At 45.4% G+C, this 117,316-nt stretch overlaps 1 protein-coding gene and 1 long non-coding RNA gene across 5 annotated transcripts; one reads left to right on the forward strand and one right to left on the reverse strand.

Annotated features, from left to right (window-relative positions):
* Nucleotides 1-23,187: 23,187 nt before the first annotated feature.
* Nucleotides 23,188-50,879, forward strand: LOC126528367 (PC-esterase domain-containing protein 1A-like). The gene is made up of 7 exons (XM_050176263.3): nucleotides 23,188-23,372; nucleotides 23,441-23,520; nucleotides 25,004-25,227; nucleotides 28,582-28,795; nucleotides 31,272-31,441; nucleotides 39,554-39,713; nucleotides 50,561-50,879. The coding sequence occupies exons 1-7, from the start codon at nucleotides 23,297-23,299 to the stop codon at nucleotides 50,777-50,779; spliced, it is 1,143 nt and encodes a 380-aa protein (XP_050032220.1). The 5' UTR covers nucleotides 23,188-23,296; the 3' UTR covers nucleotides 50,780-50,879.
* A 6,339-nt stretch (nucleotides 50,880-57,218) lies between these two features.
* Nucleotides 57,219-109,165, reverse strand: LOC126528369 (uncharacterized). Of its 4 annotated transcripts, none has more exons than XR_008611920.1 (4): nucleotides 108,980-109,165; nucleotides 106,273-106,504; nucleotides 103,134-103,346; nucleotides 57,219-61,946 (listed from the first exon to the last, which is right to left on the reverse strand). It is a non-coding gene; the product is annotated as an uncharacterized lncRNA (long non-coding RNA). The 4 variants fall into 4 exon arrangements; XR_008611918.1 differs by having other exon boundaries at nucleotides 108,954-109,165; XR_008611919.1 differs by lacking the exon at nucleotides 106,273-106,504.
* Between the last annotated feature and the right edge of the window lie 8,151 nt (nucleotides 109,166-117,316).

Raw genomic sequence — 117,316 nt, forward strand, 5'->3', positions numbered from 1 at the left:
TGTTTGGTGGCTTCTTATGATATTTATGTTTTGTCGGGATTTCTTGGTCACCTCTGAGGATCAGAATTCATTGCAGTTTGGCCCCTTTTTGTTCTTGGAAACCATCAAGCAATTCCTCATCGCTCAGACCATGAAAATCCTCCTCTGATATCACACCCCTGCTTGTATTTAGTGTTCTGTTTGGTGAAATTGTCAATGTCGCGTCGCCAATACTGTAAAGTTCCGAGAGCATTTGCGCTTGATTTTTGTAATTTTGTTCTAGGAGGAGGTCCTCGCTCGACATTTTTGAGGCTTTTTATGTAGGTCCGATTTTGCCTTTAGGCATTTCGCCACCAGGAACGGTGAGAGCTTTCTTACTGGTATGTTGTTTACTCTGTGGATTACATAGTATTTGGGAAATGATGGAGTCTTGCTCCGAAAGCAGAATTGTAACGGTGCTTCGGTGCGGCCTCTTTTCAGACGCCAATCATAAACAACAGAAGTTCGCGCTATCGTGAGAAAAATGTGCATGTTCGGCAACAGCGCCGACCGCCCACCACGGAGCCTTACGAGGGGACACGGCAGAGCTTGCCTGGAATTCTGCACAACGCCAGTCGTACGCCGTCACTGTAACCAAATATGGTGTATCCAACATAGGATAGCCACACAGGCTTAACCCTTGCCGCCCGGGAGAAATGACGTAAATGGAAGATAGGAGAAGATAGGGAAGATGCAAAGTGAGAGAAAAACGAAGGTTGGAGGGAGAGAGAGACACGAAAAGGCAACTACCGATTTCCCCCGGGTGGGTCAGTCCTGGGGTGCCGTCTACGTGAAGCCGAGGCCAACGAGGTGTGTTGCTTCCACTCAGGGGCCTTAATGGTCCAAACACTCGGCATCGGCTCAACCCCCCGGATACCTTTTCCCCGGTCACGGCTAAGCCGCGCACGGTTACACGCTTGGGGGTCCAACCCTCGTGTACTCGGGTACGCGGTGTCGCAACACACCAAACGCCTGCTGACGCAGACGCCCCTGTCGGGGCTTTCATTGGCTCCGTGTACGATTACAGAAGCAAAAAATACATCATAGATGCTATGTAGTAGTAGAGAATTTCTAAAGCTATTGATGTGCTACAATATTGCTATTTGAATTCAGCGGAAGAGAGTTCGGGAGCGGGAAACACGTCATAGACGTTTGGTTCTTGGACACCACTTATTCCCAAAACAAGTAGTTATTCCACTGCTTAATTTTATATGTAATAATTTTTTTCAACAAAGCTATTTATATTTGCGTTGATGTGTCAGAAACCTTGGCAACGCATGTTGTTCGTCGACAGTGTCTTTGAGCGATCTAATCAAATCCAAGTTATAGCCATCGTTCCATTATTGGCGCGGCAGTGTCGATTCGTTTGCCATCTTCAAAGCCGTCCCGAATTCACCTGCTCCGTTACTGAGGTATGACAGCTACATCTATCTCTATATGAGCCATTGGAATAACGGAACCTGTTTTGTTCACAGGCGACAACAAGCCCTAAAGTGAGGGAAAAGCTGTAAACGCGAAAGGGTGCGTCACTGCAAATTAAGGTTATATTTGAGGGCTTCAGATCTTTCGTCAGCGGCAAGCAGTCAATGGCCGGGAGAATGCCAAATGCAGAATGGTGTAGCGGTGCATGTAAGCCGGACACGTGCGGCAACGCGTGTTGTCGTCCTTTCCGTGCGAACGTTTGTGCGCCTTGCGATGTTTGCCGCTGTGCAGGGGCAACATCAGAAGTTCATGCTGCCGTTGCTTGTAGCACGCTACCTCGGGCTCAGCAGCAATTTACTGTGGCCACTCACCAGCGCAGCAGGTATTAAAGATCATTACAGCATTGAATTGAATTTATTTATGTTTAAAGAGCTAGAAATTATTCGGTATTATGCGGTCGCCAAGTGCAAGTACTGGCTATACCGTTATCAAAATTCATTTGTGGTAGAAATTTCCGCATCTAATTATGGATATGTACAATGACTGCCTCCATAAATCGTTCTTGTTGCCAAATCACTAAGTGTTCGCAGTTCCAAGTGCCATGCACTTAATTTTTCCTTCTTACTAAGCTTCTGAGTGGAAAAGATGCTCATTGTATGCATAATAATAAACTTTAATTATCCCTAAATAATACCTAAATTCGTTGAACCAGCAGAAATGGCACTGCTTTTTTGTGTTAAAAATTTTCATCCCAATGAGTTTGCAGGTGCATCGCATTTTATGGTTTTCAATTCTAAAAATGCATTGGAATTCTGTCATGTTGCACATAATTGTGGTTGAATGATATTGTGACGCGCTGACGAAGATGTTTTAATCATCATCGGAAGAAGACGATGTTCTGGTCTTCGCGCGCTGTCTACCATCTTGGCAGCTGCTATAATTATTGTAAATATTCTGTAAATACACATCTGACTGTTTTAAACCCGTAATATTTTTGGTGGTGGTTGCGGGATCATTCTCAAGACGGATTTACGTAGTGGGCGCTCTTTGGCTGCATCTACAATGCCAGCTCAAGGCGAGGATGCTACGGGCCCATCGGCACCCACGCCCACCGTCATTCTAGCACAACCCCGCGATCCAGGAACCTTCTCTGGCACCGACAACACTGATGTTGAAGACTGGCTTCAACTATATGAGCGGGTGAGCGCCAGCTACCACTGGGACCAGACCATCATGCTCGCTAATCTGATATTTTGCCTCGTGGGCACGGCACGCGTCTGGTTTCAGACTCACGAGCAGGAACTTACCAGCTGGGGAATTTGTAAACAGACACTCAAAGATTTGTTTGGCAAGCCTGTTGGACGTCAGCGCGCCGCCCAAAAAGACCTCGCTTCGCGTGTCCAGACGTGCACTGAATCCTATCTCACGTACATCCAGGACGTGCTCGCTCTGTGCCGCAAAGTGGATCCGAAGATGTCCGAACCTGATAAGGTTGCACATGTCATTGAGGGCATAGCAGATAATGCCTTCCATCTCCTTGTCTTCAAGAATTCTTCCACTGTACAAGCCATCATTACCGAATGCCGGCGGTTTGAAGAAGCCAAGAGTCGCCGCGTTGCCCAACAATTTCCCCGCCTTCCCAACACGGCTGCTACGTCCACCTGCGAAGACCTCCGCAGTCCGCCCACACCCAATCGGTCTGATGACATCCTCCATGTCATCAGACGTGAAATAGAAGCTACACCTCCTGTCCCGACCCCAACCCATGGCCCCGAAATTGCCAGGCGACCGTCTCGTTGATTCAGTCCGTCGTGCGCAATGAATTGGCCAACGTTGGCTTAATAATGTGCCTTTATTTCCATAAACGTACAATTTATGGGGGATTTACGGAAAAAGTTGCTCGCAGCAACTTGACGGGCCTTAAACCCAGTCTGAGGGCAGCAGCAGAAGGCACAGGCACTGATTTAGAACCTACAAAACAATACATAAGCAAAAAAACAATGACAAGTTGGCTTAGACAGTATGTCAGCAAACAGAAATGCAATGAAAAAAAACATTACAAGCCATAAAAAACTACGCAATCCACAGTGTACACTAGAACAACAAAAGCAGCGATAGAATCATTAACAAAGTAATCATTGTAGGAAAGAATAAGACATGATTGAGCCGTTGACAGAGGCTAATATCAAACGGAGATGTGTGACGACAGTCTACTTCAGAAAACAGTAACAAACAACAAATTAATTCCTCTTCAAATATCAATGAAGTGCTCATATATATGCAATACAGGACAAGAAGTGACATCTATGTTATTACATTTAAGCGTGTTTAATAGGCGTGGTAAGTGATGGCACAACATTTGAAGAGCATAGTTAGTGCGAGGGTGCGGCACATGCCCGTGTTCAGGTGACCGTGTACTGTATTCTGTTCTGTTTCTAATTAATTGTGCTAACGACGTGATGTATGACTGGCTTTGTTTTGCTTCTTTACGATAGGCTAGTAACAGCCTCAACTCCAACAGAGAATGCAGTGTGAGTAAATTCAACTGTTTGAATAGAGGTGCAGTGTGAGCGTCTACTGGAGCATTACAGATGCTACGTATTGCTTTTTTTTTAAGCAAGAATAACCAGTTTATGCTTGTAGCAGACGTCGTACTCTACACGAGGCAGCAGTAGTATACGCGACTCAGGAAGAGAGCGTTGTACAAAACAAGTTTGACCTTGCGTGGCAACGGCCTTAAACTGAAGAGCCTATGGTGTTGGGCTGCTGAGGACGAGGTCGCGGGATCGAATCCCGGCCACGGCGGCCGCATTTCGATGGAGGCGAAATGCGAAAACACCAGTGTACTTAGATTTAGGTGCACGTTAAAGATCCCCAGGTGGTCCAAATTTCCGGAGTCCCCCACTACGGCGTGCCTCATAATCAGAAAGTGGTTTTGGCACGTAAAACCCCATAATTTAATTTTTAAACTGAAGAGCACCCCAGCGACTTGCGCAAGTTTGCCTCCAAGGAAGTCGATGTGATCAGTCCATAACATATGGCTGTCGAAAAAGACACCTAGCGTCTTCGCTGACTGAACAAGCTCAATTCTTGAAGAACCTATTATAATGTCGGTCATTAAGTTCACACCTTTATTTTTTGGTTGAAATAAAATAGCTTTTGTTTTGTCAGTGTTAATTTTTAAGCCCTTATCCTGTGACCATCTGTGTATTTTTCAAGAACAGGGTTTGCAGTTGAAACCAGCCTTTCAATGTTGTTCGATGAAAAAAGCACCGTAGTATCATCTGCATAGATGATGTATTTAGGTTCACTATCGACAAGAACAAGGTCAATTACGTATATATTGAAAAGCAGGGGGCTCAATATGCTTCCTTGGGGAACACCAACTGTTAGCTGCTTGATCGGGGAGCAGATGCCATAAATTTCAACAAGCTGATATCGCTGATTTAAATAGGATTTCACTATATCCAAAGCCATACCACGAATACCGTAGTACTCTAGCTTCTTTAACAAAAGTTCATGGTTAATAGAGTCAAACGCTTTACTGAAGTCGATAAGAATCCCGAGCGTGAGCAGCTTGTTTTCAAAATTTCGCAATATTAGTTCCTTTTGTGTTAGTAACGCGAGCTGGGTTGACCGTCCCTTTCGGAAAGCATATTGACAGTCAGTGAACAGGTTATGTTTTTTAAGGAAATCTGAAATACGCCGAAATATTATTTTTTCAAGTCCTTCTGACCAACGTCTGCTCAGTTAATCGGCCTGACTACACTCCGTCCAGCAGTGTCATACGCACCCGCAACCTGAATGCCCCAACGCGGTATCGCAACCCGGCCGAATGGCGCACTCCAGACGACAGGCCTATATGCTTCACTTGTGGCCATATCGGCCATATTTGACGTCACTGGCGGTCTTCGCGGAATTCGACCTCCTGGTCCTACCACCCATCCCACGGCCCTCATGCTGCTCCTCGGTTCGCCACGCAAACGCAGCCGGCAAATTCTGGCGACACTTCTCTTCCTACTCGCTCTAGCCGCTCTCCTTCGCCACGTCGCCGCTTCTCCCGATCGCCCCCATCTCACCGATCACCGTCCCCTAGCTCCTTCTGGTGCACCCTTCCGGAAATCTAACGGGTGCAGCACCTGGAGGCGATGCTACGAAACCGACCTGACGCAAAAATCCTGTTTTGACCTTGCCCACACATCGGAACCTCATTAACGTAAACGTGGATGGTGTACCTGTTACGGCTCTGATTGACACTGGCGCGCACGTATCTGTGATGAATGCTCAGCTTCAGAATCGTCTCAAGAAAGTCCTCACTCCTGCCCCTTCGCCTGTGGTCCAAGTCGCCGACGGTGGAACGCCAGCCGTTATTGGCATGTGTCCGGCTCGCGTGAGTGTCGCCGGACATCATATTTTTGTTTTATTTTATGTACTAGAGCACTGCCCTCACGACCTCATCCTAAGCCTTGACTTTCTGTCTAGACATTCCGTTTTCATAGACTGTTCTGCTGGTGTTGTGCAACTCGCTCTACCTGCTGCTATTGACCCTCCCGATAGTGCTCCGATACGGATATGTTCCACACAGCATATTCGCCTCCCTCACCGTGCCGTTACCTACATAGGTGTCTCCCCCGTTCCACCTGTACCAGACGGTGACTACATCGTATCTCCTAATCCGGAAGTCCTGCTCTCGCATAACGTCGCTTTTCCTCACACCGTCGTTACCATTTCGGACAACACGTCCTGCCTTCCGCTTGTGAACTTTGGACTCTGTACACAAGTACTCCCGCGCGGAATATTCCTGGCGCAAATAACGCCAGCCAGAGAGTACCACATTTCGGCTTTAACTTGTGACAGCTCTTCGTGTTCAACTCTTGCTTCGCCTCCTGCCCCTTCAGACTTGAATGCCCTAACAAAAATGATTGCTACCGACCTTCCTCCCCAGCGTGCTCAAGAACAACGTTGCCTTCTTGCCTCATACCGGGACATATTCGACCTTGGAGAACGCCCTCTAGAACAAACATCTGTCGTAAAACATCGAATAAACACCGGTGATGCGAGCCCGATCCATCGGCGACCGTACCGCGTCTCGCCTACTGAGCGACATATCATCCAACACGAAGTTGACAAGATGCTTTCTGGAGACATCATCGACCCTTCTTGCAGCGCATGGGCATCCCCTGTTGTACTAGTTGAAAAGAAGGACAACAGTTGGCGATTTTGCGTCGATTATCGACACCTCAACAAGGTAGCAAAGAAAGACGTCTATTCGCTACCACGCATTGACGATGCCCTGGATTGCCAGCATGGAGCACAATATTTTTCGTCCATCGACCTCCGCTCCCGCTACTGTCAAATCGCCGTCGTTGACACGGACCGCGAGAAGGCAGCTTTTATTACTCCCTATGGCCTATATCAGTTCAAAGTGATGTTTTTCGGTTTATGTAATGCCCCGGCCACATTTGAACGAGTGATGGACGCCCGCCTACACGGTTTCAAGTGGTCCATCTGCCTCTATTACCTGGACGACGTGATCATTTTTTCTCCGACTTTTGCGACACACCTCGAATGCCTGTCGACGATCCTAACTGTTTTCCGTCAGGCGGGGCTACAACTAAATTCGTCCAAGTGCCACTTCGGTCGTCGTGAAACTTCTGTGCTCGGGCATCTCGTCAATCCTTCTGCTGTACGTCCTGATCACGATAAAATACGGGCAGTCAAAGACTTTCCCGTGCCAACATGTGCCAAGGATGTTCGCAGCTTCTTGGGCCTTTGCTCTTACTTCCATCGGTTTGTCCGAAATTTTGCGAACGTTGCGCGCCCTCTCAATCAGCTCCTCAAGAAAGACGCTGCATTGATTTGGGGCCCTGAGCAAGCTGGTGCTTTCACCGAGCTGATTGGGCTGCTTACGTCCCCACCCATTCTCGTTCACTTTGATGCGTCAGCTCCAACAGAAGTCCGTACCGATGCCAGTGGCCACGGTATTGGAGCAATCTTGGCACAGGAACAACAATGTCGAGAACGTACTATTGCCTACGCCAGCCGCCTTCTTTCCTCTGCAGAGAGCAATTATTCTATCACCGAACGTGAGTGTCTGGCTCTCGTTTGGGCAGTGGGTAAATTCCGCCCCTATTTGCACGGCCGCCGATTCACAGTCATCACTGATCACCACGCTCTGTGTTGGCTTTCGTCCCTCAAAGGTCATTCAGGGCGCCTTGGTCGCTGGGCTCTGCGCCTTCAAGAATACAACTATTCAGTTGTGTACAAGACCGGCCGCTTACATCAAGATGCGGACTGCTTGTCACGCCATCCTGTCGACCCTCCTGACGTTTCTGCGGCCGGCATACCTGTCACCGTTCTCTCTCTGGCTGCTTTTCGCGTCATTGGAGTCGAACAACGTCGGGACGCCTCCTTGCGACACCTTATTCAACGGCTTACTTCCACGACGCCCGATCCTTCCCTTCGCATGTTAGAACTTCAAGATGGTGTATTGTACCGCTCTAACATGAGCCCGGATGGCCCTGCCCGACTCTTCGTTGTGCCTGAGCATCTGCGTCAGACTGTTCTCGCCCGGCTTCATGATGTACCGACTGCAGGTCACCTTGGCGTGTCATGGACTTATGACCGCGTTCGCCGGCGCTTCTTTTGACCTGGTCTATACCATGACGTCTGCCGTTATGTCGCTGCGTGTGATCTTTGTCAACGACACAAAAAGCCGACCACACTTCCTGCCGGTCGCCTTCAACCCCTTGACATACTATCAGAACCATTCTTCCGTGTAGGTGTTGATCTTTTAGGCCCTTTTCCTACGTCTGCTTCGGGAAACAAGTGGATCAAGTGGTCTGCTTCGGGAAACAAGGCATCGCCCGGGAGTGTAGAATAAGTGGGAGGTTCCGGGGTACGGCCTCGTTCTGGCAGGGTCCTCGTGGCCGCCAGTGAAATACCACTACTCTCATCGTTTCTTCACTTACTCGGTGGAGGGGGAAGCGGACCATTGAGTTGTCCACGCTTCTAGCGCCAAGCGATGGGCCCCTGGTCTCCCTTCGGGGCGGTGCCGGTCGGGCCTGCGTGACCTGTTCCGAGGACAGTGTCAGGCGTGGACAGTGTAAGCCCCCCAGAAATCTTACGAGGGGGCTCGGGCCCCGGAGCCCCCCCCCCCCCTTCCCCCGTAGTCGGCACCTGCGAGTAACCATATTAAGGTAGCTATGCCAGCCACCAACCACCGAGGTCCACAAGGGGACGCTATGAAGCCCAAAGGCCACGAAGACGCCAACTGTACCTACCTACTGTAACCTAATATAAAAGACCCAGAGTACGGTGAACTATATCATGTTAACACCAGCTGCTGGAAGGTTGGAAGTAAAATGAAGAGAAGAAAGGAGAGATGTAAAGCGAGGGAGAAAGACGAAGGTTGGAAGGAGAGAGAAACAGGAATAGACAACTACTGATTTCCCCCGGGTAGATCAGTCCGGGTGTGCCGTCTACTTGAAGCCGATGCCAGAGGGGTGTGTTGGCACCGCCGAGGGGCATTAAAGATCCAAACACTCCGCATCGATTGAACCCCCAGGATCCCCTTTACCACGGACATGGCCAAGCCGCCCACGATAAAACGCGGGATGGTAGGATCCTCATGTGCTTGGGTACGAGGTTGCAGCACCTAGAATGAACAAGCCACCATCTCAGACATAGTAAACAAGGGATCTTTAATCGTCAAGCCACACGACTGCGTCGCATTCGCATTTTCGTTGAAAACCATGAATACACAGATATATCTGATCACTTTAAAGGATCACCTGAGGATCAGAAGGGCCCCCAATGTCAGCATGGAAACTCCAAAAAACTATGACAGAAAAGTGATAGAATTGCAAAAATACTGAAATGGGAGACAAAAAGCCTCAGTCTGTATAGTAGGAAATTTAACCAGAACCGCCAAGCCAACAAAGTACAGTCGGGGCTGAGGATCAGAAGCGCAGCCAATGTCATCGTAGAAACTCCTACAAAACGATGACAAATTAAACATACTACTGCAAAAACACTGAAATGGGGGACAAAAAGTCACCTTCTGTATAGCAGGAAATGTCAGGAAAATAACCAAATCAGCACCCTACAATTGGGGCTGAGGACCAGAAGGGCAGTATAGCAGGAAATGTGAGGAAAATAACCAAACCAGCAACCTAAAATTAGGGCTGAGGACCAGAAGGGCAGCTAATGTCAGTGTCGAAACTCCAACAAAACGATGACAGACTATTGATAACGTTGATAAAATACTCAAATGGGGGACAAAAAAGTGACGTTCTGGATTGGACGAAATGTCAGCAAAGTCAAGCCAGCAACCAACAGTCGGGGCTTAAGATCAGAAAGGCAGCCAATGTGAGTGTAGAAACTCCAAAAAACGACGACAGAATAATGATATTATTGCAAAAATACTGAAAAGGGGGCCAAAAGCCACCTTCTGTATAGGTCGAAATGTCAGAAAAACCACCATGTCACCACACTACAGTCGGGGTAAGGATCAGAAGGCCAGCCAATTAGTGTGGAAACTCTAACAAAACTATGACAAATTAATAACATTATTGAAAAAATACTGAAAGAGTGGACAAAAGTTACCTTCTGGATAAGGCAAAATGTCACCAAAACCACCAAGCCAGCACACTACATTCGGGGTAGAGGATGAGAAAGGCAGTCACTTTAGGTGTGGAAAGTCCTACACAAGCATGACATAATGATATTTTTTGCAAAAATACTGAAGTGAGAGAGAAAAAGCCACCTTCAGTACAGCAGGAAATGTCAGCAACATCACCAAGGCAGCAAGTTACAGTTGGGGCTGAGGATAAGAAGGGCAGCCAATGTCAGCAAAAAAACTGCAACAAAGATACGACAAATTAATGATATTGCAAAAATACTGAAAACGGGCACATAACACTACCTTCTGCATAGGAGGAAATGTCAGCAAAATCACCAAGCCAGCAAGTTACAGTTGCGGCTGAGGATAAGAAGGGCAGCCAATGTCAGCAAAAAAACTGCAAAAAATACGACAAAAAATGATATTGCAAAAATACTGAAACGGGGGACACAATGTTACCTTCAGCATCGGAGGAAATGTCAGCAAAATCACCAAGCCAGCAAGTTAAAGTCGGGGCTGACGATAAGAAGGCTAGCCAATGTCAGCAAAAAAACTGCAACAAAAATACGAAAAATTAATGATATTGTAAATATACTGAAACGGGGGACACAATGCTACCTTCTGTATATGAGAAAATGTGAGCAACATCACTAAGCCAGCAAGTTACAGTTGGGGTTAAGGATCAGAAGGGCCGCCAATGTCAGTGTGGAAACTCCAAAAACTATGACAGAAAAGTGATAGATTTGCAAAAATACTGAAATGGGAGACAACAAGCCACAGTCTGTATAGTAGGAAATTTAGCCAGAACCACCAAGCCAACAAAGTACAGCCGGGGCTGAGGATCAGAAGCGCAGCCAATGTCACCGTAGAAACTCCCACAAAACGATGACAGATTAAACATATTACTGCAAGGACACTGAAATGGGGGACAAAAAGTCACCTTCTGTATAGCAGGAAATGTCAGGAAAATAACCAAACCAGCAACCTACAATTAGGGCTGAGGACCAGAAGGGCAGCTAATATCAGTGTCGAAACTCCAACAACACGATGACAGACTATTGATAACGTTGATAAAATACGCAAATGGGGGACAAAAAAGTGACGTTCTGGATTGGACGAAATGTCAGCAAAATAAAGCCAGCAACCAACAGTCGGGGCTGAAGATCAGAAAGGCAGCCAATGTGAGTGTAGAAACTCCAACAAAACGACGACAGATAATTGATAATATTGCAAAAATACTGAAAAGGGGGTCAAAATCCACCTTCTGTATAGGTCGAAATGTCAGAAAAACCACCAAGTCACCATGCTACAGTCGGAATTGAGGATCAGAGGGCCAGCCAATGTCAGTGTGGAAACTCTAACAAAACTATGTCAAATTAATGACAGTGTTGAAAAAATGATGAAAAAGTGGAAAAGAGCTACCTTCTGGATAAGGCAAAATGTCACCAAAACCACCAAGCCAGCACACTACATTCGGGGTAGAGGATGAGAAAGGCAGTCACTTTAGGTGTGGAAAGTCCTACACAAGCATGACATAATGATATTTTTTGCAAAAATACTGAAGTGAGAGAGAAAAAGCCACCTTCAGTACAGCAGGAAATGTCAGCAACATCACCAAGGCAGCAAGTTACAGTTGGGGCTGAGGATAAGAAGGGCAGCCAATGTCAGCAAAAAAACTGCAACAAAGATACGACAAATTAATGATATTGCAAAAATACTGAAAACGGGCATATAACACTACCTTCTGCATAGGAGGAAATGTCAGCAAAATCACAAAGACAGCAAGTTAAAGTTGGGGCTGAGGATAAGAAGGGCAGCCAATGTCAGCAAAAAAACCGCAACAAAAATACGACAAATTATTGATATTGCAAAAATACTGAAAAGGGGGACACCATGCTACCTTCTGTATAGCAGGAAATATCAACAAAATCGCCAAGCCACCACACTACAATCAGGGCTGAGGATCAGAAGGGCAGCCAATGTCAGCAACAAAACTGCAACAAAAATACGACAAATTAGTGATATTGCAAAAATACTGACATTGGGGACACCATGTCACCTTCTGGATAGCAGGAAATGTGAGCAACATCGCCAGGCCAGCAAAATATAGTTAGGCTGAGGATCAGAAGGGCAGGCAATGTCAGTAGAGAAACTGCAACAAAAATACGACAAATTAAGGATATTGCAAAAACACTGAAAAGGGGGACACAATGCCACCTTCTGCATAGGAGGAAGTGTCAGCAATATCGCCAAATCATCACACTACAATAGGGGCTGAGGATAAGAAGGGCAGCCAATGTCAGCAAAAAAAATTGCAACATAAATACGACAAATTAATGATATTGCAAAAATGCTGAAAAGGGGGACACAATGCTACCTTCTGCATAGGAGGAAATGTCAGCAAAATTACCAAGCGAGCAAGTTACAGTTGGGGCTAAGAATCAGAAGGGCAGCCAATGTCAGTAAAGAAACTGCAACAAAAATGCGACAAATTAACGATATTGCAAAAATACTGAAAAGGGGGACACAATGCTACCTTCTGCATAGGAGGAAGTGTCAGCAAAATCCCCAAATCAGCACACTACAATCGGGGCTGAGGATCAGAAGGGCAGCCTATGTCATAAAGAAACTGCAACAAAAGTATGACAAATTAACGATATTGCAAAAATACTGAAAAGGGGGACACATTGCAACCTTATTCATAGGAGGAAGTATCAGCAAAATCCCCAAATCACCACACTACAATCGGGGCTGAGGATCAGAAGGGCAGCCAATGTAAGTGTGGGAACTCTAACAAAACTATGACATATTAATATTGTTAGGCGAACAAAGGATTGAGACGAGTCTATTTAATAAGTATATTTACAAGGGGTAACTGCAGTGCTGGCCAGTTCAGCCGACAGCTCGAGAGCGACAGAGCGTTCATCGTCTTCGTCGGGGCGCCTTCGTATATCGGCTGCAAGAAACACGCGATATGCATGTATCACTACCCCCGGGGACAGAAGCACCGTCCAGGGGCGTCTAAATATCGGTGATGACAGGACAGTAATATGGCATGAGGCGTGCCATATGCACAACGTCAGTGAAAATTGGGACAAATGAGGCACTGGTACTGACTGGGGCGATTTCGTAGGTAACTGGAGTCACGGCCCGCAGCACTCGATATGGGCCTGTGTACCGAGACAGGAGTTATTTTGACTGGCTAACGTGACGAGTCGGGGACCACAGGAGTACGAGAGATCCAGTCGAAAAGTGCACGTCTCTGTTTGGTGAACGTACAAGCGCCGTTGCTTCTCTTGAGAGGTCAGGAGGCGAGCGCAGTCGATTTCGCATGCTTGAGCTGCCCTGGTGATGGCGTCAAATGCATACTCGCTGGTCTCTGCTGCGGCGGATGTAAGGGTTTCATTTCATTTATTATACCCTCAAGACCACAAGGTATTACAGAGGAGAGTGGGACAAAAATGTTACAAACAAAGAAAACATAAAAGGCAGAAGTGACGTAGTCATAGACATGTGAAGCCCGAAGCGATGGTGTCGATTATGGCCGTACGAAATTGAGCGTGGTCTTCAATAGCAATCAACACACCGGGAAGGTGGTTTAATCCTTGACACATCCTAGGAAAAAAATACTAATGACAAGCTCTAGTGCGACACTGCAAAACTCCAACTTTGTGATGATGATCAATGCGAGGAGATATGTAGGTTGGGGATGAAATAAGATTATCGCGCAGATATGAATTATGGAAATATATCTTATGAAACAGAGCCAGGCGAGAACATTTGGGACGAGCAGAAAGAGATGGAAGTTGGAGGATGTTTTTCATAGAAGTTACGCTAACCGTGCGGTTATAATTGCTTAAGATGAAACGCGAGGCATTATATTGAACACGTTCGAGAGACTGTGTTAGTGTCTCAGCATATGGGTCCCAAATTGATGAAGCGTATTGCATTTTACTCCTAATTAGCGTCTTGTACAAAATTAACTTTAATGATGACGGAGCGAAAGAGAAGTTTCGACGGATATTACCTAATATGCGATTGCTTTTATTGATAACGCTGTCGATGTGTAAAGAACAGGAAAGAGTAGAGGTTAAATTGACACCTAGGTATTTGTAATATGTAACTGCTTCCATGGCAGTATTATTACGGTAATAGGTCGGAAGAGGACGTTCACGGCGGGTTACATGCATGGTTTTGCAGTTAGATGGGTTTAGTTTCATTAACCACAACTCGCACCAGTTACAGACAGCGTTAATGTCGTTTTGCAGAATGTTATTATCAGGGGTGTCAGGAGTTTCACGAAGAATAACGCAATCGTCGTCAAAGAGATAAATGTTAGAAGAAATTTTATTGGGTAAGTCGTTAATATAAATTAAAAAAGGAGAGGACCTAACACTGATCCTTGAAGAACGCCAGATTCAACAGGGCTAAATGTAGAGAAGCGGTTATTAAATGCAATGAACTGGGATCGATTAGGAAGAAAGTTACCTAGCCATGCAAACAGGTTAGGGTCAAGATTTAGTTTACTATCAAAACTGAGTAGTTTGTGACATACCTTGTCGAAAGCCTTTGCAAAGTCAATGAAAACACAGTCTGCGCATGAACATTTATCAAGAATGAGATGAAGATCGTGAGTGAACGAAAGCAGTTGTGTTTCACAGGACAAACTTTTGCGGAAACCGTGCTATGTGCACGGTTCCCAATTTTCCAGTCTGCAGGGAGCTGATGGGTGTCCAAGGATTGCTGGAATATTTTTTGAAAGTAATAAAGATGAGTAAACAGAAGTGTAACTAGGTCTGGGTCAGGGCTTGACGACACCTTTAGATATTTAATTACATTTTCTGCCCCAAGTGGCTCGATCATAATAAAATCCATAGCCGGGTAATTGCAGCTATCTAGGGTGGGAAACACGGGATCAGGACATAGAACGAAATAACTGCAGAATACGAAGTTATGGATTCGGGGACATTCAGCGTCGGGTATTTTTAATCCACTAGAATCAGCTAAGGTTATTGTATCATCTTTGGAAGGGTTTATGATGCGTGAAAACATTTTTGGGCCTTCTGTAAGGATTGTAGGCAAAGTGTGCTCTTGAAACATACTTTTCGCGAGTTTTTTAGCTGCTATGTTTCGTTGGCGTCCTTGTAAGCGTCCCACTTAGATGCCAAGCGACTTCTTTTTTGAGATGCGGTACAGGCGCTTTTTCCGATTGCAAAGCCTCTTTAGGTGGGAATTTACCAAGGCGCCTTAGAATTCGATTATATTATACGCGACGGAATAAACTGATCAGTTAGTTCATGTACTTTGTTTCTGAATATGATCGAGTTATTGTCTACCGTGCGGTCTTCGAAGTTACTTAAAAAGAGGTCGAGGAAGTTTGATAATGCCAAGTTTATATCGTTAAAGTTTGCCTTGTCGTAGTCATATATTAACCTTTTTTTTAACAGCCGGCTTTGACAGAGGAGACGTAACGTTAAATTAAAGAACTAGATGGTCGCTTACACCAGGTATACATGAAACATTCGTAATAAGGTCAGGATGAGAGCATAATATCAAGTCTAACGTATTGGCAGTACCCTTTGAAATTCTTGTTGGTTCAGATACTAGTTGAGTTAAAGAAAATAAAGAACAAAGATCAAGAAATTCATCACACTTTGAAGAATATGGATAACAAGCAGGTGGATCAGCATTCCAATATATATTCGGGAAGTTGAAGTCCCCCATTAACATAACAGGTGCTTTTGGATGCAGCACAAGAAGTGTGTGTAGGTCATCATGAAGTTCGGCAGTGAAAGAAGACGGGTAAGAGGGAGGGGCGGTAACAAACAGCGAAAATAAATTTTCGATGGCCTCGGTCAACGCAGGTGCACACTATTTCGAGGTTGCTGTGAAAGGTAACGTGATGACAAGGCGAAGATTTCGATATGGCAAACAGTGCACCTCCACCGTGGCCAACCATGCGATCACAACGGAAGATATGAAAGCGGGATACGTCAAAAATTTGACAGTCGTACACCTGAGGATGCAACCACGTTTCAGTTAGAGCGATTATACCGGCACCGTAGTTGTCGACGAGAGAGTTAATTGCTTCGCGCTTGTTTATCACACTTCTTACATTAACAAGAAGCACTGGGACATGTGCTGATGAAACAACGCCACTACCCCTCGCGTGTTCCTACGTAGCAAAGGGACTGCCTGAACTGACAGCTGTGGCCGCGCCATCAGGCAGTGCATGCGTGATTTGCTTGACGCAGTCACTCGTTGGGTCGTACAGGAAGGATTGCCTACCAATAAAAAGCTTATTAAACCTTATCTGAAACGGGGGAGAATTGGGCTGGCGCTTACCAAATTCGGTAAGCTTTTTCCTTGCGTGCCTTGTAGCGGGCGAGAAGTCCTCAGAAACAAACACGTTGTTAGCTTTCAGCTTGCTCCGCGAAGAAAGTATGGTTTCCTTCACCACAAGGTTGATTAATTTCATTATGACGGGGCGGCACTTCCCGTCTGAAAAGGCTCCGATACGATGCGCGCGTTCAACCGAGTTCGGTGGCAGATCACGTTCCATCGCAGACGACAAGGCAGCGATTGTTTTCTTTTCGGTCTGCAATCATGATTCACGGGAGTCAGGTAATGCGTACATTTTTTTCATATCGCCAGACGTCTATAGCTCGCAAGACCGCCCAAGCAGAAAAAAGCAAATAGAAGGCAGCGATAAAGGTGATCTTTTTAAAAAAAACACGCAATAACTCGGCAGCGGCTGGTGCCTGCGGTTGATGAGAACAGTTCAGTTGGCTGGCCTTATAAGGCATCTTTTATTTCCATAAAAGGCGGTAAAAGCAGCCGATTGGAGCTCACGACCCAATTGGCGAAGTTCGTTATGAACTTCTTTCAGCATGACTTTGGCAGCGGTAATGCATTGAGACATCGCAATTGTTTAGTGCTGCTGCGGAGCGCGCGCGTCCGAGCAGCCCAGTTGCATTTTCGCAATTGCTAGTAGGTACAGCGCGGCGTGGCGCTTTTCACGGTGCTAGACGTTTTTGCGCAGGCGTGAGTAAGAGCGGGTGCGAGAGAGAAAATCTGGGGGCCTTTGTCAACACCCGCTAGAGAACTTAAGGCCTTCTAGCTGACCCTCTCCCCTTGAGCTACGTCACGCAAAAGAGGCCTACATATAAGTTCTGTGCCACGTGCTACGAAGCTACGAGCGGCGCACCTGTGTTGAAAAGGAAGCGCGGAAGATATACAATGGTTAACGCCGGCTATTCGGAGAAGACCGAGGGGCCGACGGCGGCGACAACAATTCGATTAGTTCCAGGAGCCCTGCCGCTCCTTGAATAGCTTCGGAGTTAAACAAGGCCCGGCATGCTCGGTCATGCTGTTGCCTGCTTGCGAACGCACATTTTTTATTTACGTGACGAGTGCATGTAGTCTCAACACTTGTGCTGTGCTTCCGATTGTGTGTACAGCCTGCATTGTCCCGGAATGTGGAGTGCCATGCCAAGATATGGCTAATAAGTGCTGCATGCCCAATTGCCGGAGCAATTACATGTGCAAATCGGGGCAGAAAAATCATGTCTTCAAGTTTCCACAAGACGAAGAAGCCCAGAGCGCCTGGATTATGGCGCTACCACGTGCAGACTTCATTGTATTACCAACTTGTCTAAATAGTTAGTTTTGAAAAATACGGAAAGGATAACTGCTCAGTTACAGGAAGTTGCTTTACAGAAAGTGATGATTCCTCAAAGTTCGACGCCTGCGAAGATGGACACAAATGTGAATTTCTGCTAAGGTACCTTTTGTGGTGTATCCCTAATATTTCATTCAAGAACTACTGCTTCAAGATGAATGACAATATATTGGGTGTCAATGCTAAGGCAAGGTAGAGAAAAGCTGGAACTCTGCGCAATAAGGCAGCTGTTTCCTTGTAAATAGGCGCACGAATGATTTATATCCCGTTTCTAAACTTATTTGAGTTGTTGTAAGCTAGTGGACTGCGGTAATAAAATTGTTCATACGCAACTGTGAAGCTAATCGAGTACGTTACATTCATCATTGCCGCGCCATAAAAACCATAAGTACAAAAATACAGAAGGAAAAGTTTTTATGGATTCAATTTATTTGAAGTAATGTGTATGAAAGTAGGGGTGTAATAATAATAATTCACAAGAAACGTACATTACGAAGGCGACAAAGCGCGACGCTATAAAAAGCTGCTGGCATCAATACCTGCACAAGCTTTACAAAGCTGTTTTGTATCTGTGCCTGTAAATAAATGCTTTGTAAGGTGTCTGCTGCTCCTTCCGCTGTTTCGACTGAAGAAAAAGTGTGGAGTTGTCAATGAAAGCATACTGCTGCTAGGTGAACCAAGCCGCGATCCCTTCATTCAACCCGTACCCCCAAGCGCGCCGCCGGCTTCTTCTCCGTGACGTCACTCGCCGAGCACTCAGGCCTTCTTGTCTAGGAGGTGTTTCCTTTGCTCCTTGAATATGTGAGTCTGCCTAGGCACAACGGAGGAGTTTTTTTAGCGCGTGTTGTATGCGTTTGTCCCCTAGGCATGCCGGCATTGCGGAGTGTTGCCCCGTTTGTTTTACGCTCCGCCGCTGGCTGCACGCGCCGTGAGGCCGTGGGCATGGACACCCCATTTGGTGACCGCTGTGTCTGAAGGGGCAAGGTTCTGACTGGTGTTGTATAGGTCGCGGGTCGCTTTTTTTTTTTAAGCGACGATAGATTGGATTTTTTACACGTACTGCTCCAGGATATGCCACATGTAACCGGCAAACGGAGGCCTCAGGAGAGCACCTGAGGCTATAATAAAGCAGGCAGCGCAGGATCTCCGGGGCACCCAAGCGTAGCGGGAGCATCAAGGCTGGAAGCAGGGCGGCCCGTGGGTTGGGGCCGCGGAGGCTGAAGGGTGCCAGGGGGTGTTCGCATAAAAAATTGGCTGTCCGCTGTTGCGGACAGCCGATCTTATATTCCCCGGATATGCTCATGCCTCGGCGAGCCCCAACCCACATACCAGTACTGGTTCTAGCTTTGATGTCTCCGTTGCCGCTTTCGCGTCTTCGAGGCACTGCCAATAATGCGAAATAATGACATGTTGTTTTAATTAGTAAAACACGACTGAGTAAATTTAATTGCGTGGATCCGCCAACTTGCAATGCTAAGTTCAGCACTACTGCGCCCCGCGACTTCTGCCGGCACGCCTAGGGACAAGCGCTTACAACACGCGCTAAGAAACACCTCCGTATACTGCCTAGGCAGAGTCGTATATTTAAGGAGCAAAAGTCCCCACATTTCCTCTCTCGCACCCGCTCTTAGTCGCGCATGCACGCAAACGTCCGTCATCTCCGCAAGTGCCACGCCCCGCTGTACCTACTAGCAATTGTAAATACGCCGTCCGGTTGCGCGCAGCGTGGCGTGGTTTCGCGAGAAATGTAAACAAGAGAGAAGAGCTGGCCCGATAGACGGAGCAACGCCAACTTCCGGCTTCACTTAACTTCACAAAGAGTGAGGTCAGGGCCGCTCCTGAGTTTCCTTCCTCCATGCTTATAACACTGACGCGCCGTACTGCCACCATCGAAACACGTCATGTATGAGACGTGTGTGCAGCCAGGGTCCTATCGCGGATTGCGCCGGGCATGCTGTTCCACATAGCGGCGCTTCGCGAAGTTCATGCATCGTGTATGCGTGAATATATATATATTCACTATTCAGAAAAGATTGTCTGAATATGTAAAGTCACATGAAGCCACACGTTATTTCGGCTAGACCAGCGTTTGCACCCGCTGCAGATTACCACCAACATAGGACGCGCGGGCTGCGTATGCGCTCAGGCGCGCAGACAGCGATGCGCAGTCGCGGCCGGGCTAGACGAAACGACGCAATCGCACTTGCCCCCTTCAAAGGCGCGTTTCACCACGTGACCTTCATTATTGGGCATGCAGGACCACGACACGCATCCACCATCATCGGCACTCTCGCACGCTTTCCCCAACACCCACGGAATACAGGGCACGGGGCATAATCTTACGGCACTTGGACATTATAGTCATATAATAAGAAGTCAACAAAGACACCAAGCACAGCGAAGAGGAAATTACTGGTGCTTGTTAAGTGAATTAAAGAATTGGTAAATTAATGGAAATGGATGAAAGAACAACTGGGCACAGGTGAGACACGGACCCACGACATTATGGGGAAAATAATGCTGACGCCGACGCCAAAAATTGGACTGATTACATATTTGCTTTCGCAATAAAAAATTATGCATGACGCTGCCATCGCAAACACCAGAGACCAGCGGAGCTGGGGGAAGGCCAGTATGCCAAACCGCATACAATACACACGAGCGCCAGCAACGAATCCCTATACGGCGTCCGCCAAAGGCGTCTACTACGGCGATTCGTATGGCTAACGCCGCAGTAGAGACGCAGCGATTGTCTTCACTCTGTATGGAGCGGCGGTACCCCAGCAGCAGCCGAAGAACGCCCCTCCTCCTTCGCTTGACCATCCTGCCTCGCAAGCCACAGGAGAGGGCATGCAAACAGGCCGCGTTCCTCGCTCGCGTGCGCGCCCCTCCTTCTCCCCGCTAGGCTCCACCCATCATCGCCGCGTCGCGATGCTGCGCGATGCTATTTTTATACTGTTTTCACTCTCTCAGCTCTCTCTCCCCCAGCTTGGCGAATCTGCGCGCATCAAGAGAAACCAAGTGGAGTCTATTAGGCCACATCCTCCCTCTTTCTCTATCATCTTTCACTTCCCACTCCCTCTCCCCTGACGACGCTTCGCCGTGCTCCCTCACGGGTTGCTGAATCAAGCGTCCTTCCTTTATTTAGATCACTATCAAGAGAAACCAAGCGAGCTTCTAACAGCTCCACTGTAAAAAACCTAGCAGCGTTATACCCTTCAAAGTGGACTTACAAGCGAAGCTGGTGGGGACGTAAAACGACGTCACACAAGCACCACCACCACGAGCGACGTATATGTCACGCGCGCAGGCACGTGTGCGGAAGTGCCGCACACATACTCATTCTTCTAGGCCGTCAGCTAAGCGCAAGTGATTTATTGAACTGAATTAATGTTTAAAAGTAAATTGCTCCAGAAAATGCGTAATGTACGACTTACACACAAGCTGCAGATATGATATCATCGGATTCGAACATACGAGAAAACATAGACACGAAGCCGTATTTGAGCGAGCCGTGTTCTGCGTAAGCACGCCACGAAAAATCCCGACCAACTAGCGGCTAACAGCTTCGCTCTGTAAAATTACTCCGGCGTAGTGCTCCTGGGAGTCTATACACGAATACTGGCTCTTGCTCATCGCAGACTGCTGGTGTGGTCGAGCGGAAGGGAATCACTAAAGCTTCTCCATCAGCTTGCGCTTAGTATGGAGGGGCTTTAGGATCCACCACGGGGACATCGGAGAGCCCTTGGCGCAACCTATAGTATATGCTACACTCTAGGTCTCATCAACTTGCCCATACTTCTATGTACCGGTTTCCGACATGTGCTGTGCGCGGTGTTGCAAAATTTCATGGATTTCGCACCATGCTACGCAGCGTGGCACTTGCGTGCCACGTGGCATTTGCTAGCCAACGAAAAATTACAGCGACGTGCGAGCTGTGTCGTCCGCTGCAAGAGATTTAACATTTTTCACGAATGCACACGTGAAATAGAAGCACATATGACCTGTGTCTTCACTGTACTTAACCCAAGGGCATACGGTGGCAACGAAGTCGACGAAGTGTTCGGCTAAGCAACTTGCTCGTGTAGAGAATATTTTATCAACATTCTTAACAATATTTTCATTGCAAGTCTAAATTACAGTTCTATCATCCCACGCTCCACTATTCAAATCTAGTTTCTCTATACTTCTAACCTTACGGAAAACCGCCTGCTTCTTGGCCAACCCCCTATAGTGGTTACGCGCCACTGTCTGGGACACAAGACAAGACAAGGATACCCATATGCACACGACAAAAGTGGCTGGAGTCCGCTTGTGGGGCGGAGAGTTTGTTATTGCGCTCATGCAGTCGCTAGCCAGTCGAGTCGATCCAGCCCAACCTTTTTAAAGCGCATATTTTATAGCTAGCATCCAGTAGCGATTAACCGGATCCCATTGTCTCGTCTCTGGCCTCAACGCAGGCTGTCGCAATAATCTCGACCCGTCAGTGACGAGTTCCTGCACACAGTGTAACGTAGGGCTGCCTAAGCCCGACTTTGACTCGACTCGCCCCTTTTGTGTTCATGTAAATGTAGCTGCAACCGACAGGAAATAAGTCAACACCGCCTCAACCCCTTCTTTCCGTCCACAAGACCGAACGCTTTGTGAAAGTACGAAGCACTGCCGTCTCCACGCTGCTAATCATCAAGCGCAGCGTCGAGTCATCCGCTAGAAGCATGGCTACAAAGAACTCCTACGGCGCAACTGCCTTCCCCACCATCCTCACAGTAATGAAAGTCAGTTTCGAAGGCTATGCGTTTGCTGTACTAAAGGGGACGTTGACGTCATGGACATCATTTTAGAGCTGCAGCAGCTTCAAAGAGCGAGAGAAGGGAGGTAGGAAAGGCAGAGAGGTTAACCAGACTGAGTCCCAACACAGAACAACTTTAATGTTTGTCAGTGGCAAAGGTATCTAGAGCTCAATTTTATTTCACAGTGTGAAATTGAAGAGCAAGGACTAGAAAGCACGCGTTCCACGGCGGAGAACTATCGAACTGAAGAGAACAAAGGCTGCGTATTTCCTAAACTATACTATAAGCTATATAAACTATAGATTATGAAAATGCTAGCTTAAGGATATTTACGCTTTAATATCGGAGGGCTACGTCAATATTTTCTTGCAACGGATAGAACCTTTGATGCAGCTTATACGTGAAATCGAAACTGGTGAGACTCGGTAAACCGCAACTGGTAAATAACATGTAACGGTTTCTAATTGTAAGTTTTTTTTTAAGGTAAGTTGAGTTGCTACCTTACAACAACGCTGCGTCTGCCTGGGGCCCTGAGAAATGTTTGCGAGTTTACGTGACGGTATGTTACGTCACCGAACAGGTGCTGATCGCGGCAGAACGCGGTGACGCCCGGATGTTCATCATCGCCATGATCGCCAATCACCTGACAGCGCGTGCCGTGTGCGTCCGTGCTTCGCGTTCCTTTGACAAGAAGCACCAACGCTCGAAGTCGGAGCGCGTTTCCAAGCTGTTGGTCCCTTCAGTGCTTTCCTGTCATTGAAGATGCCGGCAGTATTTAAGAGCGAAGACGTGCGCTCCTTGCTCAAAGGCAAGCGCATTGTTTTGATGGGCTGTTCAAGTAAGTACTCGGACCATTTCGTTTTCTTCATGTGCTTACTATAATAAGTGTTGCTCTGCCCCTGTCAGATGTAAGAGCCATGTACAAAGACCTGGTTTGCCTCTACCAGCACAACCAGTTCGTCTCAAACCAGAAGTTAAAACTGAAGGTAAGCGATCTTTCAACGATTGAGTACGTGCCGTTCCATATTTTTCATATCTCTTTCATAGGGCTTGTGCTGCTGCTCTCTTGGCCGTGTACAGTAGTGAAGTTGGCTGTGCATTTATCGCGTTCTAAGGCTCACATGAGTTTTAAGAACTCAAACACGTTCCGAGTGGTTTCCTTTTTTGGCAATTGCAAGCACTGGTAAACGGGTCAACGAGGAAGGGGGTCGCGGTGACGGGGAGGGGGGAATATGGTATACCTCCCCCCTCACTTTTTCCTGATATTTCTATGTACCAAGATAACGGGCATAAAACGGCGTGCAATGGCACCCGCCTGCCCACTATGAAACAAACAAACTAAAGGATTACGCGGAAAAGCTTGACTGACGCAACTAGTAGGCATGCCAACTTGGAGATCTGCCTGGCCCGGCTGTGTAGGCGGTGCAGCGGCCGCGTTCGATTCCTACAGCCGCGTTTAGATCGAACGCGGTGGGAATCGCAAGAACGCGCGTGTGTCGAAGGTTGTTTCCACGTATTCACTGTGCAACAGTTCGCCGAGGGTGCTCGAGCGCGCGCTCGGATCGTGGTACGCGTCCCAATTTCTTCCAGGAGAAAGCAAACTTCCGCGTGCTAGTTCGTCGCGGAGCGATATGCGTTCGGGAAACCAGAGAAATTTGCGTCGCGTTTTCGGTCTTCGCTTGTTTATTAAATGACACCCATCGGCACAAGGTACCAGCTGCGTTGCACGCAATTATGAAAGCATGAAAAAAAAAAGCTAGAAAAAGTTTCTTTGTTCCTTTTTTCTTTTTCTTGTGTGTCAATCCATAAAGCTAACATAAAAATGGATCCAAACTCGCCCTCACGAAAGCAACGTGCACCCTTTAAGGTGGCGCAAATAAAAAACGAAAAAATATAAACAAGAGTCGAGGGTGCGGGGGGGGGGGGATGGCACCGCGAAACGATCAGCGCGAAACCAGTCGAAATTGAAGAGTGAAATGTGATTTTTTTTTGTTTATCTGGAGCAAAGTAAGGCAATATAAAACATCAAGATAAAAACGTGTTGCATATTGATCAGCTGGTGCGCGCCATTAGATTTAAGTCCCCTTTAAAAAAAGTGGCCAATACTATTTCCAGAGCCCTGCTTTGCTTCGTCTTTGTTAGTCCAGCTGTTGCTCTCGGATGTTAAATCTGACCACTTATTATTCTCGCGCAACTTCATGTGCTTCACGCACTCTTACTAATTGTACTGTAGCAGCTAACTCCTTTTATGTTCAGAGACGCTTACTCTCACTGTGGTTAATGTGTTATCAGCCAGATTTCGGCAATAATCTGGAAGTTTAGCGTGCAATGGGAATAAAATTTTTGATGAGCTGAGTTTTAAAAAAATATATTTTTTTTTGGTGGAAGAGAGTGCAGATTAGTTGACGGTCGTTTTGTACGAGCCCAACTGTCTCTTTGGTGCATATCTGACTGAAAAAAAAATTTCAGATGGAAGAGAGTTCCTTCGGAGACATCCTCGTTTGTCACGGAAAGAAGCACAATGGTCGTGATTACAAAGAGGAACGGCTGTTCAAGATGGACAAGACAACCATCGCGTTCTACTTCCTTACCAGAGTCTACAATGATTACGTAAAAGCGATCCTGGGAGGCATGGTCGACGAATTCGTGCCAGACGTAATCATCGTCGGATCTTGCCTCTGGGACATCACACGGTCAGTGGTGCTATGCCATGTATCTCTATCGCAAAAGAAACTTGCAGCTTGTTTCATTGATGCAGCAAGCACCCCAGCCAAATCTCGTTGCTTCTGTCAGGGGGCATTGGTCAAGTGGTGTATTAGACCTAATATAGAAGTTCGCTATTCAATGGGTTTTCAATCCTACTAGAAGAGATCGAATACTGAAACTTTGCCTCGTGGCTCCGCAAGAGTCCAGCTCCTTTCCCATGATTTTGGCCCAACGGCTTTGTGGCGGCAGTCGAGAGGAAAACATGGTGCCCTTGCAGCGTGTCTAAAAGTAAACTTGTAGCTTAAAATTCTGGGCTATCACTTAATCTTGCATTGCGTGAGATTCAGATGATGATCCTACAGGTGCTGTTCTTGCTTCTGAATTTTTTTATTCAGAATTAAATGCTTAAGTATAAAAAATTGGAAAAAGCAGTATTATCAAAACCAAGTGACCATGATGGAAGGAGGAATGTGCAAAAGTTGGTATATCATGCCAAGCTGATGGAGGCGAAATGCGAATACACCTATGTACTCTTATTTAGGTGTACACTAAAGAACCCCAAGTAGTCAAAATTATTCCAGGGTCTCCCACTACGGCGTTCCACATAATCAGAAGGCGGTTTCGCCACGTAAAACCCCATAGTTCAATCATGCCATATTAATGATCGCAGGAACTTATGAGGTGTTGATTGCACTTCCTTTGTTGACAGAGCTATTAATGCCGGGCTGTTGTGTCAGCTTTTTAATCTCTTAAATGTGGTCGGCCTCTACACTTATTAGATGGTTACAGTGTCACGGCAAAATGGGAAGGTCAGTTATTATGCGGTTCACCTACATGTGCTACAGTGCGTTTATATACCTTTTTATATAATGTCTGGGGATTGTAAGCCATAGCAATCTTGTGTTATCTAGAACATGAGTTCAGTATGTTGTCGACAGCTCTTGACAGAAAAGACCAGCCTCTGTCACGGCGCGGCTTGAAAACTACAATGCCTACAAATGTAACAGACTTTGCTTGATACTTCAAGAAGTTATAAATGCATCATCCCTGTTATTCCGCTTACCAGTATTCGGCAATTAGACAGGGAGTAATGGCCGCCTGTTCTGAATTGTTTTTTATTGTCTACAACAATGTGCAAAGTCTGGCTACTCATTGAAGATTCTGCTACACCGAAATTGAAATCAAAGGCAAATGAACAAAAACTAAATGAGAGAACAATATAGATAGGGGAAAAAATCAAGAAATTAGAACTTTTTACAACCGCTTAGATAGAGTTAAAAGAACATCTCTCTAAGTTACTTTTAAAAAATTGATTGCATCCGAGCTACAGTGTACTGGGCATCACTCATGGCTGTTGGAGGTCTCATTATCTCTAGGAAGAGCCAAGGGGATCTCAGCTTTGGTGCTGTCTGCAGCATTTTAAATGCATTTCTTAAACATGCGTTGCAAACCATGGCAGCCTAGCAAATTTGCAGCACAGGCACAAAGCTACCATAGCTTCCACAGTGGCAGCGACTTGTTGATCAGAATTGGATTGCAGAGAGTCTTAAAACCAATGACATTACCTCGCCACTATATACATTTTGATTTCACACTTGTATCTCAGTCACATCTGCTTTTTAGTACATATTTGCTTGAAAAAGTTTGCATGAAATTTGCTTTTTCGATTGCCCGATAATTCGGAAAATTCTGCGGTGCCTTTCCGTGTAAGAAAAATCGAACGTTGGCTGTACTTATTTGTATAAAAGGACAAACTTCAACAGAACAAAATTTCTATATAACAAAGCAAATTGAATATTTTACCAACTTCGTTATACCGAGGTCTAAGTGTATCCTTTTTCCTGTTTACATTTGACTCGCACCTCGAGCATTATCAGGCTTTTTGTCATACCAAAGTTGCATGTCATTACTGTTAACGGAATTGTTTATTGTTACTTAATAATTGAAACGATGTTAAGTAGTTCGGTGTGAAATTCAAACAAAATATTGCCTAGGATTGTCTTAGTCCTGACAAAAAACAAATCCCCTCATTGAAATGTTGGCTTCAGCGATATTCCTTATTTTAGCACCTTTAATCACAGTCAACCTTGTAGTATGGCTTGTTTCGTGGAACTTGCGTTTTATAATTTCTTATCCAATGCACAAGCTAACCTCATGCATGCTTGTTTACAGCATGTTTAGATATGCAATCAGTTTGTTCCGTAACTGTCCTGCCCCCCTGCACAATAAAATTTTTTCTCGAAACTATACTTTTAATTGGTGCACAACCCGTCGTGGTGGCTTAGCAGCTACTATGTTGCACTGCTAAGAACGAAGTCGTGGGATGAAATGCAAAAAATGCCCGTATGCTGTGTGTTGGGTGCACGTTAAAGAACCCCGAGTAGTCAAGATTTGTTCGGAGTCTCCCCCACTACAGCATGCTTCATAAACAGATTGTCGTTTTGGAATGTACACCCCAGAATTGAATCAATTTAAATGTTGCCCGTACTCCGCGCCCTTCGCAGAGCTCGTAGCTGTTTTTTAACTTTCACTTGCCATCATCTAACAATGCGGTGTCCATTTCAAACAGTTGATTTGCAGTCTTTTTTTTTTTGGAATACTGCCTCTTTAATTCCACAAGTGCCTGTTTGACTGTTTTGGTCCAATCACAGATTTTGCGTTCAGAGACTTTACACAGGGTATGACTATTTCGTAAATATTTACTGTATTCCGAGAACCTCTTACTGCCTGACACGATATTTTCTTTGTTGAGTGCCAAATAGCGTTGCGAAAATTCGCTGCTTTGGCCTAATCTGTCTGTGTGTGCGAATTTGTATATACGTTTTGTATAGTTATGCTTCTTTTGGGAAGCTGCAATAGTGTGTTTAATCGCCGACTGATGTGTACAGTCTGGAATGACCCCATTTTGACTTTGGCTGACCCACTAAACCATTTGTGTACTTCAAGTCTGATAAAAAACATTCATATTATATAACGCCCCCTCCTACACAGGGCCTGTTGGTCAAGCTGACAGTAATTATCAAATAAATAACATTCGAGCCTCGTTATTCGAGCCAAAAACACCTTTGGTATACCCATTTTCATTGCAAGCACGTATTCGTTACATGCTGATGCAAGGAGCACTTGAGATTTACATCTTTGTCCAATAATTTGTTACTACTTGGGCTCATTACATCAAAGTTAGGTCAACAAGGGCATAATAATTAGGTGCTTGATCGTCACTTTCTTCTTGCGTTAGCACTGCCTCCATTGCCATTTCCTCCACGATTGTTTTCTGCACAGGGTTGCCTGTTTTTCCATTTTGAAATGTACCCTCACAAGGCCACATTTGTCATCTGCAGCTGGGGGCCTAATGGCGTCGAAGAATACAAGACAAACCTGGCCGTGTTCTTCGCCGAACTGAAACGAATACTCCCACCAACTTCTCTAGTGATTTGGCTCACGGCGGCCCCTCTGGCTCAGGACGTGCGAGGAGGATTCCTCATACCACAGCTCGAGTTCCTCAAGTACTCGCTGAGATTTCACGTCCTTGAGGCAAACTCCTTCTGCAGAGAGGTGAGCAGTGCTCATGTAGCCTCTCGGTAACAAATGCACTTGGGATACGGAGGAGAAGGACGAGTTGAACTATACTGGTTAATTGCTCTTTCAGGACGAGACATGTCAATGCAAGGGTTATCTCTATATGCCATATACACAGGTAATTCGCACATTTAACACGAAGAAAAATATACTTTGTGGAAATGTTTTCAACACTAGGGGAGCAACACTATGTCAAACACTGCAAGGTATCTTTACCGCAAGCCACCCATGGCTTCGTTTGGAACTAACAGTTCTGCAGCCGAGCATCTTGCATAGGTCTGTCTCCTCTGATCATCCTCTCACAAGAAAACAACTCACCTGCAGAACTTCTTCCTCGTCCGATGTCCCTGCTCTAATCTAATGAATGGCGCTTGCTACTTGTCATTCAGTGTTGGCCGAAGGCATTTAGCCTGAAACTGATCTCAATACCGAAACTCAAAAAGGAAAAAAAATGTTTGTCTGGTGGGTTGCCTGTAGGCAGCACTTGTCCATAAAGGGCTAATTACCTTCTTACAGTACCATAAAAACCACTCTTATCCTAAGATAAGCCATGCCATGCTAGAAAAGATGCAAAAACTAAATACTAGGCGGCAGTCCAGTATTGCGATTCCCCCACCACTTCACCTTCTCATCATGAAATGGCATATGCTCAGGCCAAGGCAATTATTACTTAAGATGGGCTACAATGTATTTTTAGAGAGCCAAGGCCGAACTTTGAGAGTTTCCAACTAATTTTACGGCAGCAAACTGCCCCAATTATGGGAAAGCATTTCAAAATGCTTGGCGTGGCACTGACTTACTGGTGATGTTGGCTAGATGCAAAATGTTAAAAATTCAATTTTAGTCTGTTTTCTGTTCTAAACGTCTTGCACGAGATTTACGGAAACACTTTTTTATATTACTCGTTAATACAAGTTTGTTTAGTTTCTTTAGTGTAAGATAAACGTTAGGTTAGTCTAGGCATGCTGTTCGAGAATTGAATATTTGACTGGTAAAGATGTAATAATGAATGTAGAGAAAAGAGCAGGGATCTTCACTTTCTTCACTTTTGGGACTAAACTGCCAAGCCCAATATGTCTGCATAACATCACAGATTTTATCCTATTTTCATATATTTCCACGCACTGATACATTGAAAAACTCCCAAAATATGCTGTATTGAGTCGCATGTAAACTTTCTAATTCAGTATAACCTTCTATATTACAAATGATTGCTTTTGCAAATGGACCATTGCAACAACACCGTATGGTAAAAATTCTCCGATGATTGCGATACACCCTAACGCAAAATTTGAGCACAGCTCTATACGCGTTTTCATTTCGCATGTTAATATTTTGTATTATGATTATATAGATGCACAGAAGAGAATGCTGCGAGTAGCGTGCTTTATTTCCGTACAGACGACGTGTGCCACTCTGGCACCATGTCGTAGCCATCGTTGCCTGTCTTGCAGAGCACTACGCTCTTCTTCTCAAGCTTTCGTTCCGCCAGTGACGAGAGTGGCCCTTTGTCGTGGGGAAATCGTGCCACCAGTGTTCCCAGTGACAACACCCAAGGGAGCGTCACATTGAGTCTTACTCATAGCCGCTCGCAATCGCCCCTTGAAGAAGCAGTGCCCCGCCCCCCCCCCCCCCCCCCTTCAGAAGTGCAGATAACATCGCCCATATGACTGCAGCGGCCATGGCCTGCCGGAAACTCCGTGCAGGCACAGGCTGTCTCCCCTCCGCATTTTTTTCCACCATGTGCTTTCCCTGTAGCGTCCTCTTCCCCTTCCCTCCTCGGACGCTCTTCTTTTTTGCTGCTCTCCGCATTTGCTTTCACCTTTTGCTGTGCCCGTTCGCACGGTTACGCCACCGAGGCTCAAAGACGTCACTCAACGCAGGAATGGGCGCTTACGGGCTGCGCTTAAATATGAGCGTAAATCTATAGGGTCGTCTCTTGTGTTCACGATTGCGAGCGTTGGCGCCCGGAAAGTGTACGTAATGGAAACGTATCAACGAGGTTATACTGTATATCCCGTATTCCATCTGTGCTCGGGGACAATATTAGAAAGATGCCTGCTATTTCGCCTACTCCCCCCCCCCCCCCACCCATCACCTCCGTCCCTGTTGTGTCTGGGTTCCTTTACAAATTTTTAACTTGACAGGCTGGCAGGTATGTCTGTTTCTTTCAGAAGAACTTGCCCTTGGCTTAGTTAGCACTTGCTATGAGACATAATTGCTACGAAAATTTCCCTGCCTGTGTCGTTATGATTGTTTTGTTTCGTGTTTGTGGTTTGTGTGAGTTATATCTCAGAGCGTCTGTTCCGTTGGTGGTTAAACGAAATAATTGGATTTTACTTTGAATTGTTTAGCGCCTCTTTAGGCACTCTGCCCAGCTAAGGCCTACTGCCTTCCCTTCTGTTGTAACACTCGCACACTTTGGTGCACCCTCCTTCTGTCCACTTTGTAGACAGCTGACAAGTTTGGAATGGATGTTGTGGACATCCACTACCACTTGCGCATGCTGTTGGAGCATCGAGCCGAAGACGGAATCCACTGGCTGCCCCTGGCTGTGCGGCTCTGTACCAATCTGGTCCTCACACACATTGCCCTATCATGGGGTTTCAAGCTGCCACAAGGGTAAGTGGCCTTAGCGGAAAAGTTGCAGTTTCTTCAGAACGTTATTACGCCCTGTAAGTATTGCATTTGCAAATCATGTCTGCCGAAATCCCAGAGGCGGAGGAAGGCTTATGAAAAGGAATACAAACCTCCACCCAACTGCTAGCACAAAGCTACAAAGGGAATCCTTATGGGTTTCACAGAAAAAATGCTTTGCAGTTTAAAATTCGTCCTTGTCGAGAGAATTATACTGGGACCAACGCCTCTCTGGAGTGGTAGCTCTACCACTTGAGTAACTGGGAGGCTTGCAAATTGCAGTGCGAGGGCGAATTAATCTGCAACTCGAAGTGATGGACTCTGAATATGGCAGATCGGTTCTGTGGCAGCCAGCAATGTGGAGAAAGGTGCATGAAAGGGAAAATGGACATCCACCTGACTGTAGCCGGAAACTACAGAGGAAACCCGGCGCCATAACAAAGGTCGCCTGGCACTTCAATCGGCTAGCCTCCTGGCTAGCCGAGATGGTAGAGCAATCACCCTAGGAGGGTGTTGGTCACGTGTTCAATCCCTGGACGAGGACGAATTTTTTTTTAGCATGCAAAAATTTATTTTCGAGAAACCCATATGAATTTCCTTTGTGGCTTCATGCTACAAATGAGGTGGATGTTATTTTTCCGTTTCGAAGTGAAGCTTTCTTTGCCTCTTCTCCTGACTTTCTGGCCACTGCTGTTCCTGTGATGGTCTTGCCTCGCGCGTCGCTGGGTTTCTTCCAACACCACGAGATAGCACTTGCCTCCACCCATCCTAGGACACCTCGATGTCCTCCTCACCCATCCTTCCATGCAGGGTGAAGTAAACAGCGGCGCCAGCCATGGCGGCCGCTATTTCTATGCCCACTTCTAAGGACGCGTAGCCAGCGCATGTGTGTATGACTGATTTGCAGGCAGCACAGAATCTTGTGAACAAAAATACTGTGGAAAGGCATAATTATATGTTAATATTTAAGAAAGTAATAATTTTGATAGTTTACAGTCAAGTACATTGCCATATTTACTCACATAATGATTGCACTTTTTTGTCCAAATATTTGACGCAAATCAGGGGTGCGATAATTACGCTGGTTAAATTCCTTGTGAAAAGAAACAGTTTTTTTTCCTCCTGCGTTTGCTGCGGGATGACAACAGGTGAACAAACAGGCGGCTTCCGCTGTAATAGTGCGGGACACCAAAACAAAAATGGCAGCCGGTAAAGCAAGCCGAACGCACCGAACGCGATTTCTTTTCTTCGCGTGAGTACATTACACGCATTGAAAGTTTCTTCTGTATCAGTAATGAATGATATTAATATCGGCAAGTTTGCGACAATAACTTAGCCCTGTCCACTTTGATGGGACAGAAACAGAGATGGGTGCGCTTAGCTGCCAGTGTCATAGAAACACATGGCTGGCATGCTGCGGAAACTGCGGCATTTGTCTTCACTACTATCCTAATACGGCACGTTTTCGCTAAGGTGGGCGATTATCCTAGCTGTGCTACAAGCATTGGCATATGAATAGGGTATACTTCTAACGTATCAGTGTAAATGTGGCCACTAGCATTGCCGCTCGCGATTTGTTGAGTGCCCACGAGTGCAGATGAGAAGAATCGAAAGGACCCTTTCTTGTTGTGGTTGTTGACCAAAACCAATATGTAGCCTTCAAATAACAAAGCCAAGGTAAGGTTGGTTGTAGCTTTTTTTCGTGGAAGTGCGGAAAGTGATGAAAAGAATAGAATGGGGCATCTGCTTAAGATTGTTTGGTGCGTTGCGTGCACGCCGCTTGGTATGTCTTCGAGAGTCATTGGCAGATGGTAAGCGCGATCATCATTAGCCAGACTTGGCACACGACATATCGCTGCGACAAATTCGAGGTACGATCATTACACGGGAAGAAAATAGAATTTTCACGACAAAATTTAGGAGTGCGATCATTATGCGAGTGCAACCAGTATTCGAGTAAATACGGTATTAAGTAAGCTGCCTCACGGGGTCATGTCGTGCTGTAGCCTGAGATTGTCTTGAAATGTGTTATGACTGCATGTTGGTGTGGTTATTTTCTGTACCATCCAACAGGAACAAGGTTGCATGACACCCGCTGTTTTGTTCGACGGGTGCAAAATAATGCGCTTAAGCATTCCTATAAAATGGACAGTCGAATGTCAAATGACCATATTACCAGGCGTTGCTGTTTTTCAGGCAAATTTGCACAATGAAGCTGCATTGCTTGGAAACAAGTGTTTATGGTGCAATAGCAATAAAATTCATTCAGAAGATCTTGAGAGTAAAAATAACTAGCCAATAAATGACGAATTGATACATGATTATTATCACGTAGTCGCAATCTAAGTACACATTTTTATCATGTACTGTCATTTGTCATACTTCGGCAGCGCTCTTAGGACCAGAACATAAACTAGGAAAATTAGCTTTTAATGAATTGAAACAAATCAAATGGCAACATTACTGTGCGGCTTAACTTGACAAGTAGAAGAACTGAAGAAAATGAACGTGCAAACAAAATGTATATTCAAAGGATAACAAAAGTAAAACCGATAAGTAAAGAAAGCTTAAGCTTGGCCTATAAGAGCGCATAATGATAGCATTCAAAGATCCTTGAGTGCTTCTCGTGCTTCCCGACAACTGCGGCTTATGTAACCGTAGTGTATAGCGGGAAACACCGGCAGCGAACGCTATGCACGAAAGCAAGCTTTCTGGTAGAAACGTGGCCTCTTGCGTGGACTGAAAATGCGCGGAGGTGAGTGCCATCTGGATGGTGGTGTTGCAAGGAAACGAGCTCGGTGCGGCGCTCTGTGAATAGTAAAAATGCTGAAAAAGGAGTTATGTTTCAGTTTCCGCATAACAAAATTGTATATTCAAATTACTATCCAATGCTATCGTGTCTGTAGGTTGTGCATAAGTTGTGTGTTACGATTTTTTCAGTGCATTTAGCTTTCAGAAATCTAATTAGTTCACTAACGTCTTCGTGCTATGTGGAGGGCCTGTGTGGTTGGGCACGCATGGTTTGGAATGATTTTTTGCTCCGGATGCTGAATGCTGACGCCAGATTTTCTGTGGCAGAGAGCCCTTCACGCTGTCGTGTTAAAAATGAAATGTGTGTTAATTGTGCCAGTGTACATCAAAATCAGATTTCTAAGTTCATTCCTAGCTTGCCCGTTAGGTCCTTTTCCCATGACCTGACGTAGGTGCATGCACACCCTCAGTGTGGCGTAGTTTTAAATGAGCAGCACCTTGACGTTTTCTTCGTGCACTTGTTGCGGACAGGTTCCTTCCCGCGCACTTTTGCCTGCATTCTTACTGCGCTTTGGTAAGGCCACATCGAAGCGTGGCACGCATTTACATCTCGACATGCGAGCTACGCATGGAAATGGCGGTTTGGGCGGCGGGAGCTCCGCCAACGAATGCCGTCACCCTGCATGGAGCGACAGGCGAGAAGGACATCGAGGCACCCTGCGCTTCCTTTCCTATGTCCAGTTGATTGGCAGTGGAAGTAGCATGCTGGGCTGTGACAGTGTAACCATTAGAATTGTCCATAGCCTGAAGAGAGCGCTTGAAGCATGCTGGCCAGTATGCAGACTTGCTGGACAGCAAGCTCACTTTCACTGGACAGCTTACTGGCCAGCATGCAGAAGGAGCACGTAAACGTGCCAGCATAATGTCTCCAAAGCGTGCACTCCATGTCGAGGACGCCCAGGCACGAAAGAAGCTTTGCGCGGAAGAGCAGTGTCTTCGCCACGCTACGAAACATGGCGCAGACTATGAATGTATGTATATGATATATACATGCAATTATGATAGCTAATTGAGTTACGTACAGCCCCATAATTCAATTAAAGCTTAACACTTCTGCCACGATGTGATGTGCCATATCAGGCAATGATAATGATCAACCCTCTTAGACATTATGAACAATGACGCACAACACCTCAAGCAAACACGTGTGTTCTGTGAACTGCGCAGACAAACAGCAGCGGTGCACACAAGGTAACATTTAACGTCAACTCACCACTCTCATATTAACATGATAGTGTTAAGGGCCCCATGTCACAGCAAATTGAGCGTCGACTGTCTTTTCGCGAAAAATCATTCTGAACAAAGCTTGCTTTTGTGCATAACGTTCGTCACCAGTGATTCCTGGTGAACATATTATGGTTACATAAGCTGCAGTTGCCAAGAAGCATGAGAAGAAGTCAGGGATCTTTGAATACTATCACATTCCGCTCTTAAAGGTGAAGCTTAAGCGTCCGCCAACATTGGGCTAAATGCTGAAGAAATTATATGCACCACGAAAATCACCGCTGCTGCCAAAATCACGGCTAATTATCATCAATCAAAGTAAACAGCATACAAAGCTTCGCTTGTATCGATTCACATAATGCGTGAAATCCGTATGTTTTTATAAGTCCTGTACTGTTCCGTGAAGTGTCAGTTGGAGTAAACACTCACCGGTGCACATGTAAAATCTCAATGCTTAAAGAAAAAAAATATATTTCTTCTATCATATTTCTGGTCCGAGACGTCTTCGTTTGTGGAGGTGGCACTCCGTGATGGTAAAGTGAAGATGCACAACAAAGGTAGCAATTTGGGCTACAGTAAAAGCTCGTTAGCTCACACCTTTAATTCAAAATTTTGGATACTTCAAGCTAACTGGCATAGTCTGGCCAAGTTCCATAGAACTCCATTTATTAGAAAATTTATTTTGCATGCAAATTTGATTCACCACAGATAATTCAAACTGGGCGACGCCGTGACTGGCTTCTGGCTTGCATTTACACTTTTTCAGCTACGCGATAGCTGGTGTGGCATACTTATCAATCCGTGCCCCAGGGATAGCTCCCGCAAATCTCAAAGGCTATGCTTTTATGGACTGCATGCAGAGAACTGAATAAAGGAGCTGCAATTATGTGACGGCTGCCCAGTTCTTAAATTTATTTCTGCATGATGCAAATGGTTAGTTGCATCAACATCTACATTGGAGCATACAGATGATGTGGCGTGTCAGGCAACTCTTGAGTCGCAAAGGTCAAGCAAGCGAGATAAAATCTGGGTGTCTACCAACAGGGAAAACTGGGAATTTGAATAGTATGGAAATACTCAGGGAAAACTCGGGGAATTTGTGCTTCTATTAGGGAAAATTAGCTGTAATCTTATGGAAAGGCAACGAAAGTCATGTTAATGCTGGCTCCAGTAACAGAGGAATCGCAGCGAATCGTCATTGACGCCGTGTCATTTGCACGAGGTATTGCCAGAGCAGTTAACGAGCGATTTTCCAGATGCCCGATTTTTCGGACATGCCCGATAATTCGCACTACTTCGCCGCACCTCCACGCACTGCATAGGGTCAATGCATATTGCCTTGACTGCAGGTCTGAAATGGCATTAATCACAGCCATCACCGCATCATTTTGATTATCGCGCCGCCTCGAACCAATGCTCTCGCACGCAGATCCGCTGGCAGCCGTAGCCACCATCACGCAACGTTAGGCCTAGCTGCTTCTACGTTCGCTAGCTTCTTGCCGTGCGGTGCCGTGTTTTTCATTGAAAGAATTCGCCGCTGTCAACACACATTGTCTAAGGAGTCAGAGCAGCTGAGGCCGTAACCTTCCGCATTTGCACAGAAGCACTGGACTCGTGCGAGTGTACCGATCACCTCGGAGGATGTGGGCAAAGGACCGTCGTTGCTTTTCTCGTTGTGCGTACTTTCACATGTGCTATGTACGATGTCGGCAATGTAGTCTTCGTTTTCGGGCTCTCTCGTGGTCGCGACACCATCATTTGCACTCACAAACTCGTCCACTGTTGACTCGTCAAAAGCTTCTAGAAATTCTGACAGCTCGCTCCAAACTTCAGCAACGGCTGCGTCGCATTCATCAGAATTTACAGTAATCACCGAGCACGCGGAAGCCGGCATGGCTGAAGCAATTTTGGATGAACCACTCGTACACTGCCGCGCGTACGCGTCGGGCTCCACGGGCACCGGGTTGCGAGTTTGGCTGCTTTAGCCCTAATCTCCCCCTTATTCTTAAAGATCGTGCTGAGAGTGCTCCTCGGAATCTTTCACTCTGCGGGAACATCCTACTCCTCACCGCGTTCGACCCGATTTATGATTTCGACCTTCACGACGAAAGGCGAATTCTGACATTTCATCACGGCAACACTGCGGGAGAACGCCCACAAGGCGCACAGACAATGAACCAGAAAAGGAGCGAGGCAACTCGGAACTTTTGCCGTCTTGCACGACGAGGGCACAAGAGCCTCTGATTGGCTGTCTGAGCAAACGCTGCGGGAGGGTCAGGATCATTTTTTGCAGAGTGGAGTCAACGGCTCGCCCAAGCAAGCCCGTTGGGGCACTGAACCACTCTACAACGAAGTCGAGAAATGTATTTGAAATTAAAATTTCAGAGTATTTCAGAAATACTTTGCCGCAAGAAGTAAGTCAGTGCTTTCAGCAGAAGAGTTATTGGCATTAAAAGGTCGTTCATGATCCCTTGCACGGCGCTGCCGCTCAGTCTTTGATGCCTTGCACTGCAAAGATTGCGGCGGAACGGGGCGAGCCCACAACGCTTCGCCTGCTGAACGTCACTGTGGCGTGCAGGTCAAATCTGATTTTGGATATTCACATAGACTTCACTAGTTCCAATTTTGGCGCCTACGATGCGCCAAACATGGTTGTTTTTGGCAAGCCTCGGTGCACTCAGCGAGCGGACACGTAGCAGCACCCCGTGGTGGTCACATAATTTAGGCTACGTAGCAGACCGTAGTTATATGCAACACCAATGCGTATGCACAGCGTTTGCTTTGTGAACGACAGCCTTGAGTGCATGCTCATGCTCGTACGCTTCCGTCTGGACGTGCTACATGGCGGCGACCAGCTTTGTTCTGCACCAGCTTGACCAACGGATGGTAGCCACGATCAAATTGTGCATTTTGAAGCGCTGTCAGTAGTCTGCCAAAACGTCGAGCCAGGAACAGCCAGCAGTGAGCGTGCTGGCAAGCTTACTTGTGATCCGATTTTCATGTCGTTGAGGCTAGTTGAGTGTTCAAAACCAATCAACATTAACAAGACCCAACCGCTACGACACTGATAAGCAGTGTGGAGTAAGCTTAATTACTACGTGGGCAGCCACGACTAAGCGTGACCACATGACTGTCGGCTTCTTCCAGAAGTATGCAATTGTTATCAAAATTCGAAAGCAGATATGTGATTACTTCAGCCTGTTTATTAAACTTTGTGAATAAATATACACAGTAACAGTAGGAAGAAGTGCACTCAACCAAACACTCTTCTTGATTGATGTAAGCTATTGGCCAATAGCAGCCACATATGGAAATATGCTGTATCACGAAATATAGCACGTAATGAGGAGGAGCAGGCTCCTCTTAAAAAGAGAGTGTTTGAGAAAATTGGATATCGCACTCTGCTCGAAAGTTTCACGTGCTGCGCACGACTTCCAAAATTGGCTGAGATGTGCACAGCATCTATGCCATTCGTGGGCTGCGTTTTTTCACCAAGCCCGAGGAATAGTTCAGGGTCCCATTAAAGCCTGTTGGTCGGTGACTTGGCCTCTTCGTTTTTACAGAACAGAGTAATAAACTAGTAATAGAGTTTCGCAGTGTGATAAATGCACAACCTAATTTCATGTGTTGCGGCATTGTGACGGAACAGGCAAGTGCAGATGTGAGCTGCAACTGCTTTGGTGGCTTAGCAGCTACGATGCTGCGCTGCTAAGCAGGAGGTCACAGGATTAATTCCCGACCACAGCGGCTGCATTTCGATGGGGGCGAAATAAAAAAAAAACGCTAATCTCCCATGCATTGGGGGCACGCTGAAAATCCCGCCGTGGTCAAAATTAATCTGGAGTTCCCCAACTATGGTGTGCCTCATAATTAAATTGTGGTTTTGCTGCATAAAACCCCCGAATTCAATTAAGATGTAAGCTTTCACTCATTTGCTTATTCAAAAATTGTTACATGGTTCCATGGTAGAGTTTTCAACTCAGTGCACTTTATGGCCATTTCGTGAGGTGTGTCAGATGTTCTTTTTGCCTCCTTTGTGTACACTCTGCCCATTTTTTTTAGTGGACAATTCATCACGGACAAAGAGAGGAAGCTCATGCTAGCTGAAGAGAATGGTTTTGGCTACACGACTGAAGAGGACAGCAAGGGCGAATGCAACAGTCTTCCTGCTGCGCTCTCCTTCAGCACCATCCTTGGATGTGACGAGGAAGTGAGAAAAGAGGTGAGCTCCGAGTGCAACACTGACGATTTCATGGCGGTAACTATAGAGTCTCCTGCTACGGTACACTTGCATTACTTTTAGTAATTGACTGCAATTGTTTCAGTTTCTCAATGGAGGTCTGGGCCGGCGGCCATGCAATTCTGTGGGCCTAAAATTTCGTTTAGATCGTAAGATCGGCCTTCGCCGGATAATTTGAACTTGACTAGTTGGAACATGCGTGCTGGACCCCTATGGTGACCCTAATCGTGAACCCCTTACTGGCAGCGTCTGTGTCGGCGAAGCTTAGGGGACAATGAATGCATTGAACATTTTATTTATTTATTTATTTACAGATATGCCAGCCCTTTCAAAGGGCTATAGCAGGAGTGCAATACGAACATTTACAAATCAATTATTTTGTACATGGAAAATTGTGCATTGAATACAAAAAGGGACAATAAATTAATATTATTAACACCAAGAGGTAACAGCATTAACCGCTGAAGATAACATAGATACAAAGTAAAGTATATTACTTACAAACAAGGATATCTCCAATGTGTTTTGTGAAGAAATCAATTGAGGAGGATGAAACGGCTTCCTCCAACAGGGTGTTCCATTCTTTGATAGCTCTTGGAAAAAAGCTATACTTGAAACACTCGGTACCATTAACAGGGGGACGAAAAACGTTGAATGACGATGTCTAGTGGTTTCGCCGAAAAGAATTTATGAAACGTCTGTATACCTAACATGAACATGATGATGAATTATTAGGTAAAGATATTTAAGACTTTCACATTTAGTTCTAGCCTGTAATGTCGGTAGGTCTGCCTGTACACAGAGTTGAGAAGGGGAGTCCGTCCGCCGATATTTATTGAATATGAATCCGACTGCCAGACACTGTATTCTTTCGATTTTTGATATATTTATAGCAATGTAAGGGTCCCAGACAGCCTTTTCATATTCAATTATAGGTCTAATTAATGTTATGTAAGCTAGACTTTTTTTTTCTTGAGTTGCAATCGGTAAATTACGCCTAAGACACCAGAGTGACTTCTTCGCCTCGGCACACACATAATCTATATGGTGATTTCAGCGAAGATCACTTGTGAAAATCATGCCAAGATACTTATGCTGCTCAACTCTTATTAGTTCATGATTATTAATAATATAAGAGTAGTTCTAACTAATTTAACTTTCTAGAGACTGTCATAACTACAGTTTCTAACGGGTTTAACACCATTTGCCATACATCACACCATTACTTTATCTTCCGTATATTTGCATGTAATTTATCCTGGTTTCCTACTGTATCAATTTTATTGTATATAATGCAGTCATCTGCAAAGAGCCTGATGGAAACGTCTATTGCATTCGGGCGGTCATCTATAAATACGAGCAATAAAAGGGGGCCCAAAACACTGCCTTGGGGAACTCCCGACTTGAAACATGAAATCTGAGACCTTGTACCACTAATTTTGACATATTGCTTGCGAGAAATAAAATAGGATGAGAACCATTGTGTAATAGAAGCATTTTTGAACATAGCATCAATTTTTCCTAGTAGTTTACGCCTTCGCAAATTCCGTAAAGATCATATCTGTCTGTCCCCGAGAGTTAATAGTTTCTGAACGATCAAGGGCTAATTCGATGAGCTGAGATGTTGTGGATAGGCCTTGATGAAAGCCATGTTGGTGGATAGATAAGTTATATTCATTATTATAATTTATTAGATGTTTTGAGTTCAAGCATATTTGAACAGGTACTAGTAATTGATAAAGAGCGATAATTTGCTAAATTGTTAGCACCGCCGCTTTTGAGGATAGGAATCACTTTAGCTTGCTTCCATACCTTTGGTAAAAAACCGCTATGAAGACCGAAAAATTAATGCACAATATCTAGAATTCCATTTGGCGTATCGATAAAGAAACTCGTTAGGGATGCCATCGGGTCCAGGGCTTTTCTTTATGTTCAAATGAAGCAAGAGGTTGAGCACACCTTGTTTAGGAATTTCAACGTCAGCAATAGGCGGCCTGTCAGATGGAGATTCAATACTCGGCATAATACCGTTCTGTGAACACAGATGCAAAATAATCATTGAAACTCTCAGAAGAAGGATGCTCCTTAGATGGTGTCATTGAGTGAGCATTCAATGATGGATTAATATATCTCCAAAATTTACCTGGTGCCGCTTTTAGAAATTATGTGATTGTGATGCCAAAGAACCTTTGTTTGGATTCTTTCACAAGTATCTTAAGATTCCTTCCAAGACATCGAATAAGATTCTTTTTATAATTCTTTTGTTTTCATTTTAATTGTCTCTTTAAGTGTATTATTTCTCTAGTTGTCCGAGGGCTTCTATTGCTAGTTTTCTTTATATGCTTAGGTATATACAGCTTTATAGAAGACATGACCAAATTAGCAAAGTACTCCCAGAGACAATCAGGACTCTGATGATGCATATAAAGTTCAGAGAATCTCTCATAAGAGTCCTCTAGCAATTATAGAACCCCAACATCATCAGCCCTAGCAAAGCTTAACACAATATTTTTGCGGGGATGCTTGTCAGTGTTGGCGGAAAGGCTCAAAGTCAGCACTAGAAGTTTATGGTCAGAGATGCCATCACTGGTCTCACAGTCGATTAGTAAAGGCAACAGGTGCTTAGACACGAAAACAAGGTCCAGGATAGACGAAGAACGAGCACTGATTCTAGTATAGTCGGTAACCACCTGGTTTAAACCAAAACAAAAAATTGTGTTGTCTCCAACTGAAAATGCTTATTTTTGGCCTGCCCTGTGAAGATTTTCTAGCAGTAACGGTAGCTCACAATGTCTGGTAACAGTATTTACCCGATTTTAATACGCACCATTTAGCATGTCTTTTTTCAAGAAAATTTGGCTGAAAATTGTCTACGCGGTTGCTGTTGAATACAACACTGCCCTCGCCGTGTTCATATGCTTTACTGCATAATATGTCTGTACTGCGGCGAAGCTGACTGTAGAAAGCGGGCCATCGTTCTGCAACATGCATCAGACCCGTGGCCCTTTTTCTTCCTAAAAGATTGGGTGCGAATTAGATTTGTACTTAGTTAAGGTGCTTTCATGTCAGTTCTGCTTTAGTTTTCTGCATTGCGCGCATATAATGTGGGCACGCCTTTTTTTTTTTTTTTGGTGATGTGCAGTGCTGGGTAAATACTGGCAAATAATTCAGTGGTTTGTTTGGGTGCTTTCTCTGAATCTTGTTTAATTTAACCGGCCTGGTCCTGTGAGGGAGACGGAACTCTGTTGCTGTGATCATTCACATACTATGTGATTCATGGTCAGTACACGTAATTGTCTGATCTTCATCCTTGTGGCTTCAGAATATCTTCTGGCTTTGTTTACTAAGTAAGCTTTAGCTGCCTTATTGACCTCAATATCAAAGCTGTCCTATTTTTCTAAATGCACAAGGCAGTCAGACTGAAAACATGCATAATTGCCACAATTTCTCATTTATAACACAGTATTTTGTTGGAAAATTCAGTTTGCCAAGTCACAAAGCCATTTGCAGTCAGGAAGATGAAGTTTAGGCAAATTCATGTGCGGTGGACCCTTGTTAAACCGTAACTGGCTGGGATGAAGGAAAGGTATGTGCAAAGTGCTTGTACAGCTTAACAGGCGACAAGAAATTCGCAGCCACTTACCTAGAAGAAAAGTTAAGATACACTGAGTGAAAAAAGCATCCAAAGATGCTTTTATTTTCAAGTGCGATGAAAAAAATCGCACGTTAGTCTGCCACTATGGTGGTCTGGATGAGGCAACTGTGGCCTCAAATTTGTTCAGGGCTGGTGTCGGCATCTTCAAACGCCCTCTCTTCATCGCAGACAGGTGCATTAGTACATCGAGCACCTTTGCAGCTTTTGTGATTGTCGGGCATGGCACACCTGCCATTGTATCTGTCTTGTCATAGTAATCGTCTTTGCTTGCTCCCGGTGATGGTTTAAGTGCAACAGTGCCAGCTGTGTCATCGTAAGTTAAGTCCAGACACATTTAAACGTCGTTGTCGACATCCTAGAACCTCTTCAAACAGGCTGTCGCAAACATGATCCTCAACATCACTCTATACCACGGCTGCAGCATCGCCCGTGCACGGTTCAAACTTGATATGTCTAAAACAGTGTCTGTTCTACTTGCGGGCATGAGTAAGTGAGCAATCCAGGGTGCCGAGCAAGTTGATTGAGTCCGATTTCTTGTTCTCCATTGCAAATGGGATACTATGCAGCATGTTCTTCCTGTAGTTTGGCTTCACAGCTGAAATGATGCCCTTGTCCTAAGGTTGCGCAACAGTGGTTGTGTTGGGAGGCAAAAAGATTATCACTGAGAGGTTTTGCATTTCAGCGTGTAGTGACACATTGTCTGACACAAAAAACTTTTCTTTTCATCCCAGAAAAAAAAAGTGATCCAGGTGCCTTGTATATTCTTCAAATAGCTTGGCCATCATCCCTGCTTTCCTGTTACTGCTATACAGCATGCCCTGTGGCAGTTCAGCCACCTTTAAGGTACCTTAGCTTACTGGACTTTCCTATCACCAAGAGAGGCAGCTTCTCACTTCCTGCCGTGTTCACAACAAAAGCAGTAGATATTTAATCTTTTGTGTGTTTAATGCCTGCACAACTTTCCTCTTTGAACGAGAAAATCCTTTCTGGAAGCAGCTTGTAGAAAGGCAGCTTCGTCCGTATTAAATGCGTCGTCGGGGAAATAGTTTCCCACAAACTGGAGAGGTTGCCCGTTATGTCAATCCTCCAGAGCCAGTGCACCCACTGCTGTGCCTGTACTCTACCCTTGCCCTGATGCCGGAGCGGGTCTTAAATCTTTACAGCCACCCATTGCTACAAACAAAGCCCTCATTCTTGAACTGCAAGGCAGATTTCTTCGCTTTTTCGAGCATTAGGGGCCTTGCTCGCTGACAGGAACGTTTTAAGACGTTGCTCTTTTTTGAGACAAAGCACCGATGCCTTTTTCTTATCCGGATGCATCAATTCCCTCAAATGACGCCTTTTGATATTTGCAGCCGTATAAATGTCCAGCAACATTTCTTTTGCATTCCACACGCTGTGGTCCTTTGTCAATGGCAGGTCTCTTCCCCAGCTAATGCTGACTTCTTTGTGCCATATTCTATCCTGCAGATGATATCAAGCTTCTCCTTGATGCTGAGGGCTTCATGCTTCGGCATGTTTTCGTCCTTTCACACATGAAATGTGCTTAGTGTGCCAGCATAAAAACCACATTAAACCCTCAGAGAAAAGCCAGTGCACAAAAAAAAAAAACGACTGAGTGTGTTGCTTCTAACAAGATGAATGTGTGGGGGTTCCACTCTACGTGCGGCTAGGGCTGAAGGCGAGCTCCGGATCTAGCCCCACGCAGTCGCTTTGTGGAACTCCCAACCCGTAGCGCAGGAATCGCGGCTACGTCGGGTTCGAACGAATAAAGCAACCAGCGGCGTCAACTGTACTAACGTTTATTGCTACCAGGAATAAAGAACACTGGCAGAGGGACGTCCTCTCTGTAATAGTAATAAATAGGCTGGCCTCGTTGCCCGGGATAGTCAGGCAACGAGAGCGAGGGAAAAGCGGGAGAGGGCGTACGCCTCTCCCGTGTCCATGCCGGCTCTCGACGCGACGACGCGGGGGAAGATGGGCGCGTGTGCTCTCCACAAATGATAGCATCGAACAAACGATCACATGCTTTGGGATGCGGCCAGCATCTTTCGCGGTGGACGCTTGCTGTGTGCCGATTGCACAGCTGGCAGGGTGTTTGAACGCCTCCTAGACAGCACGCGAAATCCACCTCAGAGATTGCACACAAGTCGAACCACAGGTCGAGCCGCGTGGCCTGCGCTGGCCGTGTTTGATCAAGGGTGGCGGTGCAGCGACCGCAAATTCGTTGCGCATCTCTTTCACATGCCAGATTTGCAACGTGCTTTTAAGAAGAATGTGCTATCTAATTCTGCATTGCCCCGAAAATCTCACTACGTAAGGAATGGCTACGCGTTAACCAACAGGTATACGATAAAGCACTGTGGTTTAGGTAATCGCGGAATGCATCAAGTTCAGTGGCAGCACTGTCGGGAGATTCAGTTCGGCTACTGTTAAAGCAGAGTTATGGCGTAATCTGGTATGTCTTAACGACGTTACACTGTGCTCACTGTCATTTCCATGCTAACTGAACCGCCATGATTGCAGCTCCCATAGTACTCTTTACTCGTCTCTGTCCTTTCTTTCCTACTTTCGTGCGCCATGCAAACACCGCCGTAATGAGGCTTCCATAGACATTAGTTCCAGAGTTCGTTCTAGTAATTTTTGTAGGAAACTGCATGGCATTAGCAAACGTAACTCTTCTAAAATAAGTACACCTTTATTTTGGTCGCCTTATATATTGCGTCCCTACTCACTGTAGTTCTGACAGGTGCTTTCTTGTTTTCCAGAATAAGTTGACTGAAATTTGCTTGCATTAAACTTCGTTTAATACTTCGCAGGTGATTATGCAGAAGCTGCGCAAGGTGTTCGGTCATAGAAACGTCACTCTGCTGTGTTTTTGAACTGCGGCACTTTTTGCAGAATGACTGCGTAATTAATGTACCACAGCTGAAGCTTGTGGACATTTGGTTACGTCAAATCGCGTACGACCTTCCGTGTCTTTGTGCCACCTTTGTCTGTACATCCACCTTGCCTGGGTGAGGGAGTGACCAGGGTGTCTGCAAAAGATATGTCTATGTGATAAACCTGTCACCCTTGTCAGCCCTGAACACTGCATTAGAGAGTGTACTGGAGAAGGTAGGGCCTTGTGACGATTGCAGGCTGGCTGATTTGGCTTTGGTTTCCACTCAGTTCTCCATTGTAATGACTTGCATGCTCCTACAACACCATGAGATGCTACATTGCAGGCAGTAATCGGTGTGCACTTCAGTTAAATATTGTAGGTGAGAAAAATAACCATTCAATTAACTTCTTACCTACTACTGCTCCTTTCTACTCAACCTTGTACATTTTAATCTCTTACACCTGCTCATCATGATAATGTGGAAGCGACAGTTTGTCATGTAGCACTACGTGTTATTTCGTGTCTCAGATGTCATTATCTGCTAATTAGAGGTGTGCAAGCGCTCGAATATTTATTTTGAATCGAATGGAGAATGCTCAAATAATTTAATTCAATTCGTGAATCAAACATCTATTATTCGATTTCTCGAATACATTCAAACTTCTATGTAACTGAAGTTCTACTTAAAACAAAAAAAAACTTCTTTACATTGTAAATTTTATTAACTTGAGGTTTTAGTTTTAGCAGTAAAAAATTATTTCAGAAATGTCCGGAACATTCCTACTGGATGGTGTCTTGTCAGTGATCACTTCTAAACAAATCGCAAGGTCGGGCCATAACAGCGTTCTTACGAGTGTCGGCGCATGCGGTGCAGATCGGGCCGAGCGCAATGCATCAGCGTGGCTCACGCCATCCAAGATTGGCGTTTTGCGCTGCCCAGCGCTGTAAATCTTGAATGCCATGGCTGACTGTGTTTGGTGATTGCAGCCGTCATCGGATGGCACCCTCAAAATAAAAACAGTTACAAGAAGACACGGAAGGGAAGCAGGGGACGGGCACCTATATGCCCTCTCCCCCTAGTGCGCATGTCTATTCTCCTCTAACCTTGCTGTACAGTCAACCACAAAAGTTCGCAGAGTATGGTATCACAGAAAACGTCGAATTTCCGAGCAGCCTACAAGAGTAGCTGGGAAAACTGCACCTCACATTGTTGTTCTCATATCCTAGTCCATGATGGAAATGGAAATATCAAGCTGCATTATGAGGTTGTGCGATGTGCACCTTTTCCTTAGATCCAATGGTTCGTAAAATTTTGTGGTCGACTGAAGATGTGCATGGCTGTCTGTATGTGGGCCATGAGCCGTATCTTTGAGGTAATCTTCGGCAAAGAAATGTCGCAGTTTCACCGGAAAGGTGTAGCATTGAAGGCGAAAGTAAAGGGACAACTACGCAAAGTAAGGTTTGTAGCTTTATTGGTGTCGCACACTCTCGGGCGAAGATCACTCGTTGAGCAAGAACACTCTGTCGCTACGTGAGGGACCGCCAACGCTCGACACATGGGAACAAAATGCACAGGAAGGCACCAAACATCTCGGCTTTTCTTTGCACTTGCCGAGGATCACTTCCAAGATACAGCGCCTTGTCCCGCACATGGACAGCCAAGCACTGCTACAGCAAGGGTAGAGACGCGTATGCGAGAAGGAGAGGGCAAATAGGTGCGCATCCCCCCTCTTCTGTAGCGTGTTTTATCACGTTGCTGCGTGTCTGCCCATTCCCCATCCCCCTTGCGCTGAGGGAATCGACCCTTCTTGTGTTTCTCCGAGCGCTTCGAGCTGTCGCCTACCCCGCAGCCTCCGCAAGTCGTTACGCCACAAATGGCGCAGCGTTCTTTCTTGCATACTGCGTCCCGGTGCACGTGCGTCGATGGTGTTTTGCCACTTGAAATTTCATGTGAAACGATGCTTGCACATACATTTTCCTCGGTTGACATTTCCAAAGTAATTTGCTAGATTTACCAGCTGTACAGTTTTTGAGTACATGCATGAAATGTATCACGAAGTGCTTGAAAATGCTTGAACCGTGTCACAAAGTTACTTTTTTAACTCGAAAAAAGAAATAAACTGTATTTTGGTGGTACTAAGATCAGGAAATTAAGATAGTTTGTTACATCGAGGTTCGTTATAGCGAGGTTTGACTGTATTTTAGGTACCTTCGGTGAATGGCCCAGCCGTGGTTGGTGCCCTAACAAGCACAGTTTTCCCATGGTGTGTAATCTCTATTGGTACAAGGTTCGACCAGGCTGACTGGACCTATTGGAATTATTTAAACGCTACGTGAACAGAGGGAAGGTATGGAAGCATGTGTGAAAATCTGGCCGATTAGCCACTGGAAGACACGCTGATCACATCGGATACGCTAGTTCGCTGTTCACGCTCAGATTCGTGCCTTTTGGAGCTTTCTAGACCACGTATGAACTGGGTTGTTATCAGTGCTGGTGTACTAATATGGTCTTCGGTTTAATGAGAGTAGAGCATATTATATATCTCGATTCATAGATGGCCAAGTTACTGATACTAGTTAGCAAGGTTGTTGTAATGTGATTAGCATGATGAGGATGTGCAGCACTGTGCTTTTGGCCCAAAATTTGCGAGCAGAAGAGTTTGTCAAATTTTCTGATATTCGATATTATATTTGAAATCTAGTATTCGGTATTTGCACACCCCTACTGGTTATGGAACTAACTTCTGTGTGACGAGGGCATAAATAGACATGCTTGAGCAGTCAGCTTCTATTCTGCAGTCACGCATTCCAAAATGGTTGTTACGTATAAATTAAATAATAACTGTTGTGTTATGTCTGTGTACCAGGCACATAATGTGGTACCAAAAGGAGAATGCTCAGTTTTCAAGAATACCATGGAAGTTCTAACTGGAGCACCCAGCACTTTGCACTGTCTTCTGAAAGTGACCAAGTTCAATACTGGGGCGTACTCGGGTCTTCTTTCCTGCTTGTTCTTTCGTTTCATTGCTACACATAGCTTTTTTAAAAAGTTGTCTGAACTGTTTCCGCAATAATTTTGTTTCTGTAATCTCATCATGGTTCTTGTCATTCAGTATGAGAATTATTTTCTTTACAGCGAACCTGTCTAAGGCTAGGATCCCAGGATTTCCTCGTGGCATAATGTTGACAGAAAACTATCATCTGTGGCTCATACCCCCAAATGCAATGGCTCATACGCGCATAAGGCAGAGGCTACAAGCCCTTGGAAAAGTGAAGCGAACAGTGTATGCATTCTTTAGAATCGCGCATAAAACATACAGAATAGCATACGTTTCAATAAAGAAGGAGCTTAAAACTAGCATCCGAACAAAATAATTGATGAGAAGTCACTCCTGCGCCTACATGCAATGCGAAGCGTGTGGCACTCCGCACATACGTTTTCCGGTAAAGATTACTGTTGCGCAAGCTTCGGCGGTGCCGGCAGCTTGACTGTAGCACATGAAACTGCGAGTGAAATAACTACACTTTCTTCTTTTACACTTTCGTAAGTAAATGAACCCGCCTAGTAACTCATTTGTGTTGTGACAGTGCTATGGGAAAGTCATGTATAGTGAGGACTCCTGAAGAGCAGTGCGCATACGATGTGCGGCGAATTTCTCTTCTGATACACTTTGTAGGTGCACGAAGTAGCGGCACAATCCAAGTCGCAGGTCATTGAAACGTCTTAGAGTAAAGGTAAAAGCTTAAGTAAAGTGCATGTGAATGCCACCTCATGAATAATTTCAACCTACGTCGCAAGGGGTACCCATTCTAGTCGTTCACAGCTTCGTTGTCCAACCACCTTCACAGTGTGGACTGGAGACCATTTTTCTTTACGAACTCTTGAGTGAAATGCATGCTTTCAGTCAGCTGCTATGAAGTTGCCCTGTCTGAGTTGGCAGGTTGCCCTCAATCTGCAAGCTTCAGCTCTTTTGCCTGGTCATCCTCACAACTTTGCTGCAAAATAATTTGTTTTTTTAGCTAAAATTTTTACCTTTTCAGGCTTTGTTTTGCTGAAACAAAGCTTGGTAAGTTTCTTGTGACATATTGAGAGCATATGAGTGTAGTAGAGCTTTAAACACTCAAGTTTGCTTTCTTTGCATCCACTAGAGGTGCAAAACCTCCAGATGATAAAAAGAAAATTTGAGCCATTTGTGTGTATGTATGCCTTCAGTCAGATGTAACCTTGAGTCATCAGGGTAGGCTTATGATTCACTAACAATTCCAGCTTTGTCACTGGCTTCTGCGCAGGTGATAAAGAATACCATTGAAGTCCCACCATCCGAGCGACCAAAGGCACGCAGGGGCAACTGGAGGGCCAGACGCTTCAGTGGGTTGCATCCCTTTGGTGTCGCACAACAACACGAAAGATGGCAAGGTCCATGGCAGCCTGGCTTCCAGCATCAAGGACCAGGACCATGGAACAACGAAGGCCAGCCTCAGCCTCATAGCCAGAGCAATGGCTTCTAGCCAGACGAGTTCGGGAATGTGCTTCGGAATACGGTGCAATACGATGTGGCAAAGAATTTAAATATGAATGTTTACAGATAAATGATGTGGAATCAACATAGTTATGCGCCTCGGTTGTTTTATCGATGCCCGTTTACTGAATTTAAAAAAAATTGAGGTCCTACGAGTAGGCATCTATGTACAGCAAAGCTATGTGTGAGCGCTTAGAGTTGAAACACGAGTACACGCACGTGCACACAGACAAGCACAAACATATTATACATTACATTATACACAAATTATACAACTAAACATTATACAAATTATACATTGGTGCTGAAAAATTGTGTTTTCCGGGACCCTATTAACTGGCAAAAACGGAGCGTAACTGCATTGGGATTTTTTGTTTTTGATAACGAATTATGGCACTGGGAAATCATGCAAAAAGGGATTTTATAAATGAGGTTTCAACCATCAGAAATGTCATTTCTTCATATATATGTATATAAAAACTGTACTTCCAACGCTTCATTTAGAACCCAGTTCTTCCAGTAAAGAAACCCGGTGCTATAGCCATTATGTCAGAGGCATTTTTTTTGTTACTGCCGTCTTCACTGAACAAATTAGTACACAAGGTCAAAATGCAGCAGCCTTTCAGTAGCCAATATTTACTGTGTGAATGCAGTGTTCGATGTTCCCAAACAGGAGATCTCGTTACGCAAGGTAACTGCTTCACACATCTGATTACTCCAGCACACGTTTTATTGCCTCAAGTCCCTCTGCGAAGTGTAGCACCTCCTATGGCGTCGTCCAGTGACTGTTTATGATATTGATACGTGTGCAAAGATACAGACGAAAGAAGCTATTTACAGGCTATTTACAGCGGAGCCAGGCTGACACTCGCTCGCGCCAAGGGCACCGACCAACTTCATCGTCGTTCTCGCGGCGGCTCGTCTCTTGGGCATCTCGCGGATAATATCGTAATACTACCCCCCCCCCCCTCCCCCGGCGGCAAAAGAGCCGTCCCGGCGCTGTTAAATAATCAAGCTGCGTGGAGAGGTATAGGGCTTGAGTCGGGCGACGTGGACAACGTCACTGGTTGTCCCAGCAGAGGACGTAGGGGACGTGGCTAGAACGATTTCATAGGTGACATCGGTCACTTGGCGGAGCACGCGATACGGCCCTGTGTAACAGGAAAGCAGTTTTTCACAAAGGTCAACTTTACACGATGGTGACCAAAGCAACACGAGGGTACCGGGCGCAAAATGGACATCACGGTGACGGAAGTCGTAGCGCTGCTTCTGTTGGTCTTGAGACACTTGTAGACGAGCGCGCGAAAGTTGGCGAGCATGGTCAGCAAGGGTATTGCATCACAGGCATAACCGCTAGTTGAAGATGTGGTGGACGGAAGAAGTGTCCAGTGAAGTGAAGCAGTTCATTTGAGGGTGGTAGGAGGTGGTAAATTTATGCTGTATTGAGCAGGCACGCATGATGTCATCAATGACTGGCCAAAAACGTACGGCCACGGTCTGTTAGCAATTGAGGCGGAGCACCATGCATCAAAATTATATGTAGGAGGAAGTCCGTAACATCAGTTGCGCAGCTGGTCGGAAGAGCACGGGTTACGGCGTAGCGAGTCGCGTAGTCCGCCGCGACTGCAACCCACTTGTTTCCTGATGTAGATTCCGGAAATGGGCCGAGAAGGTCCAAGCCAACACGTTGGAAGGGCTCGGCAGGGATGTCGAGCGGCTGCAGGTAACCAGCGGGGAGCTGGGAAGGCTTCTTCCGTCGTTGGCAAAGTTCACAAGCGGCAGGGAACGGGCGAGACCCGGCCAGAAAAAACGGCGACAAACACGGTCATAGGTTCGAGTTATGCCGCGGTGGCCTGCCGTTGGTGCATCGTGAAGCTCTTCTAGAACGGTGGAGCTGAGGTGTTTAGGTATGACAAGTAGGAACTCTGAGTCGTCTGGATGAAGGTTACGACGGTACAGAGTACTGTCGCGGAGGACGAAGAGGCGTAGAGTAGCATCGGCCGGAGAGTGTTCAAAACGGTCAATGAGTGCTCTGATGTAGGCGTCACGACGTTGCTCGTCAGCGAAATGAAGCAGCTGTGATAGAAAGAATAGGCAAGCAGCACTGGTAATATTGGAGGAGTCAGTGTCGTCAACAGGGTAACGCGATAAGCTGTCAGCGTCTTGGTGCAGGCGACCAGACTTGTCTACCACGGAATATGAAAATTCTTGTAGCCTCAAAGCCCATCGACCAAGCCGGCCAGTAGGATCTTTTAGCGATGAGAGCCAGCAGAGCATGATGGTCAGTGGCTACGGAAAAAAGGGCGACCGTAAAAGTAAGGACGGAACTTCGCAACTACCCATACAACAGCAAGGCATTCTCGTTCCGTAATTGAATAGTTGTGCTCCGAAGGTGCTAGGAGGCGGCTCGCATAAGCAATAACGCAATCTTGGCCACGCTGACGCTCGGCTAAGACGGCACTTACGCCATGACCGCTGGCATCTGTACGCAATCCAGTACGGGCATCGGGGTCGAAGTGGGCGAGAATGGATGGTGAGGTTAGAAGAGCGACGAGACGAGAGGAGGTGGCGGCTTCCGAAGTACCCCACGAGAATTTGACGCCTTCCTTCAAAAGATTAGTGAGGGGGGTCTAGCAATTGCCGCAAAAATCTTGAACAAAACGACAAAAGTACCAGCATAGCCCCACCAAACTTCGAACGTCTGCGGCTATCTTCGGAACCGGAAAGTTTCGGACAGCGCGAATTTTGTCGGCATCAGGCTGTACTCCGGAAGTGTAAACGAGATGGCCCAGAAGAGTAATCTGGCGGTGGCCAAAACGACATTTGGACGAGTTAAGTTGCAGCTTCGCCTTTCGAAATACATCATGTATAGCTGTTAGATGCTCAAGGTGAGTGCCGAACGTTGCCGAGAAGACGATGACATCGTCGAGGTAGCAGAGGCACGTGGACCACTTGAAACCTTGAAGCAAGGAGACCATCATACGCTCGAAGGTGGCAGGGGCGTTGCATAATCCAAACGGCATTACTTTAAATTGGTATAGGCCATGAGGTGTGATGAACGCGGTTTTTTCTCTGTCCATACCGTCAACAGCAATCTGCCAGTATCCAGAACGAAGATCAATAGAAGAGAAATAGCTGGAACCGTGCAGGCAGTCAAGGGCGTCGTCTATACGTGGGAGCGGGTAGACGTCCTTCCTAGTGATGTTGCTCAGATGACGGTAGTCTACACAGAAGCGCCACGTGCCGTCCTTCTTAACCAACCCCCTTAGGTGACGCCTAGGGGCTCCAAGAAGGCTCAGTGATCTTTTTATCTAGCATTTTGTTCGCTTCACTTTGAATTACTCGGCGTTCCGACGCAGAAACTCGATACGGTCATCGGCGAATAGGTGTAGCATCGCCAGTAAGAATCCGATGCTTGACCGTGAGCGTCTGGCCTAAAGGGGCGATCGTCGAAGTCGAAAATATCTCGGTAGGACGGTAATACTTGGCAAAGGTCTTCAGTCTGCGCAGAGGACAGGTCCGTTGCAACCATTTTCTTTATGTTGGGATCGGCGCCCGAAGCTGGCGCGGGGGGCCTGCTGAGCTCGCAAGAACCATCGGTCGATAACGCTGCCACGTGATGGTCGCCGAGACAATGAACGTTGGCACGGCAAATACCTTGCGGTAGAATTTGCTTTGCCAATTTAAAGTTAAAGACAGGCATGCGAGTGCAGTTCGCAGTAATAGTAACTATACTGTGAAGCACGGTAACGTCAAACTGTAGTGGAATGCTGCGCAGAGGAGTGACGAGGTACTTGCCATCAGGAACTGGTGGGGAAGACAACAGTTCAATATAGGCTATTGACTTTGGCGGCAGGCGAAGAAAGCCGATGGGGCATAAGCGGCAGTGGGGTGCGTCAGATGGTTCGGCGAGAATCGGTAACTCAAGGCGAAGGGTACTGGCAGAGCAGTCAATAAGAGCAGAATGCGCGGTCGTGGGGGCAGTGAGCGATCACGGTCAAGAGCACAGGAGTGTAGCGGCCGGCGATGCTGACACGTGCCGTACACATTCCGATGATAGGCACAGTACCGCCATCCGCAACGTGGATGACACGTGCCGACACTGGGGTGACGAGCTTGTTCAGCCGTCGTCGGAAGGCAGCACTCGTAATAGAAAGATGTGCTACTGTATCGATGAGTGCCCTGACAGGACAGCCGTCAACGTCAAGAAGGTCTTGGTTCGTAGGTAACGTGAGCAGAGGATTTGAGGGCAGGGTCGACAATGCAGCTTCATCTCCAGAATCTGCAGTGCCTAGTTTTCTGGCTGGACCCGGGAGGTGATAAGCGGTGAAGAGAAGCGACGGGGTTGGGGTGAGCGTGACTGATGGCGTCGAGGTGAGGGCGAGCGGCTGTAGCGAAGGTTCGGAGCAGGAGCATCAGCAGCAGTGGGTTCATGGTGGGTAGTATAGGGAACAGAAGGTCCAAGGGTGCGAGAATAAGCGCGGGTGTATGTCCGAGGAGGTGGTGGCCATCGGTTGCGGCAGTGACGAGCGACGTGGCCGATGTGACAGCAGTGGAAGCAGATCGGCCTGTCATCAGGGGTACGCCATTCGGACGGGCGCGATGTGGCAGAAAAGGACTGCCGGGGACGAAGAGGGCCGCTAGAGAACTGGGGAACACTGGGTTGAGAAGCTGAACACACGGATTTCAGACCCATGTTCGCAAATTCCTGTCTGACGACGGCCTGAATCATCGCAATCGTGGTTGCTGGTGCATCGGGAGGCGTCGCTGAGAAAGCTGGCGAACAGGCGGCCTCGAGTTCGCGGCGAACAATACGGGTTACGTCGTCACAGGTGGTAGTCTGACACGGTCGAACCCCACATGTCAATGTAGCAGCCTCTGTTGGGTAGCTGCGTGATGTGGTGCGAGATAAGGCGGCTCTTCGCTTGTTCAAGGCGACGACATTCTTTTATGATGGCGTCGATAGCCGAAACGTTGCCGAAAACAAGTAAACTGAAAGCGTCGTCGGCGATGCCTTTTAGCACATGCGCCATTTTATCTGCTACAGGCATAGCATCGTCAGCTTTGCGGCATATATCAAAGACATTGAGGATGTAGGAAACATACGGCTCTGTAGATGACTGAACACGAGACGCAAGAGCCTTTCTCGCGGCAGCCTTGCGCCCAATGGGGTCGCCGAACAGTTCCGGTAGCTTTTCTTTGAAACTGTCCCAACCGGTTATCTCGTCGTCATGCGTTTGGTGCCACACGCGTGGGGTGCCGCCGAGATAAAAGATGACATTGGCGAGCATAATGGTTGGGTCCCACCTGTTAGCGCTGCCATGTTCATAACATTTGATCCATTCGTCAACACCCTGTCCCTCCAGGCCAGAGAGGTCGCGATGTTGGGCAACCGTGACGACTGGAATAGTCGGACAAGCTGAAGCCATTGCAGAGGCGGTCTCGTCACCGGGAGGCATGGTGACAAGCTCGATGTACCGACCACTTCGGAGTTCCGTGGCGAGGACGGGGACCGCTAACCTGCACCAGAATGTTACGTGTGGAAAGACACAGACGAAAGAAGCTATTTACAGGCTATTTGCAGCGGAGCCAGAGAGCCAGGTCGACACTCAGTTGCGCCAAGGGCACAGACCCCCTTCGTCGTTCTTGCGGCAGCTCGTCTCTTGGGCATCTCGCAGATAATATCGTAATATCACTAGCAGGTTATGAATAACATTTCCCAGGTTTGTGGCAAAAGCTTGTATTACCAGAGGTCTAAGCGTGGGTCATACCACAACACTCGGTAGAGTGAATGTTGCGCTGGCTGCATACTGGGCTGCAAAAGTGGGATGAAGGATCGCATTATATTTGAAGGATGGTTTCAGGTATATTACCCGCTGTGGTGCCGCAATGGCTTTGGCATTGCTCTGCTAAGCCCGAGGGCGGTGGATAAAATCCTGGCCTCGGTGGCCGCATTTCTACAGGGGTGAAATGCAAAAACTGTGTACCATGCATTGTGCGCACGTCAAAGAACTCTAGGTGGTCAAAGTTGTTATGGAGCCCCCCACTACAGCACGCCTCTAATATTGTGGTTGTGGCATGTAAAACCACAGAATTTCATTTTTGTAATGTTTCAAGAGCTGGTCACCATGCAATGAAAGAAAAGCATGTGCTAGATTTGTGGAATGCGGCACCTTGCATGAATAAGTGTCGGTGGGTGGCTAAAGACACAGACAAATGAGAGTAAATACGTGACATGCCGATTTCTTTACCTGCAATGTCCTGTGCCAATTTGGTTTGTGAAAATGAATGTCGGCATTACTTGACCTGAATTGGTCAGTTTTCCTATAGTCACGTTTCAAGTGAATTCTGTTATTCGTGCTATATGTGCGTTGGCAAATACTGTGAACTATAAACAAAGGAGAACACGAAACAAGAACTGAGCAAGATTTACAAATAAACATATTTATTACAAAATCTGTTTATCAGGAACTCTTAATTATACAGGCAAAATTTCTCTTTTGATGTTGCAATGCCATCTATCTTTGATAAACTCTGGACACTCGCTTATAAATTCATTAACATTTAATAACAACTCCCGGGAACACGAGCCCATTGCATTTGGCCATATGCGTGCAATCAGGATGCATTCATACTCCTTTAAGATTGATTTTATGTTAACACTGATATCTTGAGAAACCAGCCATTCGATCTCAACCTTCGAGAGCATTTTTCATTTTGATTTATTTATGTTTTTCTTTCCTGAGAAAGGCTTGTAGTAGACTTCTATTTCAGTTCAGCTCTTGAACACACATGAATGCGACATTACAGTAGAGCCTGCTTGCTTGTGAAGACATGACATGGTTGCTAGAGGAGTAGGTGTGTGAAGCAACTCATCTGGAACATTGTTTACAACTTCTCTGCATCATAGTGCAAAAGTGACACTGTGCTCTTTAGAATGGTACAAAAGTCCCGAACGGCATGTACTGTCTGGTGTTCTGGCAGCTGGCGCACAACAAATAAAGCAGGCAGAGTGAACAGTTGTCACCTGTGGCAACCAGTTTGTGCAGTGAAAAGCTACAGGTGTCTGTTATTGCGTGTTTAGAAGTTGCTAAAAGAGGTGGAAGCACATCTCCGAGGCTGAATAACGGAGACTGCATCAATTAGTGGCAGTACTGCTGCCTCAAAGAAGATTGACACGCACACTTATTTCTTTGCTCTGAAGTGTAGGTCAGGGGGTCTAAACCAGCACTGTTCTCAGCTCTGACAAGAGCAGCAGCGGACATCAGTTGCGTGCCAACGATGCTTTTACTAAGAGCTCCTCAAACGTTATTTCACTTAGGTAGCCAATGAAGATATGCTAACCAAAAATGCAATGATATGGTGCCTTTGCTCATTTCTATATTACAATGCCCAAGAAAAGAAGAGCGAAACATTATTTGGGACTGTGGTCACATAATGTACATACGTGATAATCACCATAATGTTACACTTGGAGACATAAAAACAAAAAGCTGTAAATGAGGCTATCTGCACGAACTGCGATGGCTTCAAGATTTATGTGAGCTAGGCAGTGCATACAATCGTGCCTCATGCTCACAGAATCTAGCAATGGAAGCTTCTACGGCAATTGCATATTCTCGTTGTACAAAAACTAGACTGTACCATCACCTTCAATAAAGTTCGATAGGAGGTGAGTATGTTTCTACGAAAGGAACTAATGGCCACACAATAACTCAGCAGGAAAGGTAAGTTCGCTTGTTGCTGAAATAGGCAAAATATTGCCAGCTACAGCGTCAAATGTAGTCAAGATTTTTCATGAATCTTTAGGAGAGGTGAACTATCAAGACTGTATCATATGGGAGCAATAAGTTCAGCTTCAAGTGCAGCATTATTGCTGCAAACGGTTCTTACCGGCTGTGACGCCTAAGTGGCTATCACTGTGCTGCCAAAAATGAGGTCGCGGGTTCTATTACCTTCTGTGGCAGCATCATTTAAATGGGTTTGGAATGCAAAACCCTCGTATATTTACGTTTAGGTGCATGTTAAAGGACTCAACGAGGTCACCACAATACGTATGGTAATTGCTTCTCAACGTTTAACCTCATAATTTATTAGATTCAAACTATACTTGGCTGCACGGAATCTACGAAAAAGAAACCACACACTAGCTCACAGCGTAAAACTTCAAAATTACTCCACTATTGTATAGTAATGCCAATACATGAGTGCCGGCTAGGTTTTTGTGCATAAGCTAGAAAAACCAAGCATTTCATATTTTCGACTAGCAAAATTCCCCATGCACCTTTGCTTTCACTGTTCAGAACGGCAATTTCTAAGCATAATTCATAGCTTAATCTCGGCAAAGATACCCTCTAAGATGCTTGTCTACACTGCGTATGGATGACGATGTAGACAGGAGCACCATTCTACTGACAGCAGCACCGTTCTTGCATGATGATGTGGAGATGTGATGGACTACGCTCAGACACACACACTCCCTTAGCCACCATATGATGATTAGGAACTTTGATGGGGAAAATGCAAGATGTATCCAGGCTGACTTTTCACACCTTCAATTCTTGATATACTATGCAAGCCTCCATCATTACATCTGCATGTCACTGCAAGCTGCATAATAATTTGACTGTACTGTATATGTATGGCCTCATACGCAAACAAACAAGAAGCCATAAATAATATGTTCCATTAACTGCTGGCATGTGGCCTGGCACAATGGGATTGTATCACCTGTGGCACAGTTTAAGATATAGCAACCCTTGGCAACTTGTACTACGATGAGAACACAACGTATGTGAAAGGTTGAAATGACTTGCCGCCTAAACAGAGGAATGACAAAAGTGTGACTGTTGCAAATGTGTTTTGGGACCATGAAATGAGTGCAACATCTATTTAAAGAAAGACGTAATAGGTATTAGTATACTCACATTTATATTAAAACTTACTATAATAGGTGACAAGTCAGGAAAGCAGAAGAAACTACCCCCTGGAAAGCATGATGCATCTATTTCATGCCCCTGCAGGTGATAAAGTACAGTTTCTACATGACGTCACCAGTGCAAAGATGAGAAGACCAAGATGTTCAAAAACAAAAATCATCCTGTGATAGTATGCCATATTTACAAACAAATAAATTGCCAAGCACGTGGATGAAGAAGGCAGCTCTACAGCTCAAACAGATAGTTTCTAAAGGGCTAGGAGATGCATATGCATAGTAGGGCTTTTTTTCGAACTGCTCGAATTTAATTGTTAGAAGTAACCTTGATTGCATTCCTTGATATATGCTCTGAAAGGCAATGTTGTGTCCCCTTGTTGATCATGAGTTTTGTGAATGTATCTTATCTCTGTATAAGGCTATTCACATGTTTTTCCCCTTGTGTCGCCTTCATTACGCAGGTAAGTTATTTCTTTTGCAACATGCTTGCATTTTTTGTGCTTTGCAAACTTTTCACAGTGGTGCATCTCAGCTGAGTCCTTTTTGCCTTTATAAGTGTCTTTTTCTTTTAACTTTTTTGCATAGTCCACGGATTTATCCATCGTGATCTGCTGCTTCCTGCACATACATCACTTACAAGTGTACCGCGGCTTACTTCCTTCAAATGCTCAAGGGACCAGGAGCCTCGTCAAGCTGCAAATTGTGGATTTTTTTTCATTACCACCGTAAGTCTCATGGAGAAATAAAAGTTCCTTTGAACGATTGAGTGATTTGCCCTAATGTCCTGTACAAGGTATTGTATTTATTTGAATGAATGGCGAGGTTTTTTCCCCGGAATGCTTAGCCTTGAAGTCACCCCCCACTTTATATATGGGGCTGATATATTCAGTTAGCGTTTAAATATGTTGGCAGTGGCGCCAGATATCCAGCGATTCAGATTTTAGACAGCAGCGCAAATTGTAGCAACTAATTAAACACAGCATGTGAAGCAGTACTGTACAGAGAGCTCAAAAAAATTTAACAGCAAAGACAGGTTGTGGGCTATTTGCGAAAGTTGCTCTGAGGTGTGACTTCAGGGCAGCGCGAATTCCGGCTTGCAATGTAGCTTCACGGCAACGCGGCACGCGCTGCCAAAAAGCGACATTATAAGGCGAAATTCACACTGCCACGAAGTCGCACCTTAAGGCGAAATTTGCATATAACTCACACCGATTATTCTGGGGGGCTTCTGATTATTCGATACATTGGGCAATCCCCATTGAGTTTAAAGAATTCGTCGGCTACTCTATATTGCCTTACATGAGTGTGCATACCTAAGTTAATTTTTTGGGGTCCCCCAACTGGGGCACCCTCGCCGTATAATCGTGACTGCCATATAATCGAATAAATATGGTACTTCCTTGCCAACACTCTCTACTCCCCGAGAGCGCACCACAGACAAGGCTGAATGACCTGGCTGATCCCTTGACAATGGGTATCACTGGCACTTAACAAATGTGCTTCTCCTGCAAGGGAGAAGTTTCAGTGAAAGGAAGCAGATAACTAGCATATGGAAGGAAAGGGATACCAGGGATGAGGGCATTTGCCGGCTCATGTACACACATTCCCTTTGAGGGGCACTTACTACTGCATTCCTGACCTGTCGTGACTAGGGCCGAAGCATCAAGAAACGGCTGCATACGATGCTTAAACAATTATACAGACAAGCAAGCCCTTTATGACCATAATCGCCTTTAGTGGCCAGTACGATTAGTATAGACTGGAAGATACTTCAATTACATTGATGAATTATCTTCCTTTCTTATCTTGATGCTTCAACATCATAATAAAAGGCTGCGCACGGTGCACTAACCAATCTTGCAAGCAAGTCATTTACAAAAATACCTTTCCTCAGTGGCTAGTCTTGACTGGAACGTGACTAAATATGAGGGCGAACAAGACTTCTTTAGCACCATACACAAATCACCTGAGAACTCTTGCACCACCTCATTTCACTTGTTCAGGCTCGGCACAGCTGTGTTACAGTGCAACACTTTACTTTAAAACAGCGGCATTTGAAGTGTGTGATATGTAAATATAGTGTGACAAAATTCTGTGGTGCCCGGGACGTGTCTTCACTGGGCTTTACTATCCCAGGCATCAACGTTGTAAGGCTCCAAGAAAGGACAACATCACGCTGGCTAAAGGCGTCTTTTTGGACCACCGCTTGACAGTCGCTGACCTAAAGAAAGCAAAAAAGAAGGAAAACAAACAGTAAATGAGTTGCATGCAGCAAGGACCTGCACTAAAGGTGTGCAGATGTGTGCCGTAAACTCACAAATTTAAGGTAATGGTTTAAAGACCAACTGGGGCTGTATTGGCTATAAGTGCATAGCATTTAGCATCATCAACATTTGCTGGTTGATAGGTGTCTCTCTCGGCGTGCTTTCTCGTTGCAAGAATGCCAACGCATTGCTTGGCTGTTGGGTGCCCGAACACATACTTCAGCATGAGCGATGGCTGTCTAGTAGTACACAACACTGCGCAGAAGAATGCAGAAATCTTTCCTATCCCACCTTTCAAGGCACAAGCGTGCCCCACACCACAGCAGGCAAGTGTGCTGTGCAGGCAAGTATGTTAGACCTACAACAAAAGGATGCAAGCTAAAAACGGGCACGTCACGAACAGTTGCACACTGTGTGAGCCCACAGCAATTTGGAAAGTGCCCAATCTAATTTCGCCCACTGTCATGTACAGCTAGAAAGCGTGGTAACAGGCAGTCAGAGATGTTAGCTGAACACTGGGGCCCTGTTTGAAATGTGAAAATGCAAAACAAGGAAAGGCATTTGGAAAACATTTTTAGCAGCAGTGGACGAGAATAGAAAGAAAGTGTTGACAACACAATCTGCTAATTTCAACAAATTTATTCCTAAAAAAAACTTTCATACCCCATGCACAGTAGCGCTACACCCAGGACTGGGTAAAGATACTTTGCAATTGTATCATGATACGATACCAGATACTCTGGCAACAAGTATTTTTGATACACATGCAAGATACTTTTAGCAATTATTGTATCCGATAGGATACTTTCCATTTGTACCTTAAGATACTTCGATATATTCACAAATTTTTCATTATAGGTCTATATAATGTAGCAGCAAATGCATAATAACAAAAATGTTTGTTTGGAAATTTCCTAACTCCAAGCAACCTTGTTTCATTTGAATGAAATGGCTGTTAGTATCTAAAAAATTTTATTTTTCTTGCTCGAAGTATGACATTTTCATTCCAAAACAGTTTGTATGGGTTGCTTTAGCCGCCTAACAGAAAAGCTCTGTGTACACGGTGCTTTCAGCGATTCTTGCTTCTCCCTTTTGTATTTCATGGGAGTCTCCTCTCTGCTTGCCAACCAGCTAGCGAGTCGCCATGTAATTACAAGGACGTTAATAAGAAGCCCCTGCGTGATGGCATGAATACCGCTGTGAAGTTTTACCTTGTATGTAAACATATTACCATTTACACAACACCAGATCACCGGACAGGTGCATAGCAGCAGCAACGCTGGTAGTGACATTTTTTGTGATGCATCATGTATACAGAGAGCACATAAGGCTACAATAACCTCTTAAATTCAACTTATCTACTTGCATAAGCATTTGTTAGTGAATTATTCATTTATTCAGGTGGCTTAGTGGCAACAGTATAAGCTTGAGAAGCTGAGTTCAGCCAACATTTATAGTTTCGCAAGGTGATGTTGCAATTGCCAGTATCTTGTACCTTAGGATACACGGTACATTCTTTCATGTATCAGAAATATGGATACTGATACACGTTTTGCCAGACGCATCATGATGAATATACAAGATACCCAAGGAGTACCTAAGATAGCCTTTCATGCATCAGAAATATGGATACTGATACAAGTCTTGCCAGATGTATCATGATGAAAATACAAGATAGCCAAGGAGTACCTAAGATAGTATCTAAGATACATGTATCTTCGATACTGCACAGCATTGGCTACACCTGATCAATGTGTCAAACTGAGCTTACCCAAAAGGCCGTTTCTTTATCTAGCAGTTCGACAGATGGAGTACTTACACAGCTTTGACCACTCTGATTGATATACTGTGCCTCAATAATTTCGAATACATCTTTATCTCTGTGCCTGGCTAGAACCAAACAATTCCCGAACAAAGAAGCACAGCCACATTCCTGACAGTGAACAGACAGATCACCGTCACAGTGATTCTTCACATTTATTTGATGCTCTCTTAAGTGGTCACTAAGACGTCGTCCTGTCCTACGCACTTCTTACTGCAGGATAGCAGTGACTCGTATGCCATTTGAACAAAGGTTTGGCGCATGTAGAGCACAAAAATTTGGAGGACGTTTAAGCTTCGCATTTAAGAGTGGAACACGACAGCATTCAAATATCCTTGACTGCTTGTCATGCTTCCTGGCAACTGCAGCTTTCTTGCGGATGCACGGAGGTGAGCACTATCTGGATAGTGTTGTTGCAAGGAACCAAGTGGGCCACACCGCTCTGTGAGTGGTAGAAACCTGAAAAAGTGGTTTGTGTCTGGGCTTCTGCATAACAAAATTATGTTTCCTGGTACATTCAAATTACAATCCAACACTATCACGTCAGCAGGTTGTGTTCAGGTTGTACTTTACGATTGTTCTGATGCATTTTACTTTGAAGAATTTGTTCAGTAACGCCTCTGCACCACGTGAGGGGCCTACATTGTTGTGGTTCAGAATTGTTTTTTCACAAAACAACGTCCGACGCACGATGCCGACACCAGGTTTTTTGCAACACAGGGCCCTTAACACTATCACATTGTTAAACTTTGCTGTATGTACTTCACATTTAAACAATGCGAAGCTTTGTTTAAATGTGAACAAAAACAGGAACTTGCTGAAGTTGCAGAAACAGGAACTTGCTGACCTTGCTGGTCAGCAAGTTCCTGTTGAAGTGCCTTAAGAACCTAGAAGTGAAGGACCCTTTCCTTGTTCCTAACTTGAATGCTATCACTTCCTTTTTTCGCGACAATAATATTTGCTTAGTGTTTTCTATAGACATAGAAGACCTGTTTTATTCTATACCGCACCGTGAATTATTTGCTGCTCTAGATACATGTATTGATGACAGAGGTGAACCAAAGCTTCAGAATTGTGTTGGTCTAAGTGCTAATAATTTCTCAGCTTTACTAGACGGCTATCTGAGTAGCACTATTATCCTTTTTGGCAACCAACTGTTCTTGCAAAAGAAGGGCATTTGTATTGGCTCATGCATAGCACCTCTATTATGTGACCTGTTTCTTTCTCAAATGGATAGAAATCTTGACTGCCTTAAGGGCACAAGTGTTAAAAGGTGCTAGAAACCGCTGTTTGTAACGTCTCTGTGTGCAGCCTGTTTCAATGGTGTGCGTAGTTACATTGGTAGCGTGCCTAAAAGAGCTCGCCAATGGATCCCGCGCTTCGTGCTTGCATCGAGCGGATGACTAATGAAATGGGCTTCGGCTCTTATGGTGCAATGCCTCGAAGGTGTACAACTCGGGAACCGGACAACCCAGAGCCTCCACGACCTCCACAACGCGACGTTCACAACATGAATTGGTACGTGAAAGCTTACATCATCATTGTACGTTGTCTTTACTGAGCGAGAAACATGCGTTCAAGCTTCGCATCTATGTTGCTGTTTTCCGTGTGCTTTGCAATGTCTGTTATAATTGGCACAAAAGTTTAGTTGCTGAAAATGTGGTCGGTTTCGCTTGTTTGCTTCGCTATGCAGACGCCGTCTTCTGCAAAATTCATCATTTTCTGGAGGCTTGTGTGCGAACACATTTGTGTGGGTAATGGCTGCTGGTATATATGCTACACCGCACTGACACACAACTGTGCTGTTGTCTTGCAGAGCGTTAAGCGAGCTGTGTCCAAGTGGGTCGTTTGTGCTTGAACTGTCGTGTGCGTCTTAATAAGCAATATAGTACGGCTGGACCAGCTGCCCGACTGCTTTTTCACCCTTGCTAATGAGCGCCAACCGTACCAGCAGCGTTGCGGTTCACAAATGGGTGGGACAACACTGCGTAGTTACATTGGTAAAATGCTAACATCGCTTACTTTCAAGAAATATCTTGTTGCATGGCAATGAACGCAGGTGTACCTGTAGGCTGTGTATGGCGAGTGAAAACGCTGTGGAGACCATATGCTGCCGAGACATTTCGAAGATCACTGAAAAAGGCAACGATGACTGCATAACTCGACATGCACACTTTTCAGGCCTTTGCTTGAACCCAGCAGTATTAGAAGAGATGTACTGGGAAGTGACGGAAAATGGCACCAACGTCATGGGGGAAATCCACAAGTACGACCTGCAAAGCATGCTGTTGATGTGGCTTTTGCATGCATACTTTTTGCTTGCAGAAAATATCGCTTCGTGGCCTATCGGATGTTCACCTGGTGGATATGGAAGAGGCTTGGTCCACACAACCGAGTTCTGTTGCCTGCTTGCATTGTAGCAAGATCAAGGGAAGAGTTCCCATCTGCATTTTATGTCGGCTCCCAGAACCAGCTCTATGAATTGGGCTTGAACAAGTATGGACATATGTGGCACACTTGTAGGGGGGTGCGGATATTCTAAACTTTTGAATAATAAATCAAACATTGTCCAATTTGGTTCCATCCTTGAAACGAATACTCACTATTCAATAACGAATAGTCACTATTTGATTCGGTCGTCAAATTGAACAGCCACCACTTGAAAATGCAAACATTTTGCTAATATTTCGTTTTGTCGACTGCGCACAATCAAGCATGAAATTGAAGCAAAAATGTAGCTTTTGCCCCATCCACACAGGATGTGACGTACTAGAGCACATTGCATTGCTCAGGCCACCATACCTTTGCAGCTAAACAAGATCACTCGCAATAAAATGTTGTCACGACACGGCATTCCGTAGTTGCGATGGTTGGTAGCCTATAGAAATGCAGCACCTTTGTCCTCTCAACCAATTAAATCAGGATAGCTTTCGTTGCAACATACTTTATACAATAGCGTTGCCATCTGCTATGACCGTTTGAGCTTGACAGTGTTTTTTTTTTTCACTCTGCCATAGCTGCAGACAGTGCATATCTGATTTGGCTGCGAAGGCATACACATATAGTAAGCTGATCCACAATGTTACCTTTATCATCGCTGTACCATAACGCATGATCACATATGCTCGGAAGGGCCCCAATTTTCGGAAAATTTCTAGTCGTTCTTTTGCACTTTTAAGAAAGCATGGTTTATAATGTGAGGTGTGCCGATAGAATATTTTCATTTTTTATGAATACCGAGATATGAAAATTGTTGGCAAGAAGGTTGTACATTGTTTGCAAACTATTTTGAAAGATATTCTACATTTGATTCACTTCTGGCACTATCATATTCTATTCGTCCTCAAAAACTGCTATTCGCACACCCCTACTTATTTGTATAAATCAAGAGGAGGCATGCGGTTTAGCAAGTGCTGTGTTTCCATTGTCTGGTGTACTCATTGTTAATTGTTGCCAATGTAAAAGCTTGTACATTTCGAATTTCATCAACAGCCATTACAATTAATAATGACTACAGTGTGCACACAGTTAACGTTGGTGAACTGCTGAGTTTTTTTTTATATTATGCATTCTGATCTGTGTACCTTCAGAATTGTTCGAGGCCTACTGCTTACTTATGTGAAGAATTGGACTGCAAAGGGATGACTCATAAAGTGCAGTTTGATTTATTTCTTTTAATACAGTCAGGGCCCAGGGGGTGTGGGTGCAATAAGTTAGCATAAAAATCACGCACAAGCAATGAAATCAAATCATGGGGTTTCACGTGTCGAAACCACTTTCTGATTATGAGGCACGCCGTAGTGGAAGACACCAGAAATTTCGACCACCCGGGGTTCTTTAACGTGCACCTAAATCTAAGTACAAGGGTGTTTTCGCATTTTGCCCCCATCGAAATGCGGCTGCCGTGGCCGGGAATCGATCCCGCGACCTCGTTCGTGCTCAGCAGCCTAACACCATAGCCACTGAGCAACCACAGCGGGTCACAAGCAGTGAATAGGAATATGTGTACTTATGGAACAATATATTAGGTGAAATATCTCAAGATGTATTCACTAACAGCAGTCTATAACAATGACACATCTTCAGTGCAGGTGATGGAGGAGGGAAGGTGGTCACATACCGTGAGAGTTTTAGGAATGAGTAAAGTAGAAATTTTGTTTTTCAGGAGGGAATAGAAACTGCTTGGTCAAGATGTGATGGCACATAGACAGCTCTGAAATCACTTCCTTCTTTAGGGCTGGAGATTTCAACAAAAGATCTTCTGGAATAAACAGTGGAGTAAAATTATTCTTCAAAGCTGTAAATTAAGAACCAGATGGTCTGTCTACATGAAAGCAAGACCAGCTGTGCAGGAGAAGTTGGAAGAGGCAAAGTAAGCTGATCTGTTCTGAGCAGGTTTAGTGACATCGGCTAATGTAATTTGTCCAGCATCCCACACTGATGACACAAACTCGAGTTTGGTATTATTATTGTCCATTAACAACCTCAAATGGTGTAGAGCCCAGGAGAGTTCCTGTGTATCTAGCCAAGGGCTGAGTTTGCATCATAAGTAATATTGTTAGTGCTACGGAACACTATATGTGATCACGAAGAGGCGAGCAGTGTGAAGACGACGACGATGATTAAAGGCTAGTGCGGGCTGTTGCCTCTTGGCCAAGTCCAGCGTATTTTCTTGTAAATATACTTGTACATAGCTTTTCGTCTGCGCCTTCCTACGTAACATATCTGGTGGAGGTGGGCGTTCCCTGTACCTCGTCACGGAGCTTTGCAGTGGACGGTACGTCGAGCCTTCCTTCATGGCTCCCGGCGACGACAACTCGAATCCCCCGGCTCCGACACCTGCTGCCACTTCGACAACCTACATCACTCTCCCCGCTCCCCATGATCCTGGCGTATTATCGGGCAAAGATGGGGAAGACGTTGATGACTGGATCAGCCTGTACGAACACGTCAGCCACAATAACCGGTGGGACCCTACTATCATGCTCGCCAACGTAGCCTTTTACCTCGGTGGCACACCTCGAGTTTGGTTTCAGACGCACGAAGATGAGCTCACCAGTTGGGATTCACTTAAGCAAAAGCTCCGAGACTTGTTCGACAACCCCTACGGTCACCAACTTGCCGTGCAGAAGGCGCTTTCCGGCCGTGTGCAAACGTCAACAGAGCCCTATGTCACGTACATTCAGGACATCTTGGCTCTGTGCTGCAAAGTTAACGCACACATGACTGAGTCAGACAAGGTTTTCCACATCCTCAAAGGCATTGCGGACGACGCCTTCAACTTGCTCGTTTGCAACGTGGCGACGGTGGATGCAGTTATAAAAGAATGCCGCCGCCTGGAACTCGCTAAAGGCTGACGTATTGATCAGCAGTTTGCCCATCTGCCTAACACCCCAGCGACATCTTCCTGTGCCGACGCTCCTCGTCTCAACAACACTGGCGATGTTACCAGGATCGTCCAGCGAGAGATTGAGGCCGCCTATCCGGCTGCCTTCGACTCCAGCCCCACCAATGCATCTGCAGTCACGGTTTCACTGATCCAGGCAGTTGTCCGCCAGGAGTTCGAAAACATGGGTTTTCACACCATCTGCTCAGCCCATCGCCCTGATACTCGCCCGACTTCTTCGATTCCGCCCCGTCCCTCATCTTCTTACCCACCACGGTTCCGCAACCTGTCTGAATGGCGCACTGCTGACGACAAGCCCATTTGTTTTCACTGCCATCGAATCGGGCACATTTCTCAGCACTGTCCCAGTCGCTGAAGTTCTCCGAACCAGTCCACTTATACTGCCTACTTTCGCCCCCCTGCCGGCCCTTCTCGTCCCTATGCCACATGCTCCGATAATGCTGCAGCTGATTCTCCTGCACCGAACCGCCCCTATTCTCATTCGCCTTCACCCCAACGATGACAATCTCGCTCCCGCCAGCCCCATTGCTCCTATTCGCCGACTCCCTTCGGACGCCACTCCCAGCCGGAAAACTAGATGATGCAGCACCTCGAGGTGACGCTGCATTGCTCCCTACGCCGCCAAATCCTCTACTGACGCTGTCCACTCATCTGAACCTTCTTGACGTGCAAGTCGACGGTGTTTCTGTGTCTGCTCTTATAGACACTGGGGCGCATTTGTCAGTAATGAGCGCTGACCTTTGTAACCGGCTCAAGAAAATAATCACGCCCGCCACAACGCCTGTTGTCCGTGTCGCCAATGGCGGAACAGCCCCCGTAATTGGTATGTGTACTGCCCGCGTCTCCTTCGCCGATCGCTCAACAATCGTGCTATTCACAGTCATCGATCACTGTCCCCACGACATCATCCTCGGCTTAGACTTCCTCTCCGCACATTCTGCTCTCATCGATTGTTCCGCCAGTACTCTCCGCTTTGACCTGCCTGTTCTGGATCCCGCTTGACCACACCCCAGTCGCCTCAGTTCTGTCGACTTTGTTCGCTTGCCACCTTCGGCACTGACTTACATTGACTTAGTGTCATCCCCACCAGTCCTCAACGGTCACTACATCACGGCTCCTATGCAAGACCTCATCCTTACACATGGGATCACAGTACCTCATACAGTTTTATCTATTACGGCGAATAGAATCTGCCTGCCAGTGGTCAATTCTGGCTTGACAACAAAAGTGCTGCCATGCGGGATGTCTGTGGCCCAGCTGTGCTCATTCGAGGATCACTCAGTGGCATCTATTGCAGTAGACAACAATTAATCCGATCTTCCTCTACCATCGCAGTCGGCAACTTGTACCATCGCCAACTTACAGAAAATGATTGCGCCTGACATGCCGTCCGAGCACGCTCGTGAGCTCTACCACATTCTGTGTTCCTACCACAATATTTTTTACTTTAACGATCGTCCTTTGGCCCAAACTACAACTGTTAAACATTGCATAAATACCAGCGATGACCCTCCTATTCATCGCCGCCCATATTGAGTGTCACCTGCTGAGCGTCAAATTATTCACGCAGAAGTTCGCAAAATGCTTGCCAAGAAAATATTGAACCGTCATGTAGTCCATGGGCTTCACCTGTGGTACTGCTCAAAAAGAAGGATGGCTCATGGCGCTTTTGCGTGGATTATCGGCCCCTTAACGGGGTTACCAAAAAGGACGTGTATCCCCTACCTCAGATTGATGATGCCCTTGACTGCCTCCACGATGCTCGCTATTTCTCTTGACCTTCGCTCCGGCTACTGGCAGATTGACGTGGACGACCTCGACCGTGAGAAGACTGCTTTTGTAACACCCGACGGTCTTTATGAATTCAAAGTGATGCCGTTTTGTCTATGTAACGCCTGTGCCACTTTTGAATGCATGATTATTATTATTTATTCCGTACTGCCAGCCTGTTTTAGAGGCCCTAGGCAGGAGTGGGATATACATAAAGGCTTCAAGGGCCAATAACATGTGAAACACAAGAAAGAAAAAAAAAAGGAGAAAAAGAAACAAAAAAGGTGGAAACAAGCAAAGCGTCATCTTGGTACAATGCAAAAGAAAGAAACAACAATAAAAAGGAAGGAAGATATCAAAGAGTTCTGCAATACAGCACATGATTACGCAATCGCTTATACACACACACAAATAAATTAACGGTGCCCTTAACATGATATGATCTATATCACATAGTGTATGGATTAGGATAGAATTCGTGGGAAACATTTCGGTTCATAGATTAATGAGTGCGTGCATGAAGGACGATATGGTGGAGCTTTGAAGAACGTTTTCAGGCAGGGCGTTCCAGTCATGGATGGTTCGGGGGAAAAAGGATTGCTTAAATAATGTGGTATGGTGCGAATACTCGTCTAACCTGAATGAATGTGATGAACGCGTTGGGCGCCGGCTACAAGGGGTAATATACAATTTTTTATCTAGTTTTACATGCTCCCGATGAATTAAATATAACATTTTGAGCCTGTCTCGATACCATCTTGCCTCTAGGGTTTCCAGGTTCGCCTGCTGTAAAAGAGCGCTGATGTATGACGGCGGTAGGAATTAAAAATAAACCTGACTGATTTCCGCTGTATCATTTCAATCATATTTATGCTTGCTTGGGTGTAAGGATCCCAGACAGGAGTAGCGTACTCTAACAATGGTCTGATGAAAGTCTTGAATGCTAATAATTTTATATTACATGTAGATTTAGCCAAGGTCCTCCTGAGGTATCCAAGCTTATTCATGGCTTTCTTTTTAATGTGAGCTACATGACTGTTCCACCTAAGGTCCGACGTAATTACTAAACCAAGGTATTTATATTCTGTAACAGAGGATAAGTTATGGCCATTAATGCTGTATACAAAGGGTAACGGCTTCTTTTTGCGTGTAATGGTCATTGATACTGTTTTTGTTAGGTTAATGTTCATTTGCCACTCTAAGCACCAAGTCGCTATTGCTGATAAAGATGAATTTAGGATCGTCTGATCTGCCTCGCTGTGAATTTCATGATAAAGTACGCAGTCATCTGCAAAGAGTCGAATTTTAACTGGTATATTATTCACCATATCATTGATAAAAACTAGAAAGAACAGAGGGCCCAAGACTGATCCCTGTGGGATTCCAGATTGCACATCGGATAAGTCTGATTTCGCATCATCAACAACGACTGTCTGTCGCCTGCCCGTAAGATACGCCTCAATCCAGTGAAGTAGTTGCTCGTTTTTGAGAATAGGTTTTAACTTTGATAACAACTTTTGGTGGGACACACGGTCGAAGGCTTTCTCAAAATCTAAGAATACCATGTCAATTTGGCCTTGGCCGTCTAGTGCTGCCGCGATTTCATGCACTGTTTCTAATAGTTGTGTTACCGTGGATTTCCCACGACGGAAGCCGTGTTGTCGCGGGTCACAGAGGCCATTACTTTCTATGAAGACTGAGATGTGCCTAAATATTATGTGTTCTATCACTTTTGATGCAGTGCAAAGTAGGGAGATAGGACGGTAAGATTGGAGCAATGAACGGTCGCCTGATTTAGGGATGGGAATTATTTTTGCATGTTTCCAGTCACGTGGAATTTCTGCACATGAAAGTGATTTATTATAAATAACGTAAAGATATTTGGCGCACCATTCGGCGTATCTCACCAAAAAAGCATTAGGTATTTCGTCGACGCCTGGCGACTTCTTTATATCAAGATCAAGAAGCAAGGACAGTACACCTGCTTCGTTTACGTCGAGATCATCGATGGGTGGAATATCATTTAAAGCAGCTATGTGCGGTGTGTTTCCATCATCCCTCGTGAACACAGAGCAAAAGTACTTGTTAAGTGCATTTGCAATTTTGAGTTTATCTTTCACTATGAGACCATCCACACAAATATCAGACACGTGGGTTTTCTTTGGCGATAAGTGCCGCCAGAACTTATCCGGGGATGACAGAAGAAAATTTTTTAAAACAACATTTTGATAATAGTCTTTCGCTTTCGAAATCCCAGTTTTTAGCTGTAGACGCAGGTTGGTTAGCTTTTCGGCGTTAGCCTTTGAGGGTCGTGCTTTATGTTGCTTTCTTACTTGCTTTAGTTTTCGCCCAAGTCGTACGAGGTCTCTTGTCATCCACGGATTCGTTTCACATACAACTTTCTGCTTTATGGGTACGAAAGTGTCGATACAGTTGTGAACAATATTTTTAAAGAAACACCATAAATTGTCCACGGACACAACGAGAGATTCTGAAAGAGATGCAAATTCAGAAAATTTACTCTCTAAGGCATCAAGTATGTCGACATCACTAGCGCGCGAGAAGTCAGGAATCGAGTACTGGTTTTTAGAGGGTATGAACCTGAAATTTAGCTTTAGTGTAAGGCATATCATTCTATGATCCGAAATTCCGTGGAACCCCTGGATGGACTCCCTTCTTCATGGTTTCAAATGGTCCACATTCCTGTGCTACTTGGACGACGTTATAGTATTCTCCCCAACGTTCGCTATGCACCTCGAGCACCTCTCAGCAGTCCTGGACGTTTTTCGTAGAGCCGGTCTGCAACTCAACGATTCAAAGTGCCAATTCAGCTGTCGCCAGATTACCGTCCTTGGACATCTCGCTGACGTGAATGGAGTGCAGCCGGACCCAGGCAAGATCCATGCTGTTACACACTTCCCTGTTCCGAAGTGTGTCAAGGATGTGCGCAGCTTAATCGGCCTTTGTTCGTACTTCCGCCGTTTCATGAAAAATTTCGCCACCGCAGCATGACCACTAACCGAGCTTTTGAAAGAAGACGCCCCTTTTCAGTGGGGCAATAATGAGGCCTCTGGATTCTTGCATCTAATCGACCTTCCCACAATGCCTCCCGTTCTGGCCCATTTTGATCCTGCTGCGTGTACCGATGTCCGTACTGACACCAGCGGTCATGGAATTGGCGCAGTACTGGCACAACGCCAGCGCGGCCACGACCGTGTTATCGCTTACGCCAGTAGGCCCCTCTCGCCCATGGAGCGTAACTATTCCATCACTGGGCGTGAGTGTCTGGAGGTTGTTTGGGCGGTTGCGAAATTCCACCCATACTTATATGGCTGACTCTTTTCCGTTGTCACAGACCATCATGCACTTTGCTGATTATGCTCACTGAAAGATCCTACAGGAAGACTTGGTCGCTGGGCCTTACGCCTCCAAGAATATTCGTATACTGTCACCTATAAATCTGGCCGACTACACAAGGACGCTGACTGCCTGTCTCGCTACCCGGTAGACGAGCCTGACGACGCCGACAGTAGTAGCGCCAACAGCATTTTCCCTGTGTCTGCCTTCGCTAACATCGCCGATGACCAGTATCGAGACCTATCGCTGCGAGCACTCATCGAGCGTCTGCGCTCTACACCTACCGAAGCATCCGTTTGCCAATATGTCCTCCAGGGCGGCCTACTGTATCGAAGGAACTTCCTCCCTGATGGCTCTGATCTTCTTGTCGTGCCAAAACATCTATGACAGACTGTGCTCTTTGAGATGCATGACGCACCTACTGCAGGACATCTTGGGGTAACCCGCACGTACGACCGCATCCGCCGCCGCTTCTATTGGCCTGGTCTCGCTCGCTCCATCCAATGAAACGTTGCTGCCTGTGATCCCTGCCAGCGTCGGGAAACACCTCAGGTGTTACCTGCCGGTCATCTCCAGCCGATCATCGTCTCTGTGAAACCGTTCTTTCGTGTTGGATTAGACCTCCTCGGTCCCACGTCGTCCTCTGGGAACAAATGGGTAGCCGTCGCGACTGATTACGCCACCCGATACACTATCACGCGGGCACTCCCTACCAGTTGCAACTGACGTCGCGGACTTTCTTTTGCGTGACATTATCTTACTTCATGGCACCCCGCGACAGCTGCTTACTGACCGTGGTCGTAACTTCCTCTCGAAAGTTATCGCTGACATTGTGCGTTCCTGCTCCGCTCAACACAAGCTGACTTCCTCATACCATCCTCCAACCAATGGCCTGACAGAGCGGTTAAACCGTACTATTACCGATATGCTCTCCAAGTACGTTTTCAAGGACCACCACGACTGGGACATTGCCCTTCCTTTTCTCACATTTGCTTATAATTCTTCCCGGCACGACACCGCCGGATTTTCTCCATTTTATCTACTCTACGGTCGCGAACCGACCTTGCCCTTGACACGGCACTTCCTCCTGCTGCAATCTCAACAAGCGAGTATGCGCGCGACGCCGTCGCCCTCGCCGACCATGCACGCCAGCTTGTCCGTGTTCGACTGACGGACTCGCAAACCACTCAGCAGCGTCAGTACAACGCCCGCCACTGTGACGTACAGTTTTCGCCTGGTGCGCTCGTGCTCCTGTGGCCGCCCTCTCATTACGTCGGACTTTCAGAGAAGCTCCTTTCGCGATACACAGGGCCCTACCGCGTGCTGCGCCAGGTGATGTCTGTGATGCACAAAATTGCTCCTGTGAGCTCAACCTCGTCATCTACTATGGCATCTAGTGATGCCATGCACGTCAGTAGGCTCAAGGCCTACTACACTGCTTCAGAGTCCGACCTTTAGTCGCTCCGGGACGGCACTTTTGCTGCCGGGGGTAGAGCTACAGAACAGTATTTGTGATCACGAAGAGGTGAGCAGTGTGAAGACGACGATGATGACGATTAGAGGCTAGCGCAAGCTGTTGCCTCTTGGCGAAGTCCGGCGTATTTTCTTGTAAATATACTTGTACATAGCTTTTCGTCTGCGTCTTCCTACGTAACAATATGATTAATGTGTTTATAGGAAGACAGACTACTGCTTATGTAAATTCCAACGTATTTGTACATTTGTGGTAATAATGTAGCTGAATGACATAGGTAGGTTAGAGAGACGTGAGGCTGACATAACTTTTCATTTACTGGGATTGAGAATTTTGGCACAGTCAGCTTTATACGATGCATGATGTGGGTAACCTTCTTCGTTAAGCCAGTGAAAGACAGCCTCGTCATCCCGAAGTATGTGCTCCCTGGAGACCCGCCAGTCGATCTTCCCGTCGACGTGACGACAGGTGAGCTCGTGTCTATCGTTCTGCAGAAGGCATCTATGTCTTTGGACGAACTCTTAGAAAATGGGTCTGCGAAAAGAAACCTTCCAGACTCCCTTTTCAACCACCTTGTGCTATCGCAAGTAGAGAAGTCAGTCGCACCGAAGCCACCTTCCCATTCAGATCTCTCCATTATGCTTCAGGCGATTCAACTTCAACAAAAGCAAGTTTCACAGCAAAATGAAATGATTCAGACTCTTGTCTCAGCTCTGAGCCTCAAAGAAAGCGTTCCTACAGAGGTTGTGGAACCTGAACCCTTTGATGGTTTGTCGGGGAATCCAGAAGCTTGGATTGCGTTCTTTGAATACGCCTGTCGAAAAAACGGCTGGGACACAGATGCAAGAAGAATGAAGCATATGCTCCCTTTTCTAAATGGCATTGCAAAAAAATGGTACGAGCTTCGTATCACGAGTCATGAATGTGATGTATGGAGCACGTGGAAACAAGTTTAATATTATTAATAACATTAATAACCTTAAATGGTGTAGAGCCCAGGAGAGTTCCTGTGTATCTAGCCAAGGGCTGAGTTTGCATCGCAAGTAATATGATTAATGTGTTTATAGGAAGAAAGACTACTGCTTAATTTAATTCCAAGGTATTTGTACAGTTGTGGTAATATTGTAGCTGAATGATGTAGGTAGGTTAGAGAGATGTGAGGCTGACATAACTCTACATTTAGAGGATTGAGTATTTTGGCGCAGTCGGCTTTATACTTCCTGCTGTTCTGCAGGAAGTTTTAACTTTCTGCGGTTTAAACTTCTTTGTTTCAACTTCTATTTGCAGGCCACCATAGGATTGCTTCAAGAATTAACCATCAGCCATTGCGAGCACTACTTGCAGATGTTACGTAGGTCTGATTGCTGAACGAAAATATTGTGCTGGTTATTGATATCTCTATCTTGATGTGATGGAAGGACATGTATGCCACCCCTAAGAGCTATGCAAGCAGTAGTGCACCTACTGGCAGGGACACCTTTGTTAGACAGACCCTAAGGATAGGGCCAGACTAAATAGAATATCCTGACTGCAGGCAGCAGTGTAGCCAGCACTGTTACCAGGGTTCAAGATGAGCAACATTGGCCGAGCTGGTGCCCAGATACTCACAGGCATTGCTTCACAGCTGTGACACCGTGAGGGAGAAAGCAGTGGCAAACTACGCCCTTATCCACTGCCAAAAAACGCCACGAGCTTGAACATAGTAAAGGAAGCTATGTTGCTGGAGGATGAGGTCTCCAGGTCTGAAAGAAACTCATCTGCTACTGGGGAAGTGCTCGGAGCTGTATCAAGTCTGACCGTGGGTTAGGACTTTTCTGGGGAAACTCCAGGCATTGAGCTTGCCAGTTCCAAAATATAAACCCAGCAAATCGTCAGCCTTAAAGTAGGTATCTAGAACATTACAAACAAGTATCAAGGAAAGTAAAACTAATGAAGGAAGAGATGGTAAGAGCAAACATTTCTGTTCTAGGGACTACCGAGCTGAAACGGACGGGCATGGGATATGGTAGGGTAAACCCCCCAAAAAATCGAATTTGTAATTTTGGCACAGAAAAATTGAGTGCACTATGAGGAACAAACCTGTGGAAGCGCGACCTCGAGTGTCCGCTCAAAGTGGTTCAAATGTTGCGCCGAGGTGTGCCACGCGCCCTGCCGTTTAAAAATGGCGGGCGGAGGCGGGTTTGTTTATCGTTGTTGCTCGCAATTTTCTTCGTTTTGGCATGGTTCTTTTTTTGCTTGTGTGTGTGGCAAGTAAATGATTTGTACTAAAAATGATACATTCATTAAAAGAAAATGAGACATGCACCCAATCGTAGCAATTGCCACAAACGGATCCCATACCGGTTCCTCGAAAGAAAAGAACCGCAGTTGATGAAAAATTCGTTCTGGTCCGATGCAGCAACCCGGGACCCCCGCTATTCTGGGGCAGCCGCTCTACCATCTGAGCTAACCAGACGGCTAGCAGATGGCAGGGCGAAGTCAAATTTGTTAACAACTTGAAGCAAGAGTTTGACGTAATAGTCCTTTGTAGAAAACAACTATTATGTCAGACTCTTGCTTTTGCTTATGTCGTCATGGTCGCCTCCGTTTCGAGTTTCAAACGTGTTACTTGCCCAGAAGATGGCACGATCTTCCAGCAAATGGATCAGAAAGCGAACTTTAAAGGTAACCGGTCTTCTGAACAAATGTATTCATGAGCGAACACAGAACACCAATGAGTCGCTCAACCAACACAAACTTTGTCAGTGCTTTGTCACTTGTCAGTGTCAGAAAACTTTGTCAGTGCTTACGCATTGAAGACAGCAACTAACAATGCTGTAGCCTACTACAATGATGGTAATTCTGCACGAAAAGCTGTTCTGGAGGTCCTTGGAATTTTTCCAGGTCTGTTTTGTAATGTTGTCCTCAATAACATGGACAATGCGCCTGTTGACAGGGCAGAGTTCTATGACTCTGCCAAGAGCAAGAAAGGACGACGGACAAAAAGTAACACTAAGAAGGGTTTTGGAGACACCTGGAAGAAAGTCAGCAGCGAAATGTATCCTCCTGGGACATTTTGAGCATCCACAAGCGGTATTCAAACATAAAACTCAAATTGCATTTTTTATGAATTTTTCAAATTCAATGTACCTTTTCTCAGAAAGTATTCATCTCATTCCAGTGAAACTTTTTACACATGTACTACAACCAGTCATAAATATTCTGAACTAAAAAAATATCTGATGATATGAATAATAACACTGGAAAATTTATATTGCAAGAAACCCCCCTTGGGGCTTTGTGCAAGCAGAGATATTTTTTTTTGGGTGCGAACTCCAAAGTGGATATGATATTTCTTTAGTTCAGATATAACCTATGGGTATTTAGAATAACACTGCATAATATCATCACATTCCTCTGCATGGTTGCAGAGAAAATGTACAGCAAATAATTAAACACACCCAAAATTTTGGGAGTGGGCCACCGGAAAATCAAACCATCTCGACACAAACAAAGTGTCTCGTATTGCACCCAAGAGCATCTTTTGTCAGTGCATGAAATTTGATGAGGATATCTGCAGTCGTCTCTAAAATATTACGTTAGAACTAACATGTACCATTTACCCCACCAAACCTCCTTAAGGACTTTGTGATTTCCTACTCAGGCAGCCAAGCGATGAAAAGGAATGGTGCAGTATTTATAGTAAGCAAGGCAGTAAAAAACTCTATGCTAGGCTATAACACACTCAGCGATCTCATTACCTAATCTGAACATAGGCACCACCTTCCCTACCTTCCATTCTGCTGGCAACTACAAGCACTCGATGGACTGGGTGAAAAGGGATAATGAAATGCAGGATGTTGCAGCTGACTCGTGCCAAGTTTTAAAAAAAACCACGTGTGCTTTATGAGAACGCAATTTGGTATTGGTCAATGTTCTCTTGGGCAACTCGGTATTTTTTTACCGTATGCTTAGGGAATAAATTAACAATATTTATTAACCCTTTTAGTGTTGTGATGTGATGCACCCCCAGCATTGTTTTTTTTCTGAGATATGATAAAATGAACACAGTGGTTTAATTCTGGTAGTTCAGAAATGAAAAATTAGCAAGGAGAATGGCAAATGTGCTGGTGTGGTTCTCACAGCTGTCAAAAGGAACATGGCAGGACAGAAACATGGAAATGTACCAATATGTCAGTGATGCTCCATTAACTGTTGAAGTACTGCCTCAAACGCAAAATTTTCTACCGATAGGTTGGAAAGCCTATTGACAAGTATATAAATAATTTCTCTCCTTGATTTGCTGTGGTTTTAATTTTTCCGGCCTGCAAAGAAAGTGTGCAAGATTTGGAATACACCCCATGACTAGGCAAGCATGCAGCAACATTGGTGCCCTCAAATATGCTACTAACAAATAATCGATGCTGTACGCAGACCGAAGGCATAAACAGGCCTCAAGCAACGGAGATGGATCAAATACGATGGTCTTAGCATCCACGTTTGTGGAGATACGTTTTCTGTTGAAATAAATGAAGCCATGGGAGTATGCGATAAGTAACGCATGGCAATTCTTGAAGCTCTGTTAGCGTTTTGCTGTTGGCAGACAGCGTAAGGGCTAGGAGGTTTTGACTATGGGTAGTGAAGTATTGGAGACAACAGGTGTGTCCATTGCCTATAACTTTGACTTGCAGGCTTGCAGCCTATTCCTGCCTTCGGTCTGCATGCAGCATTGATCATTTGTTGGTAGCCTGTTTAAGGGAACTAATGTGGCTGTGTGCAAGTGTCTAGTCATGTGGCAGTTCTTCAAACCTCGCGCACTTTCTTTGCAGTCCATAAAAAACACGATGTTTTAGCAGCACCCTTTCTCCAGTTTTTTTTTCTGCGTGTCTTGCTTCCTTCACTTTTTCCGAGTTGCGTTAATTGAAGGAAACTCCATGGAATACCAACTTTCCCAAACTACCACCCTCGAGCACAGCAGCTATCGCTACAGAAAGAAATTACTTAGATATTTGTCAATCCGCTCTACAACCGCTTCATTGAGGGTCTTGCTTTTAAACAAATATTTTCAAATAGTTGCTAAAACCTAAGTTCACAGTAAAAAAAGAAATAATCCAAGTTGCTCGAGAGCACAGTGAATGATATTAACTTGTATGCATCGTCATAACGCACACATGAATTTCTTAAGGCTTGGCACGGGTCGGCTCAAATATCCTGCATATAGATAAATTAATAGTAGCATTATTCAAGAACATTGAATTGATCTGACAAATACAACAGCAAGACATCTTTAAATAATGAATCAACTTGAATCTCTGCAAGGTCAACAACCGCTGGATTCAGGCAAACCAGTGCTGTGGAATCCCGTAAAGTGGAGGAAGGTTCATGAGAGGGACAACTGTCATCCAACTTTACCCGCATTGGTTTCCTTTCTAGCTTTATGCTACATGCACATGGATGACAATTTTTCCTTTCAGGAACAGGTGGAATCAATGAAATGTAAAGGTAACTGGGTTCGTCTGAGGCTTCAACAAAACATCAGAAAAAGTTTTAGCAGAGGCATCGTTTCAGACTGCTTGACATTCCTTGCTTTCTAGTTCTCATTACATTAACATTTGTATTTGTCAGTGGTACGTAGCTTTTTATTACACATGAACATGCTCCACTATTTTGGAAAGTTAGTAGAAAGAATAAAGTAGTTGAAAAATGTGCTTAGAAAGAAAGAAGAAATTAGTTGAAAGATGTGGTTAGCTTTTATTGCTGCACATTAAGTGTCCCAATAAGCAGCCCGACAAGTTCAAATGTTGTTTCTTGTGAGATGGAAAAGGGGTGTTTTTTTTTATTTGACAGTATTTTTTAGCGTCTCAGTATACCACAGTGTGCATCTCTTTGAGGAACGTTGGCCTGATGGCACACACTTAGTGACAAGCAGTGCATTCTTTTTAGAGGTTTCAGTTTTCGTAAATGGTATGGTAAAAAAAATTATTGCGTGCATTTGTCAAGCAAAAATGCAAGCTCATTAATTGCAATGCAGTAGGCTTCCACAAAATCTCATTGTTTTGCCACTACTAATTCGATTAACAAAACCGCCTTTTATGAGAAAATGGCGTAAGTCACAAGAATGAGTGAGAGAATTACTAAATCAGGTTTGGCGGTAAGGGATTGGGTCTAGGAGTTTAGATGTTGTAGGATGAAGGCCTAGAAACAAGATGCATAGAATTCAAATTTAAATCAGGTTAGCAAAAGATTACCTTTTGGTAGATGTACCAACAACGATGCGAAAAAAATTAGTATTTTTCTGAAATTGAAATCGCTCGACAGATTAAAGGGTGGGCATAGAATCTCTAAAGCAAAAAAAATTGACCGTGTAATGCAAAATCAGAAAATGTAAATGCTGCACTTAGCAGGCGATAACACAGCCAGAGCAATGCACTGTAATAGTTCATAATGATATGAACACGAATCACTACTAAATACATGATAAATTGTGATATTGGACACAATATTGTCAGCTACAGCAATCAAGACACCACCATTGGTTTTGGGTCGTGCTTGCGCACGTAAATGGTTTAGTTTCCATCATGATGTAATAGCTTGCTGAAAATGGACAATGTAGGAACCAAGGAGGAGAAGAGAAGGAAGAAGGAGAAGCTAGCCCTTGCTTAGGCAAGATGTCTGAGTGCTTTGGCCACGGACCCTCGTTTATTATGAATTTTGGCTCCCTGAAGCCTGGGAATCGCCCTTCCGCAAACATGATGACTTCAGGCGAGTGTCTTCGAAAAGTACGCGGAACTGTCGGGGCCAGTGTCTCTCGAAATATTATGCTCCTCACAGAACTGCTGCAGAATCCTGTTTCCAAGGGGCGCGATGTCAACAGGCATGTCACCTTTATGAAGTGCAATGAAGCTGAGAACCCCGATATTATGGAAGATGACGCTGTAGAAAGTGAACTTGAGGTTGCTGCCAACTACGAGAAGATCCTCTATGAGATCTAATGCCCAGTTCATCTCGGGGCAACGCCAACAGTCTGCGAACACCAGCCACCCATCTCCAGGGAAGAACGATCCAGATTAGCACTGGGCAGACTGCTGTGTCCCAAATCCAGGTCAGTGCACCATGTCACCGGTCAATTGCACTCCTGAGACATCAGAAGCCTACGTATGCCAGCGATGTACGTCAGTGGCAAGAATTGTGGGGTCACTACAGTGCGACAATCCACCAAAATATCGAGCTGCAACTTACAGAAAAATTCTAGTATCTACTGATGTACTTTACGGGAGGTGCTAAATGAGCAACAGAAGGAATCGGGCTGCCCGGTAGCAACGACAACATCGCTGTGAAGATGTTGAGAGAGCACTTTGGTCAAAACAAACTTTTGGTTAATGAACGCATCGACCTCCTCCTAGCGTTGTAACCGGTTAAGACCCCGAAGGACATGAAGAAGCTGTGCCTGCTGCACGACACCGTGTTATTCCACATAAGCATGCTCGAAGGCGCGGGGGTATGCACCATGCAAAATACGTCTTGATAATTTTGCGAATTCAGGTCGACATGCAGGAGGAAGGCATGCAAGAACAGTCAGCAGAGCAAACCAGCCACTCGACCACGGAGGATGATGACCTGAGCACAATGTCAAGGTGTGCACCTAGCATTCCACCTGTGTTTGCTCTGTCAGTGACAGAATCTACAGAGCCACACACTTCTTGCCTTTTCTGTGAGAGCAGCACTGGTACCATCGCAGAATGTACAGCGCACATCCACGCCAACGAGAAATAACCAGGCTGTGCAATGCTTCGGAACACAGAATCGTGTCGCTCACTTTTGCAGAATTTCCTGTGGCCTCACATGCAACAAGTGCCTACGCAGACACCTAGCAGCATTTATGACTTGTTAAGTGCCGTCGCGAGGACCGCTACACCCAGTGCAAGCGCGCAGCTTCCTGTGTCTGGGCTGACTCCACTAACTGTTACCACAGCCAGAAGGGGTGACATAGGAGCAAAGTCTGTGCTGCTCCAGACTGATCGCGTTTTGGCGGAATGTGGACACCGACAACTCATGGTTTGTGTGATGCTAGAGAGTGGAAGCTAGCATTCGTTCGTTCACACCGACATTTCCAAGGCCATGTAGTGCCAAGAACTGGGTATTGAAGAACCTGTTGGTGATGTTCGGCAATGCAAAGCCATGGCATCACTTGCTTTGTCGGCACATTTCTGTCGCACTTCGTATACGATTCAACCACAACACTCACACTGGAGGCTCTAGAAGTACCTCAGGTATGCTAGACTCCAAGAAGTATGATGCTACTGCTGATTGCTCCCATACCAAAACATTGCTCCATGACGACGCAAGCATTTTGATTGCTGCGGATAGCTAGCAAAAAGTAACACATGGAAGAGTGGGTCGCATCAGTGCTCCACTTGCAGCAAATAAAAGCCACTTTTGGATGGATGGTACAAGGAGCAATTGCATCCAACGAAACTACACCTGCTCAGTGCTGATGTAATTGGCAAGCACGAGATAGACAAGGACACTAGCTACCTGGGCACTGCAGTAAAGGAAAAAAAGAACAATTTACCGTTGCTCATCAGCGGCCACCGCTGAAATAAGCGTGGCAGATTTAGAAGCTGGAGAAGGTTGCAAAGAGGTGTACAAATGAGCACGCCTGTTGCATGCAGTACAAACTCTTCATATAGGCGAAGTGAAGCTGCCCAAGGAAAAGAGACCAATCCTTGCACAGCAGCGAGCTCCAGAGACTATTTTACAGTTCGTGGAGAGCTGTCGTTGGGTGGAAAAACAACAAGACCAATAGGAAGTTATTGCAGACTTCTCTTCAGAAATGGCTTCAAAGGAGGGACAATAAGCACAAGTGACTTTTGGTCAGCAAATGCACGGGTTAACTCATCGCATCATCATTAGTAGATGGTAGTTATGAACAGCTAGGCAACGGTGACCGGATTTAGCCGATGATTTGCAAGACGGGCAGCGTAACATGAAACTGGGTTGCAAAAGAAGTCTGCATTTCCATGCCCATCATTGCATCAGCCTCCTCACCACCTCGGACGATGGCGAAAATGGACTACGGCGCAAGACAACATAGGAGAAGTGAAGTAAGAAGGAGGAGGAGTTAGCGTTTGCAACACATACTGATTTGTTCGAGATGCATTAGTAAAAAGGTAGTGTTAGACACAAAAGCAAAACTATTGTGGGACGTTAACACGGCTCTGCAGTCTAATATAATAAACTACTGTGGCATTGAACAATACATGGAGGTTGTGCATAGTGCACGCAGTAAAATCACAAAAAGGTACCTGCAGTGGACAGTGGCAGAAAACTGCAGGCACAATTGTGTGCTTTGGCCCATGTTGTGATAAAACAGTAGTTCCTGTTTGGGTGTACAACTCCAGTTGAGAACTCAATTAAATTTATTCTATTCAAAACAAGAGAGGCGTTCACTGGTAGATGGAGACCTAAAGTCACAAACAGTGGTACAATACATGTCGCTGAAGCCAACGCTTCGACAACGGAACTTGTCGTCGCTAGGGCAGCAACTGTCTACCTTGGTGTTCATGTACTTGCTCTCCCCCTAACTTGATGAGGGAAGGAGGAGGAGAATAAGCTGGTGCACCAAGTAAGTGGAATGGAGAATGTTGAAGAAAAGGGAAGGAAGGAGAAAAAAAAAAGAGGGGCTGAGGACGGTGTTAAGTTGTCAGACTGAGACAACATTGGGAAACTGGTTTAGAAGGAAGGCTGACCAAAAATGTAAGCGGATACAAACATGCAAGCAGTTGCTGGCAACAACCGAACGCCAATCTTCCCGCAAAAGAGGGATTAAGAAGTGGTGCTGTTCGAATGCGTGGAAGGAAAAACACCAAGAATGAAGAAAGAAAATCGAAATTGTTAGAAGGAACTAAGTTATAACAAGACATGTTCGATTAGGATTAAAAATACAAATGTGCACCTTCTCGAAGGCTCAGGGAGAGGGAAACAAGATTGATCAAACATTAAATAAGTCACCAATAAGCTTATACTGGGGAAGACAATAGATCCGCGAATTCACAAGCGCATCACTGATCGAAGTGTGTTATTCTAGCTTGATATAGTTTGCCACAAAAAGTATTTTGCTCTAATCTTCAGGTTTCTTCTGATCTTCAGGTTTCATGAGGCGCCATTCACCAGCCTTGGTCACCAATGGACTCGCTTGCATATATATATATGATATATGAAATACGCCATGAGAAACCCCTTTCTTCTTGTACAGACACTGCTCAGACTGACAGGGACCACTCAGAACTGCAACCGGCCTTCGATTGTTTGGCACCATGATTCCGGAACGCTGGCTATCCTGCATCATCATGAGCAGCACCCCACTGGGCTATCAACACGGCTGACAACGACAATCTTGCCGCCCGTGCATCAAGCATCCAGGACGATCACAATGCCGCACCCGCGCCTTCCCTTCGGCGAACCAGTGACAGCAGCGACATCGGACGAAGCGTAAAAAAAGGCCGCAGCAAGCGCAGGCCCTCTTCAGTGGGCTTGGTGGCACAGTCAAGGACGCCACGAAAAACCACTTTCTTCGTCTTGTACAGGTTAGAAAGAAACGTCCATTTTCCAAGTGCCACAAAAGTGATGCTATTTGTTTCGTGGTGCTACCAAGCCCTGAGTGTATTTTGTGTTGTGTATGTGAGTGCTTCTGCATTGACTGCTAGCTGTTGTTGCTTAGTGGTAATATCGAGGAAAATCCAGGCCCAAACATGCTCGACGAGATCTTAAAAGGGGTTACAGAAATTCAAACCTCGCAGCGCACTTTAGAAGAAGGATTGCAAGGCGTTCAATCTAGATTGACAGAAATTGAATTTACTCTAGCATCGCTTAAACAATACCGTGAAAAGCTGGAGCAGTGCGTACAGAAGGTCACCGCAATGAGCAAAGATATCCAGAGTCTGAGCAAAAAAATAGATGACATGGAAAACAGAAGCTGCAGGAATAACATTATTATTTACGGGTTGGAAGAAAAAAGCGATGAAAGTAGTAAAGATCTAGAACAAGCGGTAGTTAACGGTTTATTCAAAGACAAACTCAGTGTAGAAACAAGATCAGTCGAGCATGTACACCGTATTGGGAAAAAGAAGGAGAAGAGCACAACGCCTGTAATTATAAGGTTTTACAATTTCACCAAAGAAATGTTCAGACTGTTCAGACAGACAGACAGACTGTTCTTCGTAACTGCAAGAAGCTTAAAAATAGCTCGATATCTATATCGGAAGACTTCTCGGCCTTAATACGTGACATACGAAGGAAACTTTGGCAGTCCTCCAAAGCAGAACGCTGGTGATAAGGTAACACTTCTTTTTGATAAGCCCAAAGTGAACGATCAACTGTATGTATGGAATGACGTACAGAAATGCAGGCTACCTTTGAACAGCATAAGTCGCGCCACTGCCGAGAAGTCCAGTGCTGACAACGCATGACGAGCAGGAGTTGTAAATTCACTTTCTTTAGTATGTTTTAATGCAAAAAGCATTGTTAATAAAGCTGAAAAATTAGAAGATATCTTGCTAATTTACTCTTCTGACATTGTCGTCATAACGGAAACATGGCTGCACGCTGATATTCATGATTCAGAAATAGTTCCTCCCTCTTATTTTCTTCTTCGCTCCGACCGCAACAGTCGCGGGGGCGAAGTCGCTATAGCAATACAGCAGGGTTTTATCTTTTCGTAATGAGCAAGGTATTCCAGATCATGAAAGTGTGTGGTGCATTGTATATGTCCATGATTCACCTGTGCTGTTAGGCGGTATTTATAGGAAACCAAACGCGTCCGACAACTACATAATGAAAATTCACGACTTCCTTTGTGGCAGGTTGAAAGATCGTACAAAGCTATTTCTTACTGGTGATTTTAATCTAGCCACCATTGATTGGAATACGTTGACAGTCAGTAGCAGAGATGTTGCCACCATTGATTGGAATACGTTGACAGTCAGTAGCAGAGATGTTAGTAGTTCTGAACTGCTTTTGAACATAGCGTTTAGTTTTTCGTTATCTCAGCTTGTCACAGAGCCAACGCGCATTCAAGGGCAAACATTTTCAATACTAGACCCTGCATTTGTCTCTAATAATCTAACAGCCGACATCACACTCAAAGAGGGCATATCAGATCATAAACTGCTGCTGCTAACAGTCACCATCGGTGTTAGTGGACCAGTTCCTGAATCACGTGTAGCTGTTAAAAACTACAATAGAGCTGATGATGTCAGCATCATCAACTACCTTGAAGTAGCGTTGGAAACCTTTTCCATTGAAAATTACGGTACAGTGAATAATCTACGGCTTAAACTAGAAGACATAATAACACATCATGAGGGAACGTTCGTTCCCACAAGACTGAAACATACAAAACGCAGAAACCCATGGATTACGTGTAGTGTGATCCACCTAAAAAGAACACTACAAAGGATGCGGAAGAAAAAAACGTAATCCTGAAGATATTCGCCGACTTTCTGGTGAGCTAAAAACTGCTTTACGGAAGGCAAGAGATCTTTTCTTTTCAACAACACTAATAAATCTTATGACACAGCATCCACAAAAGTTTTGCCGCTACATATCCAGGCCCGAGAACTATGCGACTCAGATCGATGTAAATGGAATTATAACTGATGAAGCTCACACTGTCGCCAACACATTTAACAGATACTTTCAGTCCGTTTTAACATGTACACCTGCGCTTACAGAAAGTGAAACTGTGACGGATCCTCCGTTATCAATGTCTGAAGTAGTCATAACTCAAGAAGGAATACTAAATTTATTGCTACAGATTGACGTTAAAAAAATCTTCAGCTCCTGAATATCTTTCAAATGCTTTTCTGCGGCATTACGCAGGACAGATAACTCCTTTCTTGCATGCAATTTTCGTAGCATCGCTTCAAATGGCCACCCTACCGATGGACTGGCTCCATGCCAAGGTCCTTCCGATTCACAAAGGAGGTAATAAGTTACTGGTAAACACTTGCAGGCCCATTTCACTCACTAGTTCTTGTTGTAACATGATGGAGCATATTATTAGCAAAGCAATCAGCACCTACTTAGAAGATAACAATCTACTTTACCCCAAATAACACAGATTTCGTAAAGGTCTTTCTACCGTAACTCAACTCCTTGAAATAACGCATGACCTCGCTACAGTAATTAACTCGAGACTTCAAGCTGACACAATATTCAAAGACTTTTCCAAAGCATTTGACAGGGTGCCCCATCCAAAATTAATTGACGGGCTTAAGGATATCGGGACTGACACTAACATAGTACACTGGATAACCGCCTATCTCTCGAACAGCATTCAGTACGTTAAAATAAATGACAATGAATCTGAAGAGTTAGATGTCTATTCCGGTGTTCCACAAGGGTCTGTGCTGGGTACAATTCTTTTTCTAATATATGTTAACGACATTCATTCTCATGTTGAACCTGATGTAACAGTAAGGCTATTTGCAGATGGGACTACGTCATCTACACCACAGTACGAACGATTAATGACCAGATACGACTTAATTCCTCCTGAACTAACATTGCCAGATGGTGTCGAGAATGGGGAATGGAAATTAACGTAGCAAAAACTTCATCCATGTATATAACTCGAAAAAAGGTACCCTTAAAATTTGAGTATAATGGGATTAAATGTAACAGAAGCCGACACAGTTAAATACTCGGGTGTTATCATCACAAACACATTAAAATGGGACGTTCACATTAAACAGACGTGCACAAAAGCATATAGACAGCTGGGATACCTTCGCAGGAAACTTGTACTGGCATCTTCCAAAGTTAGGCTAGCAAGTTATAAGGCCCTTGTAAGGCCAATCCTTGAATGCGGCAGTATTATCTGGAATCCGCACCAAATCTACCTTCTTAATCAACTGGAGGGAATTCAAAATAAAGCTGTCCGGTTTGTGTGTTCGCAGTACTCACGTGACTTCAGCATAACTGCACTACGCAACAGGGCAAACATTCAAACCTTGGCAATTCGCCAACGCATTGCTGCCTTAAAGTTTCTCTATCTTCTTTATCATGACAGCATTAATATAAGCAAACATGAGTGCTTAAAACCACCGTACCAGCACTCAGCCAGAACAAACCCCGACAAGAGTATCAGGCCATTTAACTCCCACTGTAATACATTCAAGTATTCCTTCTTTCCGTCAGTCATAGAATTTTGGAATAAACTGCCACGTGACATTGTGTCCTCAGAATCTGTCATCACAATTTCTGTCAAGATTGAAAATTTTTTTAATCAGCAAGTTGTGCCATTGCAGAAAAAAAGAAGCACTGCGCCCGCAGTGTATGTTTCATGTGTATGCTGATCGAAGCTCTTTTTAGTGTATGCTTTTACTGTGTATGCCGCTTGCAGTTCTTATTCCGAAATCAGTGTATAATGTGTACCCTTTCCTGTTAGTCTGTACTGTTTTAGGATTTTCTTTTATTTCTTATTTTCGGATCGTTCTTTTTGTCTTGTTATCAATCTGTACTTGTTATTTTTGTTCCCACTCCTGTAAGAGCCTGTCAAGGCTTACAGTATTAATAAACAAACAAACAATACTCATGCACACTGACCAGCACAGGATCTGCCGCGTTGGAACTAAGCGGCAGTGCCGCATCATAAGCTTCGCATGGTTTGAGACTACTTCTGGCGTTCAAAACCACTCAAAACAAACGAGGCACGAAGGCGGCGATGCCGAAAAGGCAGTGCAGTCAAAAATAGTTCGGATGTACGCGGGCGCACTGGCTCTGGGTCAGACGACAGTTGGTTTTGCCTGGAAGTGCGTCATCCATATGAAAATTAAAAGCAATGTTTTTGCTTACTTCAGCTATACTTCAGCCTATATAGTTAACTGTGTCAATTAATATCCACGGTAACAGTAGGAACAAGTGCACTGATCCAAACACCCTTCTTGATTGACGTCAGCGATCGGCCAATTGCAGCCGTCTAAGGGAATGCGCTTTATGACGCAATAAAGCACACAAAAGAGAGCGAGAGTTTGGCTTCTTTTGAAACAAGAACATTTGAGAAAAAGGTGACTTTGCACTCCGCTTCTGAGCCCCACGCGTCGCGTGCGTGTGCAAAATTTGGCTGAGATGTTCACAGCAGCATGTACCATCCGCTGAATGTGTTTTTTTTTGCAAAGCCTGAGGGGTGGTTCAGGGACCCTTTACCTTGCCTTGACGAAATTAACAAGGTTTTGGGTCTTTTAAGCTCCATGGTAATGGCCTATCTTTTACGCATGAGGTTCCCAACTGATAATCAGTTGCACTTTTTAGATTTGAACATCAGGTTTGTAAATGAACATGCTTGTCGGCGCTAATCTCCGTTAGTGCAAAAACAACTCTTGCCCTACGACTCTGCCCAATTGAAGATTGTTAAAAGAGGTATGGTGACGCTCTGCCTAGGGTCCGCGCTTAGAAGGATGTGTGTTCACCGCTCCACTCTAGTTTCAAGCATCAGGTCCAGCGGCTTTTAAATGCCGGATTTTTCCCTGCCTTTCCTGTCTTCTATTTTTCTCTCTCTCTTTTCCTCGTTCGGCCATCACCTCAGTGGTAGGAACCTTGCTGCAGAAGCTCAAACGTAACAATAAATCCAAGGGGAGTGAGGGGAACGAGCAGGATCCCTGAATAAAGGCTCAGGTGGTACCTTATTACCACAAAGTGAGCCACGAGTTCAAGAAGGTGGCAAACAGGTATGGAGTACCTGCTGTGTTTTCTGTCCCGAACAAACTGGAAGACCTATGCCCCCGAATCACGAGATGTGCAGTGTGAATGTGCAAAGTCAAGCATGCAAAATGATACATGGAAAAGCTTTCCACTGCTGTGGTTTAGTAGATACCGTTAAGCTGTAGGAAAACCTACATCAGGCAGACTGGCCGTTGTGTGAACGACCGAATGAGGGAACATGCAAACAATTTACAAAAGGATATGAATGCCCATCTCTCTGTGCATTGCAGATCATGCTGCTGTAAGCCATGTTTTTCTGAGGTGAGAATCTTAGGTAGAAGTACAGATAAAACCGTGTGGGAACTGCTAGAGCCATATTGTCAGGACTAAAAACTAGCAACAGAAGAAAACGAATTGAAGGACACGAGTAGCGACCACACTCCTTTTGAAAGAAGATGAAGTTGGCGCGTTGGCTCTTGCGGTCTCTGATTACAGAGCTGGTTTTCGTTTCTATAATCCTGGTCCTGCATCCTGTTTTCTTGACATCGTGACACTGGTAGAGGTGCTGGACTTCAACTCCTGATGCTCCGGACTCCTCTGTGGAACGGCAGTTCCAGTCCAAACCCACAACCAGTTCCGGCCGTGGATACTCCTGTGCACTGCTACAGTCGCCGACAGCGAGGTCTTAGCCCCGAGGTAATTCCCTTGGAACTCCCCAGGCCAAGCGATCCTCCGTCTGAAGAAATCGCAACGGCAGGCGTTTCACAGGTAACTGTGGAGCACCCTCGGATTCCCAAGACCTTCGATGGTCAGGCTTCCACCTGCTGTGGTGGCTCAGTGGCTATGGTGTTGGGCTGCTGAGCACGAGGTCGCGGGATCGAATTCCGGCCACGGCGGCCGCATTTCGATGGGGGCAAAATGCGAAAACACCCCTGTACTTAGATATAGCTGCACGTTAAAGAACCCCAGGTGGTCTAAATTTGCGAAGTCCTCCACTACGGCATGTCTCATAATCAGAAAGTGGTTTTGGCACGTAAAACCCCATTTTTTTTTTAATGGTGATGATTTTGAGGACGTTGAGGATAAGCTCGAACAGTATGAGAGAGTCACCAGGGTGAGTCGTTGGACCTCGGAACAGAAACTCTCGCACCTGCACTTCGTCCTGGCGGACTGCGCTCGTACATGGTACGGGAACCGGGAAAGCACACTGTCCTCCTGGGATGAATTTCGGCAGCAACTTTTGGATACCTTTGTTAACAATCGTCGCGATTTGGCGCAGTAACTCATCGAATTGCGTATACAAAAACCAAATGAGAGCGTCGCCACGTTTGCGGAGGACATGACCCGCCTCTTTCACCGAGCTGACCCCATGATGCCTGAAACAAAAAATACGACGTTTGACGCGAGGCGTAAAGGAGCAACTGCTCGCCGGTCTTCTACGCAACCCGCCGACAACTGTTGTGGAGTTCATCAGGGAGGCTACTACAATCGAGCGAGCACTTCAACAACGGTGCCGCCAGCACAACTGACTGAGCAACACCTCGATTAGCACCTCTGCACTGACCTCCAGCAGAGAGTGTTACCTGCGTGAGCTCATCCACGAGGCCATTCGGGAGGAGCTTCGCAACCTTGTGACTCCACAAGAACCTGTGGCGGCTTCTGTCGTAGAGGTTGTATGGCAGGGAATCAGGCAAGCGTTTTCTTTGCCTGAATCGCTCCCAGACCAGCATTCTATAAACTACGCGCCGGCCGCCTGTCATCCAACCTCATCAATGCACAGCTCGCGGTCCCTGCCTCGATCTTACAATGAGTCGTTAACCCCTCCGTACCAACCGCCGCCGTCACCGACCCCGCAGCTTAATGCGCCCATGAAAACGCCATCCTACTACCCTGCACTGACTACTTCAACTTTGTCGCAAAGGCCGCCCATCAGTCGACCACTTGTTCGCAAGATGGACTTGTGGCGCTCCATCGACCAACATCCACTTTGCTTCTATTGCTGGGAAGCTGGCCATATTTACAGTTTTTGCCCGTATCGTGACCCTAGTTACCAGACCTTTGCAACCACCTTCCCTCGTGCCTGTTGGGACAACTGACGCAACACCAGCGTATCCACGCCAGCACAGCCATTTGCCCCACCGTATCGTCGACCCCAATCTCAGTCACCTGCATCAAGCACTTCACCGCACCATCGCAGTTAAGCCAATGTGGCCAGGGTATGTCTCCCTAGTGCTCATCGAGGAAACTAAAAGCAGCGACCTCCAGGAGGAAGGTTGCCACTTGTCAAGATGCTACAACACCCCAACGGCAGCAATACGGCCGGACGATACAACGTTGCCAACTCCAATAGATATTGTCAGCACCGATCTTGCCGTTTACTCAGACGAACACCCAGTGACAGCGCTAGTACATACTGCCATGGATTTCTCTATCTTAAGTAAAAAAACTCACCGATTGCCTTAAGAAAGTCAAGACTTACGTGGACGGGTCCCCAGATAAGAAGTGCAGGAGGCCAGTTGATGATGCTCACAGGCAAAGTTACCGCTAGAATTAATATCGGTGTCTCGTCCTTCGTTGCTACTTTTGCCGTTTTGTCGGAGTGCTGCAAAGACCTGATCTTGGGAATGGATTTTATGCGTGAATATGGTGCCGTTATAAACATTCCGGACAGGTCAGTCATATTAGCATGGGCCCAGGTTCAGTTGTACTCTGTACAGAGCAGCGATGTAGACCTCTACGTGTCACCGATGACAACATGACCATCCCACCGTGCTCATGCTCCCTTCTGTCGGTGACATGCAACATACCGAGCAACTCCGACGCTGTTGCCGAACAAATTCTGGCGCTGCTATTCAGCCATGGCATATCAATTGCAAGAGGCGTCATCAGCATTAACTGTGGACGCACAGAAGTCCTCGTAACAAACTTAAGCCATGAGCACCGGCATCTTACAAGAGGTATGACACTCGCATACGTCGAATAGTACAGTCAGGTCACAGTGTGCTTGACTGTAGAGCAAGGTGGTTCCACCAGCCTGCCTCCCATGCCTCCAGATATATCTATCGATGTTGGCCGAAGCTTGCTGCTGCCTGCGCAGAAACAAAGTCTCCTGGAGCTTGTACATCAGTTTCAGGAGTGCTTCTCGTCGACATCGAGAGTTGGTCAAATGCCGTTGACTAAACATCAAATTATCACTGATGATACAGCCAGGCCCATACGGCAGAACCCCAATCGGGTGGCTCCACGGGAACGCGAAGCCATACACAGTCAGGTAAAAAAGAATGCTTGAAGACTACGTTATTCAGCCGTCGAAAAGTCCTTGGGCGTCGCCAGTGGTGCTAGCGAAAAAAAAAAAAAGGATGGCAGCTTACGTTTCTGCGTTGATTACCGCAAGCTTAATCAGATCAACAAGAAAAAGGTTTATCCACTACCTCGTATAGATGATTCCCTCGGTAGACTGTGACATGCACATTACTTCGGTTCGATGGATTTAAGGAGCAGGTACTGGCAAATAGAGTTGATGAGAGAGACCGAGAAAAAACTGCATTCATGACAACTGACGGCCTCAATGAATTTAAGGTACTTCCCTTCGGCTTGTGCTCCGTGCCGGCAACATTTCAGCGGCTAATAGACACAGTTCTCTCAGGCCTCAAGTGGCAAACGTGTTTAGTATATTTGGATGATACGCTTATGTTTTCTGCAACTTTTGACGAGCACCTGAGGCGACTACAGGCAGTTTTTCAAGCTATCTGATCTGTCGGTCTCACGCTGGAGCTGGAAAAATGCCACTTTGGCTTTGAAGAGCTTCTCTTCATCGGTCATGTGGTCATCAATGAAGGTGCACGGCCTGATCCCGACAAAATAGCTGCCATTGCAAATTTTCCAGCACCATCTGACAAAAAGGAAGTTAGACGATTTTTAGGACTGCACCTATTACCAAAGCTTCATTCGAAACTTTTCACAAATTGCGTCACCATTGGCACGCCTCACCAGGGAAGACGTCGCATTCGTATGGGGTGAAGAACAGCAACAAGCGTTCAACGAGCTTCGGCAACATCTCCAAAAGCCCCCAGTCCTCGGACACTTTGACAAAGATGCCTAGACAGCGGTTCACACCGACGCCAGCAATGTTGGCTTAGGAGTAGTACTCGTGCAGCGGCAAGATGGCGCTGAACGAGTAATAGCTTATGCAAGCAGAACTCTTTCCTGTACGGAAGCGAATTATTCCACCACAGAAAAAGAGTGCCTTGCGGTGGTGCGGGCCATTATGAAATTTTGCCCGTATTTGTACGGCCGCTCCTTTAATGTCGTCAGTGACCACCACTCCCTTTGTTGGCTGACGAACTTAAAAGATCCGTCAGGACTATTGGTGCACTAGAGCCTTAAGCTTCAAGAATTCGTTATGGTTATTGTCTATAAATCGGGAAAGCGACATGCGGATGCCGACTGCCTGTCTTGCGCCCCATTTGAATCTGCCAATGCAGAAGATGATGATGACGCAGCCTTTGCCGGAGTTGTCGACGCAGCTACAATCACACAGCAGCAGCGCGACGACCCGGAATTGCAACCAATTATTAGTTTCTTAGAGGGTCGCACTCCCGTTGCCCCAAGGCAAGAGACAACATGAATGACACCGTTCCGTCTCCAACATGGTCGTGAAGTTGCAACTATGCTAGATGTGATGCTGAATGCTAGATGCGATGCGATGGATGCTGAAGACTTTAAGACTTCACTCAGCGTGCTGAAAAAGTGCAACAGCTTGCTCGCATACGTATTCATAGGCAGCAGGATTACGACTCGAGACGCTATAATCTTCGTCGCCGACCAGTCTCCCAGGAGCCCGGAGAGAGTGTTTGGGTTTAGACTCCCATTCGCCGTCATGGCCTTTCGTAGAAACTGCTAAGGCGCTACTTCAGGCCGTATAACATTCTTCAGCGACGCACTGATGTCAATTATGAGGTTGCTCCCGATAGTCCACGTTGCTCAAGGCATCGACGGCACCTACCGGAAGTTGTGCACATGGTCCGGATGAAGCCCTATTTGCCCAAGTGAATTCACTGCACCGCAAGCGTGTCCTGGTCCTGTTGCCGTGACGATAAAGCATCGGAACGATGCTTTCTAGGAAGAGAGGCTAATGTCACGACTGAAGGCTAGCAGCAGAAGAAAATTAATTGAAGGACACGAGCAGCGACCACGCTCGTTTTGAAAGAAGACGAAGTTGGCGCGTTGGCTCTTGCGATCTCTGAATAAAGACCTGGTTATCGTTTCTATCAACCTGGTCCAGCATCCTGTTTTTCTGACATCGTGACAATATCGCATTCATATCAGTGGTCAAGCAGTGCTAGTCAAGCATCTGTGTCGTTCTATGATGCAGAAATGAAAATTTTGGGTTTGATGCAAACAAGATGACCTGTCACTTGCTCGTTGTTGCCCCTGATGTCGAGAGTTTGCGCTGCATATATGTAGCAAGCTTTGTGCCTGATAAACAGTTGAGAGTGTAGCGCTGTCTTTCTTTCCATTCTTTCTGTCCTTTAGAATCTTTCTTTTTCCAATTTTTTTGTGCTACAACACCATGTCGTTCAGCAAACACCAACTCGCCCAAGAAAAAGTTGTACTGCTAGGCAACTGTTCTCTTCCTCAACATATTCATGTTACAGAGGTGTTATGTGCACAGCTGCATTGAAAGTGCACGCTCAAGTTGTGAAATGCAATGTCAAAGCAGTACCGCACGTATAATGAACAAGATATGGGTGTGGCTCCCATCTGCAGCGAGCTGTCTTTTCGTCCACTTTCATTTTCCTTTATCTTATTGTCATAGCTTAAGCATGAAGAACAGAACACAGGGCAAACTGATCAACTGCACACGGCATTCTTTGATGTTATGTTGCTGGGCATACAAGCGCCGCTTTGCCTGTAGTGGCCTGCAGAATGTGACTTAGGATCAAGCGACTGCATCGATGTAAGGTGTTTATGTAATACCACAAGACGTCTAACCAGTGCAGCGCGGAAGCGGATGGATTCCAGGTGACGACAGCGGATCCTGAATTATCGAGAAGGCAAGAACACAAGAAGTGCCTTTTCACCCGTTTTTAGCCAAAGCTACGTCGAGGTTAGGCAGAAGTGACCGAGTTTACTTCCAAGGTCTATATGTTGGATTCATACTTGGAGCATTCTGAGCATTTTGCCAGTACGAATGGCATAATTCAGGCAAAGAAACTCAGTATTCTTGACAATAACCAAGGCAGAGGCAAAAGAAGTTCTTCAAATTTTATGGTACTACCAGCGCTTTCTTGGATGAAGGCTTTTGAAGTTCAGGTTCTGTTAAATAACCATTACAGCCCTCCGTTATAAGTCATAGCTGAGAGGTGCAAGCTTAATCACCAGGTACAATTCATGAAAGTGTGAAAAACTTCATTGTCCGGATAAAGCACTTTGCTCAAAAATACAATTTCATGCCCTTCCTGCAGGATGCTATGCTTGACTGTGTGACAAGCTTGTGGCAGTAAACCATAGTAAATAAATTCAAGGGGTCCTTTTCACGACAAAAAAACACTTAAACTTTGACAGTGCCTGCAAGATTGGACTATCGTAGTGAGTTGCATCGCCCACCTAAAACCATGGAAGACATTCCAGGCAACGGTGGCTGCATAAGGTGACTCGATCGTGTCGTTTTAGCATTTGCAAAGCCAGTTTGGCCATAGTTTCTAACTGACCACGTGGGAACGATACACAGGTAAACAAGATATTGCAGCAGGCTGCAATTCTCAGTAGGTTTCCCTCTTTCTCATGTAGTTTGCTCTGATGGAATCTATAATGATGCGAGTCTCGACAAAAGTTATAGCTCCTGCAGTCTACACCTCTCCTCGTCATCACTTTCACTTTGTAGTTGTCAACGACACTTTCATGGTGCAAGCATGGGAGCATGCCAAGACTGACACACCACTTATCTCGTTGTGGGAGACCAAGCTTGCGTTCACAGAGCCATGTTACAGAGCGAATATGCTACACGTATGACAAGCTTAATGAGACCTGTAGCATGGTGTAATCGACTCACAAACCTTCTACATGCGTCCTGCACATGGCCACACATCCGTCCTTCACAATGGTGGCATAAACCCAATGTGCACACAAGGTTGTAGACATTATGTGAAAGGTTGAAGTTGCGGCATGCACTGTCAGCAAAGACAATTAAACAGCATTTTAGATAGTGCCCTTTCTTCAGTCAGGTTAACCATTTCAACCAATTTTTAGCCGGCGATGGGCAACAAGTCAATTTCTCGACGCTCCTTATTGGTGCATCGTTCAGTTAGCATCTCACAGAAATGTACCTGATCAATCACGGAATTTAAAGTGAAGTTGCAGGTTCTGGAACTCCACTTTAAATTCTGGGTTTTGATTTTCAGAACTTGGAAGCGATCAGCAAGACCGCAAGTTAGAAAGGATAAGAACAGCAAATCTGCAGCTTTATGGGAGAGGCGGTCGATTTCTGTGCTGTGGTGACGATGGCCAGAAGCCGAGCTAATCGGAGTGGCACAATAGTCGACGGCAGATGTCGATTGCAGAACGGTGTACTGGCCGAGATAACAGCACTGCGTCAGGTAAGGGGAGGTATAGCGCAAGAGCGGAGGCTGGAGAAGGACAACCAGAGGCGACAAATGCCACTGAGGAAGGTACCCCGCAAACGGGGGGAAGCGATTGACAAGGCTGAGAGATGTACAGCCACACGACGCGGAGACGGAGGAGTGGAGAGCCGTGGATCACGCACGAGGCAGCAAGGAGCGCTCGCCGCTGACAATGTGACACTGCCGTGACAGTGGGAGGAGAGATAGGCGGAGTGGACGGGCAGAGTGGACAGTAGCGGTGACGGTCACGGCAGCGGCGCTGTGCAGAGGAAGGGGGCGAGAGGATAGGCGAGAACACGTGATCAGGCTTTGGAGGACAAGGGGACAGCAAGGCTCATGCCGTGCGCGAGAGATGCGCCAAGAGCGCATGCAGCTAGAGCAGCGTGCTGGCCCTGGCTACGGAGCTGGTTATGGCGAGACACAACGGCCAGGTTGATGACAACGCAAAACGCAGGAACGGCCGCCAAAGAGCTGCACTCTGAAATCTCAATGACGCGGTCCTTTGTTCCAATGTATTGCACTGGAGCAGCTTTCACTGGTCGTGTATTGTGAGTAATTGCACCAAAATTACAGCCTCAACAGAGAGAATATATAGAAAGCAGAAGTTCTGCAAAAATGTACGAGGGCAAGGCAAATGAAAGTGAGCCAATGCGAATATATGACAAATGGAGTATTTTGCTTAAAAGTAGCTTCCATGAGCATTTAGACATTTTCCCGCTGGCTAACTAGTCGTGTGATTCCCGTCTCATAAAAGTCCTTGGGTTGCTGATTCAAAAAGTCTGTAACTGACTCGTTCATGTCATCGTCCAACACAAATCATGTTCCCTTGAGCTGATTTTTCAATTGCCCCAAAATGTGGAAGTCCCAAGGTGAGAGGTCTGGGCTGCATGGCGGATGTTGCAGCGTTTCCCACTTGAACTTTGCCAGTTTTGTGTTAACCACGTTAGCAACGTAGGGACGGACATTGTCGTGGTGCAAGATGACCCTATTCGTCAATTTTCCACATTGTTTGTTCTTAATTGCAGCACACAGCCGATCTGGCGTTTCACAATAGCGGAAACGATTGATAGTCTCTCCAGGTTTAGCAAATTCGGTCAGTAATGGCCCCTGACGATCGAAAAAGAAGTTGACAACACCTTTGGAAATGACGGCCTTTGCTTTCTTTGGGGGTGGTGAATTCGAATGTTTCCATTGTAAGCTTTAACATTGTGTTTCAGGCTCGTAGTAGTGACACCTTTGGAATTGTGTTGCGGGTGATTGCAAAGGTTGATGAGCTGATTAGACAAGAACAGAGGGTAAGCGTAGATGAACTGGCAGAGCGTGTGAACATCAGTCACGGCTCGGTTCACGCCATAATTCATGAACATCTTGGTTAACGGCTCTTCTGTGCGCAATGGATGCCCAACATTTTCAACCACGACGTTGCCTTGACTCATCTATTCCGGTATCAAAATGAGGGTCACGACTTCTTGTCTAAAGTTGCGACCGGGGACGAATCATTGTGCCACTACTATGAGCCTGAAACACGATGTTAAAGCTTACAATGGAAACATTCGAATCGCATGGTGGCCCTGGCCCAGTCCGTCTTTGCAACTTTCACATCCTTTTTTGTACCGTTAGCTTCAATGCCTCACAGTGGCCAATGAAATGCAATGTTCAACGTAAACGGCAGCCATATGGCTACTAATTTTTTTTTTTTTTGAGGGACACCTCCAGCTGTCAAAAGCCTCACGACACCACGCTGTTCAACTTTTGGAGCGTCCATTATGTCACGCAATCATGTTTAACACAGTGTTTGAGAGCATTAAAGAACATTTATCCTCACACCTGCGTGTCACATTTGTAAATGAGAGATGCCTGTGTGCTATGCGCATGCCTCACAGATAATGAACCAAACCATTATTGCGCAGGGTGGGTTGGCTCACTTTCATTTGACTCACCCTCCTACATTATTTATTTATTTATTTATTTCAAAATACTACAGGTCAACAGTTATGGCTCATGCAGGAGGGGCCATACAAGGCATGGAAATACACTGTGACATAAAAAGAAAAAAAAAAGGAACGGCAGTTTAAGAGACTACCGCTAATATCAAGCAGAAAATATGTATACACATACACATATACATATTTATACATATATACACATATACTGACATATACAGCACTGATTCCCTCCAACAAATGTTCTTCTAGAGCTTCAACAAAATTAGGGGACTGGAAAATGGGCCCCGGAAGACAGTTCCAGTCGGAAACGGTCCTCGGGAAAAAACTGTGTTTGAAGGTTTCAGTTCTTGCAAAAATTGGTTCCAGTAAACGACTTCCTGTGTGGTGTGTTCATCTAGGCGATAACTGTTTAAGTACTGTGGAATGCGAAATGTTTAGTTTAAGTGCTAAAAGGTTATGCATTAACAACAAACGGGACATTTTCCTATGTACTTGAAGTAGTTGGATGTTATTTGTTTCATTAGTGTCGTAAGTGAATCAAGCCTTCTGTATTTATTATAAATAAACCTAATCGCTTTCCTTTCCACCATCTCAAGCTGGTAAATGTCCTTTACAAACGGGTCCTATACGACCGACGCGTACTCTAATTTTTATCTAATAAATGTTATGTATGCAAGACGTTTAAGCTTACTTGGAGCGCCTCTAAGCTTCCGCTTCAGAAAGCACAGCTTGGAAAATGATGAGGAACAAATGTCTGCAATATGCACAGGCCAGGTTAAATCGTTTGTTATTGTAACCCCTAAGTATTTATGATGTGTGACCTCCATAATAGAATGATTTAGAAGGCTGTAAGAGAAAGGAGAAACGCGTTTTGTGCAAAATTCGCAAGCTGACAGTTTTATCTAGGTTAAGTTGGCAAAGATACAATGGCGAAGATACAATGGAATATACAAATGCGAAGACAAAGGTTGATAAAGGGCAAAATAGTGTCACTATAAACACAAAGTTGACTGCACGTATACGCAATATCTCGCAAGAAGAAAATTGAATATAAGAATAAGTCTCCAATAAATCTAGGTATCTAAGAAAAAGTCACTATATATAATGCGTCAAACAAGGCAAGTAAACATGTTGCGATATGACAGATTCACAGATCACAGAATCCTAAGGATCACAGAATCCCCCCCCCCTCGCTCCACTCCCCCTGATAATCGCCAGCGACGAAAGGCGGCGTACTTCCTCCCTGCTTTTCTCTCTTGCGCACACAAGACTGAGTCGACTAATGCCACCATCACCCCCCTACGCTTTCACTGGCACTCGCAGCATGAGGCACGTGGTCACGATGTTATCGCCCTTGAAGTTTATACGGAACATGAGGGCGACGGCGATGGCAGGAATGCACCTGGAGTGTCCGTGTAATTGCTATCACAATAATATAAAAAAGTGTCCAGCAACTGAAGCGTCCTGTGGCCCATTACTACCCGCAAAAGAAGAATTGACAATATCGAACTTTCACCATGCAATAATTTGCTGCGCCGCAACAATGTACTTTTTCTTTTTCATTTGTGGGGCGGGGGCACCGAAATGAAAAAAAAACGTGAAGGAAAACATGTTGACCACAATCGAATGCCTACTTTGGGCACCTACCGAAGGAATATTGAAGAAAACGTGAGACGCTTGGTCCACAGAGAACCATATGCATACTGCTCGGTACCCTACACCTGCGAGACAAAACTTTCCGGAGAGGTTGTGTTCAAGCGAACGCATTGCAATCCGTCAAGTCCCCACAGTGATGGCGGCGAGCGACCATTGTTTCTTTGTTTCGTCTGCTAGCCAAAAAGAGTCCCAAACTCTGCCAGGCAAAATTCCACTCGGCCAGAGAAAAACGAACCTTATTACCTTATTGAAAAGCTCTACTTTATAATTTATGGGCAAAAACCAACTCGCCCAACTTGCTGTATTACTAGAACAGCTACTGCTACTAACGGTAGCCACTTTACAATTTTTTTCTAATAGGGTGACCTGCAAACTTTAGTCAACCTGCGGGACCAGAACTGGTGCTCACCTGTATGCATCCTGCTGTGCCGCACCAGGTTGCACCGCTGGCTGAATGCCTTGGAACAGTACTCGCACCGATACGGCCGCTCGCCCGTGTGTGTCCGCATGTGGCGCTCCACGAGGCTACTGGCGGCAGCCGTGTAGGAGCACAGGCTGCACCCAAACCGGCGGGGCACCATCGTTTGGCTAAGGTCGGCTATAATCGTGTGCATACAACTTCCTGCAACAAGCAGAGGTGAAGGAACACTAAAGCTAGACCTGTTTTAGACTAGCGATACTTCAATTCGAAGCTACATCGACGTTACTTGGGAACAGAAAGGTTGAATCAAGGAATGCACTTCTGGAAAGGTTGGTTTGCATGCAGAGAAACAATAATAGTACAAAGTAAGACTATCAGGTAGATAGTGTCAATTTATGCATGCATTGTAGATAAGCTATGTGCATTCCTCAAATTTGGTTCGCTATTTTCACACTGGCGTATTTTTGCACTAGCAATCGACTGCATCATTTTGTGATGTCTTTTCGAAAATTTTACTACTAAAATGAAGGCCAATCTTTTCTGTTGGCATCAGTGCAACATCATAGATATTTCACAGTGTTTTCTATATTTGGGCAGTCTTCAATAAGGAAAAGTAGCAAAATTCTTAAATTTGGAGCCCCGTTTGGTTTCAAATGCAATGAGATTTTCTTTATCTATAAATGCACTTGACTTGCCCATACCAGGCATTGTCAGAATTCATGACATTACATGTTCATTGCAAGAATTTTCACACTGGTGTTGTTAATAGCAGACTTTTTTTTCTGGTCACCTTGCTTCTGGCACACTTAGCCTTTGTTAACAGTAAGCCTGAGCTATATCATATTCCTAAGGTGTAGTCTAATATGCTAGGTAAACATCTTGTTGAGCAGTTAGCGTGAGTGTCCCTCGCAATGTCAGCAGTGGGGTGTAAAGTGTGGCTTCAAACTTAACAGCTTTGTGCAATTTCGCGTCCAGCTTTACATATGTCTTGTTGAATTTCTGCATTGCATTACTGGCTTTCCATGATGTGCACCACAACCATCTCAACATGTCAAAAAAAACAAAAACAAAAGAAAAAACAAAAAGAAAAGCTTCGCTTTTAGGCAGTAAAGAAAAATGTTGAGGTTGCAGATATATGCTTCTTTTTTTAAAAAATGATCCTGGGCAATCAATTTTCTGCCCTTACCAATTACCGAAATTAAATTGAGTGCTTTTCCAGAAGTACCCGAACTGCTATGAAAGGCCAGTGTAATGTAGCACCAGCTTTTCCAAGGCTGTAGTGAAAATGGATGAAAATGAACAAATAGAGGTATTGATCAACAAAAAGAAATTCACAGTGTACAATACAGGTGCCCTGAAATATTTGGAATATAAATAGGGTTGCAAGTCCAGGACATGTACATACGAAACAAATTTAAAACATAAACACCAAGAGAGGCATGGGATTGTGAAGCAACGAAAACAAAACACCAGTGTTCCTATAATTCATGCCAATTTGTTTGAACCAGAAATTAGTCACATAGCTATCTGGTCAAGGGTAAGTACACGTAAAATACATAGCAATGAAAGATGGTGCTTGCTTCTGAATTGTGAGACATATAATAAAATAAAACAAAAATAAAACAGTTGTAGTGCCTATAAAAGAACCAATAGGGAGGGCAATGAAGATTTTCTCTTTGGTCAAAAAAAAAAACAACAGATTTTCGTAAAAGCACAAATAGCTGAACTGAACAAGTTACTAAAAGAGAGGCGAAAAAAAAAAATATTCAGAACATGTACACTACAAGCAACCTCCGTAAATGCATGTACTTTTTCACTGTTCAAAACAACAATTTCACCACAACCTTCAAACAAAAACCAAGATAAAGCAGACCCCCACGAGTTTTCACCATGAGCTCAGTACACAGAATGTTCAGAACTCCAGCATTATCAATAATGGTCAAGTGTTGCAAAAATAAATCCTAATTCCTGCTAGTTTGGATGTATTTCCATGCAGGTGTACAGTGGTTTGAACAGCATTGCAAGTGTAATGTGGCTAGCATACAAACCAGCTCCATAGAGTCAAATTGTAACATACCACTTTAGCACTGTAAAAATATGCAAGACTAAATAGGTTTTTACAGGTCAAAGCAAAGAGATCAACTCTGAAGGGGAATGGAGGGTGGTGCATGACAACCTGCAACAGTTCTCTGGTTATTAGGAGCATTTCACAAGCGAGATGGTTTTAAAATGTAACTTCACTCCATGAACACTTTGCATTCAGATATTCTGTCCCCTTAAAAGAGGCAGGCCATGTCTAGAGATTGGATGTTAAGGCACTAACACTGCAGTTTTAGGTGCCTACAACAAGTACTAAAGCTACTATTTAAGACATATATACACCGATTACGGTCTTCTAGGCATGTATAGGCTGAATTTAAAAGAACTATGATGTGCATCTGCAAATAAATTGTGGCTCTCCAAGAACACAGCCCACTAAACCCTTGTGTTGCAAAATTAATTTTATTTTCTCAATAAGAAGGAAAGAGGCAGGTTGCATACGTAGCTTACAAGGTTTATCTGAAACCTAGTGTGGTTAGATGCCACGGTAAAAGTTGAGAAAGCAGCAACAAAAAAGCACCATTCCAAGGTTTCTGGGTTTCATATTGCGCCTATTTTCACAGAGTATTAGTTTGCATCCAAGAGAAAAGTAACACTCAACATCCACCAATGTTAGCTTGAGAGAATGCTACGGGCCGCACAATTAGCGACGGAAAAATGTAACACTAGGAAACAGGAAGACTGCAGTACGGACCAGTAAGCCAAACGCAGGGAGTTTACGATAAATAGGTTGACTTGTGTGTGTCATGTAATGTGTAGAGATGATGACCGGTGGGCTATCTAGAGTAATGAAATAGGTGCCAGAGGAAGAGATGCACAGTTGCGGGCAGCCGACGATTTCGTGGCCTTATGAGGTGAGGAACCTTGCAGGCACAGGATGTAGTTGGTGGACATAAGGCAGCAGAGCTATGGGGAAACAGAACATAAACCGACCAAGTCGAAGAATTACAGCGTTAAAAAGCTTGACATTACGGAGCCAACATGAGAGCCTTGTTCACAATAAGAAACAAGAAGGGTATGAGTTTACTGTGAATGAGCGCATAACGCAGAGTGCAAGCACAATGTGCTCAATCCCGTATAAGTCCCTGTTCTTCTTGTTTCCCGTTCATTGTGAGCAAGGCTCATGTATTTAGTAATTTCTTCAGATTGGTTGGCGTCTGTTCTGTTTTCTTCATGATTCTTCCCAAACAGATGAACGTTTGTAAGACTCTTGACTTTGAGGCAGGGGTAACCGGCAATCCCTAGGTGAGGCCTTCAACCTGCAAAGTGCATAAATAGGCTAATGATGATGGTGACACATAAGGTTGGTGTTCGAACAAATCATCACCACAAGCCCAAAAAGTTGCCAGGCTATAGCGACTCTTTGATTTCCGAAACTCAATTCTGGCAAACAGCGATTATGAGGTCCCTGATTCCTAGATGTGTTTAGATAATCCCACGTGCCTGTGAAGAACTCCAGCCCTTGTGGAAAACATTAAAGAAAGTGCCAGTGCTGCTGGGACAACTCCTGGAAGCTCAATGCTAAAAGGAGGCTCCCCAGCAATTTGAAGACAGCAACAGAGTGCCATTCATGGAAAGCAGGAGACACAATAAATTTCCAGTTACCAAGCACTCCAGAAGGGTGGCTTTTACTGACTACGCCACTACTCTCAGTGCATTATTTTTTTGGCGACAGAATGATAAAGTTTTTAGATAATTGGAGAGGTTAGCTTAGTGTAGGACTTGGCATGCTACTTCAGGTGAAATGAGCAGGCATGAAAGGAGAGTGAGATGAAAACAAAGTGCGTGCACAAACACACATGCCCACACAAAAATGTACGGCGATTACAAAAGTGGTAGGCAGTGCAGAAGGAAAATTGAAAACCAGCTGTCTTGTAATCTATAAATCACTCTTCACACAAGTGTTTGGTTAAAGCAAACAAATTACCTGCACGAAAGAAATAGCGTAAGAAGAGGATATAGAGCTCAAAAGGAAGAAGTACTGTTTTCAGAAAACATGACAGTATTCTTCAGGAAAGATTTCCGCATTAAAGCTCAGTGACAGTCCTGATACAACCTTGTTACATTTGGTGGCCTCTTGAGCTCAACGTTCTCTTCTTCCATTACAATATATATGAATAAAAAGAATGTAGCTAATTCTAAAGCAGCAATACATGATGCATCGAAATATCAGTGGTGTGGTCAACACAGTCATTCTTGATGGCCCCACAAGTCCTGCAGCCTGTAAAAGATATCCAAGTTTTTTAAGAGAAGCGCTGAAACATTTCGCATTGTACTCTGGCAACAATGTTATGTGCAGACGCTCTGTAGCACCTTTGTCATATTTCTAGGAATTTCAGCAAGAGCTTGGGAAGCTACGATTATGTTTCAAGTTCTACTCCTACAGGAACATCTCGCACATGCACATTTTTCGAAGTGGTCACCTTGGCGCCCAAAACACCATTCTGTTGCTGTCTCCAGCTGACAAAACGAAATGTCACAACATTGATCTCCATGACAGATTTCTATCTCTTGCGTTCACAAACGCAGAAAGTTTGGCCAGGCTGGATTAAATTTACATTATCAGCGCAACAATGTGAGGCACAGCTTACAGACAGCGCTGGCTCGCAAATAATGTGTAATGACGTTTTTTTGAATAAGCGCGTCTCATAGAGTGAAGGAAGCAAGACGAACACGAGGATACAGGAAACTGGGGGAGTGGGGGGGGGGGGGGCACTAATCTCCCAACCTATAAATTTCGTGAAGCCAGAGAAAGCCGACATGGTCAGTGCAAACAGCAACAAAACACACACCTCATTGTACACGCGACGGCAAGCTAAGAAACGTCAATTATTTACATGATAAAGCTACAGACAGCGAGCAAACACACATCTGTCCAAATCTTGATATAGCTTCAGCTTCTTTTATTTCACGTTTCATCTGACGATGACGTCCTACAACCGCACATATGCTGAAGTCTGGGCTGCAGCCACAACTCGTGCACTGAGTTCAGGAATTTGCAGTGCAAATTCATGAGAACGTTAAGGAATACCAACTCGCTGAAACTGCCATCAATGCTTAACGAGCGAGCGAAGAGTGAATTCACACACTCAAGAAATAGCAGCTGATCACACGCACCTTCATTAATGTCTTATTCACTGAAACATCAGAAGAATTAGAAAGCGACGAAGGAAAAAAGAAGAGCGAGTAGCTAACCCCATTGAGACCATGACTGAGTTGATTTAAAACATCTCCAACCCTGTGAGGCTACTCCATTCAGCATGAATCAGCATGCATGGCTTAAAGCGAACGCAAATCAGTCGCATATTCAGGCTGTCAGCCATATACTGCGGCTAAATCATTTCTAATAATCGAGAGTGGGTCAATGGACGATTCTATTTCGCTATAACAGCCAGCAATCGAAGCTGAGCGCTCAAAACGTTCACTAGTGATCATCGGCAGATAGCACTGGCATTGTAACGTAGCAGTACACGGTGCGCTTTGTTCTAACAAAAATATTTTGATGCAATGTGACGCAGCTGAGCGCTCACTATTCAAAACGGCGATATTAGCCTGCATTGTGGCATTGCCACACATAGTACTTGACATAAACGTTCCTCAGAAGTCTTGAGAATATCTGTACAGTGAAACGAAGCTATCTATAATCTTATATGCCGCGCGGAAGAGAGTTCAAGAAGTGTCGCAACTGGTTTAAAGTTTTGAACTTACTTTGATGTTCATGGTGCGTTACTTACGGTCTTTTCAACACTCCGATAGATTGGAACAGCACTTCACCTTGTCATCTCCACACGTACCGCTAGCTAGCTGTAAAGTAAGTTGTTTTCAGTGATTCTGAGTGTCGATGCTGCTGTCTAGCTTTATCACGAAGCTAATTTAATCTTTCAAAGCGCGAACGCAAGCCCAGGTGCACTCACTCTTGGGGGCAGCCATCGCGTGGTGCCGATGTCTATGGGAGTTAACTGAAATACTTGGTTTCAGTTCTTGTTTCCAGATCTACGGCTCTCTAAAAGATGGATATTTATGGGATGCAGGACGGAAATGGAAGGACCATAATTCTAAGAAACATTCTATATCTAGCTCGTGGTAATATAACAAGTCAAGAAGCGGCATGCAAGCTCAGAGATACATAGGGCGTAATAACTGCGAGACTTAAAGAAGGTGACACACAACATCGACTATCACATATCGTATAATGCTTCTTATAAGAAAGCATCACACCTGTGCTTATGAAATTGCGACAAACTTCCGCATGTTCATGAGATGTCACGCGGCTTCCGGATTGATGCGGTCCACAATTACAACGTAGGTAATACTAGTATATTCTAGGCACTATAGTATGCTATAGTATATCTATAAACGTTGATATTAGAATACCAACGTTTATAGATATACTTAGTAATACGACCATGACGGGGTATTTGAAGGGGTCGGTGCCGCCGCCATTCCCTTGCAAGCTCCTCGCGTCGGCTCTGCCGCCAGACACGGATCGCGGCATTCATCACGCGGTCTTTCTACAGAATGCCTGGTTGTTGCGTTCGCCAGAGCACTTACAACGGAAAAATGGCTTATTAGTATTTCCATTTCCTAGAGACCCGAAAAGACGGCTCCCGTTAGGTGCGACTCCCTTAAGTGAAAATCAAGCTAGACAAGTGACAGCTGATGAACTTCTCGTGTATACGTGGTCTGAGTACCTGACTTGGCTGCAGCGCTTAATCCATTTGTGGGCATAAATAAGCTCATCCGTCGGGCTGTTTCCTGCGACAGAGGTTTTTCGCCTTCACGAAGTTCTTCTGGGCAATGAACGGTGCTATAGTTTTAACGTGATCGCGTTAAGAGACCCATGTCACAGAAAACTTGGCGTCGGTGTCTGCGGCCGGGAAAGTTATCCCGAACCACGTTGACGCTCTGCGTGGTAGATAGGCGTTACTGAATTAATTGAATTTCTCAAAATATAATGCGTCAGAAAAATTTGTAGAGAACGACTTACACACAACCTACAGACATGATAGCCTCGGAATGTAATTTGAATATACGAGAGAAAAAACTGAATTCTGTTACGGGGAAACTCCAACACAAACACCTTTTCCAGCTGTCGTTTGAAGTCTGTCTTAGTAGGAGCGGCGCGGCCCAGACGCTTCCTTGCAACACGATCAAAAAAAAAAACAAAAAAAGACAGAAAGCTTGTCTTCGTGCATAGCGCTCGCCGCCAGCGTTTCCAGGAATTGATTATGGTTACATAAGGTGCAATTGCAGGGAAGCGTGAGAAGCAGTCAGGTATCCTTGAATGCTCTCACTTTCCACTCTCAAAGGCGAAGCTTAAGCGTCCTCGCTATTTCTTTTTCTTACGAGAAGGCTTCTCTGTGACTGCCTCGAGAACCTCTTCGCTGTAGTGCGCCTCATAAAGTCAGTGCGAACTGCATATGATCTGAAGAGCGCTCTGAGGCTTGTGAGCGTGGTTGCGATACACCCGCGTACGACGGGCTATGAGCTTGATGATCGAGAATACCTTGTCGACCTCTTTTCTCAAGCGAACATGCATTGCTCAGAAAATTTGTGCGAAGAAATTGAAGACTCAGATATATCGTGCATTGTGCCACCGACGTATGTTATATTTCCTATTGGTAGAGACTACAGTGACAGGGGCCGGTACTTTAACATCTACACTACAGGGACGGGGCCCGGCTGCATTGAAGCTTCATTCTGTTATGCTCCACTTGGTTATACAAAAGCGGGCATTAAGAATCATGACGCGCTTGAGAACCGATACACCCAGCAGGCCACTGTTCAATCAACTAAACATATTGCCATTTGATCTTATGCGTGAGCATAAAACAGCTACCTACGTAAACAGTGTTGTGAAACGTAATCATCCTTTCCCTGTGTCCATATCTTTTTTTCATCGTCACGTGCTACCAGAAGTACTGCCGCTGGAAATTTCAACCTGCCTCCTGTACATAATGTATATGGCAAAAGACTACTCGAATTTGTTGGAGTTAAGACATGGAACAACATACCCTCCAAAATAAGAAACACAACATTTCGTCAAAGCACTATTTATTAGCTATAAACCACTGATTTTGCGCCTGTATTCTTGGGGCGCTATGATGTAAAGCTATTCCAAACTTTTCTATTCCAATTCTGCAATCATCCTTCCGCTATTGGTCAGAAGCTTTTTTGAACCACCCCACTTCGACTATCTGTCAAGCGACGTCACGAATACCGCGATAGCTCCCCATCTGATATGACGCGTACACACTGATTATGCATGACTGGACCGAACAATAGAAAAATAGCTATTTCTGATTCGATGCCTTTTCGCCATTAGCCCTCGGCTATTGGTCAAAAGTTTTCGGGCTACACCCACTTCACCATCTTGTTACGCGATGTCACAAAACCGCGAAAACTCACCGCATCAAAGTGACGTGTACGCGTTAAAGATGCATTAATATGCCGAACAATACTGCATTTTTTCTTCTGAATAGCCGTAGGCTGCCCCGTTCCAAAAGGAATAAAAGATGGTTGCCGCCGATCGCTTGGGCACTGGCTACTCGCACCGGCCGGAGAGCATGGGTTTATTTACGTACAATAAAACTTTTTGCGTGGGCGTGTAACATTATCGAGCACTTTCGGCATGTTTATGACCTCGCTCTGCCAACTCTTCTTTGCTGCGGATGTGTTTTAGCGGCATTGTTGAAGTTAAGACATGGAACAACATGCTCTCAAAAATAAGAAACACAAAATTTCGTCAAAGCACTATTTATTAGCTATAAACCACTGATTTTGTGCCTGTATTCTTGGGGCGCTATAACGTAAAGCTACCACAGATGCCCTGGTAGAGCATGGGTCATAGCGGTCACTATCTATTTCAAGGCTCCCCTCCCATCGTCAGCCACTTTTGCCTTCGTGACGCCCACATGTTTGTGAAACTATGGCTTTTGTTCTAGCAAACATTCGTAGCTATCTCCCGAAGAGAGAGTCAGTGGAAACTTTTCTTGATGATAACGGCAGCGATATCGTTATATTTACAGAATCGTGGCTCTCCGAAAATATTCTAGACGAGGAACTGCTTGACAACAATAAACCGTTTTTCATCTACAGACGTGACAGGGTATCGCGCAGGGGTGGGGGTGCTTTAGCCATTATTAAAACCAGCCTTAATTCTTCTCTCCTTCCGACTCATTCCCGCCATGAAATTCTTTGTGTCAGAATTACCCTTTCCACAAGCACATGCATAGCTATTGCATGTTATCGCCCTCCTGACAGCGACAGTTCCTTTACTATTGATATTTACTCGGTTCCGCTAGATCTTAATACTCGTTTTCCTAAAGCCAATTACATCCTTTGCGGTGACTTTAATTTCCCTGACATTGACTGGGGAAGCTTGTGCGCATTTTCTCGTCAATCGAAAGATTTTCTTGACGTTGTCATGACATTCAACCTCAGCCAAACAGTAAACTTTCCTACACGTGGCAGTAACACCCTTGATTTAGTCTTTACGTCCAGCCCTGAACTCATCCAATCCATATCGAGCACTGACAGTTTCAGTGACCACAACACAGTTATTTTCAACCTATCACTTCCGTTTCCCCAACGGGCAGCGCTCTGTTAAGTTCATTCGCGATTATAAAAAGGGACACTTCGCCCGTATCAACTCAGAGCTTGAGAAAATTTTTTTTTTTCATTTCAGGCAATCTGCACCTAATAGGTCTGTCGAAGAAAACTGGCTAGCTTTCAAAAATAAACTTTCAGAACTGGTCGAAACCTACGTTCCGCTGATATGCATTCGCGGCGACTCCAACAAGCCCTGGTATTCTAACTCCTTAAGGAGGCTCTCTCAAAAGAAAAAAAAAAGCGTCTTTTTCGTGAAGCTAAAGGAACTGCGCTGGCTTATAAATGGAAGAAATATTTTGCGTGCCTACAGGATTACACGTGTCTCCTAAGGTGTACAAAAAGAAAGTTTATCCACAATGATCTGTACGGCATTCTACAAACAAACCCAAAGAAATTCTGGCGGATGTTATCACCCAAATCAAGCAACACTCATTGCATTACCCTTTTATATCCGGATGGTTCGCAGGTGCCTCCAGAACTTCGATCTGACGTCATGAACTCTTATTTTACATCAGTCTTCACACATGCGCCTGCCTGGAATACACCACACCAAAAATTTTTAAACTTTCCTGCGATGGCCCCTATCAACATCAATACTGCTGGAATTTGTGCTCTGATAGACAAACTAAACTTGTCCAGTGCCGCCGGGCCAGACAACACCACTGCGAAGATATATTAAAACCTACAAAAAATGTATCTTCTCATTTTCTAAAAATAATCCTTGATCAATCTCTTGCGAACAGTTCTATACCTAGTGACTGGAAAATTAACAAAGTTGTTCCTGTGTTCAAGGCTGGCCGCCGGAGCGACCCGTCGAATTATCGTCCCATTTCATTAACTTGCATACCATGTAAATTTCTTGAGCATATTATATACTCGCATATTGCATCCCACCTGAATTCCAACTCCTTCTTCTTCAAAAATCAGCATGGGTTTCATCATGGCTATTCATGTGAATCACAGTTATTTGAGTGTACCATGGACCTTCACTTAAACCTTGATTATTTGTTCCAAACCGATGTCATCTATCTTGATTTTTCCAAAGCATTCGACCGCGTCCCACATCAACGTCTTATGACCAAACTTTCAGGTCTTCACTTTCACCCACTTGTTTTAGATTGGATTCACAACTTTCTCACAGCTCGCTCTCAGTTCACCTTAATAGGCGGACTTCCTTCAAATTCTACTTGCGTCACCTCTGGAGTACTATACAGGGATCTGCGTTGGGTCCGCTTCTCTTCTTAATTTTCATTAACGACCTCCCACTCAACATTTCATCCGCCATCCGCCTTTTCGCAGATGATTGCATTATCTACCGGCGTATAAATACTAAAGACGGTCAAGCTGCCCTCCAGAACGATCTGAAGCTTATTGAAAATTGGTGCACATTGTGGATGATGGAACTAAATGCTAGGAAGTGCACATTTATGCAAATTTATCGGAAGTGCTCTAATTTAACTTGTCCTTACCTCACATTCGTACACGGACTCAAGCAGTATGAGTGGAGCTGCATGGACGAGAATCTTGGTAGCGACCATTATATAGTGCAAACGATCATTCCGCACCACAAAGCAACGATGAAGATCGGAAAAGCCAAGATCACGGACGGGCAGGCCTTTCGCAAAGATGAGAGCGCCATTAATGCGACGATAGACGACATAAACATATGGATCAGAGGAGTCGTGGAAAGAGCCGAGAAGCATACGAGGACAATCCAGCTGTCGCAAATCACCCCCGTGGTCGACCCGCACTTACTCCACCTGTGGGAGGCGCGGAGGGGTCTCGCCAAACGCTGGCAGCATAACAAGTGCAACCGGAAACTCAAAATTCTAATCTCTAAGCTGATCAAGGAAACGCAAGAGTACTCTGAACAGCTTGAAAGAAAGAATTGGCGCGAAACATGTTCAAGGTACTTTAAGCAGCAAGCGCACTTGGGCGGTGCTCAAGACTCTCCTATCAAAGAAGGAGAGTGAGTGAGTGAGTGAAAACTTTTGAGTCTTTCAAGAGTTTCGCGGTTACGAGGTCTCCGTCGTCATCTTCTTGGCTCTGGCGACTTGAGACTCCTCTTCAGCAAGGGTGGGCCCCTATTCCAAGGCTCCACTGAGTCGTGCTGCATCGCTCGCGTGCTGCACTAGGGCCCTTTGGGCCGTGAGCTCGCTGCTGGTGAGCCGACTCTCCCATTGCTCCGCACTCGGGTGTTCGTGTTTGTGGAATGCTTTGTTGCGTTCGCACTCCCAGGTGATGTGGTAGAGTGTAGGTTTGGCACCGCACCAAGGGCAGGTGGCCCTGTATTGTGTCGGAAACATCTTATTGAGCACGTGTAAGTGGGGGAAGGAGTTTGTTTGTAGAAGGAGAACAAGAACGCTGCAAAACAGAAAGTGCAGTGACTCATACACAGCCACCCGGAGAAAGAGGAAGACATTATCAAAGAAGTGAAGGAGAAGTTCCTCGGTACGGAGCGGAACATAACTGTAGATTCGCACTTCGACGAGTATCGAGGCAACCCAAATATAGAACTGGATCGGCCCTTCACAGAAGCAGAAATCGAGAGGGCCTTGAGCAAGCTCACCCGCAACACGGCGCCTGGGTACGACAGAATAAACAACAAGACACTTCGGAAACTTGACGGACCCTCTGTAGACGCGCTCTTAAAATACACCAACGAGTGCTGGGAACACGGTAAAGTACCACCGGAATGGAAACATGCCGAGGTAACCATGATACCTAAACCCAACAAGCCCATCAGCGTGCAGAACCTTCGACCTATATCCCTAACCTCGTGTGATGGAAAACTCTACGAACACATGGTGCACAACCGCATGATCGACTATCTCGAAGACAACGAACACGTCCCAAACACTATGTATGGACTTAGAGCTCGCCTGTCCGCGCAAGACGTGTTGCTGCAAATCAAGGAAAAAGACATCGACAAGCTGGACACGCACAGCAAAAGAGCCATCCTCACACTTGACGTGAAAGGGGCTTTCGACAACGTGTCACACGAAGCCATACTGCAGCACCTCAACGTATATAACTGCGGCGAAGAAGCATATAATTACATCAAAGCTTTTCTGAAAGAACGGACAGCCACAGTGGGGATAGGCAACTTACGCTCTGAGAAATTCGACATACCGCGAAAGAGAACGCCACAAGGCTCCGTCATTTCACCGATGCTTTTCAATCTGGCGATTAGTTCACTACCCAAGCAACTGAAGCAAATAGAAGGGACTGGTCACGCAATATATGCTGACGGCCTCACCATCTGGACTACGGGAGGGTCGACAGGTAAACAGCAAGACGCTCTGCAAGAAGGGGTCGACACTACGGAAAAGTACCTGGAAGCATGTGGACAGACGTGCGCACCTGAAAAATCGGAGCTCTTGGTGCTAAGAAAGCGCACAAGAGGCCGACAACCGCAGCAGATACCAGACCCGGTTGTAGAGGTGGGAGGCATCATGATTCCGCAGGTTACGACGCTCCGCATCCTCGGACTCCTGATTCAAAAGGGCGGGGCCGGGGTTGCAGAGTTGGAAAAAACTCAGAGAACTGTCCAACAAATAACCCACCTTATCAAAAAAGTGACGAGCAAAAGCCACGTACTCAAGGAAGAAGACTGCACGAAAATGATACAAGCGCTGCTCACGAGCATCGTCACGTACGGGACCCCATACGTTGACATGAAGAACAGTCAACGAGACAAAGTAAACGCCCTCATCAGAAAATCATACAAAATCGCCTTGGGCCTGTCCCCCTCCACGTCCACAGCGAAATTACTCAAAATGAGAGTCCACAACACGTGGGAAGAGCTCGTGGAAGCGCACAACGTCAACGAACTAGAGAGACTAAAGCTGACAAAGACGGGAAGAGCCCTGCTGCAAGATCTGGGCTACCAAGTCGAGGATGAAAGGCACCTACCTCAGCCTATCCCACACGATATCAGAGACAAGCTACACATAAGTAGCATTCCCAGAAACATGCATGCCGACTACGACAAGGAAAGGAGACAGGCGAGAATACAGGCGCTCTAGCGCATACTCGAACGCACCAACAGCAAAGAAGAAAACGTGAGATATACGGATGCAGCTGCGTACAGTACCAGCGACCCATTCGCAATCAGCGTGGTCGACGAGAAGGGCGAACAACTTACAGCCACATCCATACGTGCCAAGGACGCGAGCACAGCGGAAGAGGTGGGCATAGCCCTGGCCGTCGCAACGTGCAAGAAGGCCATGGTTACCGTGGTGACGGACTCGCAAGAAACATGCAGAAGGTATATGAACGGAAGAATTGGAAAGGCAGCACTTCAGGTCTTGAACAACACCAAAATAGAAGCAGCCCAAATCCCCTGGACTCCGGGACACGAGTCTCTCACAGGGAACCTGGCGGCGCACTCCGCGGCTCGAGATCATGCACGCCGAGCCATCTCCGACGCGCAGAGAACACGTACCAATGACTGTGAC

Source organism: Dermacentor andersoni, chromosome 9 (assembly GCF_023375885.2).
Source record: "Dermacentor andersoni chromosome 9, qqDerAnde1_hic_scaffold, whole genome shotgun sequence".
In the NCBI taxonomy this organism is placed as follows: domain Eukaryota; kingdom Metazoa; phylum Arthropoda; class Arachnida; order Ixodida; family Ixodidae; genus Dermacentor; species Dermacentor andersoni.

Coding starts and splice junctions, on each gene's coding strand:
- LOC126528367 (XM_050176263.3), top strand. CDS start 23,297: ATGCCGGCAGTATTTAAGAGCGAAGACGTGCGCTCCTTGCTCAAAGGC. Junction 23,373..23,440: donor TGTTTTGATGGGCTGTTCAA/GTAAGTACTCGG, acceptor TGCCCCTGTCAG/ATGTAAGAGCCATGTACAAA. Junction 23,521..25,003: donor ACCAGAAGTTAAAACTGAAG/GTAAGCGATCTT, acceptor AAAAAATTTCAG/ATGGAAGAGAGTTCCTTCGG.